Source organism: Bombus huntii, chromosome 3 (genome assembly GCF_024542735.1).
Source record: "Bombus huntii isolate Logan2020A chromosome 3, iyBomHunt1.1, whole genome shotgun sequence".
Taxonomy (NCBI): domain Eukaryota; kingdom Metazoa; phylum Arthropoda; class Insecta; order Hymenoptera; family Apidae; genus Bombus; species Bombus huntii.
The window spans coordinates 1,639,587-1,783,765 of NC_066240.1; the positions used below are offsets into that span (position 1 = coordinate 1,639,587).

Consider the following 144,179-nt stretch of genomic DNA (forward strand, 5'->3'; position numbering starts at 1 on the left):
CGTACGGCAAACGCTGCGTGGTCTCGGTGCCGACGCGGCCAAAAGATCTGACGCGGTGCACCTACCAGCGCAGCGAGTGGGGGTGAGCACGACATGGCGCGGAGGGGAATGGTCGCGGCACTCTGACGCAGAACCGCCTGGCACTGTGTGCGGACCGGCCGGTAGTGGGGAGTGCACATAAACCGAGCATAAACCAGGCATAAACTTCCCCCGGCGGGTGGACCTGTGCTCCTCCCCACCAAAAACCTCGTCACTACCACGGTCGAAGAGCAACGCCGGTAGACACGATCACGTACACACCGACACACGTGACCGCGTCAGCCTTCTCGCATCAAACTCGAAGCCAGACGACATTGGGGCCAAGACGGCAGTCGCGAGTCGCGAGTCTCACGCAGCGTGTAGTCAGTTTGCAGGCCGACACCGTAGCGATCGGACGTGTGTTTCTGCGCGCAAGACGTATTGTGCTATCTTGTCTCAAGTAATTGGACGATTAGCAAGGGGCTGACACTAACACGTAGCTCCTTGTCACCTGCTCGCCAACAGTTCAAGTTCATCGTGTTCACCGCTAAGCAAGATCGGTCCATTGGTTTCGCGTTCTTTGTCCGAGATCTACGTACATTCACGCTTTCACGCGAAAACACGATCAGTGCTCTCGTTAGTTTCTCGACGTGTGCCTTTGTTTCTCCTTTCCATCGGCGAAAGAGAAGAAAATTAAACGATATACTGGATTTTGCCACATCGTACACACGCTACGAACACATTTTGGTTCTCTCCGTATTTTTTAGTACTCTGCATCTCCGTTTTGTGTGATATAAATATACGACACGATTACCGTCCGCTCTCGAGGGATTCGCTTGGATTTACCCGTGGAAGAGGGAAAACGGTTCGATCGCAAGCCGCGATAGCAGACGTTATTATGACGGTGATTCTCGTTACGTTGGTTCGACGAACGGGATACTTTACGCTCAGCCAGTGACTATCTCGGTGTTTCGCGGATAAACTTTACACGTTCGACCGTTTATCAATCGACGAGTGCAGCGCACCGTCTGTTTTCATCGATCTAGAGGAGGCAAAGTGGATCGCTGTACTGTCGTTCGATCGTGCTCGTCAGAATCTTTCAAAATTGGTGAGTACTCCAAACGACATATGTTACAAACTTTACACCGGTTTTTCCTGTCCGATCGCGCGTCCTTATCCCCGTTTCGTTCGACAACGACGCTTCCAAAGAACACAGGTGCGATCAGATCAAATCGACATCACGAATCCGTTGTTTTTCCCGAAACGGAAACGAATACTTATGATTACGCTCGAGGCGGCCTTGTAATAATTTGTAGAATAGAACGTTATCTGCTGGCAACTTGTCACGCGCCAGGACTTTGTACTAAACCCGTTGGAAATAACTATCGCGAATACGTGCTTCGATCGAGTGCAACCGATTCCCAATTTCGAGAAACAGAATTGCCCTGCGAATAATTACCAATGATAAATCCTCGTTATTTCTGCCATATCGAAAGTGAACTTTCGACGCGTACGTGACAGGCGGGTGTTTTTCGAATCGATGGAAGCGGCAAAACCTACTCGCTCGTCGAATCGATCGAGAATCACGATTATCGATCCGAGCCTGTGATATTTGCCAAACGACCCTGAATGCTCGGAGACTCTGACCTTCAAAAGTAATTCGGTTGACGCAACGTCTGACTGCAATTCGCGGGCGCAATAAACTCGTGCACTCATTGTTTTCGTTCCAATCAGCTTCGCGTATCTTATCGCGTTATCAACGCCTGAATCATTAGCTCGCTCTTTGAACATTGATCGTTGTATTCAACGCGAATAAGAAAATAGAAGAAAAGCGTTGCACGGTTCTTTTGAAACGAAGGACAAGGGAGCATGGAATTATTTTACGATCGAGCATCGTGACGGACTAGGACGTTTCGATGGACGAGGCAACGAGCGGCGAGTGAAGCGAGGAAAGGCTGCGCTTACGAAAGTCTCGTGCAACGCGTGAGTAACGCGGCAGCGGTCGTTGCGTCATTCGTGACGAAGCGAGGAGGACTTTGATCCTTATCTCTCCTCAACACGGAGAATATAACGTACAACCGGACGGTATGGTCGCTGGTTTCCCAAACGAATTTTCGACGGCACGTATTCGCCGTGAAGATGTTCTAACTCTATAGCGTGGAATTGAAAAAATGGATATTGCTACTAGCCGAACCGATTAAAAAAAGAGAAATAATTCAGGAAAATGTGGGAAAGTTGAAACGAACGAACAAAGTTGGAATAGTTTTGTAGATTTCTAGCGATTTCCAAAGGGGTCGTTGTCGCTTCGGAGAGCATTCGACCGATCAGGATCCTCGTTCGAAACGGGAACTGTTCAACCAGCCCCCATTCTCGATCGTGTTTTGCGCTCTGTATATCCCCCCATCCTCGATCGATCCCACTACTCTTCTCTCGCTACTACCGCCGCGCCGCCACCTTCTCACTATCGCAGGCGAAGTGGGCCACGGCCTAATTTGCAAAACTCTCAACCTCGTCGTAGCGTAAAGCGTGTGTGCAACAAGGCAACGAGCTTCGTGGACTTGAAGCGAAGGGCACGCACGTGTATGTACCAAGATACCAAGATACGCTGGCTGATTTCTGCTTGGTCAAACGCGAGCAATTTAAAAACGGTCACGAACATCGCGGGCAAGGGATGGCAGTGGCAACTAAAAGTGATTAGCGATAAAGCAACGAAAGTCCTGTTCGATCGTCGAAATTTTCCTGTTTGAAGGTCGTCCAAGTTATTCCGTAGATCATACAGCTAAAAGGATTGGAAATTTGACGCTGCACCGTTATCGGTGAATATCGACAATGCAGATTGTCAATGTTATCGCGAAGGTATTGATAAGTAGAGATTATCCCAGAATAGAAATTACAACGTATATTTGATTTCTAATGCGCGAACATATGTTTAAACTACAACTTTTGTTGCAACCGATCGCACGATTATCCATTAGAAATTAAAAATACTCGAAGGTGTACGTTACACCTTATTACACACACTTGCGTTATAAATAATCCTATCATCATCGGCAAACTTATTTATTAATAATTTATCTATCCGCTATTGTTTCGATCCTTCGAATTCATTTATCGCGAATCACGTTGCAAGGTGACGCAATCGAGCGGTATCCAGGGCTAATTATCATTCGTAGGTATACGTGGATTCGCGATTCGCCGTCCAAGGTTGTGCTTTGTGCTGCATCAAATATCCAAAGCATATCGCAATGGTGAAATATCGAATGATATCGACAAAGTCAGTCAGCAGGGACTTAGCGGATTCGCATTGTGTATGGTTCGTTATCTGAAACGGCCGATCTAGATTGTTTGGTGTCACATCAATCCGGATTAGCGGTATCTACCGTTCACGGAAATGCATGACGCGGAGGTATTATATTCGCGTGCATAGAGGTGCGCGGACGCAGTACCACAGTATGCACAGCCGGCTACGAATCGTCAAGAAGTATGTATGTATCTCCTTCTCGATACGGTTTCTTTGGTGTAGATACGTGTAGAGTTTGATATATTACATCTGTACTCTTGTGCTCGTGCGTGCGTGTGCTAAGTAGCGGCCGTCTCGGATATTGCGGATCGTGCATTGCGTCATCGGACGTTCATCGATCACATCGAGTTCGAAAGAAATTTTCATAACGTGCACTGTGATAACTGTTTCTGAGTTTTACATCGGATTAAACGAGCAGATAATGATCATTTCGTTTCTGTACGCTTTCCTTGGTTCGCTCGTGATATCTATAATACGGGACCGAAATAGAAAGAAGTTGTAAATTAAGTCATCGAGGACCGGCGTCGATCGATACGTAAAATTGAATTTCTTGTAACTCAAAGTAATAAGCGCCGACGGACGTTTTTACATATCAATTTTCGTTTTTATTTCGATGTTTAGAATCGATCTTCCGAACATCTTCAACTCGCTATATACTTTTTTTAGGCTGCCTACTTCTGACACTGATTCTACGACCTCGCTATATCACGTTCGTAGATACTATACGTTTTATGAATCGTCGCGTAATTATGAATCGTCGGGAACGCGTTCGCCGATTTCTAAAAAGGAACAGCAAGATCGTCGAGATGCTTGTGATCGAGCCTAATTGACCGATTGGCGTGATCGAGCTCGCGATTTATCAATCATATTAGGAAATATCAGGCTCCGTTGTTCCCGATGACCTTTTCGCGTTTCTGTTATGCAACGAAGGTGAATGGTCTAGCATAACACGGCGTGCACGTGTAGGAGTCACGTGGCGGGAGAGCACAACCGTAGAGAGAACAGCAACGATAGAGAGAGAAGCCGCGCACTAGGCTAGAACCGGCGCGCGCGAATTGCGCGAGCATTTCTATACTATGCACCGCGGCCAGTTGCATCACACACCGCGTGTTATTTCTTAAGCCGGTCTCGCATTGTTTATCAGTCGAAACGCCCACTCGGCCGCTCTCCTATCGCGTGCTTTCCCGTCCAGTTTGATCGGGATGCATCCATAAAATACATCGTCGATGATCCAAGCAACTTAGTACACGCAACGTATACTAACGAACGTCGTCTATTCGTCATTGGTATCCGTTCCACGTGTTCGTTACGTAACCGCACGCGCCGTTCGGTAGGGAAAACGTATTCGCGGACGGACAACACGTTACCTCAGGTCACGTGTCGCCGGACGAGAAACGGCGATCAACCGACGATGCTCACGTGGAACGTGCAAAAATTCAGATAAGCCAAATAATTACGATACAATGACATGGCGTGATTACTCTTTGTACTTTGTCTCTCTGTCGTCGCGCTTGTTTTTATCGACATCACTGATTTCCCTATTGTTTGTACGCGTCCTGATAACGAAGGAAATTATCGTCGTGCGTGCTTGAAAAGGGCCACGGAATTATCACTGACGAAAATAGCCGCAATAGTGAGACCGAAGATTAAGCGTATCGTCAAAAGTAAAGTTGAATCAACAGTGAAATAATACGCGTTAGATCGATTGTACACATAGAACGTCTAGGAAATAATAGGACAATTGGATGATTTCATCCAGTGAATATAATTTCACGAATAAGGAAGCCCGATTTCCGCTGCATGATTATTTAATAAATTCGAAGCAAACTCTATTCAGAAATAAATGAGTTGACTTATCGAATCGATCAACGTCTGCGCGCTAACTTTCAGTTCGTTGCTCGTTTATCTAATTATCGTATAATTTCTCAGACTTCTGTAAAATCACGTTGCGTATTCCTAACCTACTATTCGTCTTTAGATTACAGGATTACGCATACGTAGCATCTGCAATTTTTTCCCGAAATGTGTTACGCGCGAGACGCGCGGTTTTGTGTAACCGTTTCGTTTAACTGTACCTAACGAAGTGCTCGAAAATCGAACAGGATACGCGGAGTAAAGTATCGGGGCGTGAACAATGATGAAAACACGAAGGAGCAACAGACAGAAGAAAGAGCAAGGAGAGGGGAAAAAGAGTGCCAACGCGTGTCGCGAGTTGCCTTTTTTCGTTTTTCAGTTGGCGGTCGCGTTATCGCGGACCAATTGCATAATAAGCGGGAAACGAAATCGGAGACCGGTTCGAAATGCCTGTGTCGGTCCGATAACGGTATCAACGGTCGGCTGTTACGTGAGCGCTGACCGCAATCGTAACACGCACAGCCGAGCCGTATCGAGTGGCTAGCATTGTGCACGTGCCTTTATGTACTGTACTTAAAGTTCGACGTACTCCGAGAACTATTTCAGGCCCGCGCGCGTTTCTATCCCCGCATTTTTGGAACGCTCGCTCTTCTCCTCCGTATCGTCGTTCCCCTCTGTGTTTCTTATTTAAATACCGCGGACCTATACGACCTTTTTAACCGCTAAAAATGTCTCGCGAAAAGAAATTTCTTGCAACCTTCGACGATATCGCTCGACCATCGTTTTCAAGCGAATAACGACAACCGTATAGCATATGCTAATCGATGACATAAGTATCCCGAGAGCAACTTCTAGTTGCTCTACTAGCGCCTTTATACGATCGTCCGGAGACTTCCGGTGTTATCTATTCAAGCAGATTCTTGGTCGATAAGCGAGACCGATTGAATGAAGGGATTTGAAACAGACCTACGCTCAAATATTACGTAACGATGCCGTGGGTACGTGGTACGTGGTACGGAACGTGTCTACAACAGTAAATCGACTATATCTATTACGTTATCATTACGTTAGAGAGACTCCTCTCGGTAAAAAGAGCGGTGGAAGGAACGACATACGAGAAACGCGGCGGTCGACACGTCGTTGAACACGAGGAATTTGATAACCAGCGTGTCCAGTTTCAGGGTAATGGGACAGATAACGGTCGTGTCCTTAAGATGCTGATAAAAGAGCGAGGAACAAGGTTGTGGCGGGCTACCGAGGGAACTTGAAAATCCAAACGGATAGAGAATTTACGAACGAAGAAAAGTGAAAAGGATGGTTAGCAAAGAGGGCGTGTTATAGTCGGTATATTACGCGCATCGCCACTGCGGTACGGAAAACAACGTGCTTTGGTTGGCCGTTACGTAACTGTGCGTCATGTGGCCGAGTCGAGACGATTTGGAGCAACCAGAAGAAAAGGACGCGGTCACGCGGGAACAATGCGTGCCTCGAGGTTCCTCGAAGAACGATAGCCGTGTTTCGCACATCTCTACGTAAACCTTGGAGAAACAAAAACTTTCGAAATGTAAATTCGAGTTTGAATTTTCCCTTGCGCGATCGATTGTATAATCGTAACTTTTGCGTTATCGATCATCGGCTCGATCAATGATGCCGGATCAATACCGAATCATATTTTCGCGTTAGATCCACCGTACGATGCGTTCGTGAAATATCGTACGAATAAATTTCTACGAAGAGCCAGGACGATCGTTCGTGTCCGTTCATTGCAGTCGTACGCCGCGTTCCCTGAAAAGCTGGTGTCAGAAGAAAAACAAATAGCATTGCTAGTTGGCATCGGGTCAACGGATTCGTCCCTCGTCATTCGCAATTTACAATTTGACTGTATATACGAGATTATTAACGAAACCGAGTATACTAGCGCCATTAAAACGAGATTAAATTGGATCAGTTCCTTCCTCTTATGTTTTTCCTCTGTCAACGAGAAGAAGATTTCCGCGCTACGCAACCAACGAAGCGAACCAGAAAAGCAACGAACTCGATGAATACGTATATCCGGCGAAGACAATGAGAAACTGGAAGAATGACCAGAAATATTTCCATCGAGAAGAGTGGAATCGAATTTTCTCATATGCGAAGAAGCAAGCCATCGACAGCTTATATTTGCTCGAAAACGAAGCTGATGTTCGACGACCACGTGCGCCGCTTGGGACCATTGCGCAACTACTGTGACGATTCTACACGTGTAGATACGCGTGACGGCGAAACCCGTGTCTCCGACACGCATAATTTTTCCTCCGCTTCAGAAGAATTAGTCAGATACTCGTGATTGCAGAGTAACCGGCTTCTCATTTGTTACCAGAAGGTATAGGCCAAATAAGTCGCCTGTATCCATTCCACAAGAATTTTGTTCCGAAATCGACGAGAACGTACCGGACAAGATCGTTCTCGTGTTTTCCTCGTAGAAGAATGCAAACAACTAATTGATAAAACACTTAACGATATTATCTTCCCAACCGCGCTCTATTCCTCTCTATTTATAGCGTTATCAACGCAGCGGTCGAATAGTACCGAGTGTGGAACTCGATAATCCTGAATGACTGGTAAAACACGACGCGCTGTCTTATATATCCATTTTATGTTCATCGATCAAAAATAAAATATCCGCAAATCAAGAAAAAGATAAACAGGAAATTATACAACTGCGTCGTAAGATCATTCATCGCAACCGCGGCCGGTTGACCAAGTCATTGCGAGTTATTAATAGCGTGGCGGCAAACAGCGCGCTTTGTACGATATTTATGAATTTTCCATCGAGTCGAATTACTTTTCAGATCAAATCGAATTCATAACGGAAACCCTTTCCCCCGTTCGTAACATTTCCTCGTAAAAAAACGCGCGTATACGAGTCGTACGTGCATCAGTGTTTGTCCGTACGTACATGTATACTTGTCCACGTAGTGTGTTCGTTTAAATTGCGTCACTAGTTACTGAGCTAGTGTCGCATCGCGCAACAGACCGGTACGAGTCGATCGATGCACGTGACATACGCAGATCGATCCAATTACGATTCATAATTCAAGAATCGAGCCGTGAATTCAGCGTGTAATTTTTGCTGTGCAGCACACGAGTGATTCACGCGTGTTCACCAATACTATTAAGCAGAAGGTGAAACGTGACTCGCGCAACACGCGCAACACGTGTGCATCGCTTATGTCGCGTGGTTCGTTAGTTGCGCTGCGTCGCCTGGATTGTGCGTCGCTCGAATAGACTCGAGAATTTTTTCGTTACGATAGTTCGAGTCGTATCGCGTGTTCGTGGCTGTACTGTATACGATAGATTATTGGGACATTTGATACACGCGAAAGGCACGTCCGCATTGTCTATAACGGAACAATTTTGTCGTTCTGGAGCGTCACGGAAACGTTACTACTGTTCTGAGGAAACGTGATTACTGGGAAACGTGGGCTGCGGGAAGGGGCAATAACGTTCAACGCGACTCACGCCGGTCGGATCAATTCCAACGCTTGCCCAATACTACGTAATTATTTCGTGTGTGCGTAACGCGCGCCAAGGGTTCGCTATTATTATCTCCATGGAGAAATATTGACCCCGAACATAGAACGAAAGCTACCCACACAATCCTAGCGTCCATCGATACGACCATAGCGTTATAAGACGTTTGCGCAACCGAATATGTACGAGGTTCGCTACGTTCGCCTTCTCGCGTTTATAATTACCGTGCACCCAGTATTGCGCGCGACTTTTCCCATTTTTATCGTTCGTTTCGAGGGAAATTGTGTTCCCGCGATCGTTAACGTTGCAAAATTATCCCAATCGCGGTTCTACGGCCGTTCAATAATTTCACGTTCGGAACACAAGTCTCCCCCTCTATTATCCTCTAGCTCTAGCTCTAACGAATCGTTCGCCAGCGTTTACGAGGGGCCGTAAAGTTTTAGGGCGGGCAGCGTGCCGCGCGTGTTCGTTACTCCCGATAAATTTTCCAGTTTCACGAGAAAGGGGCGACAACCTCGTCCCTCTGTGCTACGTTCCTGGTATGTGCGCGCACGTGCGTGCGCGTTCGCTTGTATTTCCATACACAGGACCGCGTCACGTCACGCGTACGCCAGCTCCTCGGGCTCCCGTTAGTGCACGCTAATATACACATAAAGAAACATGTAATGGCTAAATATGACTCACCGAGAACGTGTCGTATATCCGAGCCGAGTGATTCGGTTCCTCGAAGTATGTATATATCCAGAGGCAAAGCAGAGATAGTCGATTACTGCTAATCCAAACGGAGAAGAAATTTCTTTCCTCGCCTGTAATGAATCAAAGTTAAGTACCAATTTACAGTGTTTCACTTTGATGAGACTGTAAATGACTTATATGGTGAGACTTTCGTTACAGAACATAGTGGGTCGGTCATGCGGCGGAATCGAGCGAAATTAAAAAGATACACGAGACGGAAGTGCACGTGAACTCGGTTTCGAAACACCGAAATAACGCGTTCCGTGGACTCGTGTTACGTAGACGGAAAATTCGGTGATTCGATGGAAGCTATTTGTAATCGCTTCAGGAAATTGTACGTATATCGGTAGGAAGAACACTTAAGTTGGCGTGCACCGCGTCTACGTGCATTTCGTCACGACAGAAATTTTATGTGGGCGATGTTTTCTATTCTAACAAAAATCGTCGAATCGATAGAACTAGCTGCGACGATGTGAGTCACGCGAGCTCGCGTATACGTAACTTCGCGAGTGAAATTCCAGGTGATTGCTCAATTTCGAGCGGGCTTCGTGTCTCGGTTATACACCTCTTGGCGTTGCAACGAAAATTAAATGCCCATTTACCCAACTAGATACCCTGTCGTTTTGAATCCCCTTACTTATAGTTATATTCGTATATTGATTCCATTAATTGTGAATGAAAATCAAGCGACAGATCTGACGAACTTGATAAGAATATCGTACTGTTGAATATTCTTATTAGAAATAATCGATTTGAGTATATAGCACGGAGCATTTTCTAGCAACTATACTATTCTATGTTACGAGTCGATCGTCAGGGTTTCTAAAAGAATGCATATTCTCTACTCAAGTCTAATTATCTAATCTGTGGTCGAATAAACGATTACTAATTTTTCGGGGATCATTTCCTGTTCCTTGTTTCTACGAGTAATATCTACTTATTATTAGTATCTGAATACAGTGGGAAATAATATCATATCACGGCACGTATATCCTGTTATGAATTAACGAGAAAATTGAGTTTTTGGAAGATATTAACATTCAGGGAATTATACTGCGGAGGAGCATTCGGTAACAAGAACTCCGACAATAATAAGAAAATCATTACATAGGCATAAATAAGAATTCTGAGAACGGCAGGTTTAAGTGGAACGAAGTTGAACTACAAAGTTGCCGATGTGAAAATGTAACGTGATACGCGCGAACCATAGACGACCGACTTATACGCGACCGCTATAGCGTATCGAGGTCTCTACGCGTCTTCCTTTTAAATCCTTGTCACTGCCTTCTAGCGAGGAACGATGAAAGATCGTGCACAGATGGTAACGCAAAAATTGTAATTTCCTGCATGATGAAACGTCGATATTGGTCGTCTGTTTCCCAGAAGCGTCGAGTGGTGCAGTCTCTAACTAACCGTGACGCAGTCTGCACGGAGGTAACTTAAGGCAGAAGATACATAATCGATAGATGGAAGGACGCATGACAGATTGTAAAATTGCGTCTGTGCGAGGTCATGAAGGCACGTTTCTCGGCCAGAAGTACGTGATTAGAAGAGATCCACGTATACGTTGACATATTTACCGGGATAGTGAGGGGCTTCCACGATATAAGCGGCTGACATTCACTTCTAACAAGCGCGTATAGCACGTGGATAGAGGAAACGCACGCGTACACGATGCAACGAGACCCTTACGTAACTCTCTGCCGCGTGCTTCAACAGTTAATTCACAAGCTTACCGTTTCGGTTCCTCTTACTCTTTTCTAAGCGCACGAACATGCCATCTCGCTTCCTCCCGTTGCATCACGAGTTCGTTACCCTAATCTACTCGAGACGCGTATTCTGTTTCCCATTAGGGTTAAACCAATACGGAGTATTAATAAAAGCCCCTTAAAAGATTAATTACGCGAGAGAATAAATATGTATAAACCGATACAATGACCAATGAGCATTTTCAGAATATGGCTAAAGAGATCTCCCGTTTTTCTTAAATTGTTTCGCGAGAGCTATGGCGCTTTTAGACATGTTATGCGCTATGACGTGTTAAGACATGAAGTATAAAGGAAAGAAATTCTTCTAGTTGATAGGTGGATGGAAAGATGTAAGAAAGCTTAAAAAACGGTGGAAACGTGAATAATTGAAAAAAGCACGATGATACCTACCTATTTATAGCCATGCTTGACAGAAGACAGTGCCAGAGGAAGTGTATGCTGGTTTATTCCTTCTCCACGCAATAAACACACACACCATAAATTAAATTTCACTCGAGGCGTTTCCCGTACACGAAATATAAACATCTCGAACAATTATTCGAGTACAGAATGTCTTTCTTCGAATCTTTTTATCGGAAAGTCGCTATGGTACGCTCAATGTTAGAAATGACGCGTCTTCGATTATCGAAATTTGCCCGCGTATCCCGATCTTGAAATTTCGATTATCGAAAGATACGTGCGCTGACGTAGCTGCGCGTTACATGGAACGCTTTGAGCGGGAGATTTCAAGTCGTTTGTTTCTTTTGGAAATAAACTAATTCGTTAATTCCAAACACAAATGTTTAAACTTATATTGGAATGTAAATATTCAAAACGTAATTCGTACGGGAAATAAAATGTAACCTTATTTTCTCATGGAATGACATTGATGCGTGTTCTCGTAAGACATAATCGTTCAAGGAAGGAGACGTATTTCCGTTTAACTAAAGCACGCAAGCGCCTATTTACGTAGTTGTAAAAGCCAAACATCGTTTTCGTAGTATAAATACCGAAGGTTGGGTAAATAAGTATTTCCACGATGCAACCCGTAAACGGCCGATAGCACGTGGCAAGTATCGCACAGCCACACGTGCTTCCTTACATAACTATCACTCGAATTAATACTCACACGTTTTCCAACGATAGACACGACACGAAAATAACGTTCGATCATCCCAAAAACAAATTATTTTTAATTGCTCCGAGTTGTATGTAGATCATTGTATAAATAGGTGGCTATAAAAGTTCGATAATTGAATAGACTCGATCGCTGTTCGTAGGTCATGCATTATCGCGGAAGACAGTTTTATTTTCCTCCCGATAGATTACACCAAGTTATTAAATCAAATGTTATCATTTTCCGACATTTATCGCGTCCAATTAACACGTTATGAGAATCGGTGGCGTAATACTCGAGCACATGATGACCGATCTGCGGAAATGATCGCGCGAGCACTTACATAATTGTGCCGCATGCCCGGGGCGAAGCTCAAGCGTATGTCATCGTTACATCTCGAGCGTAATAATTCTAATATCGTAAACATTGCGCGAACTTCGCCATTCGTCGCGACAATGGTGCGACCGAAGGGGACTCGCGTATCGTCGCGTCAAATATTTTCCTACATACCATATCTTAGAAATGATTAAAGATAAATTACATTCGAATTTCTTTCGGGCCTAGAAAATTCAAGCGCGCCATTAAAATAAGAAATAACATGTATGAATAAAATGAAAATACAAATACCGATTCCACATTACGTGCTCAAAATAACAAATCGTTTGACTAAAATCGAATCACTATGCACCGACAAACGCGATCTTTTCGTTTTGATAGTTGAAAACTAATTTCGAAAAAGGGGCGACAAATTTCTATTGGTCGACTGGCAACGGTGGCGGGTTCGTTGACATCTTCGACCTTGGGGAATAGCCCGACCTTACCCAAGGCTATTTTGCGACTTGTGCTCGGCGTTGCCCGGACCGGTATTGTTGGCAGTACGTGCACGTCCCTCGATCTCTCGGAATTCTTCACCTTTGTCCGCTCCGTACTCTCTCGTATAACGGTCACGGAACTTTACGAGAGGAGATACTCTCCCTGTTGTTGAGCATGATCTGCTGTCGCCACACCCACGCCTGCTCAACAGAACGATCGTCCTCGAGGGCCCAAAATAAGCGGCGTATCTGCTGCACGCTGCTGGCATCGGGAATCGCTATACAAACGATTTAACGCGCTCACCGTACAAACACGGCGTTAAGGCAATGATCTTCGATGCACGCTCACGGAATACAAATGGTTTCTTGATGTATACAGAGTATGCACCTTAAACGTACACTTAACGGCGCGTGACTATGCTACTTGGCAACCGTTCTCTCACCTCCGGAATTTTTCTCTAGTATTTGCTTTCGTAGATAAGAAATACTGTAACGAGCTGCAGTATACATATGTATAACACATTTGCTTTGTATTAGGTTAACTTTGTCAACAGTACGGTATTACAGTAAAGTTTCGAGTTAATTATGCTTTATTCAAATTGTTCGCTACACTAATTAGACTAAATAAGGATAAGTTACGTTCGTTCCCCAGGCGCGTGATGCAGGTGATTAGCTAGATGAATGAACAATCGTTCCAAGAAATTGTAATTATCATCGAAGCGCTGTTTCCAGTTGTTTCAAATGTGACGATCGATTTTCATAAGTGTGCGTCATCGAATTAACCAGCAGTTTGATTACAATTCTAACATGCAGTCTGTTACAATTATTACGCGCTATGTCACGGGAAAGGAATGATCACATTGAGTCACATCGCGAATCGCGGTCGATCGAATTGAAGTCTCTGCGATTCGAATCCGGAAAGGCAGGCCGCGTACGATCGGTATGGGTCGTAATCTGAAACACCGTGTGTAATCAACGATCACGACAAAAAGTGACGGCATAGGAGGTCGGCTATCTGTAGAAATCTCTCGACATTGTTTTTCTTCTTCCTGATTCCGTATCGCGCGACCTTCTTTCGTAATGTCCGTCACTCGACTGTTGCGTGACAGTACCGCACAAGGACTACAACATTTCGTACGTGGCTAGGATCGCAAATGCGTTCGCTACACCACGGATTTGCGTCACTTTGGATTAATAAACGTTTCACTGAAAAGCTGGAAGGACCTTGCGTCCGAAAGAGGCGAACATCGCGTTCGAATAACACTGTTACGACGTATTTACTATTTTTCTAGTATTTACGAGTGACGAGCGTCGAATACGAGAAACGCTGAATCACGACAAACAAACAATTGTTAAATGTAAATATACTCGCATTCTGATCTATTTGTATCTTACGTGACTAGGTTGCCTTGTCACTAAGCTGCGCTTTTCGTCATCGCGATCGTTTGGCACGCAGCGCTACATCACCGCCGTTAATAAACTCGTCCCCTGTGTTGACTCGGGAATCGTTCTCCTTGCTATCTGACACTTTAACCACCGACGTAATATACGATCTTATTAATTCTGCCGGATTAGTTCGCACGCGTTCGACGCCAAACTGTATTCATATTGTTGCAAACGCATCGTCTCTATCCCGACCTGTCTTATCTAATTCGCAACTTGTTTTTCCTTCGCAGATGTACTAAGAAGACAAATTATGGTGGCAGAAATTGTCGCCCGCCAGAGTGGATCGCCTATCAATGGTGAGACCGCGTGTTTGAACAGCAATATGCCGGCCACCCACACAATGGCGCACGCCGGTCACGGTGTTCATGGTGGACACGATGCCCATGGACCGTTGCCTCCGTTGACGCATCCGGCACACCATGGTGCTCCATTGACTCTGCAACAGCAACAGCAACACCAGCATCAACCGCAGCACCAGCCACCGCCGCCGCAGCAGCAACCTCCGCAACATCATCACCATCATCAGCCGCAGCAGCAACAGACGCAGCAGCAGCAGCCGCCGCACCATCACCACGACGCCCAACAGGTGACACACCCAGAAAATTTCCCTCCGAACTTCGACATCAGAAAAGAGCTATTTTCCCAGCGCAAGCAACGGGAGTTCATTCCGGACAACAAGAAGGACGACAGCTACTGGGACCGCAGGAGACGCAACAACGAGGCAGCCAAACGGTCCCGAGAGAAAAGGCGTTTCAACGACATGGTACTCGAGCAACGAGTCATGGAGCTGAGCAAGGAAAACCACATCCTGAAGGCGCAACTCGAGGCGATCAGGGATAAGTTCGGTATATGCGGTGAGTCTGTGATCAGCACGGAACACGTGCTCGCGGCTCTACCCGCTGACCCGCCCATCGTCAAAAGGGCGAAACTGCCAGCCTCGGCGGCTCTCCTCTACGCAAGAACACCAAGTCCTGTGCATACTTCGGTGATCCATCAACCAGTCAGCGGTGCACGATCGCCCAGGTCACCCGCGCAGCTGTACGTTCCCGAAACGACCTCGTACCCTGAGACGGAAAGTTTTCAATATCCTTATCCTCATCCGGCGATGCATCTCGACACGACCAGCGCTCTAAACCTATCTCGTGGTCGTCGCGCTCAATCGCCGTTTGAATTATCATCCGGCAGCGGAGACGAAGGTCCGCAATTGGTGGTCAGCTCGCAGAATCCAGCGGCTAACAACAGTCTACCTCACAAGCTGAGGCACAAGTCGCGTATCGGCGACAAGGACGCGGCCAGCGCGTTACTCGCGCTTCAGGGTATCAAACAAGAACCGGGACCCAGAGCGTCACCACCATGGGACAACGAAGGTTCCAGCGACGAGCGTGACTCGGGCATTTCCTTGGGCGCCGAATGGACCGGCCCCAGCGTGTCTACCGTTCCTGAGAGCGAGAGGGAAGTGAAATCGAGGCTGGACCGTCTCGCCTCCGAAGTTGCCTCCCTTCAGTCGATACTCCGTATCGGCAAGCCGACGGAGAGCAGTCTGGTCACGGGACACGCGTTACCCGCAAACGCCACAGTCAATGGGCCGTGAAAGAGATCGTCGTATCCTCTTGGTGGCTTTTTCGCAGTGGGCGAGCCAACTGTCCAACGCGTTGCTCCTCGAGTTGTACCAGGTTAAGTGCGACGGTGATCAACACGACGGCAATTCCTCATATCGCATCGAACACGGGGGAGACAAGAAATAGAAAGTACTCTTCGATCGCTGGTTACACGCGCACGAACGCTTCAACGAGTGTAGCGATTGTTGTTAGTTGGTAGAAGGAAATAGCGATCAGACGATCGTCGCTTGATCTCGTTCTTTCGTCGTAAATTGAAGAGCGAGTAAAGAACGACAGAGAAGGTTGGTAAGGAACATAGAGAAGTGTACATTCTTGGAACAACCACTACCGGTTTTGCATTCGCGTGTACTTCGGTATCGACCAATATCGCGTGAAACAAATCGCACGCTGTTTTTCATCGATCAGATAACGATTACAGATCGACTAGACGAAGCGTATAAAAAGGACGGTATAGCTGTTTTATTCGGGAGTCGAAAATTATTCGATTTTAGTCGGCGGAATGCGAGGATCAGTCGAATCAACTGTCGGGTGCGCTTTTCTGCTTTCGAGTTGCCCCGTTTGCCAAAATGGGACTCCATCCAATGTCCCGCGGTATCGTAACGACGAGTTAGACGATAAGAAAGATGCGACATCCTAGACTATAAGTAATTTATACTGTAAGACTTTCTTAGAATACTTTTGTTTAATTATTATTATCATTGTTGTCATTAGCAAGTTCATTTGCTGATTCGAAAAGTGCAACGGCTAATCGAGCCGACCGTTTTATTTGCTACTGTGCGCCAAACTCGAGCAACGATTCGAATAATTTGGATATTCGATATTCGATTCGTATCATATACTTGACGGCAGAGAAACGATCTCGTTAATACGAAGACCTTCAGATTCGTTTGTATTTATCCTTGCTGAATAAAAATTCCTAGTATGTTATATATATACGTATCTCGTGATAAAATGTAAAATTATTAGCAAACGACTTCGAAAATCTTCCGATTAACGAGAATCGAATTTCTTTCCGTGAAAACTACGAATTTATTTCCCGATTAATAAATTGGTCGCGCAACCGGCTATCTCACTACCGCCAGTTATCCTTAACGATTTAAGCCTCCACTCCCCTGCATCGTTATCGAGCAAAGTAATAACATCCTTGTATTATCGATTCACGATCTCTTCTCTTTCCCAAAAACCGTTCATCGTGTTCGCGTCGACCCATGTTTGCGCGGCGCAACATTGGCCCGAATCCGTGGCAAATTTCTAGGAGGAAAGCAAAGTGTTTATTGGTGTTCGAACGTGTGGCTTCGATTCCAGGTTTATTTGTCTCTGTCTGACGATTCTTCTGTCGTCCTCGTTCAAATCTCGCACCAACACGTTGCTTAATGTCTTCTCCTTGAAATTCAACCTTGCCAGTCGATACGCAAATAACGCCAATTCCCATCCCGTGCAAGTCAATTGCGCCTCGAAAACATCGATCGCTTTTCCAGTACATAGCAGAGAACCTTCATCCTTTTACCGATCGCGTTACCTCGTCAACGTTCTTCTTTTTTTCCTTTTTTTTTTGCATCTTGTCTAAAATCATCTCCTGTCTCTTCTTCTTCTTCTTCCTTCTTCCTCTTCTTTTTCTTTATAAATATACATTCGTTATTAGCGATTAACGTGACCACATATGTATATATGTACGTATAAACGAGCAGGAGTGCGTGTGTACGTTCCAGATTTGTTTTCTATTCGCTGGTGCTTCGTGCAATCGTTAAAAGCAATTTGCACGAGAAGCGAAAGTCGAGCAGAAAACAAGACGCCAACTGGTTGTTTTACGAGTCTTTTTTCCTTATCATTTTTTTTTCTTTTTTTTTCTCTTTTTTCCTCTAATCGAAGGAACGATGGATCACGGGATTTATCATGTACCGGGAATCACGCGGTATTCAAAGTATTAAGCGAGCCTATAGGTGTTACGTAATGTATACATAGTGCACATATGCAAGGAATATACATATATACATATACATATGATATATACATATATTTTTTTTCTTCAAATTAACGTATTTTTCGATATCGTGAGAGTATAAGACGAATGGTCTCTGTGTGTGTCTGTGCGCGCGCATCTATACGTATGCGCGCAACGCTTTGGTGTTACACGTAAAGAAAGAGCGTAACACGATTCTTTATTTGATCTATTACCGCACCGAAGAAATCGTGTCCGCCGGAAAGAAGAGGAAGCTGTAGAGAATGCGCGCTAATCGGAGGAACTTTTCTTTTCGAAATTTCTAGCGAACGCCGGAAGCGTCGATCGAACGCGTCATTCATCGTTACGATTCGAACGACGATGAAACTCAAAGCGATAGAGTGACTCAACGATGGCAACCGATTCGTTGTCCCGATGTTTCCGCTACTATTTATTAAAGGCAAAGAGAGGAAGATTATTCTCGAATCGTTCGATCCACTCGTTCGTTGACGCCTCCCGCTGTACGTCAGTATGATAAGCCACGAAACGTTAATCTGAAGCTACTACATTTTTAGAAAAAACGAACCTTTATTTATCATGAATCGTCTGCTTATACGCCACGTGAGCCACGTGAAAAATTAGTATTTCGACCAGAGGAAGATAAATGTAGCATTAAGAATATAAAGAATCTAAATGAAGAACGCGATACATAATTTCTGGTGTTTCTCTGTCGAAAATACTATTTTTACATGGTTTCGTCTATGTCATGGAAAACAAAAATTATTGCTTCGAAGTTTTGAGATGAATAAACAATACAGCGTGTTACTTATTTACTATTTGGTTGCGGCGATCGCGCTACTTTCTGTGACGTTTATGATGTCGGAGACATGATCACGGACTGGAGGCTCAAAATTACGATAGCTCGATCATATTTGAACACATCTCTGAGCAGATCGAACGTGTTATAGGTCTGCGGCATATGCGTGTTTCTTAAGGTTTTCTAAGACACATCACAAGACTGTATTAATCGTAATCGGCGTAATTCGCGGAAGGATCTCGTATCTGTATTCTTCCTCATGCTTCTATGCTCCCCTTTACCCTACTTTCTCTCCTTTCACTTCGTTTGTATTTTTTATCTTCCTCGCGTGAATTTTCTATATTTTATACGGCATGTTTGTATTATTATTGTTGATAATTTTCTGCGAACGATCGCCGACAACGATACTCGATGAATTAGTTTTTCCTTTTTGCTGCCGCCGCTCAAACGTTTCACAGTTTTGCTCAGAGTAAAAGGGAGTCGAGTAGTGAGACGAGTTGTGTAAGATTTAATATTTCTTTCATCAATTGTCGGAAAAATGTGCTCATTTATAACGTATCGATGTAAATATAATTTCTTTCTCTTCTTTTCTCCTTTTTCTTAATTCGTTATCGAGGTAAATGTAGAACACTCGGACCCAACGACTCGATAGTCGCACACGATGTGCATCGTTTCGCAGTTGATTTAATGTAACATACCACGAGTGCCTATAATAACGAAGCTGTATGTTCTATCCCGCAGCCCACATTAAAATTGTAGATTTTCTAACAGCTCGAGGTTAAAAGCACGTTCATTGTGTGTGTGTGTGTGTGTGTGTGTGTGTGTGTGTGTGAGAGAGAGAGAAAGTGAAAGAACTCGGTGTTTGGAAAAAATCAGGTATCCGTGTACTTTGTAAATAACGATTGTGTTAATTCGTGATCACGTTTGTGGTCACAGAGAGAATGCCACACGAACAGTGCGCATGTGGTGATCGTCGCAAAGTTTTTACTCACAAATTCCAAATAATCTTTTATCTCACGATTACTTGCCCACGAGAAAACATTACCTTCGAACACAGCGACCATGAATCGATATTTGTACATAATTGCACCTTTCTTTCTTTCTTTCTTTTCTTCTTTTGCCAAAAAGCACGCTACTCGTGCCGATGAAACTATGGCGCAAATATCGAAGGCGTTAACGAACATCGGCCGGAGAAGGAACTTCTAACTCACAACATTTCTGAACCATCGTGTCTCCCCTTATATATTTGCACTCTTGAAATAGCTTCTTTGAGGACGTTTCGAATACAGTTCCTATGCAGTTTACAGTATGGTAAAGCGACTTAGAGACTCGGTTGGCCGTTGTCTACGATTAAACATGATTCCAAGTCGAATTTTGATCCTTCTTTCTCCGGCTGTACGGAGATATAAGTATTTAGATCTAAGTGACATATCCACAGCGTGTAGTGTACTTGTATATGAATACCGAAATAAATATTTTCAATGTTTTTGACAATATTTGTGACGACTTCCTTTGTCATCGCCCCTAATCTTCTTATTAAAATAGCGATTTAAAAGAAACATAATACATGACACAAAATAAAGAACAGTGTTCGTATCTAAGAAACCATATATTTCTTATGAAACATAATAGATGCAGAGATAAAGATTACTAATACACACTGCAAAGAGTACGCAATAGGTTCATAGTATCTATAAACATAGTGTGACAGTAGAAATCGCGCATTAATATGAAAGAAATATAAAAAATATATCATAAAGTTAATTTGTACAGTTCTAAAGTATAATTGTCAATCGTGACAAAGATTGAAGTCCAAATGGAAAAAGTAGTATTATAATCAACACTGCTGTCGATCTACCATTGTCTAAAGAATATCTGCGTAAGAAAGTAAAAGAAGTACTGATAGTTCGGCGCTCTTGATGCTGCGTAAGTATTACGAAGAGTGAAACACAATCTCTATTTTTCTTCAACAATAGTATAATCTTTTTACATGCTTGTTGTCGTTTTGAAATTGTGTCCTTGCAACAATTTATTGACGATTCGATAGGTGGGATAACAGCTCCATTATTACCATTTCGATTCAATTACCAAGATTATTTTCGTTTTTTACACTTTGTTCTACCTCGACGTCTACGTGATGAGTTTGGACGAGTGTCGGTCTTCTTTGAAGATCTATAAATAATCCCTGTATTAAACAATCTGTCGCGTAAAATCGAAATCGTAATAAAATTCCTTACCTATGAACCCTATTCACTGATACGGAAGTGTGTTTCTTTAAAGTCAAATGTTGTTGGACCAATTCCGCTAATTTGCCTTGTTGAGCAAGCATCGAAAGGAAGGTACAGATAAATTCGTCGTAGTTATGTGTTCTACGACAATCGTCAATCTAAAACAAAGAACAAAGTACTCTAATATTATCTCGTGTTTTAAATTTTAAGCAAAACATAGATAGACGTTTTAAAGCGTATTTACCTTGTACTTGTTCCTCTTATCGTTTTCGTCTTTCAAGCTAGTCTCACAAATACTAATTTCGTGTTCTAAATTCTTCAATAATGCTAGAAGATCTTTGGGCGCGAACGTATGCGGTTCAAACAACTCCGGGTATTTCGTACATAATTTCGGATCGATTTTTTCAACCTTCTTTTCTTCGGTAACCGTGTCTCCGTTACTAGTCTTTACTCTGGCATGAGGTATTCTAACTTCTCCCGACAAGCAGACCTTCTTATGTAAGTGCCCGCTGTCGGAAACTAATCTTTTTCCATTTATATTAATGTTCCCAAGAGAACGACCTACTTATGGATATAGATTTCATGTATTGTTACCATACAGTATAAGAAGACACCACACTAACAAGACATAATGAAACAGTAGGCTCTATATACGTACTTAAACCTGCCTCATTCTTTTCATCCCCAGATACTCTAATTACAACAAACTTTTTGAAATCTTTCGTCGACGTTGGACTGCTCTGGCCAGAATTCCATCCCCATGCTATAAATCAAAGCTTCATATATAATAAATAAACTAATTTATTTACCACAAAGAGGTAGCTGTTTCAGTCTTATTACATGAAAGCAATGCTGTTATAACATTTTTCCTACTTGCGATCGTATAACGATAAACGGTACGAAAACGTTCAGAAAGGATAGGTCGAATAACGGTACCTCAAAGGTGTCAAAGGAGACGAAATACGGGGGAATGTGCGAAACTCAAATAATACCACCTACCGAACTAAAAGAATTTTAGTCTGCTATACAACAGCACGCGCGACAGTACAACGAAATGAAACTGGTAGCTTTTATTTTCTATTCTATTCTAATCGTGATCGAGTCATCGAAATGTCCAGAATCGAAGAAACCACATTCCACTAGTTGCACCGTATTTTACAATTGCGTAAATTTGCCTGGTGGCGGTTACGTTTGGGTGCCCAGTAAATGTACCGAGGGCTTGGTAAGATCATTGCGTCAATATAGTTAACAGGAACGTGCCTACGATTTTCAGAAATTTGTAACATTTTTCTATCGTTAGATATTCCAGCCGTACTTAAGAATATGTGTTCTTCCTGGCGATTCTTGGGAATGCGACACATTATCGACAGAATCGTCTGTTATAACAAACAGATACGATATCCCTGAATTGATCGATCCAAACGAAACAAGTTATGTTGGATTAACAGAAGTTCCATGGAATCTTTCTGAACTTATCGATTCCTCATATACTACTGATAGCATCCCTGATTATTCTGATCAAGAAACGGTGACTCCATATCCTTTGATTGAATTTGCAGAAATAATGGAACACGAATCAAACGTGGACAATGCTTCCGAAATTAATGATAAAGAGAAGAATGGTCATTTACAAACACAAGATGATAAGAAATACTATTCAATGTTGAATCAATTAATACATCATCTGTTACTTTACAAAAAAATTACTATTCCACTGGAACTTTTAGCATCATCTACATCATCATCATCTACGCCTTCTAGACTTGTTACAAACCTACCATTAAACAATTATCTTGTACAAAACTATATTCAACAAAACAATAATTTACAAAATACTATTATAACTGGTATGAAATTGCATAATACAACTGAAAGTAGTACAACTTTAAAAAATAATGTTGATGATACAGTATTAAATACGAAATATTCGTCGGTATTTGATAACGTGAAGAATGAAAACACTATAATCCTAATTACCGATAAATTGGGGAACAAGCAATATTTGACTATTGAAAGATATAAATCATTGGCTTATCAATTGAATCAACAATATGTTCAGTTTATTCCGTGTATAAAAAATATTCGAATGCCAAATATTACTAACTGCGCTAAGTATTATACATGTGAACCTGAAATGGCTTCTGTAATAGAATATTCATGTCCTTTGTTCACAGCATTTAATACATATGCGAGAACATGTGACACAGAAAGTTATAATAAATGTATAGAAAATAAAAATAAGGGAAGTACAAACTCAACTGGAAGTACAGATAATATAATTAAAATAAATGTACCAAATAAAAATATATGTACCGAACATGGAAAAACAAAAGATATCACGTCTGATTCGCATTACTATATTTGTTATTCTGCTTCAGATAATTCACAAATCAAATCTATAAGAATGACATGTCCAAATGACTTAATATTTTGTCAAACTAAGAAAGTTTGTACAATAAAAAGTCTCTGCAAGACAACATAAAATAGGAATATCTTTTTACTTACCTTGCGTTGGAGAATTAAATGCGGATCCAATCTCAGAAGATGTATCAGTACTGGAGGAGCTGTGTGCTGGTGAAGTTTGGATTCTAAGAGGCGTAGCATAATCCAGTGCACACATTACTACTTTCTCCATACCACTGAAACGTTTATGTATATATTATACTATAACTTTGCTTGAAAAATAAAGTACTTCGTAAATATGAACGTTATTTAGTTTAGTTTTTGCCTACTTTGATTCAGTCTTTCCGGAAGTTATGCTTGAAGCTGGTTCTTCGGTATCTATAGTAGAATCGCTACTTCTTTCAACTGTAATAGCTGGTGCTGATGTAGTTTCATCAATCTCTGATTTATTAGACAAGCCATTTTCCTCTTCAGGTTTGTTCTTTTTCTCGTATGACTTATCCGATTTCTCGGTATCATTCGAATTTTTCTCTGTCCCATCTTGATGACTTAGTTTAACAAGTTGTTGCAATGCCTCTAATACTATCTGTCTATTAGTCTTCAACATAGTTAATTTATGTGAAATAGCAAGTCTTCTATCAGGAACAACAGCCATTAAGTTAAATCTTATATCTTGCAATTGTTCCCCTGTTGCCATTCCCAAACGATCGGTAATTACTCTTCTAAATTGTTCAGTCCACTCTTCGTGTTCTTTCCATGGACCGTGATCCATAGGGTATGGTTTTAAACCATCCAACTCAAATAATCTACCATTAATTGGTACATAACTAACAAAATGAAAAGCTTCTCCAGTAAACCTACCAGTTGAGACTCCAGTATTTTTATCTTGCCGTCTTTTGGCTTGTGGCATTGCATGAGAATTATGAGCGCAAGCCAATTCAGGTGTGTTACCAATTGCCCATCCTTTATTTTCTGGACACATACCAGATGTATGCATCTTCAACCTGGATAAAGTTGTACCCAAATGAATATTTGGACAATTAAGTAATACAGAGAGTAGTGCATGTGTTGCACAACTGTTGGGCACAACCTATAAAACGATAGGTTACTCAAAAACAGATTCTTGCATGTAAATACTATATGTAGTATTACATATAAAGTATTTGTATAAAAATTATAGCACCTGTTGTGCAAAAAATATATTGTTAACAATTTCTTCATCTTTCACAAAACTTTCATCTTGTTCTACAACTTTACGTCTGGACCTCCTTTCTTCTATCCAACGAAATAGGAATATGAAACCATACACTGGACCTTCCAACGATTTTTGTAGATCATATATTTCTTCTACTTGTACACCTTTTACTCCAAAATCCTCCAATAGCAATGTAAATAAACCTAATAATATAAAATACGTATCAATATAAATCTTTTAAATATACTGTAACTTAAATGTCATAGAAGAACAGAAATGCTTTTCCATTGACTACAATAAAGTTAAAACACAATATAGATACAGTGACGGCATATAAATGTATTAAAATAAAACCAAATTGTTTCAACTAACATTTTCTTATGTAATGTACATCCATTTTTATATTTATATTGTGAGATATATAGTATATTATGTCAAAACAAACTATATTTTAATAATGCATACAGATAATTTAATGATAATAGTTATTAAAATAACATACTCTTGAGGCTATTATTTTATACCTGGGTCACTTTCCAATTCTAGCCAACCTTCCGTTAATCGATTTATATCAACCGGCATTCTGTGTTAAGTTTCAAGTTTAACATTTAAAAGAATTTTACATCCTTTTAGAAATTTTATTACACTGTGACAATTAAAGGCGCCATATTACATCAAAATACATATCATGTGGTCACGTGGTAAAAAAAAGGCTTAAAAATGTATCAAAGCAGCAATTTCCAATCATCTATATTTGTTTACTTATTGTACATTGGATAACCATCCGATTAAAACCTATTCCTATTTAACGAAAAAAATAGCTGTAATAACTAACGAGAATAATAACTATATATTAAAGTTTACATAAAATGAATTAATCCAATTAAAAACAAGATTTAATCCGATTAATGCAAATTTTATATCAATACATAATTCTGTATCTACTGATTAATTTTGTATTATATGTATTTATCTTTATGCATTAATCTAGTAACAAAAATATCATTTTATTCAAACCTGTTCAAGCTAACATATATGTACATATGTATACACATGATTATGTGCATGCAGATTCACAGTAGCGCATTCTATCATTCTATCATTCTATTAACAATATCAGCAGAAAGGAAATGAGAGTGCTCACGCTTATGGTTCCGATTGTTACCAGATTAGTGCTGCCCTCAGCGACCAAGCGCTGAATGAGTTCCACCTTAGCATATACAAGAACCTATTTAGTTCCACGTTACACAAGTCTATTGCATTGTAAGGAATTCATTGTAATTACATTCTATGAAAAAGTTCATGCTTTTCTATCCGAGATAGATAACAGCGATAATTGAACTTAGCTGTCTCAAAAAGAGGAATTCTTTATCACATTTTTCTAGAGAAGAGAAGAAAATCTTTCACACAACACATAATGAATCACTGAAATGACGCAGTAATTTTAATATATTCTCTGTCCCTTTGACTGCGACAGACTTTGAGACACACCAGCCGTACCATAGGGTAGGAAATCAGGCACGACGGACACCGAGAACGGTAAAACTTTTCGTTAGGCGTGCATTTCTGAGAAAGTATGTTCATGTAATCAAAACACAGAATTTCACTACATTAAAATAATATTATTTGTTTCTTTGTATTCTGAATTCAATTGTTAGTGTACATACTACAAATTTAACATTAACATTAAGCTTTTTTAACAATATATCTAATGATCCAGTAAAGTGTGACACAATTCGTAACATGGGTAAATATATAATGCTATATAATATTTCATGCATTTGTAATGTGTCGCACTTCTTCTATTATGTTTTCTACACACTACACATTTGCGCCTTGTGTTTTTCCGAATTGCTGCATTTTTTAAGTATGGAAACGAAAAATGCCTTTGTGTCAAATGAAAAGGCTCACTATCAGTACTTCTACTTTCTGATGTACATTCATGTGTTCTACCTGAGTTGTATTTTTGTAAAATTTGTTTTATTAAATATAAATGAAATTTACTAAAATATGAGTTTCTTGCAATTACATAGTTCTATAAGATAAATGTATTATGCACAGTTAATATATTACTAACGGAATGTGTAATTGCTGAATTAACATTTAATTACGTCTGATTGAAATAAGATCTGCCGGAATTATGATCGATAAAATTTTCCGAGCGCCTATAGGCGCCTTTCGTGTCAGTAAACCGATCTTGGTTAAGCACCTATAGGTGCTTACAGTACCATAAGAGCAATATTTTTAAGCGCCTTTAGGCGTCAATAGTAGTCAAAGGGCTATACACGATATAACTTTTTAGGTTTAACATTAGATTTACTTTCCTTGCAATAATGTTTTTGTTATAATGAAACCTAAATTTCATTTTAATAATAATTTCAACAGTTGATAGGCTGCGAATAATATGTGACATGGTGTATCTGCTTTGCACGTGTGTTTGTTTACAAAAATAATAAAAATAGAAAAGTAAATTAATTTTACAGACAAGATTTGACATCCTGGCTAATTTACGATCCACGACTTTGATACATCTTACTTTTTTTAAAAAGTAAAACTTATTAATTCTTCTAATCTTAATTTAAGTTAAAATTTTATATATATTAAGATTGGAAACTTAATACAGAAATGCTTAAAATAGATTGCTTATGAGCAACACCTCTGCTTTCAAAGTACCCAGCGACTGCCTTTTGTTTACATGCTTACATTAAAACAATGCTCTCTGATGCTAGCATCGAACAACTTCAACACTTGGCTGCGTGGTGCAGCACATGTACTGTAGAACAACTAGAACAATATGCGTGAGCACTCTCATTTCTCCACGGATGTCAGTATGAGCAAAATAATTTAAATGATGTTGTACGTATCATTCACGTATTCTAAGTAGAAATAATTTATGTTCTTAATAAGTTCATGCTAAAATATAATTATTATGAATGTTTTTACATTAATAATTAGCGTATTGTTATTTATTGAATTATCAAATTGTACGTTGTCACCACCCAAAGATAGAAATAACAAGAAAAGTAAAGGAAAAATTGAAATTAAGGTAGAGAAAAAAATATTATAAGAATTTTACGGACTGTGTATTTGTGGTCTAATTTTATACATATTGGCATTGTACAGAAAGGTCCCGTGGGACAAGATGTATTTAGCCGAATCTTAGTGGTAAAAAACCCTAAGACACATGATATTATTCGAGAATCGGGATTTTATTTTTCTAATACAACTCGTAGACGATTCACAGGAGAAGTTTTAGGATATATTACACCGGTAAGTTTGTTAATTTTTGTGGTACAGGTATAATATACTTTATATGTAAATTTTAATAATAGTTTTTGACAATACATAAAATAAGTGTATCGATGAAAATATGTGTTTTCCTTATATATGTGTTTTCCTTAGTGGAATAATAATGGAATTGAGGTTTCCAAAATATTTCATGGAAAATTTACAATGGTATCGCCAGTATGGTTGGCATTTCCAGAAGGCAACGCATCGACATATAAATTATCAACCCATGATGTTCAGAAGAAATGGCTGAAGGAAATGAAAGCAACAAATAATGAAAATCATTATGTAAAAAGTATGCCAACTTTCCAATATAATATACAATCCACGTTTCTTTTAAATAAACATACATATGTAAATTCATAATTATATTTTATAGTTTTACCAAGAGTATTGTTTGAACATTGGTCAGTCAGTGATATTGTTGGATTATATAGTGATACGCATAAACAAACTACGCTAATTTCAGCACTTGTGGATACAGCGAAGGTACCCATAAAAACATATATGTTACATTAAATGTTATCGGTAATGTGTAACAGTTATGGTACAATGTCTCAGAATTTCCACTTTGACGGGTACGTATTGGAGATATGGAACCAGTTTGTATTAACAGGTGTAGATACACAGATTGTTGTAGCATTGATCCAGTTTATTGCTCATCAATTGAAGAACAATAATTTGGATACAATTTTAGCAGTGCCACCTTCAAGAGGGTAACTCCTGTTATATTACGCTTATTATAAGCAGATTATAGAATATTTAAGTTCAAAAGCCACAAGACATTATAAAAAAGAATATCACGACACTGTATATGTTATTTATTGTTCAATTTTTCAGCCCAAATGTGCAATTATTTAACAAAGATCAATTTGATCAATTATCGCCATATTTAAAAGCATTCTCTTTAATGACTTATGACTATTCAAGTATTCAACGACCTGGTCCTAATAGCCCACTTGATTGGGCGAGGGAATGTGTAGAATTATTAGTACCTGAGATAGGCCCTAAAAGGGCTCAAATATTGTTAGGCCTTAATCTATATGGATACAATTACACACCTGAAGGTGGGGGAGCCATCCTGGGTTCAGATTACCTGAAAATTCTCGAATCCTTTAAGGGGAAAATTCAATGGGACGATAACAGCAAAGAACACTTTTTTGAATCAAAGTAAGATATAGGATTATAAGAGAATTTATAGTTTAGGTGAAACTGATTCGGTATAGGATAAAATTTAGGGATGTATTTCAGGTCATCAGGGGGCAGTGGAATTATCTTTTATCCCACATTATATTCTATTTTACATCGACTGGATCTTGCAGCAGAGTTGGGTACAGGTATATCTATATGGGAACTTGGTCAGGGGTTACATTATTTTTACGATTTATTGTGAACTTGTTTTACATTATATTACAAATATACGTGACATTTAAAAATTAAAGAAAGTCACCGAAAATAATTTACAAATAAATATTCAGACTTGGTATTAATGAATGAAATTCGTGTCATGCTAATCTCTACTTAACACAAATACGGTTGAATTTCTATATATTAATGTACAGTTTCTTTGAGCATTATCGCAACGTTATTGTTATTCTTCAATGCTTGTATTTCCCCCCTTCCTTTGAACATCATCATAGATTGTGGTCCTTGTATGATATGATACATTAATGCCCAGCATAATTTTGCTGGCAATAAGCTTTTAAAGAAATAATATTATAATCAATTTTTTATACAAGTTTAGTTAGGTATAGAGAAAATTCGAACGATTTACCATTTCAGTGGCAGGAGGTATCTAACTGATCCAGGTAATACAATGATTACTTGATTTAATAATATTCCAGATACAACTTCTTGCGCAACATACTCAGGTTCTAACATTGGCATCAGTCTATAAATTATAAATTTATTATAGATTTATTAAATCATAAAAGTTACGGTTTTATGGAGCCTATTGCATACCTTGGCTTTACCCCGTGAAACATACCCGTATTTATAAAATAGGGGCAAACTAAAGTGGTGTGAATTCCGTCGTACTCGTGAGCCTAAGAACATTGCAAAATACTTATGTATAAAAGAGACTAACAAAGGATAATTATAAGACAAGTCTTCTTACTTTCAGTTCAGTGAAGAGACTCTCATGGTAACCGATAGCCGCAAATTTAGTCGCCGAATAATCAGTACAATTATAGGTCCCTAGAAGTCCTGCCACGCTTGCTACAGTTACAATATGACCGTGATTATTTTTCATCATATCCCTCATGAATGCTTTGGTAATCTGTTGAATGTAAATATTGTTTGAATTGGCTTTATTCATTTTTAATTTAGCATCGTTCATTTTAACTTACCCAATAGTGGGATAGAATGTTCACTTTGTAAGTACGTATAATCTCGTCATCTGGTAATTCCCAAAGCGTTTTTCCATATACGTAACCTGCATTATTTATTAATAATGTTACCTAAATATCAAATCATGATAGATAAATTATAATTTATTGTTTATTATTTATTATTTATTTAGCAATTTTACTTACCGAGCCAACTTCGATCTGCACTATCTTTGCCATTCTGTAAACTTCTTCCCTACTGGTGATGTCGCAATAGTAACCCCAACATTTTCCTCCACTGCGTCTAATCTCTTGGACTGTATCCTTAAGTCCTGAACGTTCATGAAGACATAAATAATTAATATTTTTCTCTTTTTTAATATTAAAGAATATTACGACTTACCAGTTTTATTAATATCCCAGATAACAACGTGTGCTCCAAGATTTGCCAGTTTAATTGCAATCAATCGTCCAATTCCTCCCGCACCTCCCGTTATTAGGGCGATCTCACCTTTCACAGACTTCACGCGATAACGTCGCGGAATAAACGTCAAAATAATAGCTTCGCTTATGTAAATAATCGCCATCCCCGTAAAAAGTAGAAGGTCGTATATTACGATGGTCCATTCCGGTAGCTGCATTTATATTCTTGAACCACAAGAGATATTGCTAATTTAATCCTTTAGTCTTCGAATTTTAATGCTTTTGTTTTAACAAACAAAAAGATGTTCAATGCTTTAAAGGAAAGATTGAAACGAAAAATTCGAAGGGGTTGTGGCAATATGCAGGTAGTTGCATTTTTCGATAATTTGACTGAACCAATAGAAGCCAACTCAAAATCAGTCAGAATCAAGTTATTTCTTAAACGTGCTATAAATTGATAGTCAATTAATATTCGTAGTAACAAACTTTTGCATTTTTGAATATGAAACCTATACTATCTTTCTTTCGCTTCCAATAAATAATATTGAATATCACGGCTGCTTCCTTATTATTGCAAATTCTTCACCTGTTAACGATACAAAAAAAAAAAAAAAAAAAAAAATACGATTGGACTGAAATTGTCTAAAAAAAAAAAAAAAAAACAGAGTGGGACTAAATCCATTATAAGAAACAAATCAAAATTATTGAAGAATCTGTTTTTCCATACATATAATTCGGAATGCTTTAGAAAGTAATTACATTACCCAAACTGGACATTCACCAAAAAATTACGACATAAAGTATGCAATGTTTCTTCATTCCCCGGATCTAAATAGCTCTTTCAACATTAATTGCAGTTCACGCTACGTATTCAAGTCTTATTGCATCCATGATTCACCTTTTTCCAAAGTATTGCGTGTTCGCTTTTTAACCACCGTTGGACGCTCAATAAAGGACCGATTCTTTTGCTTATTCTCCGCTTCTATGAGAAGTAGAAATTGCTGGTTTAATAAGATTCAATAATGGATAGAAATGCGCATTACGGTATTCCTACGCGAGTAGTGGAAGCAAGCTGGTGTTGTTAACTCCGGTCAATGCACCAACCGCGCGAGCAAACGCTTCCTTAACGGGGACCAAGCAAGGATGTATCATTTATACAATTTATTCTATGATCGTCGGACACTTCTGGTTGAATATTTATCGGATTGATTATTCGCAGAGAGGAATCATTTTGCCTGAGTCGTGAATATAAAAAGTGCATCAAACGATCGGCTTCCCGCATTTCCGGTTCTTTTTCTCTTCTTTCTTTTATATCAATTTTAATTTATAAAATTGATGTTATGTTACAATTGAAAAATTTTGTTTGCATGTTTGGACGATTTTGTACGAATAAAAGGTAGCAAAGCTTCGATTCTCTGTTATCGTTAATTTAAAAAAAGGTTTATTTCGTGTGGCGGCGTTGAAACCGTTACTATTTGATCAAATCTACGGTTGACTAACTGGGCAAAAGCTAACTTTGACGAATATGGAAACTTAAGTGTAAGAAATATACGTATACATATTAGGAAACATTGAGAAAAGAAACACGCAACTTTGGGCTTTTAGGATTTTGATTCAAACTTTAAGAGAATCAGTTAATTTAATTTTATATGATAAAATGAAAAATATCACTTATAGATTATAAACTACTACGTAAGTACGTTGTTTTTTTAATAATTGTTACGTTTGTTAAGTTTGATTTTACACTCTTCTTTCCCAACACTTTTGATCGCCATTTTATCACGGAAGCAATTATCCTTTTTATCTATTTTAGTATAAAATTTATTTATATTTATTTTAGTCCATTTTATCTTCAATAAAAAATGACTTTCCACTTTTCCACTATGTTACGGACGAATCGTTTAATTTAAAGTAACGCGCGAAACGGACTTTTGAAACGGTTACTATCTCTTTACCTTTTGAACACACTTTCTGAGATTGTTGCCTTTCTTAGATGCGAGAAACGGTGCAAAGATACGTGGATTCGAAAAATTATATTTTACTTTATCTATCCACCTCTGTGTCAATTGATCGACTGGTGTTCACTGACTAAATTGCAAGACCCGCGATGCTTTGCGTGACTTTAAACTGTGCTCAGTCACGTAGTCAGAAACCCTCTTGGAAGGTATTGTAAGAGTGTTTCTTTATTCCCCACCTACACAGTCCCCGTCCTCGTATCGTACCATTGCATTTAAATCACTGATTTGACTACTGATTCACAGTTTTGTAAAGAAATATTTTTTAGATTTCTCTGTTGATGTGTTTTTTCATACACCGTATAATATATATACCATATATAATACCAATATACGTGGGCTTTATTAAATATAAATACATACGATTTGTTGTGAAAATATGTAGTCCAAAAGATAAATTCAGACAGTGAAGAATCAGATAATAACGAAGGAAATGATGAGATTGAAGCTGAAGTAGCGCCAAAAGAACCCACTTCCTATACACTACTGGATTTACTATAGTATAGTATCTCACGAGATGAATATGCTATAGATCCCTAATACCGTAGAAAAAGCCTGCACTGGGTTTTATGGTGAAAGTTCCTCTCTCTTCCTGTCTTTTTATCCATCCTATCATTTTATACCGCGTTAGCACGCGGTTGACTGCATTGGCTATATGTGTATGTACATATATAGAGCATGAAGGGTATAGAAAGAAAATTGCAAAAATTATAATCTCCATTTAGGAAAATGATGAACCAAGGGACTTGTTGTTACTCTTGCATACCTTCACATTCAATTCAATTGCAATGTTTAATTCCTTAATATAAATTTTTAATTCGTTGAAAAAATATTTAGATTCAAAGAGAATAGTTAAAGAAAGTAGTTATCCTAATTAATATCTTTTTCTTTATTTCTTGACATCGATATTATTATCGTTTATTTCGCAATGGTCTTCGTTAATATTTTGCCCTCTTTAGTTGAAATGTCCTATTTACCACACCTAAAGGAAATTTAAATTTTATCATTTTCTTTGTAACATCTTTTGATTTTTCTTCATTGAATTTAAAATATTTAATTATTATTTTATGACAGCCTGTGTAATTTTACTTAAAAGATAAAATACACGTGGAACTTGAAATATTTCAATGTACATATGTTGAAATCTGAAAAAATACCAGATAAGACATTTTAATTAAGGAAGGCAGTGTTGTCCCACCTGTCTCTATAGAAATAATTACTTGCTATATTTTTAATTTCAGTATTCCGAATTCTTCCCTCCTTTGCTACCATCAAAGTTGCAAGAGGACAATACATGTATTATGGGAAATTACCGGAGATCATTGATTTGCAATCCATCAGACTGTGTTATTCTTCTTCGGGTAGAAAGTTACGAGATTCAAGTGAATCTTCGAATTACGTGCATGAAATGTAGATGGAGCATTATAATACTCCAGCTTACACAATCGAAACGATTTATTTCGTTTTTCGACCATACACGTATGTACGCACACTGGAAAATGTACGTTCGTCTGTACTTGAAGATAATTCGCGTACATGTACTTACACGCGTGATTGTAATTCGAATTACAGAGAGAATCCAGTTCACACGAATGAGTTTCGTAGCATAAGCGTAGGAAGATAGCAAAACTTATCGAATGCCGGGTGAAAGGACGTCACTCCAGATCTAGGTCAGTAGTACTTCTTTCTACAAAAGACGAAAAAAGTAGAGAAATGGAAACGTTATTAACGATCCGTGCTTATAGAACACGAAGGAGGAAAAATTCCATAATTTACATTTTTTACACTTTTGACTCCTACTGTTTCAGGATACAAGATACTCTAAAACTATCATTTTCGATGCAAATCGCGTATCTCCTATTACATTTTCGCTTGATTATTAAAATTTTGCTCTTTGAAAAAATACTTTCGTCAAAAAACCTTCGTCAGTTTCGATCATAGCAAGGGATAAATCACATGTTGTAGAGAAACAAGTGTGGAACAATGCCAGATCAGCGCTGCCATTTCATTACCCATGCAACCTGTTGATCCTCGTAATGAGTCGTACATGAATTAATGAATAAATGAAAGGTAAACAACACTACGAGCTATTGTACACTTTTATTGTTTCCTTTGGAGCAGACAGGACATACTAAATTTTCTTTTATCGCTTATGGCGCTCAAGGATTGGCGCACGTGCGATGAAAACACGAATATGCCTCATAAAAGTAATCCTACAAAGCGTACTTCATAGTACGAAATGTAGCCTGTAATACCTATGTATTCTGAAAAAAGATAATATTTTTTGTTTTTTTTTATTGTTTTCTTTTCGAAAAATATTTGGTAATTTATAATTGTTTTACGAAATTAAACTTCATTACAAATTAAACCTACCAAGTTTCCGATACAGAAACGCCATCTATGGGCGAGTATCTCTATCTCAAATGTATCTACCGACGCGACGCAAACTCAAAGACTTGATAACCCTCTGTACAAAATATGTACTTACATGTGTATGTACATATGCAAATTGCTAAATTTCTAATCGATTTTTCAAAATTGACGGTACACTCATTTTAATTTTTAAATTAAAGATGAAAATTCACAATCTACAAAATTAGTGTATTTAGATTATAAATCATTTAAATTATTCATACAATAGAATGCAAAATTATTCATACAGTGAAATATATATAAAAACATACAGAGTCAAAAAGTGGTTCCAAAGTCCTAACATCTGTACGTTTTCATATTTGCCTATTTAGTAATTATCTAGAGAAGCAAACGACAACTTGGACAACGATTATCAAGATCCTTTCTACTCAAATATGTATCTCGAATGTTAACGGTTTCGCTCACTCCTAAAACATACTTTAGCTGTCTATTTGTTCCAAATTACAAAATAAAAATGGTGAGTATTTTACTATCTTTGTTTTCTACAAATAATCATTTCTTTTCTTAAAGAAATCTTAAAGTTAAAAAAAAAAATTTTTTTTTAATCGAATTGTGATATTATAATTACTTCATATCATCAAACATGGTATTTCAAGGAGTTAAGGTGGAATGTATCTGAACTAAGAAGATAAATGCCAAAAAGTTAATTGGTTTATTTTTAGATTACTAAAACGTGCTCAAAATAAGATAATAAAAATATGAGTAATATAATAATTATTATTAACGTCACGGGATTTGTTAAGAGGGGGCGGTTTTCTTGGAAAGATCATTACGAAAACTCGGTGCTAATGATCTTTTACTTCTTCCCTTCCCCACACTTTAACGTCACAAAAATTTTTCGAGCGATCAACATCGTTAACAATCAATTATTGATTTAATGCGAAATGCTTTGACAAGAACTTCCGAATTATTCGGAATCGGTCACTTTCACCTGCTGCTCTTCTCGAGCTTCGTGAAACAACCTGTAGTTTTGCTAAATCGCCAAGAGAAAGATATCTTGTATTTCAAGTTCAATGGTTATACGGTGGAATGTAACTTTCCATTTCATCGTAAATTTACAAAATAATTAGGCAGCCTTTTAGTTTATTAGAAATTTTCAAACATATATGTACTCATGGTAAGGAAAAGGGTAAAATTAAAAATAATCTTATTTCTTCGCTACGATTAGTAATTTTTCTTTTTAAAATGAAACATTCATATATGGATATTATCAATGTTTTGTTTATACGAAACGATATCTCTTGACGCAGATAAATCAAAATTATGTTTCAGACTTAGCCACGCTATCGATATCAAGGAGAACAGAGTAAACATTGTTCGATTCGAATTTCCATAGCAATAGTATTTCTGTTCTAACGTTCCAAATAATAGTCAGCTATAATTGTAATAATCAGATATAATTTCTGGGCCTAGAGTTCCCATCATTTTTACTCGCGCATTGGTCTTCCTTCTCAGATAAAACATCTGCTACCTGAACATTATTTTTACTTCTCGAATATCAACTGGATCACCTTGGCATGATAAACTGGTATCTCTTAGTATCCATCGTGTGTACAACGACAATGAAAGCTGATATATAGCAACATATAGCTAGGCATAGAGAATATTCGTACACAAAAATTCATTTGTTCATCGCCTTATTTCCTTCAAGAGGCTACTCTCTCCTTCGGTCAAGTCTCGTTACTGCGACGCGACGCCTTAACCGAAGGAAATGCGCCGGTGGATCAACGAACGTTTTGTATCGAGGTACCGTTGTATCGGTGTATCAGTTGGTAAATTGCGCGAACAACGAGCCATGATGAAACCGAACGATGTCACGAAGCTATCAATGATTACGTTATAACGGATCCATGTGAGAATCTGCAGAGATTAAGGGTTTGAATTTCTTCAGATGTCAGCTATGCATGATACGATTACATAATATTTTACGCGACAAAAAGTAAAAGAAGTTGTCATGAAATATTTCTTTGACAAAACTTGGAAGTTATTTGTACTATAATGAAATGAATCGAGTTTCTTTTTGGGAATCTTGGAAGGTAAAGGAAGCGATTTGGATGAGGATAACGGGTTTTCGTGACGAAGGAACGAAGGAGAAACCGGAGTAACAAGTAAAATCATTGCCTCTTACATCTGTGCACCTTATTTACCAATGAATTTACAAAGTACAGTAGTAAATTTTACATTGAAATATTTTGCAAAAGTCTACCTTAAACCTATGTATATCTTTTTTTCTATTTATTTGGGATTCACCATACGGTCTACGTAACAAAATGGTCACTATACCAATTATTGTATAAATAAATAATAATTTATAATTATACTTATAATATATCGTCATTCTATTAAGAAATATTCATTGTGTTAAAAAATCCGTTCTAGATCAACGACAACCGATCTAAACGCCCAAAGGAAAGAAAGATAACACACAAAAGATAATTGATTGATGCACGTGCAATTACCACGCTTATATTAATGCTTGTTACTTATGTATCTCGGCTGATGCTCGCAGTCTGCTGCTGGAGATCGTCGAGGGGGTAAAGGCGTACCGAAGCCACCGTTTTATTCAGTAGACCGACGACCGTAGTGCCGGTGAGACGAGTATCTCTCGTTCAGTGGGCGACTTTCGCATAGGTACGTACTTTCGTACCTTACTGGCACGTTCCCTCCTCGTTTCACCCGTGTTTCGCCTGTTTTCGTTTGCGAACGCGAATGACTCCGCAACGCCAGAAGAGATCCACGTTCCGATAGTAAGATCCTTTTTATCTAATCTACACATTGTTAATCGATCGTGTATATTTTATAAATTTTACAAGAGGAATCGTCTGAATCGAGGAATATCTCTTTTCATTTTTATCTTCATTTATTCGTTAAGATATATCACAAGTCACGAGGAATTTCTTGGTATAAGAACTCTATAAATATCGAGGCGTAACGATAAGGAAGACTTACAGCTTACAACGACCGCAAATTGAATTCATGTATTAACGATACTCGATAGTTTCTCGCAAGCGAACAGTTTTGAAAGTAGCCCTCCGATTTCTCGAATCGAGTTTCGCTAGATCCTTCGAAAAGTGTCAGTGTCGTTGTTATTTTGTCTTCTTCGTCTCTTTTCTTCCCGCGATATCTGATAATAAACACCATTTGTGTATTTTTAATGTAGCTCGAAATTCGCTTTTAATTTATTAAATTTTTCAAAAAACGATGATCGAGAATGCCCGATGTAACTATCGAAGTATCATTCAGTTGTAAACTAGATCGAATAATTGAAGGAAATTAGATCGACATAAAAAGCTTCGTGTGCACGATTATTATTATGGTTTCGTTGTACCTCGTTGATGCTGTGTTCTGACACACGAAACGCGACACAGAAATTCGCTGATGGTTTAAATCATCAATGTAGCTTTTTATATTAGTTAGAACATTACCATTTAATTTTGTATAAATTAGAACATGGTCGTTTAATTTTGTAGACGTAAAATATTGTCATAAATAACGTGCAAGAATGTCGAATAATATCAAGTGATATATGTATCGAGTAACAGCGAGAAAATAATAACGTATTACATAATTAATATTACGCGCGAAAAATTTAAGATTTATTTTCGACAAGTTAAAAAGTACTTTTTGTTCTGTTTCCTGATTTTTAAGATTTATGCTTGTAATGTTTATACGTAATACGTGTTATGTTGTTTCTCTTTCATCGATTCGAACAAGTACATAGATACTATACCACGAAACGAATTCGGGTAACAGTTATAACCCTTTAATCTTCGTTTTCATCCGTTTCATTTCGTACACACAAAAAAATCATTTTATTCGTGATGGTTTTGTAGCTGAAAGTAACCGAAAAATTACGAGCTTTCCGTGAGTGGAATACATGGCTGAAAATCGAAAGTGAATTTCGCGTCTCATTAGAAAGTGAATCGATGCTGGATATTCGTGGTTCGTCGTAACATCAACTACCGGAAAAATCGTGAATTGCGTTGGTATTGTAAGTTGTATAGCGTAATAGGAAAGCGAACGGAAATATTCTGTTCTGAAACGTTCAAGGAAACGAAGTATTAATTTCGTTAAAAAGAACAAAGTTCAGGTAACGTCCCAAATCTTTGCGCTATTATTCTCGTCTTCGGACGTCCTATTTCCTAAGAGAATAAAAAGAAAGTGATACGAAATTTTGGAGAAAGCGTAAACTAGTTTCTATACCACTAGAGTAGCTAACGAAGCTGGTCGATGAACTTGCAAATATCATTTCTTTACATTTATTTTTCATTCCTCGATCGATTAGAACACGAAATTGTGTACATTCATCGGAATATTCGTATTACGTTATTAACTATTTGTTCGTTTAGAATCCTTTTTATATGTTCGGTAATCATCAAATATAACGAATCGCATAATGACAGAAAAAAATACAATATTCGATAAATATAATATATCGTTATATATTATTGATCTCGCTCGTACGACCAACCTTAAGTCCTTAATTTGTTATTTCATAGTGGTAATAATTATGTTTTCCAGACAAATCCAGAGCATTAGATACGGTGTTTACTCCGGCATTATCCAGTTTTTAGCCGTAGTTCCAGCAACGGTTTTTCTGCTGGCAATTAATACATTCTTCGAACTGCGACAAGCTATGACATCCTGATCGTTCGACGTCTTCGAATCATAGAAGAGTTGCGTATATATAAAACGTTGAAGCAAGTCCAAACAGTTGAAACATTTGGCCAAAAAAAAAAAAAAAAAGGTGTCGATCATGTCTCTTCTCGCCGACGTCGCAAACGTGATCGGTTTCCTGATCCTCACGGTAGGATTCATCATCAAGAATACCATCAGATTATTTATCCCGGAGAAGTATAAGATGAAGAGTATAGCTGGAGAGATTGCTTTGGTGACTGGGGGTGGTGGCGTCTTGGGAAGGCTTGTCACTCTCAGGCTAGCTAATCTGGGCGCCATCGTTGTCATCTGGGACGTTAATAAGGCTGGTAAGTACCCGTTTCGAAATTAATAAATTTGATTAGAGAATTAAGCTGTTTTTGTGATTATCGAATTTTAAGGTTGAATTAATTGAGAACAGTTTCAGCGGGGACAGGGATTATTACTGGAATTTCAAATTGGAAAAATAAATTCTCAAACAAATACCTGGCGATGAGACAGATCGCGTAGCGATGCTAGAAATAGACAGTGACATAAAACAGAAAACTATCTAACTACACCAATCCGTTTAAGACACAGATTTCAACGAGCTATCACCGGCAAGCATGAGACTAACTTAACGTGACATAACTGCTTCCTTAACAACGTCTATTATGCAATCTTAACATAACGTAGATTCTTGATAATATATTCTTCGAGGGTCGTAGGCAGTCGTATATTCATAATCTAATTCTCAACCATCAATAACCTTTAATACGATATTATATACGATTCGTCTCGCTTTTTTGTATGTTGCATTTGAAATTTGTCAATGAATTACGATCTTATCGCATCTTTAAAATTCATAAATGCAATAATCCTAAAGGGCACCAATCATCCTCGCCTGAAAGAAGCAAACATTTGTTTTGTATAGTTATTCTCGTATAAAACGATGATGTTTTTCAAGAATTTTCATCAAGCACTTTTTCTATTATCTTATTTTTCATAAATTTCTTAACGGATTTGAAACAATATACGAAAAGGTTTCAAGAGATCTATATATTCGTGTCTACCTATATATCTTTCATGACAATTAAACGAAACGTGGTCGTTTCGGGTCATCGAAATCGAAAGTGTTCGATCCACGAACGAACTATCCACCAAGTGTTTAGGCCTTGACTAGAATACGAAGGCCGCCTTCTTGATGTCGACGAGATAATTATAGTCGCGCATTACACGAACCACGCTCGTCTCTTGATGATCATCTAAATTTCAAGGTCGTTCGAAGCGTGCCTGGACTTCTAACGCGAATCAATCGAACCGAACACACGGTGCTTAATTTCCAAACGTCACGTTACGTCCTTGCTTTCATCCCGGTTGGAATATAAAAATCGTGGAGAACTATCAGTTTTGTCCTTCCCATTTGTCTTTCCGATTATGATGACTATGATTTATTCATTGTTGAATTTTTACACAGTAGACACGACTCCCTTCTTACTCTTTTTTACTCATTTTTACTTTATGTCTTTTTACTATTAGCTCCATGCTTTTTATTTCTTTGTTCTTTTTTAATTTTTTTATCTGTTCGTTCTTAAAATAGTTAAAAGTTTAAAAAGTTTGGCTGTAGCGATGGATACTGTGAATAAGTCCTAACTTGGAAAAGAAACTGGACAACCTGAGAGAATAATCATTGTGGTGTGAAATCTAAATTACAATAATTAAGGGCAAAATATATAGTATATATTAGGTAACCTTGGTATACATTCGCTAATCAGATGTTACCCTCGTTACATTATTTGTGGAATCATGATTAGAAACATTCAGAATACAGAACATTTTTTTGCTTATGTAATGATTTACTTACTTATGTGAAGTTTGGGAACTGAAAAGGATTGAGTCATCCGAGTTACGAGTTCCTATCTCGTTTAAAACGAGATTACAATTATGATAAGATACGTTCCAGAGCTCTCGATGTGAAACACTTTCTATTTTCCACGAAGCCATCCAAATTAAATTCTACATTTCAAAGTTGCAGAAATTAAATTCGTGATCGTGTTGGCCTTATAAAATCTATATACAGCGCTATTACCTATTTTTCTTGCTTCCGGCATAAGCAACTATTAATCGACAATGTATAACAATTATTTACACGATAAGCGTTAAAATAAACAATACTTATGCACGTGAATTATCACGACACTTATTATATTATTAGGTTTTTAGTTCCCAGCCTCAATTATTCTTCTTAATTATCCTTTATTATTATAATTAATAATTACTTGTTAATTGTGCCATGTTAAGTTGAATTGAATGAAAATTATAAGTAATAGCACAAAATTTCTTGTTTCCATTCGTATATGCGCGTGATAATTCTTTATAATTTTTAATTTAACATATTTATTTCCGGTAAAACTGGGCTCACATTTTAGTGTTTTATTGTTTCTTTAGGTAAACATCAGACATGTATTTCTATTATTGGTAATTAATCAAAAAATAATTATACTCACAAACTACAAGTATTCGATCTTAGAAGGATTAGCTTACAAATGGAAAATATATAAAAATTAGGGAAAAATTTTCATAATATGAGAACTTATAAATAAATGGATAATCCGAAGAATATCGCATATATAAATCTCGATAAATAACAAATCTAAACATCCGATTTTAAAAATTAATACAAGCAATTCAATACAAAATGACAGAACGAAAATTCTCTTGTGCAATAATCATACTTAACATTATTATATTCTGACGATGACTACAGAATACGGAACAACCTTTTGAAATTCGGCCGTGTTAATGATCTCGAATCAATGATGTGACGTATCTTCGGCTGATTTTCATCGTTCACTGTCTCCATAAAATTTCATAGATCTTGAGTGAACCAATGTGAATCATAATCCTCCGTGTCTTCGCCTTCTTTTCTTAAAACCTAGGTGACGAATACTTCAGCTAATACCTGAAGTAAACTATACCTGAAATAAATAAGTTCGGTTGTAGTGTCTTTTACATGACTTACAGATTAACAAACGATTGAATTATTTAATAAAAATTACGATAGAGAAATCTTGCTTCGATTCTATTTGAAAATTGCATTATAAATAAATGGAATAACTTGGAAAATAATCATGTTATTATATAATATTTACCATACATCTTATAATATATAATACATCATACAGTATAACATGTTACTTATCCCAACAACACTACATGGTTTTCATGCAATACATTGGATGGGGTTGCTCCATCAGCAACTCAAATGAATTTTTTTGTACGCGCAGACTAAACACGCAGATCGGTCAAGCGGTCAAGCGGTCAAGTGCAATCTACACGTGAAGAATTACATGCGCGATCTCTGCACGTTCGGGTAAAAAGGTGATGTCACCGCGTCTAAAGGCAAGAAAGCCAGGCGTACCTCTGCCCACGCCATAAATACACGCTCAGATCAGGGTACAAGAAAAGTGAAGCATTGAGCGTCGTGAGATCTACATGCACGACGATTTGGCGATGCGCGTGCAAGTAATCGTGACTATTGTAGCATAGTTAGTCGTAGTCGTAGAAGTAACTCTAACTGTGGCGTTATTTGCATTTTAAAGTAAGTTTTATTAGTGACTAAATGTTATTTGCTTTTAACATAAAACTAGTATTGATTTTTACGCACGTACCTGGTAATACCACCTCAGAGTTATGGAAGAAATTGAGGCAACAAATTATCTTTTGATGAACAGAAGAAACTTGTAATAACGTATTTGCACACTCTGAGTATGACTAATTAGAAATTGTCCTACTTGTTTGGATGTTGGAACACTGCATTCGTTTACAAATATTTTTGATTATATTTATCATTTGATTCGATTCAGCTTTATCGATATCTAAAAATATAATATTTTTAAGTAGATACTTCCGAAGTATCATTTGCAATGAATGGCATCCGCAGTCGTTACATGCGCAGTCTTTTAAACGCGAAGATAAACGTCGAAAAATGAGAAATCATGAATTGTACTTTGAAGTTGTTGATCAAACAGATCGCGAGGAAACAAGAAAGAGCAATATAACGCGACACTTAAGGCCTGGGCGAACTGGTTGATTGTTGAAAAAATATGAAATTTTATGCTACCACTACGGTATTCTCCCGTACAGGTTCTCTTGGCTGTTCCTTTGGATTCGTTCACCCGCTCATGATTTCTACATCGGTGCCCACTTTTCTCCAATAGACACCGCCGCGGTTTTGTAATCACATTGAGCGTGGCTCAATCGAACGTGATTTCAATCTCTATCCGCGAATAACTAGGGAACCGATCGGATTTTTGATTCGGTAGACTTTGCCGAGAAAACGGAACAATCGTATGGGATGTAATATAAACTAGAAACAGGATATTCCTTGTGTTGCAATTATCTTTCATATTCTACGTGAGCACGCGTACCACTTAGTCAAGAAGCGAAACAACTGCCTCTCCACGCGTTTCGACTTTCTACCCGCGAAAAGCTGCTCTTTCGATTAGGCAAACAATCCACTGCTATGTCCAGATTTTTTAAACTTATTGAGAAATAAAAGAAAGTTAAATTACACTGTCAACGCTAAGTATTAGGCTATCTGCTGATGTTTATCATAAATGGAATGTTTCTAAATGCATTTATTTCCTAATTATTTAATCGTTTGGTTGAAAATTGTAGTGGTCCAAGTCTAATTCACTCGCTACGTTAGTCTAAATAATAAATTGTATTATTACCTTTCATGAAATATTGAAACGTTTATCATAAATAATTCGTTATATATTTTCCTGGAGAAGCATAATGGAAAAGTGCCATTCTGGAATAAACTCGAATATGCAGTTTAAAATGTAAGATATTAAACAATGTAAAAGGTTAGTCTTCCAGAGTAGATATCCCAGTATTTATGATCGATAGCGTAGATGAATTTTCTCTTTAGTTTCGTAATGTTAACTGTTAATGACATTATTTACACCACAGTTTATTTAAACTTACATTTTGTGAATTTACACCGTGGCATATATCACGAACAAGTTATTAATAAAGTTGAATTATCTAAATCTTGAAATCTGGAAAGGATCTAGAAAGACCCAGACACGATATTAATCAATGACAACAGGTGTTCTGCCGGGCGACCTAGTATTTCCTAGTTTCTCGCTGTTAGCGAATATTTCAGCGCGCGATAGCGGCAATTACAAATCTTCTGAATCTTCGTAAGCTTTGCCAGGATAAAGAATGTAGTAAGTGATTTCATTTGCATGAAATACCATATTATGAAACAAGTGAAAAGAAACAGTAATCGAGGGACTGCTGCTTGATAAGCGTATCCTTGTGTATGTTGACCTTACTCGTCTGCTCTGATGACTTGTTATGGAGATAGAGAAATAGTCGAACTTCATAAGCTTTCTGAAAACTTTTTATACATCAAGATTGGAGCATTCAAAATATGTTGTGATATTGTAAATCGCATCAGGTAGTTTGTGTACAGTTATGTAAGCGCTTGTTTACTAAGATGACATTATATCTTTTATCGCATTTTATCATTGTTTAAGTTGAACCATACTACACAGGACAATATGTAAAAAGTCTTACTGAAAATATTCTAATATAAACAACATTGAAAAGTGCAGTAGAGCCATAATTATTATTCAAACTGGCCATAATGCTGTTCGAATTTTTCGATAATCGAATAATTTTGTATTAATGAAGAAATGAGAAATAATTATTTAGTTTGAACTATTTCATAAATATTAATATGAAACGAGAATGTAAAGTTTCGAGTAAAAATGTAACAATTTCTTTCAGTTTCTCTTCTTGTTTTCTGACCCTCCTTGCAAAGAACAACTCTGTCTAACTATTTTCTTATATTCTAATCGAGGTTCCACTGTACTATTGTTATTTCATATAATCATCTTCAAATTTCCCATAGATACATAAAGATCTGTAGTCTAGTTATAACGATTCTTTGATACAATTTTCATCTTAATCAGTAACATTGAATTTCTGATTTTGAGAACACAGCCCTCATGGAAAGTTTACTGTCGCCCATTTAATTTATTAACGGGATTCCTTTCGTATTTTCAGGTATCGAGGAGACTGTCAAACTGGTGAAATCCGCAGGTGGTATCTGTTATGGTTATGTTTGCGACCTATGCGATCGGGAGGATATTTACAAGAAAGCAGAGCAAGTCAAGAAAGAAGTTGGAAAGGTGAGAATTGCTTAATCGATGCAATAATTGAAGATCGTTAACGCAATGTCATTCAATTTGAAAACATCAGTTCCAAGACTTTGGAAAATCTTTAAAAGCCTCTTAACCAGAACATTAATATGCGATGGTTATTGTACTGTATAATTTTTATTTAAAGGAAATAAAGTATTCCGAAATTGCTATTACTGCGTTTTCGCGATATTTTTATGACATAAATCACTCGGTTTCATAACCTGTTAAGTAATCGAATTATGACAATTGATTACATATGTAAACCTTACAGGTAACCATTCTGATAAACAATGCAGGTATAGGAAATGGCTATAGACTTTTGGACACGCCGGACAACCTTATTATTCGAACAATGGAAGTTAACGTAATGAGTCACTTTTGGGTATGTTTTCATCTTAACTTTATTATCTTTGATTTCAATTCTCCTCTCGTAATTTATCACGCGATAAAACAGAAGCGTTGGAAATTACGAAATTATAATGAGGTTTTCATCTGTGCAGAAGCTTATCCTACGAATTTATGATTAACCAAGCAATTAAAGCAATACACGTGGAACCGGTATTTTTAATTTATTGATAGGCTATGCACGTGTTGTATTAATTTCTATGGAAGATCCGACTCTCAAAACGAACGTGGCACTTCACAAAATTTTCTCACTCTTCTCGTATGTGGCTTTTGTATGATCGGATTTCGTAACAGATCCATCGGTTTAAACTCAAAGACAATTCTCCCTTTCGCAGCGTAAAGCCCGAGTGAGAGGCATTCCTAGGCCCGATATTCCCTCCGTTTAGAAGTATTGCCGTGGGTCAGGTGAGAAAACCGGTCGGATAGATGCAGCCAGTCGGCCGTGCAGTTCCAGTATACTCGTGTCTCAGAGTTGCGACACACGAGGAGTATGCTTGCCAAATGCGTAGACAGCATCGAGTTCTCCAATGCGAACTCCCATTGACGTAATTCTCGAACACACTGTCGAAAAAGCAATTATGTTTATCACATTCTTGTTCCATTCGACTATTCGACCATAATCGTCGAAGATGATGTCTTCGAATCCTAAACATTTTCTTCGACAAAGTTATGACGATATTGTCCGTCATAGACTGTCTTAAGAATAGCTCTTTCTTTCCAGCAATATAAATATCGGTGATTTCGCGAATCACCGGAGATTGGCCGACGTAACAAGGTACAGAGTGAAAGTTCAGGGGGACACCATCCATGTCGAGACATCATCGACTTACACGAACGTTCGGCCGATAGAAGAGCTAGCCGATTCGGAGCACGGAGAAAATTATAGCGCGGCCGCTCGAAGAATACCGATTTTATGAGCCGCGTTTCGTCATCAGCTCGTTCCAATGGGGATATCCATCTTGATGTTCGCTTGATAATAATAAGACAAAAAAGAAAGGATAACAGAGGGACAAGGTTTGTCAACCGCGTTGTTCGAGACATCTCGAAGTCCTTTTCTTCAAACCTCGGATGTAATCACATCTTCAGCCTCGACTGCAAAATTTCGACGCGTACTTGCGCTTCGAATTACCACACGTTTCACAATTTCGTCGATTCATTGGCATAACGAAATGCTTCTTTCTATAAGACACGAGGAATTACATATAAACTCCGCGTATACGTGATTCTCAAGAACCTTGCCTCGATACCCCAATTTTGTTATGCGCGGATTACGCGCCGACCGTTCTACTTTCGAAAGTGATGAACAGAGGAAGAACAACGGAAGAAAAATAGATTAACGACTAAGGAAGTAGGTTAACAGCATTGTAAAGAGCACAAGCCAATGAGTCTCTTGTTATATCCGATGTCACGGCCATATCCCCGAGAAGTACCGTCAATTATTGTTCTCCAAGCTGCCGCTCCCAACGTTCGCAATTCGATTAGCTGGATTCTCTATCTCTTTGCTCATTCTGTAAAGTAGTCAGAGTGTATTTACAAATTACAGTTTGTCTTACAATTATATTTGCTTGTGTCAGCAGCATGTAAAATTACAAGCAAACGTTGCATGTTTCTGTAAATGTAACTGAATATATTTGGCACTCGTATACTTTATTATCATTGAGATAAACTTTTTTATTCTTCTAAGAAAATAGAGGGACCCATACTGTTAAAGATAATGAGACAATCGTACAATTTAGCGTTAGGATATTTTAATGTTTCGTAATAAATCAATTTAATATTAACAGACATATGAATGCATAGATATAAATTTAAGGCAATTAGAGATGATAATAATTTTTTTCTTCTCTTTCTCAAGACAACAAAGGCGTTCTTGCCTTCGATGATAGAAGATAACAGAGGTCATATTGTGAGCATTGCAAGTATGGCTGGACATATAGGAGTGTCACATTTGGTGAGTTATTGCACCTCAAAATTCGCGGCGATTGGATTCGACGAAGCTCTTCATATGGAGCTAGTTGTAAGTTTTTTTACATCAATGTCATTGCTTTCTTTCAATTAATTTTAACAAATATGCTATTATTTTCTTTCTTTGTTTATAGGCTGAAGGATATAACATTAATAGCACAGTGGTATGCCCATTTTTCATTCGAAGCACCGGCATGTTTGATAACGTTTCAACAAGGTATAATCTTTTTTTCCTGTATCCACATACATAAATAAAAATGTACTAGTAAAACATTTAATTTCGTATATCTGTCCCCGCATTTTTTAGATATTTGCCGAGGCTCACTCCGAACGACGTGGCGGATCGAATCATCTCCGCTATACGATGCAACGAAAAAGTTGCTATAGTACCTGGTTATCTTTGCATTTTGCTCATTCTGAAATGGTAAATAATTCAATAGAAATATGAAGCTAAAAAGTTTCATGAGAGAAAGCTAAGAGAAAAAGATAAATGATAAAAAATAAGAAAATAAAAAAAGTAAAAATATCTTTTTCGTCACTTTGACGTCTAATAGACTAATTTATATTGCGATTTTTAGGGCATTTCCGTGGGAATGTGCGGGCATGCTGGTACGAGGTTTACTTTTAAATAAGATTCACCCATCAGACTCATCATCTCCTCCTGCCAAGAAAGAAGAAGAAATTATTCCTACTATGTTGCCCAAAGATCCGGACACCACAGTTATTCATCAACAATTGACCAGACGTATTTCCAGTTCCGAAAGGAAACCATAATTATTTGGTCATCTGAAAAAGTTTCATATCGAAAGAACAAATGACGCGTATGTGGAAGTCATGGAACATTTGTAATAAATATAAGATAATAACCATGTTATTGCAACGGTGAAAAACCCATTTTGTACAAGTTTTAATGTACAATCAAAATAGCTTGTTTCCAAGGCGAGTCGTTCTTTCACAAAATTAAAATAAGTTTCGCGAAACGAGAAAGTTGTAGAATTACCATTTCCCAAAGACACGGCTTCAAGTCTTGTAGAATAACGAAGTGAATTGAAGTGAAGATTTTTAAGAGATACACCGAGACTTTCATGAATTTCTCTATTTATAATTGTAAGTGTATTGTGTTTTTCGGAAAATACTGCACAATATCAACAGAGTTTCATATATATACATATATATATATATATATATATATATATATATATATATATATATATATATATATATATGTTGTTAAGGATCGCTTTAGTGTTTCGTACAATAATAAAATTTCATAGTACGATAATAAGGTTATAAATCTAAGATTACAAGTTTACAATTTTAATGCTAATAAATGTTAGATAAGAAAAATTGATAGATACGACACAGGTATAATTTTTATAATTTACTTTGTACGGTATAATGAACATTTGTAATAGCCTGAGATTTTTTTATTGATAATTCGGCTAAAAGAACAAACAAGTATATTTATCAATCGCGTGTAATAAATCTGTCGACTGTTATTACGAAACAGTTTACAGATGACAAATAGAAAAAATAAAGTTGGAAAAATTGTATCAATTGTACTTACGCATTGGCCTATTTAAACTACCGATTTTCGAGATAAAACTTATCGAACCAACGCAACTAATGTATCGTATGAACGCTATCGTTTTAAAAACAGAGTGCCATATGTCCGCCCTGATATACAAATGATTGTTTTATAAACGAACATTATAATAAAATCACATTTTCCACTCTTCAGCGTTATTTATGAATATCAAATGTTTAAACAATTCTACAAATTGGATAATTCGTTCGTTTTTAATTTAGCAACCCAATTACTCAAAAATCCTTGTACCCAAATAGATGCAAAGAGGCATGAAAGAATATAAAATGCAAAATGACCGACTTTCACTAAAGTTTCACGACCTTCGCAAACATACAATTCACTGTTGGATATTACTCTTAGAATTCAGTTCTTGACAAAAGTTATAATGAATTGAAAAAAGTCAAATGTACCATTTGGAAAACCAATTTATTATTATCAATATCAATAATTGATAACGCAATGGTTTCATGAGTGGAACGGTATACATGATGGTGGTTTTTTATTGCTTTCAGTAACCGTGTCATTGCAGCAACATCGCATTGCAATCGTGCAACTTACACGACACACATTTTTATACTCGATATATTTATCTCAATACCTGGAAATATTTTCTAAAGATACAGAATAATTACACGTTTTATGTTTATGCCCTATTATTACTACGAAACGCTATCTGATCGACGTAATATTGATGAAGAAAAATACAATGATAAATAAATTTTCATTATTTTATTTATTTCATTATTATTATTCACAATTCTTCCTCTGACCTCGGTTCTAAGGATAATAATATACCCGCAGCAGCACGCTTATCGTATCATAATTCAGATAAACTAATTTTTCCATACACAGTTTCCACGTACTATTTGCTACGAATAGTAAACGTGTACAAACAGTGAAACAGAAGTAAATTCATTTAAAATTGATGTCGACATCGGAACTTCTTCTTGCTTCTTTTACAGTGATTTCGACACCTTGAAAAAATAACCAGTGAATGCGAATAAATTAAAATAAAAAAAATAACGTAGACGTTATATAAGCTGCTTGTGGCGGAATTTCGATTCGCTGCGGAATGAACGGCTTTCTTTTCGGATGAAACGAGGAACAAGTTTAGCTATTCTTTAGGAATTAATTATAATTCCTATATTAGTAGGTCATTGAACAAAATGGATTGCAGCTACTCAATTTTGTCAAATATTTTCTCCTAATCGTTGGGTGCAGCTTGCAAATAGGAGCATCGATATCGTCTATCAAACACATGTAATGACACACTAGATTACGTTAGCTTACAACTAGAGCTGTATGTGTCTACAGCGAAATAGTAACACTCTCGATGTCAACCTTATCCTACATCCAGTCATACATGTTTGCGTCACAAAGATATTCATCCTTCGGCAGTAGTTCATTACGAGTGCTATAATAAATTACATCAAAAGGAAAAACCACGGGATCAATAAATCAATATTGGTTGATCTTACGGTACCCGTCGTTGATCGCGAAAAATCGGCACAGATTTATCTGCAAGATAAAATGAAGCTACTATTACTACGAAACGCTATCTGATCGACGTAATTCCGCCTTCTTTCTTCTGTTCGCTGACGCCGTATTTTGTTATCACAGTGCAAATAAGTTACATTGAGACTCTAGTTGTGCCGATTACGTGAGTTACCTCCAACATATCGCTTCCATCATCGCGAAAATAACGAAAGAGATAGAAGTATATTCTAGTGAATATGAACCGACAATTTCTTCGCAGAAAGACGCAGATAAAGACCGTGAATTTTTGCTAGATGTTAACTTCAATTTCGTATTCTGTCGTCGGTCATAAAGATGAGAATCTGCAAGTTGTTGTTCGTAATTTTCTTGTGCTGCGTATGGAGGGAATGTAATACTCTAGAAGGAAAAATTTTAAGATTGTGCATTTCAGCGAAGACTTGTGAAAATTGCCTGCAAGCCGGCCCTTCTTGTGCTTGGTGTAGTGATTCGGTAAATGTCCCAAGATACTTCTTCGATTGGATCAGTGAAGTTATTTCATTCAGACACGAAATTTCAGTTGTATGCTTTAAATTCTCTCTCTCTCTCTCTCTCTCTTTTACATATACTTTCAGTCTTATTCGAATTCAACAATTGGAAGGCCGCGATGCAACTCACCGGAAAAATTGAAACAATTCGGTTGCCTACCACAGGAAATTCGTACGAGTTCTCCAGGGACGATAAAGTTTATCAAGGATTCGAATTTTCAGGATATGGAACCGGAACGAATACCGATACAATTGCGGCCGCAACGAATAAAAGTGATGATTCCACCTCATTCCGAGATAACAATTCCCATTCGTTATCGGCTGGCCAAGTACGTTCGTTTAACAGATAACCCATTTCCGAAATAACGCGAACAACGTGAACAAGCCTGAACTTGCAAAACGTAACTTCAATTTACTCAGTATAAAATTATTTTTGTTACGAAGATGTTGATAGGTGTTGATAATGTATCAATGAAAAATTCATTAAATCTAACGATTTAAAATGATTCAGAAATTATCCACTAGACTTGTATTATCTAATGGACTTAACATGGTCGATGAGGGACGACAAGGAAACTTTGATCAGATTAGGATGGAATATGAGTCAAACGTTTGGCAGCATCACCAATAACTTTCGTCTAGGCTTCGGTAGCTACGCTGACAAACCTGTGATGCCATATATCTTCCCAGGGCATGAGGAGAATCCTTGCAAGAGCGAGCACACTGAATGCTCTCCTATTTATTCTTATTGGCATCACCTAAAGTTAACTGGTGACATTCAGCGATTCATTACAGAAGTACGAGATTATCTGAAAGAAAGTTAAACTCAGAACGGATTAAATGGATTGAATTTCAGGTAAATAATAGCCAGGTTACTGGAAATGTTGACAACTTGGAAGGAGCGTTGGATGGACTCGTGCAGGCGATAGTTTGTACCAATGAAATTAATTGGGCACGTCAGGCACGAAAAATTATTTTAGTGGCCACCGATGGACACTTACATACCGCTGGCGATGGAAAGGTAAGAAAAAGTTATCATTTAATAAACCGAGATTTCAGTAGTTACATACATAGAAAAGGGCACGTCTCACTGTCTTGATTCACCTCGATATGTATAAAATCAATTCGTGATTAACCAAGTATCGTTAAGGTCAATATTCTAAGTAATTTCACTATGATAACATATGCATATCAGAGTTAATGAGATCGGTGATGTTATTATCCCTCTTCTATGTTATTATCGAAATTTTAAGATATCTCATACGGGTATCTTCGTATCGTAATCAGTTAGGTGGTGCTGTAAAGCGCCAGGACTTCAAATGTCATCTTGACGAACGTGGACAATACTCTCTAGCCGCACAATTCGACTATTCCTCGCTGGCAGAATTGTCAAGACTATTGCAGGAATATAAGATCAATGTAATATTCGCCGTGACGGAAGAGCGTCGTAATGAATACGAAGAGATCGTCAAGTTGCTGAGAGAAAAAGCAACGGTCGCGACTTTGACCAGCGACAGCTCGAACATTCTGGATATCATTGAGAATGCTTATCATCGGATTACCTCGAAATTGATCTTACGCGACAATTCTTCCAGTCCGCTGATAATGGAGTATTTTTCCAACTGCGGCGAGGGAAACGTTTCGGAGTGGAACACTTTGGAATGCGATGACATAAAGGAGGGACAGATGTACGATTTCAAGGTTGTACTGTCTTACAAAGAATGTCCAAGGGATAAAGACCTATGGGTACGTGTAAACTATAAATATTAACTCGTATAAAACTTACATCATCTATACGCATGTTGTTTATGGATTGAAAATGAAGCTTTCAGTGCAATTTTTTTATTTTTGATTTTTCAACCATATTCTTGTTTTGAGACACAGACACGCATCCTTGACTTTATTTACTTCGCGAATTCAGTCCCACGGCATAGTGGTTTATATGAGAACATAACTTTATATTTTTGTCAGAGACAAAGGGTTGTGATCGAGGATGAACTGGCTTCTCAACTGTCAAATATAATAATCGATGTTGAGCTTCTGTGTGGTTGTAATTGCAAAGATACCGAAAGTTCTTATTGTCAGCACGGAACGTATGAATGCGGTTTATGCAAATGCGACTCTGGTTGGTCCGGTAAGAAGCTTTGATTTCTCCTTCGCAATGGAATTGTTTAATATTGATAAAACTCGCAGGTGAAACATGTGATTGTGATGAAAGTTCACTGTCAAATAACGTACAGCAGTGTATCCGAGGCAACTCAACGAAAATTTGTTCCGAGAGAGGTGACTGTGTTTGCGGAGAGTGTTTCTGCGATGATGGATACAAAGGAGAATTTTGTGAATGCTCTGCGTGTGACAAGGTGATTCTGGATTACTTACATATTACATATTATTTACATATTATACTATACTCGAATTATACAGTTTGTTCGGAAAATTTGTAGCACTTTCAACAGACGATTTATTCTATTATTATATCGTATTTTCTATATTATATATTTAATGAAATTTAAAGAGAACTATTCTTCATATACTTTTGCAAAATACTGTTTAACAGATATACTATTTCCAATTGATCGTCAAATGCACTTACAGGGATAGATCTAACATCATATCTAACATACTCTGTTTGGCCAAAACTAATCCTGTCGTTTCATTGAAAGGATTAAAGATGGAATTAATCTTCTTTTTATAGATGGATGGAATTGAATGCTCGAATAAGGGTACTTGCAATTGTGGTGTTTGCCAATGTATAGAAGGATGGGAAGGGAACGCTTGTCAGTGTCCATCAACCAATGAACTCTGTATCGCACCAGGAAGTCAAGAAATTTGCGCTGGTCACGGATACTGCGACTGTGGAGAATGTCGGTTCGTATTTTTTATTTGCGAAAAGATCTTGTTCCGTTGCAATATTACAAATTCGTATTAAATTATTGCATTCTTTGTAAACATGTCGAATGTTGTTCAGATGCAACGTTACCGCAGCAGACGGCTTCTATTATCGAGGTACTTATTGCGAATCAACGATAAGCACTGGTGGCAGTGGCCTGTGCGTTCTTTATGATCGTTGCGTTAACGCCACTGTCGAGGATCCGAAAAAGGCAAACGAATTTTGTCAAACGAATATTATCACTTACAACATTGAAAGAGTGGAATCCGTTGACATAGGTAAATTGAAAGAGCGTAAGTAAATAATATGATGACGTCAACGAGCCAACATAATATTTATTTTAGGAAACGGACACCACTGTTTCGTGAAAACAGTAATGGAGAGAACGACCTGTTTCATTCATTATGTATACGAATTTCAGAAAAATAATGTTGTCACCTTAAAAATTGGTAACAAGGTATATATCCATATTTGTAAATATTACTGCGGGTACTCTTTGCAAATTTATATTTTTGTGAACATAATTATTTTAAGTATGAAATCGTTTTACCTATTAAATATAGAGAGTATTATATTTAGGATATTTTGCACGTATACATATGTTAAGTCATCCCATAAGTAAAACAGTCGTGGATTCTTTTATACTAGATGAAAATAAAAAGTGATCTGTTAGCATTTAATAAGTGTTGAATTTTCCCGTATATTGTATAATTCTTTATCCTGTTCAATTAAGTTTTCTATTCAAATTTTATAAACCTGTGATCATACCGCATTACTTATGGGGTGATCCAATATTTCTGCATATTATGTGTATTCCGTGTAGTTTTGCACTTTCAAATTCCCCATAAATGCATAAAACCCACGTTACTCATTATTGTTATACCTGTTTTTCTAAATCTACATCGATACATTTAGCAATGTCACACTCTGGTACACGGAGCAGTCATCCCATCTGTAATCATCATCGGAACAGTATGCCTCGGACTCGCTTCTCTACTAATTTGGAAGTAAGAACCATATTCAACCAAGATTAATTGAATTACAATTTATTAGAAACAAATATTGATTATACATCGGGTGCACAGGTGTTGGGCATCCATGAAAGACAGGAGGGAGTATGAAAAGTTTATGAAGGAGCAACAGAAAACTGTGTTTAGTTTAAACCAAAATCCTCTGTTTAAATCGCCTATAAGCCGATACTCAGTTCCTTCGATGTACAAAGAGAACTGAGAAATCAAATTTCTTCGATTAAGCAGGTTAATTCAATTCACTTTGATCGAAAGATTTGGAAGAACACATGGTACTATCATCAGACAATATATCGTTCCAGAAATGGTTTCCGGCGGAAAACGTGATGGACTGCAACATATGAAATTTTTTAATCCAAATCCGAATCTTTTATAATAATTTTCGAATTCGACATTTTTTTCAATCTTTTATGATAGAGAATCGGACAGCTACATGGAAAAGATGAAAAATGCATTTTTGTCAATTTTTTGACGTCATATACTTACAGGTAAATCATTGTAAGGTAGTTAGAAAAGAAAGGAATAAGTCTTTAGGCACAAAAATATAAGCTTCGTAAAAGCTAAGTAGATAAATCTATGAAATTTTTTAAACAATCAAAGATATATCTAATATTATGCCGATCGATATTTTTGATGAAACTAATTTTTAAATCACTTATCATGTTTTCGGCCTATAGTCTTCAATTTATAGATATGTTTGATTTAAAAAAAATACTTTTTACATCTACTGATATATCTTCGACTACCCACGCAAATCCAAGAGGTTCTCTGTAAATAATATTTGTAGATGGTATATTATTGTGCCATATAGCTTCGATCGAGGACCCATCGGGAAATATGTATGTTCCTAAACCGACCATCGTTCCGTTCGGATCTATTCTACCTCGATACTGAGCGTCGTTATTATACCTTAAGTAAATTGTATGTGATTTTATTTAATTATAGATCATGAAATAGACTTTATTACTTAATATGAATATCGGCATTAGAAAACGTATCATCGTCCCATTCTCCGTGATAGGTATCAAAATTATCAGTAGTATATGTTCCTCTTCCTACGCAAGCAATTCAATTGACAGAGTTTCAAAAGTGGGCAATATCTCACAAAATGTTACCTTGCTTAAGCAAAAGTAATCGATCATAATTTATTTTATATTCTCCGTCGTAAACATCTCCATTCCAAAATGTAAATTTTCCGACTTTCGATTGTGCATTTTGATCTACGATATCAAATTCATTTATCTTCGCCATTTTGCTGACACCTCGTCTCTTCATTTCAGAAAACAATCTCTTTGCAGTTTAATTTCCAATTCTTTATACGTTTTCTTTTTACACAAATTATTATTATAATTGAAATGAATGAAAAGAAGTATGAAAGAAAAATAGAAGTACAAAAACGTCAAGTTCTTCTAATCGCCACCAATGTCGTAGCGCTGAAATAAACACAAATCAGACTATACTAGTTAACGAATCAGAACACCCGTCCTATTTTGTTAATAACACGGTTGGTTATAAGCCAGAAAACCTTGACATAAATTTTCATTTTGTTTCCAACAAGGAAACGGTATGTCTTGCGTCTTATTTTATTCTTACTTTTTTTCCATATTCTATAATTTGCGAAAAATGATCTTCTGCTTGTGAAAACTACCTTTAAATCTGTAGCCACGTGACCTTGCAAACGACCTCTAATTTGGTATTTGCATCGTCTGTCTCTGGTTGTGCTTAACGATAACCCCTACATCATTGACACGCTCGGAACACGTTCATTGTCCGAGTGTTCAAATAAGAGATCAGTAACGTCGAATTTCTTGCCACTTTCTACTAAAACCGGTAGTAAAAGATCCACGAATCATCCGAGATATGATACGAACGACAACGGGCCTACGTAATGAATTGGCAAACGCAATACTACGAAGTTCTGTGCGGACGAATACCGTAAGATCTGTGATCATACGATGTCTTCACAGAAAATATGTACAAAGGTATTTCATTTTCCGTTATTACCATCTTAACTTATTGTTCTAAGTTTTGTCGTCCTCTGATTAAAATTTACCTCATTGGTTATGATTAAGGTTATTTTAAAGTCATTCTATCTTCCAATTCTACTTAAAAGTTTTCAAGTATGGCATTATTTCCACCTGTTATTGATGAGGATAATCAAAGCCATAAATGCAAATGATTTCATAATCCTCTTTTGCTTTTCTCTATTTTAGGACAATTTTATTATATTTGATTTGCATTAGTCTCTTATTCATTCGGGATACTTAATAGCATAGATTTGTATTTTTACATTTCAAGGAAAATTTTACACATTCTTTTAGAATAATTTATTCATTTTTATTTGATACTTAGGATTCAAATTCATAACACCTTACGTTTTACGGTAACTCCGTGGAAACAACAGTTAAGGTATTATGCAGATTATCCAGATCATGTCAAAGTGCAGCTTCCTGCGTTATCACCTACTATGGAAACAGGCACAATTGTCAATTGGCACAAAAAGGAAGGTAATGTAAATAATTCATGTGTATAATAAACTCATTAACAATTGTTGGTGTTGTATCATCATTTTAGGTGACAAGTTGAATGAAGGTGATCTACTTGCTGAAATTGAAACTGATAAAGCTACGATGGGTTTTGAAACACCAGAAGAAGGCTATCTGGCAAAAATTATAGTAGCTGCAGGAACAAAAAATGTCGCTATAGGCAAATTAGTTTGTATAATTGTCCCTGATGAAAGTTCTGTAGCTGCCTTCAAAGATTTTAAAGACGATACTCCAGCAACTACTGCATCAGCTACCCTTACATCAAGTGTTCCTACGCCATCTACTTCTCCACCATCTACTCCCCCACCATCCCCTGTAACGCCACCAGCACCTGCAGCACCTTCTGCCCCAAAACCACTGCCTACTGCATCAGGAGAGAGAATATATATTAGCCCATTGGCTAAAAGACTTGCAACTGAAAAAGGCCTTGCTTTGGAGGTAAGTTTTAGGTCATATAAAATTAAAAAATTTTAAATAATTCTATTACTTTCTTAAAGGGTTTAAGAGGTTCAGGACTATATGGATCCATAACATCCAAAGATTTAGTAGGTGCACCAGCTATGGCTGCTCATCCTACAGTAGCAACAACAACAGCTACAACAGAAGGGATGGATGTTCCAGTATCCAGTATCCGCGCAATAATTGCAAAGCGTTTACTGGAAAGCAAACAAACAATTCCACATTATTATTTATCAATAGATGTAAAAATGGACGCCGCACTCGAAATGCGAGAACAATTTAACAAGATGTTAGAAAAAGAAAAAATAAAGCTTAGTGTAAATGATATCATTATCAAGGGAATGGCTATGGCTTGTAAAAAAGTACCTGAAGGTAACAGTGCATGGTTGGGAGAAGTTATTAGACAGTAAGTAATATGTTGTAATAAATAATTGCTATTAGTAGCAGGAATTATAATCATATGGATTAAATTTCCTCTTTCTTTCCCCCCTCCTTTTTTTTTTTTTTTTTTTTTAGATACAATAATGTTGACGTAAATGTAGCAGTCAGTACAGAAAGTGGCCTAATTACACCAATAGTTTTTGGTGCAGACACAAAGGGTATAGTTCAGATTAGTAAGGATGTAAAAGAATTAGCTACAAAAGCGAGAGAAGGAAAATTGCAGCCGCAAGAGTTCCAAGGAGGAACTATCACTTTGTCAAATTTAGGAATGTTTGGTATTAAAAATTTTTCTGCCATCATAAACCCTCCTCAGTCAATCATTTTAGCTGTAGGCACAACTGAAACCAGGTTAATACCCGCCAAAAATGAAAAAGGGTAAGTGTTTTTCTCCAGCTCTTTTTTTACATAATATTTTACATTTTATTCTTTAGTGACTTATTTTTTTTAGATTTACAACCACCCAATTTATGTCTGTCACTGCCAGTTGTGATCACCGTACCGTAGACGGTGCAGTAGGCGCACAGTGGTTAACAGCTTTTAAGAACTTCATGGAAAATCCAACAACTATGTTGTTGTAGTAAATTTAGCCACTGAGAAGTTCAATGGGGTAGTTTCAACAGGTGCAAAGAAACATTGTTATGTTCAGGAAGGTGACCAAGAATATTCTGTACATTTGTGTATAGTACAATATAGAATTGTGTTACTTTACGCATTTGTAAACCATCAATTTTTGATAGATTCGAATTTTTCAAAGTCACATTGTATTTCTTTTATGTAAAAACATTGTTAGGACAACAATATTTGCGGAATCAAGGTGACATTATACCATTAGATCATATTTTTCCTAATGTACTATATATGTGGTTTTTCATTGAATATAAAGTAAAAGACTGACGATTAATTTCACCATTAAATAAAATAACAATCTCATTACTTTATTATTGGTGTAAAAACCACATCTTTGTCCCAGCAATAGTAGTGGTCACGTGTAAATATGTGTATTTATGAAATAATATTATGGCCACCATACATTGCAATAATTTAATTATAACTTAGGGGAAATTGTGAAGGAAAATGTGTCAAAATGTTTATAGTAAGTAATATACGTAAATGTATATCATATTTAATAAATTGTAACTTACAGATTTAATGTTATTTTTATTTTTAAGCTTGTGTTATATCTATGGATACGTAAAATAACAATACAATCCTATTATATTATGTAATAAGTAATAATAATCATGATAATCATATAATGTCATTTATGAAGATTGAAGAAAGCGCGGTTATCGATCATACTGGCGGAACTGCTGTCAGAGAGGAAATGAGAATGCTCACACTAATAGACCTGATTGTTCCCGAACTAGTGCTGCTCCATGCGGCCAAGTGCTGAAGTCAAAGTTAGCATATACAATATCCTATAAAATTAGAGATCTGCTCTGTTTGGTTCTTTGAGATTATTGCGGGTGCGAGTAAATATGTTAAAAAAACAGCTGTCGAAGGATGGATTAAAACATACGTTTGGTTCACAGGACGTAACACTTATATTATTGCGAAATATATATGGATCATAATTAACATCGTTTTTTAAATAAAGTGTGTTTCTTTAAATATTATAATCATATACATTTATAAATATAAAGTTAATTTCGAATTCATAACCTACCTTATTAAAAGAAAAATGTACTAGATTATCCAATGATCATATCCAAGGATCATCACTTCAATGAGTGCTACCGCTACTCACGTGTATATGTATACTTTAGCGGGCAACTATCAGAAAACGGAAATCCAGACATCATTCTCATGGAATTGTCAAGATTTTTCGAGTCATAGAAACAAATATAAAATTTTATCAATCACATTACATTTTAAATCAATATAAAGGTAATACCTTAATAATACAGTGAAGAAGAAAATAGGTAAAAATGTCAATAATTCGACAAAAATATTTAATATATCTATATATACTTATTGACATTTATGTTGTAAGTAGTAGGCGAATATTTCAAATGAATAATGATATATCAAATGCTATATGTATTTAGCGATTATACCATACTTTATTTATAAATTTCATATTTAAGAAATAATTTCCCGTAACTTATTTTCTATTACATAACAATGTGAAGCTTAACATTTTTCAATAATAATATAAAATTCAAAATGTTATATTATTTCGAATTTTTGAAAAGCAGCAACTAATAGAATTTGTTGATTATAACGCCATCATTTGATAACACTTTCTTCATTATATTATATATATATTTTCATTGTTTAAATAATATAAGATTATGAACTAGTTATAATACACTTTATATCGTATTTGGTGTTATTTTACTTACAAAAGTGTAAGAAAGTTTGTTAGTAAAAGTTTTGTAAGTTTTCGCAAAAAAGCTGATTATTTGATTCGTTTTAATCATTTTAGAACAATAATATTATATCTTAATTAAAAAGGACAGTGTAAATAGTAAGAAATATATCTTTAGAAACCATTTAATACATATATATATTGTTCATATACATTATATTATATAAAAGTATGTCACGTGTAAACGCCAATCAATCCCGAACGATCAACCATAGTAATGAATGAAACTTTTACTAACATATTTGTTATATTTTTCTAAATAAAATAAAATGAGACCAAACACGGTACAATTTGAAGCATATTCGGAAGCAGATATAATATATGATAAACTAATAAAAAATATATAAAATAAATAAATATTATAGAAGGAACTATATTTAATTATTGCTATTATCTATCTCAGATAGAAAAGTAGAACCGTACAATGAAATAGGCTTTTGTAGCGTGACACCATATCGATTATGGCTCGTTTATGATAGAACTAAATAGGTTCTTATGTATACTAGGATAGAACAACTTCCACACATGGCCGCGTGGTCCAGCTCAGTATTGTAGAACAACCAGAACAGTGACGTGAGTATTCTCATTTTTTCACAAGCGTAACATGCTGTGAATATCTCAGAGAGAGAGAGAGAGAGAGAGAGAGACGGAGACACTCTACTCATCTCTGTCTATCTGGCAAGAACACTAACTTTACTGTCTTCCATGTTGATTTTTCACGACTGGTCATGATTCAATTTTCGGGCGGTTTTCCCTAGTGAGTGTCGAGACCTGTTTCATGAGAACCATGGTTCATATTGTTGCCAATATAGTTTGAAAGTCACACAATTTTACTGTGGGTATTCCTATAGATGATAGCAGACGACAGATTTATCAGAAACTGTTTTAAAACTAGCACAAGTTGTTATTACACAAACATAATTTTTGTAATCATCAAGAATCATATTTTAGTATTCTATTGACTTTATGTACAACTGGTTAGTACTTTTCTAACAAAAGTTTCTGTGAATATACATGTTTTTCCAATAATAATTATATATAAATATTACAATTTTATAATAGAAAAATTTTCATGTAAATGGAAGTAATATACAGGATGTTTTAGAAAAGATTCCGATCTTAAGACTTAAAGATCTTATAACATTCACCAAATAAAAAATATCTAATCGACATATCTTTCGACATAAAATCAACTTTTATTGTTTATTAGCGTTGGATACCATAAGTGAGTCTTTTCGCAATACATTGAATTATATAGTTAATGAAAGCGACCGTATTCACTAGTATGTAAGTAGTACTTATATACATAATACTATCCTACATACTTAGTTCGGTTTATCATTCTTTAGAAGTCTCTTTAATGTTACGCATAATTGCTTGACAGTGTATTTTTTCAAAGTTTGGAAGACAACGAATAATTTTACATGCAGACTATTATGAAAACCACTTACGATTTATACAATTATGTATATTCGTATAAACTCGGAATAATTGAGTTGAATTCCACAATGACGAGTTAAATCATTTAAATGCCAAAAATTAAAGGATGGATGTTACGGATAATGTTGATGGAGCTTTAGATCCTCGAATACAGGTAATTATCTTTATAAAAATAATTTTTCCATTTGTTTTGCTTATGCCAATAAATATATATTTTTTTAAAGTTATAGGTTATATGCGTAAATAAATGATTACTAAATGCAAACGTAATGCCTAATACAGCCTGGTACCATGTTCCACTTTGCTTTCACTTCATTTTCATTCTCAACGTTTGTCAAATAATAAATGTATATATCTAATAGTAGTTATTTAATTGTAGATTATTATTTTGATAATGTTCTTAAAATAGTTGTTTAATATATAATATCTATTGTTGCAAACAATGTATAACGTGTAGTTATTTTTATTTCCTTAATGTTATTTGTTAATATCAAAATAATAATTGTCTTTATTATAATAATTATTATTATTATTTTAACGAATAATTTGTAAATAGTAATTTATACAAATTAAAATTATTATTTGATCTATAATTTATCAAATGTAAAAATTGTCTGCTGGAATTCACTGTTTTTTATTAAATAGGAAATATGTAATTATAAATATTAAAATCTTTGTAATAGTAAAAGTATCAACCACTAAGAAATAAAAAGAATAGAAATTATATAATAATTAAAATAATTAGAAATACTTCCATGAAATTTAACTATATATAAAAAAGAATATCTCAAAGAATATATGAAATCCAGTTATAATTTTTTATAACATTGAAAATACAAAATACTAATATGTTGCATATTAGACAAAATTATATATAGCATATAGAAATTGTCATTAAAAAATAAGTGCCACAAAATTATTCAGTATAAATCATTTTGAATTTTTAGATTGAGTTAGAGAATTTGAACGATGCAACAGATGATATAAATAAACTTGAAACTGAATTGGATGTAAGTATTAATTCTTTCAGACAATGAAGTTAAAAGCTTTTTGTACTTTGTGTATAAGCTATATTAGGATATTGATTAAATGATTTTACATAACATTTATGATGTTCAATTTGTATATAAATGTATTAGTTTTTTTTTTAATAATATTTAATTCTTAATGATATATAATATTTATTGTTCAGGAAGCTCACACTGCTTTTAGGCAACTATTATCTGAAACTACCAAAAGATTAAAGGAAATATTAAATAAAGTAGGAAATAGTTGCGTTGAAAAAGCAAGGTGTTATTATGAAGCACTTGAAGTGGCACGTCAAGCTCAGGTGAGACCATAATTAAAATATTTATTAAATTTTGAGATATAATTGAGCAAAATTTGATACAGATAAAATGTCAACAACAAGCTCAACTATTCCAAAGAGCAAGCGAAATTCATGTGGCCGCAAAAGAAACTGTGGCATTAGCCGAGAGTAGATTTATGTCACATCAACATGAATGGAATTTTGATCAAGCATGGCAGGATATGCTAAATCATGCAACGCTTAAAGTAAATATGATAAATTAATAAACATTAAACTATATAATAAAAAAAAAATGGTGATGATTATGTTAAAACATGTACATATGAATATGATGAAGAAAGAATAAAAATTAAAGTTCAGTTCAGTTAATTTTGATTATATTATGACTTAGGTTATGGACGCTGAAAATCAAAAAGCAGAATGTGGTAGAGAACATTACAGAAGGGCAGTATTGTTTCATAATGCTGAGAAAAGATTGTTACAACTAGAGGAAAAACATCGTCGTTCCATAATAAAAGCGCGACCATATTTCGAAGTCAAAGCACAGTGTGATCAAATGTTAGCAACTCAGAAAGAACGAGTCGAATGTTTACAAAAAGCAATACAAGATGCAAAGACTAATTATGCCACAAGTCTCCATAGGTTGGAAGAAATTAGTAATCAAATACATCAACAGCGTCGAGATTATGGTATATACTACTTCATATTATTTTGATCAATAATTCTTTATAGTTAAATTTTTTAACTTTATGTTAATTATATCTTTTAAATCGCATTTACAGATTTTATAGCTAACGGACCCAGAGAACCAGGCGTTGGTGCAGAATTGGTTAGTCCACAGAAGACTTCAAACTATGATGTAGAATTTAACCAATTAAGTGGCAGTAAAATAAAGGATTTCATGAATAATCAACTAAAGAAATATAATAGGATACAAGATTATGATGTGAGTAAATACTTTATTATGTTTTTGTTATAAAAATTTGTGCATTGATAAACATCAATTCTTAATTGTTCCTTGTATTACAGAATGATTATCAGTTACAAGAAGATACTGAAAATCTTGGGAAAAGATCGGTTGATGGAAGCGAAGCAATATCTTCTCAATGGGAGTTTGAGCTAGGAGCTAACATAGAAAATTTGAATAATTTATCTGTCAAGAATTCTGTGCTTGATCATGATAGTAAAAACGAAAGTATGTCTGATTTACATTTCTATAACGAGGAAAATGCAAAATCAAATAATTTTATACAAGAATTAAACTATAAACTTTTGCAAGATACAGATCATTTCATGCAAAATTTAAGTCAATCAAAAAAATTATTAAATGATTTTCAAATGTTGAAAAATTCATTTGTAAATACGCGTTTAACGAAACATTTTGAAGAATCAAATTCAGTAAAACGTGAAGTTATTGATTCAGTAATGTTAAACAAACATAAAAGTAATTTAAAGAGTTGTGCATCGAAATCGTTAAATAATACTCCTATAAAAACAAATATACTTAATTTCAGCTCGAAATTTACAGAAATGAGTATACGTCAATGTATAGCAAAATATGTGCCAAATAATGTTTTCAATTTTGGTTTTAGTAATAACAAATCTCAAAGTAGCAGCGATATTAATTTATCTTTAAATCTTGATACCAATTCCATAGAAAAACAACAAAGTTTAGATGATATTATAGATCATAAGACTGATCGTGAGAATCTCAAATTTGATAATGTTACAAATTTAGAATATAATAATACATTGAAAATAAAAGAAGCTAATGATAATGGCCTAAATAACGCAAAAAAAGTCTATGATGCACAATTTAATGACTTTAACAGGATAAATTTACAACCGAAGTTTAGATCTAATTCTACACATTTCTTATCTTTTAGTGCCAGCTTATCGCCAATAGAAGTAAAATCTATTGATTTATCAAGTGAAAAGTCTTTGAATAGAAATTTAACTGATTGTAATCAATCTGTTCCAAAACCAAAAGAAGAGCAATTAAGTGTTAATGAATTACCATTATTGTCACTATTTGAGGAAGGTAATTCCTTGATCAATAGTAAAACTAAAAGTTTTAGTATGATTAATTTAGGTGAAAACCGGAATTTCGTACTATCGGGTGACTTACGTTTAAATAATGCAAAAAGCACAGAAAAATTGGCAAACTTGAAAGATGGTTTCTTTCTTAAGTCTACAAGATAAAGAATAAAAATTACAATCAAGTGAAACAAATGTGATATATTATAAATTTTATAATTTTTTAAATAAGTTTAAACATAATTTCATAAATGGAATTGTACTATTTTTTACTTTGAGTCATATACAAAAGTTCAATAATATTGATTGTATAAATTTTGTTTGACAAGTAGCTATAAAATAGAAATAAATATGAATTATTTATCAAAAAAGAAATTTATAAAAAGTAATTACATAAAAACAACATTTTATTAGTGCAAAATGTATGCAAATCTCATGCATATCAAATATAGCAACTTAATTTGGACTTTAAAAATGTATATATAAAAAAAGACGTTATTTCAAGAAATTTGTATCTTCATGATAACATTTTGTAACAAGTACATAATCCATACTTATGTTCAATTATATTCATTAAATTATTTTTCATTATGGTTTATTGCTAGCGCACTTTATTAATTATATATATTGCTTTTCTCAATTCTCTATGTTTATTGCAGAATTTTCATGTTATAGAAAATTGTATATTTATGATTCAAATTGAAAAATATTTTGTTTCTATGTAGAAAAAGTGATATCAATTTTTATAAGAATGTAATCAATTAAAATTGTATCTAAATACGTATGTAAAAGATGTGTAATTTTTGTCAGCAAAAATTTTAAAATTAATTTTGTTATGTAGAATTTATATTTATTATACAGACTTCTTACTTCATTTTTAATTTATATAATTGTACAATAATTTTCGTTTTCATATTAAGTTTTTAGGCAATCTTCCTTGGTGCCGTATAATTTATTAAAAGCTTTTTCTTGTACAGCATAATTTTAGAATAATACAATTATTATAAAATTATCTGAAATTAATCAAATTAATTTACATTTAATTCCTTTATATTAAAAATTTGCAGTTTCTTACCGATTTTAATAATTAAATGCAAAACTTATGAATGCCATTAATAATATCGATTTGTCATCTATGATTTAATAGAAATTCATTTGTATTTTTTTATGTAAATATTGTATACATATTTCTAGATTTAGATAATAAAAATTGTATTGGCCTGTAATTCTTTTTTACTTGAGCTATGTATGGTACCATTTCCTGAACTGAGAATATAATTTTTATATTTTAAGATAATAATTAAAATTAACGTTAGTATTTAGTAGGATTTTCGTTTTGTAAGATTTTCAATCTTGTATATTTACATGTATATATAACTTTTGTGTTACATATAAATATACCAATTTTAACATTAATATTTAATTTGTTGATGGTTATATTATATAAATTTGTACTTATATTATAAATAATATTATTAGGGACGACGTAGATAAAATAATTGGCATAAATTTTTGGTAATTATTAAATTATCTTTTCGATGAGAATTTGAAAAAATGAAATAAATAAAATTTTAAATAAAGATAATAAAAATAGGAAAGACAATAATACTCGTCAACATCGTTAAATATATTTCTAATCTTCAAAGGGTAGTCAAATATTTGAAGGTTTCGAGAAGTGACAAAGGAGATAGATGTCAAAATGGTTTTTCAAATCTAATCGGCAAATCATACGTATCGAAGTTTACATCGTCAATGTACGTAAAACGTTTTTAAGTAGTAAATTGCAGCGAACGGAAAACAAAAGCTTTCATTAACGAACATTTTATATGCACGTTTAAATTATCCCTTTATTCGAAAATATTGGAAATATTGAAATTGTTCATGAATTTATGGAAGTCAAGAAAATTGAAGAATTTTCCTGGAATTAATAATACAATATTGATTATATACTTAGCAATACTTTGAAATTTGGTAATTATCTGACTTTTTCACTGTGAAAATCTCTTATTGCTATTTTATAAATATTACATATATAATTTGCATAAAATTTGAATTTTCTTTTCTCATTTGTCTTTTCACGTATAAATAAAAACATAATAAGTAAAATATAATAAATATAATACATATAAAATAAAAATACAAATAAAAAATTTGTAATGTTTATAAAAAAATTGAAATCAAAGTATTATTCTTTTTAATTTTATAAAAATTGTAATTTTATAACTAATATTAAATAAGTAAAAAATATTCATCGGTTAATTACTTATATAGTTACATTTTTCATATTGAAATTTTGGAAATTATAACTTTGTCTGGAATGAAAAAATATATATGTTTGTATTTTCCTATAACTTTTTCAAATTAATCTTGCGATGATTATATACATTTATTTTGATAGAATAATAAAGAAAAAATGCATGAATTAAGTTAGCAAAAGTTATAATGATATCCGTAACATTTTGTAGTAAAGAAAGCGAGCTACGACGAAACACGATATACAAAATTGAAGAAGTATCGTTCAAAGTGATATACGAGCTGACTTGAGAATCCAAAGAAAAAGATGGAAAAAGAAAATCAGCGAGCTAATAAAGCAAACTGCAATTCGATAAAAAATCAGAACGAGGCACGTGACTTAGTATTCAAGGGAAGCCAGATTCGAAATTGTGAATAAATAGATTGAATTTCATTTTAATTTTTCACCACTAGAATTCCCTTTCAAAGAAGAAACTAATTTATATCTTAAATTTACAAGAAATTTTTTTTACTTATTTTAAATACACCATTTTTTATAAAAATATATTTTACATATGCGGTTACTAATTTGAATAAAATTACGAGACATTTATTTAAATAAATGAAAAATCAATTTTAATTAAAAATTACTTTTATGGATTATATTTAGATTTTTTATATAATTAATTTAAAAAATAATTGCGCGAACTTACATTTAGTTTAATCTGGTTAAAACTTACATTTGGTTTAATCTACAATAGAATGGAATACAAAATATTAAATGAAGAAAGTATATTTTGAATTGTTTTTTTATTTTAAAAGTAATAATTTACAATTTGGTTAAATGTAACAGTAGCATGAAAGAATTCTTTCAGCGTGAAGAACTAAAAGAACAGAATGACGGAAAGAGGATACAAGAAAACAAAAATTTTAGAATTCTAACCGTGAAGGAAAAAGAACTAAATTGCGAAGATGACAGGAAAAAAGGCGGCGAGCTAGAAAACACGATACTTGGATTCTGTGCTATTTGTCTTGAAAATATAAATTCTAATGTTAGTCAGAATGTTCCTTGTTCTAATGAGCATACTTTATGTCAACGTTGTATTCAACATTTTGCACTGCAATCAGGTTATTTAACATAATTTTCTAAAATTAATATTTCAGTAATTGTTAAAAATAAAAATAAACTAATGATAAATATTATTAAAAGTAGTATGGTTTATTGTTAGCAATATAATTAAGTATATAATAATTTTAGTTTTTCTGCAAAGTATTCTACTTCATCTTATTGGAGATTTAATAATTTAACAATTCTAGTACAATTATAGTATACATAATTTTTATTCTATCTTTTTAAATCTTCAATAAAATGATAGCATATGAAACAATTTGTAAAAATTAAAATTATATTATTAACAATAAACCATATAAAAAATCTGTAACTGAAGTTCCATATTTCATAAAAAGGTGTATATTTTCATATTATTTTTGTATTTCATCTAATCAATTAATGCAATAAATTAACGGAGTACTTTCTGAAATTACAAATATTTATATTTCAGATCCTGGCTGCATTCTTTGTTATACACAGTGCCAACAATCAAACATGAATTTATTGCAAGAAAGCAATATCAGCTTGAATTCCACATATACACATATGAAAAAGATGCAAATTTCACAACAGGAATCAGACTATTATTCAAAACATCATCAAAGATTGCGGCAGTACGATCCTATCAACATTGAACAATTATATACCAAATCTTGGAATCAGAATTACTCTCATATGCTACAAAATTTCGATAGAAATACATTAACATATTACCATAATGATTTTGAAGATACTTCTGATTATGAACAAGTTAGAAACCAAAATAATACGAGCGGAGAACGAAGTAGAAATTGTGATAAAGAAAAACAGCGACAAAGTTATTGTAACTTATTTAAAAGAAGAAATGTAGAGTCATATATGTTAGAAGCAAAAGTCAACGGACAAATTACCGCAGAATGTTCTCGTAGACCGATCCGGTGCCCACGAATTGATTGTGCTATAAATGTAGCTTTCTCAGCATTGACGCATCATTTTATCTTTGATCATCCAGAGGTACCTATCTTGAATGTAGAACCAGGTATCAAAAGTACACTCATCGTCAGTTTTAGTGCCTTATCTTCCAATACTAGTCGGTGCCTGGCTCTTCTTTTAGTTTCTGGCAAACTTTCGTGAGTATAAACAAGTATATTTAAATTATTAGTAATTACTTAAATTATTAGTATTATTACACAAAAATGAAAATTTTTTATTTAAGTAGAAAAAAATATCAAGTATTTGTATGTTTAAAAATCATTACTATTAACAATATAAAAAAAATAATTTAGAAAAAGTTTGCCTTTGAAACAATAAGTATTATGATTATGTAACAATTTGTGAAATATATCTACTGATATATGAATATATCATGTATGATACATATGGCTTTATTGTATTTATATTAGAATGATTCTACAAAATATGTTTTGAAAGTTGTTTAATTATTTTTTTATTCTTAATAGTAAAGAAAAGACTTTTGACATACAGATGTATTAAGGAGAATTTCAAATATTTAAATAATGCATTTGATTAACATTAAATCTTTATACCAAGAGAACCTATTGCAAAATTATTTAATGGTAGTCAAATCAACCCAAAATATCGAAATCGTTTACCATTATCAGTGCTGGCTGCTCGGCTACATTGTACAGACCAATATATATCTAACGAGAAAATTAATAAAAAAAAAGATTTTCATGAAAAAAATATAATAATCGCTTGGGTTGCTGGGCTGGATATTGGAAATACAACAGACAAACTTTTATGTAGTATTCAGGTATATTATATGATTGATAAAAAAGTTCAGTTGAATAAAAGATTAATACCTATGTACATGATAAATGATATGCATATCGACTACTTCCACAACAGGCTGTGGACAAGATTGATAATGAAGGCTTACGTTGCCTAACATACACAGGTCCAGTGAATTCATTAAGAACAGCACAATGTCCTCAAGACATTTATTCAACAGGTGATTGTATAGTTCTGCATGAAGGTCTCCTCAGTCACATTACATCAGATTGTGCTACACTTAATGTTAATGTTACTGTACATTAAATATATTACAAAATTTACGTATATATATAATTAAATTCCAATTTATCCCCCCCCCCCCCATTAACATTATTAATGATTATACTTACACAGAGAAAATTGTATCTTTGATGTCTATCCAAATTGTTGAATACCGTTTGGAGTGTAATACTATGTAATAGTATATTATTATTTGAATACATGTATAAAATGCAAAAAGATAAAAAAGTATGTCTAATATGTTATAAACTCGTCATAGCAGGAGGTCGTGCATACGCTTTTGGAATAAATCCATATTTTCGAGTTTTAGGCGCATATGCCCACAACCAACCATCTACAGTTTGATTTCCTAAATCAGCATATATCCAATCAGCTCTTCTCACAGATAAATCATCTGGCGCCTGCGCCTTATAATCATAAAGTACAACTAATTCTGTGCCATTTGTCTCATCTCGAAAATCTCGCAAACCTTTTTGCTGTAATGACTCATTTCCTGACATATTGTTATTTCCTTTGCCTTAAAATAACATAATAAAAAATCGAGATTAATTAAATTGTTAAGAATATACAAATGAAAATTCTGAATATTATTATATAACATTGAAATTAACATAAACTTCCTTCATGTATATATATTTAAAATTGTAAACTGTAAATAAATCTGAACTTAAGTTTTTTCGCGTTTTATTAACGTTAATTTTCATAAAAAAGGAGCGAAGACCAACCTAAACCATGTGTTTCTGTAGATGTTGTAGCTACTGTAGTAGTAGTGGTAGTTGTAGTAGTTGTTGCATATGAATGGAGAACATGTCCTGGATATACAAATCCAGATGGTACAAATCCTTCATTACCATCACAATGTCTAAGTACCCAAAACCAGTCAGGATCATCTCGATTGAGTACAGTTACAAATTCACCTCTTTCTACACTAACATCATTTTCATCTCTAGCCACGAAAGTGTAAAGTACAATATATCTCCCAGCTGATGGATCCTGTAACATGCATTATAGAAATAAAATATTATGTATCTTTCTGAAAATTAGTAAATTCTAAAGATTATACAAACTATACAAGTTATTTTCTTGTGCAGTATTCATAATATATAAATTTAGAAGATTTGTATACATACCTTAAAGAAAGGATGTACATCTGGCTGAGAGGATATAGTTTGAATAGAATTTTGAGACTGTGTGATGTTAGATCGATTAACATTCACATCAGCAGTGGTGACATTACGAGCATAACTTTCACAGTCTGATGCTGATCCTGTGTCAGTTTGTTGCGTATCTACAATTTGTGAACGACCTGTACCAGCAAAATCACAATCAGTCTCATTAGATCTTGGTAATTTCTTTTTCACATTATTCATAAGAGTAGCAAGTGTTAATTCAGCAAGCTGAGACGTATAAGGTGCACAATACGAATGCGGAACAAAACCTTCCATACGTGTATCAGCTGCTATTACATATACCCAGTCATTCTCTCTATATAAAACATTTACAACCTAAAACATGCAAGAAATAAAACAAAATAACACAAATAAATATGTAAGGATGAAGTTAAATAACAAATTTTATAAATAATAATATTTATAAACACAAAACAAATATAAAAACATGAAGTTAGAAGACATGAAGTAAACAAGTAACAGACACAGTGAAGAACAACGTTATTCACATATATAAAGACACATTATAAAAATTGCTAACCTGGCCTCGTTTTACTTGGAGTTCATCGTCAACACATGGTGTAAAATCATGAACAATAACCATCTTACTATCTGGTGACAGACCATTTTCTTTTTCTATACCTACTCGGACCAATGTCTCAATACTAGCACTTCCTGTTATACGACCAGGAGGCAATGGTACTTTTGTCCCTAAACCAAGTCCTGTACTGCCACCACCAGCGCAATCTTTCTCCAAATTAAAGTTGTGTACTCCTGCTGTAATATAAAGTTCAAAATTTTTACTGCTATATTTCCTCCTTCATATTCAGAGTAAGGTGGCTAACTTTGTCACTTTGAATTACACTAAAATAAATAGCATAATTTCTTTTGCTATATAAAAAGATGTTTCAAATGAAAGTTATATGAAATTATGGTGTTATACAAAATTATTTTATATTATTATTATCAAGATTATTTTATATATATAATATGTAACATATTTGATCCTGTAATTCAAAGTAGTTAGCAGAGTTAAGTAACTCATTTATTATATAATACACATAAAAACAGGATAAATTTATGTTACAAGACAATAAATAGTTTATAAGGATATAAGAATCTAAAAGAATTTTGGGATATAGAATAGTACATAATTATATATAAAAAGACTATTATGTGTTCATTACTTAAGATAATAATATATTTAAAAATGACTATGAACTTCAATAATAAACTTGTTAATTCTCAATATTTTTATTTAATATATTCTTATTGTTCAATATATATAAGAAAATTTTAACCATATTTTCAGTAAAATTTCAAGCTTAAATATTTTCTTTCCGCTCAATAAATATTTAATTATTATAAACAATGAAAAGTAATTATATATAGACGCAATTTTAATAAATATATGTAGCAGCTCATATATGTATACATACAGTGTGTTTTATATATTACATTTTTAATAGAAAATAAGATTGAAAGATATCTTTACAAAATTATTTGATATTTTATTACTCACGTTTCTTTTTCTTTCCTCGACGTATGCGAACTGGACACAAAAAAGCCATTATGCTTTTTTAAAGTTCAGACAAAATTATATTTCCAGAACATGAATCGTTCGATGCAAGGTATTACTGAGGTAAAGCATAACAAGGGGTAAATATATTAAACATTTCAGTAAAAATGATCCGCTCTTCTCACATCTTAAAAATTATATCGGTATTTCAAACATTTTAGTACTTATTAGTACGAATACGATATAAAGGTATAATCGTGGGTATAACGGTAAAATCTCGAACCAGAAACACAATTACTCCTTCGTTCTCCTGAAGGATTTTAGATGAAGATGAAACTGAAATTTAGATATTCATAGTCGTGAATGCAACAGGTAGACGGCGCTTCAGCAAATATACTATTGTATAACAATATGTCAAACAAATGTTTGTTTATATTGTTCAAAATATGCATCTTTCGAAAGAAGGTTTCTTATAAATAAGAAAATTCGTTATCCCATTTTATTGATAGGTGGTTATTTTTTAAATATTGGTATTTTTAATAGTACAGCTTGAACGTACAAGTATAAAATTTATTGCTTATTTTAAATTATGCAGATATTATGAATACATAAAGATGTTATTCGACAAACGCATTTAAGATTAATATAATACATATAATTATTTATACGATCATATAGATAGCTTATTATTGTAAACTTACGGTGCCATGTACGTTCCAACTGAAATATAAAAGTTATTTTTATATATAAATTTTATAATAAATGATTGTATAATTACAATTAATTACGAATATTCTGGTTTATAATATAATTCGTCAAGAACTTAAATAATATATACCTGGTATTCAACTTTTGCAGTAATTTAAAAATATAAAAAAAAAAGATTTATAAAGAGTAATACTTTAAATTATTTTTGGTTAATGAATATATATTGATATGTGAGTATATATGTATATAACAAATTTGATACAAAAATTACATAGATTAAATAATATGTAATACTGAATTTTTTAAGTCAATAAATAAATAAAATAAAAATGCTTAATAATTTCCCAAATTTACATATATGAGAAACAAGAATACCTTTACTACATAATAAAAATAAGATACTCGTGAAAATAAATTGTGATTCTATTTTTGGATAAATTATTATGATATAAATACTAATAAGTTTAATGAAAAGAAATCGAAGCAATAACATGAAAAGAATCTTATTTAATCGAAACGTCGTTTATTATCTCAATTAATATAAATGACGATAATAGCCTTATCTATAACAATTTTCCCTCATATACATTCAACAATGAGTATTTTTTTGGAAAATAATTATATATACATTTACCCTACAATTATGCCAAAAATCAGATCAATACTGGAGCTATATTTCATATATCCATCGTTATATATCGACCCATAAGAATATGGAATTCGTCGTTCGAATATAGAAATTCGATCATACAAAAATTCAAGATAATGTTTAAAGTGATTAGAAAATTGTATAATGTTAAATTGTTCTAAACCGCTTTCATTATTTTTTTTTTATAGTTAGATAGTATTATTCAAAAGTTCAACACTATATAAGTACGTTATCAGAGACATGGCCTTACATATATTAAAGATTCTGATAGTAAAACATTTTCGAAAGTCTTATATATTTAAAAAAAAATTTAGAATATTGGAGAAGCCATCCATATATTTCTTTTGTCACTTTTGCACCTTTTTTGTTGTAAAATATACAAAATTCAAATAAAACATCAAATTTTGTACTTTCATATTGCACTTCTTTTATGTATTTAATTTCTTATGAGTATTCGTTAATTATGTAGTGTACGAAACACATTTACAGTTGCTTACGAAAATATTCGAACACTTATAAAAAACTTTTATGAATATATTGTGTGCGTGATACAAGACATTTTAATATTTCGCTAACATTGTGATGAGATTTAGTTACCATGAGTATATTAGTAGTTTGAAATATATTAGAAAATGTACATAGAAGATACAAAATATGTAGTGCAATTTTTAACATTTATTATATATTCAAACGGTTATTCTCTCTCTCTCTCTCTCTCTCTCTCTCTCTCTCTCTCTCTCTCTCTCTCTCATGCTGCATATTAATTTTTTATTAAATATATGTTCGCAATAAATATCTTGTAACTTGTATATACATTTTCAGATTAGTTTCAAATTTAACCAAGATAATAGTAATGTCTCATTACAGCGCTACTGCAATTTTTAAATGTTTTATATAATACATACAAAATATATATATATATATATATATATATATATATATATATATATATTACGTATATATATACGTAATATATATATATATATATATATATATATATATATATTACGTATATATATACGTAAAAGTTTTCTTTGACAAGTGTTGAAATACTTTCATGAGCTTCTGTACGTTTAACTCTATCATGCCATCTATCAAAGAGTAAGTGTAAGTTAAGAAAATAAACTATTGATAGCGTGCATGATAATTCACGCAAGAATCTCAGCACATTTTACTAGCATAATATACATACATACCACGTCCCCGGTAAATACAAATGGTTTCTATATTACTAGTCAATTAACATAGCCGATAGCTTCTGTTTGCTGTTTGTTTCACCGACAAAATAAATTCGAAGTCAGTCTGAAATAAAACGTTCTATTATCCTCGAAAGAGTGTGCACACTATTTATATATGTTAACAAGGATCAATAAACACACTAGTTATTATTACTAAATTCGATCATAAAGCAATATTTTACGCATATTTTATCTTATAATTATCACGTATAAGGTCGTTTAATTCTATGAAATAAATTGCGTCGAATAATAATGTTTTATTGCATCTGAATATTTAGCATAATGAACGTTTTATCTATCGCTCAATAGTTTATTTTCTTGAATCCTGGATTCATGGATATATAAAGAGAAAACAATGGGAAACTCGTTCGATTGGTATTTCATATCTACACCTAACATGAGCACGGAATTCTATTATAGCCTAGCATTTGAAATGAGAATCGAACGAGTTTTTTAATATTAATGTATTAATATACGCATATTGAATACAATATTGCGCACAATATTGAGCGTATGCGTATAATAATGCAATAATTATACTACAATTACTATTCACCCGCGCACACGATTACGTCTTCTCGTTTTTTCAAATTGAACTAAATGTATCATAACAGTAACGATATTTCTTATTTACGAAACACTTAATAACATCTCGTTTTATTTTTTATAAATCACCTTAATTAATTCAAGAGCCGACTGGCAGAATAATATCTATTCGAACGAACGAAATCCACATTAACGCGTTTTCGTGCATAAATGTTAATAAAGTCAGGCGTCGCATATTATGTATTTATTTGTAAACTTCCCATTTTTAACTTAAAATACATCACCCATTCGAAATTAAAATACATCTTTAGTCATGGCAGTTACATGATTCTTTTATCGAAATTTTTATACGCAGATCTCAGATATATGCAAAAAATCGACCTTCCTATGCGATTCATACATGTACTATTTACCACAATATTCTAGTTATTCTATAATAAACCGAGTGTATGAAAATCATAAATTACTACACTGTTCACCTTAGGTGGGATGCTTATATTATTACAACAATACGATGTAACATACATGTCATATATATATATATATATATATATATATATATATATATATATATATATATATATTGATCAAATGTTATATGGAGTATAATTATGAATGCATTTATCCTACGTTATCAATTGTATTTATACACTTTTATCAATTTTTTTCCTTTCTCTAACAGATTGCTTTGAAAATTCATGATTTACTTAGATTTAAAAAGCGAGTGTTTTTTTTATGAATAATAAAATTGAAAATGGAAATTTCTTAATGCGTTGTGCTTTAATATGATACAAGAATTACTGGCACTCTTGTTACATTAGAAAAATGTACGTGATAAGAGATCTCCGAAGCAGTCTCGAAATATGTGTATATGTATATTTCAAATACACAAATATATAATTACTGTTTCCTTTGCTATATCATATGTAAATATGTGTAAGATTTATATCATATTGTTCTAATATGTACCTGATACAAAAAGCTTTTAAAGCTTATAAAACAACCTTTCTAATACATGTTTAATTTTTAAAATATTTTACACATTTAAAATATTTAACTAGCACTTTAAAAAAAGAGAGAAATTCATGTTGTTATAATTTAATAAGAGTACATTGAATTTTCAAAATTTCAGTTTAAATTTAGGTTTAAATTATGCTTCACTTTACATATTGTGAGATGGAACAAATAAAACAGTGACAAAAGATTTAAGAAAATAAAAGAATACGCAAATATTTAAATTAATAAGATTAAGAAGAAATATATGGTGATAACATATACAAATATAAAGATATATATTATATAAGTATGTATACCTTTATATTTTTATATTCGCGTATTCTTTTATTCTTAGATATCTAGTGTGTATTTCTAGGTATATATGCATCTCTAAATCAGTATTGGTTTTACAAGGATAGTTGGAAAAAATGTGTTGCTTCTATTATTGCATGTACATGCTATTATAGCAAATAAAAATGAAAATAACATTGAATAAGAATCAGTTGTGCTTGTAATTTCGTTTCAGAATTCTCTATAAAAATCTTGGTTGTATTATCTCTATACAAATTAATTTTTGATCGTGTAAAAATATTCGTAATAAATCACATTTAATGTTTTAAAACCCACAGGGTCAAATTCTTTTAATTTTATATATAACTAAAATGATATGTAGATACAATGTCACAAATAAATATCGATATCAAAAGATAGATAAAGAGAGAGAGAGAGAGAGAGAGAGAGAGAGAGAGAAAATATACATAACACGATTTTACGCATTTTTTATAAAATAATATTCATTTCAATCCTTTATCCAACTGTTCATAATTGAAATTAAGTTTTTTTTATAATACAAGAATAACTAAACATACAAAAAGTTAATAATTTTTGTATGTAAATTAAATTTCCTCGATTTAGTATATCGCTTGAATAATAATTTTATAATTTTGAAATGTATAAATAATTAACTTATTTTATTTACAATCACTCAAATATGAAGATTACTAGCGAAAAATATAATTTTATTGTTTCGCGCTATAAAAACGATAACTAGAACATAATCGAGATTTCTGATATTCTAGTGTAATACGAACTGTTGAAATACACCTAGATTTTTGCTTAGAACATTCCTAATATAATAATATAGCACCTAAAGATTTTTTGTACTTTAGCAATATTTTGCATGATAATATTATCAATATAAACATACATCTATGGTACTTGAATCATATTTACATTATGCAATCATGACTATAAAAAAGTAAATGGAAAGCAATCTAATCTCTTATTTTCTGACCAGTGTTTAATTTTACAATTAAACGAATGATCATAAAAATCTTGCGGCATATTTAATATGCACAGGAAACCTATTTAACACGTTCCGTGCTGGACCGATTTTTTGTTACTTTCCATTCAGGCCGCGCCAGACATATACGCCCCACGTTATTACGATTGATAGTTTTGCTAATGCCTTAAATTTTTTTAAATAAGTTAATATTAATAATAGCGCAAATAACATAATTATCAAGAAAGGGGTGTATTGTTTACGACGTATTAGAGATCAAAGTAATAAATTTAATTTTTGTTTTATTTTTTAATTTGTGGAATTGTTTTAACAAACACATGATTGAACATTTATTCCACTAAAATTCCAAATGCCTTGGACAGGAAGTTCAGCGTGGGGCTTATACGCCCCACGCGGCACGGAACATGTTAAAAAGACTATTAAGTATAATTATATTAAATGGCATGGTAAATTTTGGTTAACTTATGTTACTTTTCCTCTATATTACAATATCTACATTCGATTTTAATTAAAATCGACATAAACAAAGTATGGTTACAATAAAAATTTCAAATTAATGGTTATAATGTTTAAGGCTCTCTATTTATCACATAACCTAAACAGTTTTTATTTATTTAGAATTCATCATTATCGTTATTATAACTAGTACTAAATTTAATGCATGCTTATCCAATAAAAGATGAGCGTTGCAAAAAATTTCTGAGCAGTTTTGTATTAAATAATTTATAAAACTCTAATCACTGATTTTATTCTTTACTAACAGCTAGAACAACAGGTTCAGACTCTTTATTATTTGATGGTAATAAAGCTTCCGTTTCTTCACTACCTTCTGTACTATCTGCTGCACTCGCTGCGTTTGTTGGTTCCTCCTTTTTATCACCATCATTAGATGATTGTATTTGCTGCATTTGCAATTGATTACGTAATCGTAATATTTCACGTGCATCCGAACGTCGATGACGTCGTAATTGTGCATTTTCTAAAACTATGCGTCGCGCCATTTCCAAAACATCTTGTGGTGCTTCCAAAGCTAATAACCTTTCCTCCAAATCTATCGCTGCCGTTCCTTCCGAATCAGAATCACTTTCCAGTGAAGAGGTTCCAATTTCAGCCAAAGGTGGTTCTATATTTATCGTAGACGATGTTACAGCAGCACTACTTTCTTCTTCTTCACCTATTTCATGTTTAGTTTTTTGAGGCAGTTCTTTCTGATTGCTTCCAGGTGTGTAAGAAGGGAATGCAGAATATACACCAATACTAGATCCAGAACTAGGGGATATTTTCTCAGATTTGACATTATCCGACGAAACTTCTTTCTTCTCGTTAGAACTCGATGTGTGATGGTTATAACGTTTATGATCATGATGATGTCGTCGTTGGTGGTGAGCAGATGGTGGAAGTACTACAGGCACTGATGGTGCAGGTATAGGTGCTAAGGCTACATTTGGTTGAAAGTGTGGTTCAAAACGTTTGCATTCAGAGAGAGGAACCACGTGCTCTGGATGTTGTAGTACAGGTGGACCACGACTGAGATACGCAGGCACCAATGATGAACTGTTTATGAAAAATTAAGAACATGTTATAAAACATCTCAAATTGTTTTAACTATATTTAATATACTTACTTATCCTTATGCTTGCAAGTATTTGTGGTATTCCATGGTCTAAAAGCTGATGCTCCTCTAGCCGCTAATTCAAAGACTGCCCATGACATTTGTAGATATGGATCAGTTGCATTGGCTACCTGAGATACAGGATGATACATGCCTAAGCCATTTCCATTATAAATTCCTGGACAATCATCTCTTCCTATATCCTTCCTAATTCGTTTTATTTTTTCTGAATCATGCCGCAACTGTAAAAGGGTTCTTTATTTTCTTCTTTCCATTCTGTTTATTTTTTGATATATAAGCAGTATCATGAAATCATAATATTAATTGACATTTATATCTCTTTTATGTAAAATTAGATATTTTGTGAATATAACATAATATCATCCTCTGCCTCTATTACTTATAAATATATACTTATAAATTATACTACTTAATATATTATATTACTTATAAAAATAATTTAGGAATTAGGAATTTTATGAAAACAATATGGGAATACAATACCTCTGATTTTCGCTTGGAACCCAATGTGAGATGTTTTTCCTTCAATTCTCGAAATAAAGTAAGTGACTTATTATAATGTTCTTGATCTCGTGAAAGCAACAAATATGACCGCCAATTTGCTGAATCAAAGCCCCAATGACACGTACGATTTTCAAGAGATCTATGAGCATGTCTGACAAAACGTTGAGGTGAGAATTGGCAGCCACATTCGATACACTCTATGCACACTGAATCATCTGACTCAAACAAACTTGCATCAAAGATGCCTTTACATTTTCCGAAACACTCATGATACACCTTAAACTTGACAATGGATTCTTCATCATTGTCATTTTTAGTACATGCTTTCTTGTCGATGTTATCTTGATTACCGATCTGAGAGGGATCGCACGACTCTGTCCGTAGTAGTAAAGCACTGACAAGCCTCTCGGCATCTGTTTGAGTGATAAGGCCACAGGAAGGAGCATTGCGTGGTAGGATTCCTGAATGCTTAAGTTCTTCCAACTGATCTCTGGTACATCGTGAACAATAGATTTGCAACTCATCGCAAACTTGATTGATCTGATGAAGAGAAAATTCTTGCAAAACAGTGTTTAATATTTGTGGTAAACATAACCTCCTTTCGCCCCCTACAACAAAACACGATATTCTCTCGCCCTCTAAGATCGTCTCACATCTTTCAGAACAACTTTGGTCTGGAGCTGTTAAAATGGGTATCTGAAACTCCAATTCCCTCTTTTCACAGATATTTTTTGATCGTTCCAATTGCGGGTCTTCGTCAGAATCTTCGAGTGGTTGATCGGTTCTGCGAACTTTGCACGGGCCGATAGGCGTCACCGACGAATTATTGTCCTTTTCAGTGTCTTTGGAGATCTGTTCGGAGTCGATAACGCAACTACTCGATCGGTTGGGAGAGTAACAAGGTTGTTCCTGCAGTAAACTTTTGCAGTCCATACCAAGCAGGGCTGAGCTCGGGCCCTGTAAGCTTTTCACAGCGGATAACTGATATGTCTTCAACACGGTCTTCAGCTGCGGGCTATACGATTGACTGTTCGTATTCCCCGGCAATAACGTCTCCATTATTCGTATCTACGTGAAAAGAATTGCAGAAGATAAAACAGCCTCACACGAAATTCCCGAGACTCGTGACATACCACGCTATTTTGTACGACTCATAATATAGGCGTATTTACACCCACAATATATACGTTCACTCTCCGAATATTTAATTCGACGTATTAGCTCCCGTTCCTCATTATACGGAAAAGCTTAACATTCGGTTAAAGATACAAAGTGTTCATCTTATGTTCCATCTTCATTGCTTCTGTTTCTCGGGAACAAGCTTAACCCGTTCATGTGTCTTCTCCCCTTGTAATATTATATTATCCGCAGTCTATTGTCCATCGCAACGGAACCTCCATGTACATGATAATTCTCTTTCAATCCTTCAGTACATTCCACTACCAATATACGTATAATCCGTATAATGTTTTGTTCTTGTTCAATTTTCCATTTATTACCAATACACTACTGGAATACACTATCGATGAAATTATTCCTCGTAACTTGCTCCGTTTCTACCTCTCGCTGATTTCATTTGCATATTTTCTCATGTTTTACGTTATTTTCATATCAGTTTTACGTTCTCTGGAGCGATGTACGCGCATTGTGTCGCGAGCTTGGTTATCACTGGCGTTCGTTTCTATCGTCACCGTCCGCGATATTATCGTATCCACCGTCACCTATAGTAGCTATCGCGATCGCGACCGCCATTCGACCGCCACCGCCACAGCTATTTCTACCACCACTGTCGCTGCCGCCGCCGTCGCAGTCACCGCCACCGTCGTCGCCACTGTCACTCTACACTTTACACTGGCCACTCTCGGTCGTTACCGTATGACCACCACCGACACAACCAATTAAATATTCTCGTTAATGCTATTTGTCGCAGTAATTATATCGACGATACGTTCGATCGATGAATATCATCACCAGGACGAGTGACACTCTTGGAGAATAAATCGACTCGGTACATCGCGACCGAGTAATATCGATCGCACCGAGACACCGACTACTCGAAAAGACACGCATTATTCTTTATGACATCGTACGTCAATTATCAATGTAATTCATACATCGATGAAACAGACAAGAGAAAGAATCATTCACAGTCTACACGTGATATTAGTTCGTCTGGATATTACTGTTTAGACTGGCACTTCTTATGACAAGACTGTATTCTCCTCCCCACTCACCCATGGAACGTCGTTTTTGCGATACAAATACTCCACCTTGCTTCTTTTTTCTCTCTCTCACACACAAATACACACGCGCGCGCGCGCGCACACACATCTACACACGTACACTCTAACTGTACGAGTACGTAAACACGAGAAGATAGCACTTATAAAAGATGTATGTATTGTGTAGCTTTGTAACCATACAGAGCATTGTACTCTTAATTATGTATATGTATAACATATAATTTTATGTACGTATATAGTATATAATAGTCTTATATATGTGTATGATCGTGTTGAACACTCATGGTTTTTTTTTTAGTTTAGGTACAAACGATTATCGTAGACTGTACACGAGCCTCGCGAATATCATGTCGTCAAACGAAGTTCACTGTAGCCCTTGTTAACACCGCTTCTGAACACCAAGCCAGTGCTTGGCCTCCTACCGCGCTCTCTGTGTGTCTAACCACTACCTACCACGTTAGCAGTTTCGTCTCTATCGTACTTTCGTATCTATTGAATGTATGATGTATACGTATGTGTGTGGTGGATGTGTATATATATATATATATATATATATACATACACATATATGTATGCACGTTAAAGATGAGCCTCGGTTAGCCGTGCTTGCTTCCGAAGGATGCGAAATGATTGAGCTACGTATCTATGGGTTGTGGTTGTGGCATAGTGTCGGTCTGCTCACAGTCGTGGTGGCGGGTGGCGACGGCTAAGTATTTAATCACGTGATTCCCCCGTCAAAATAGGCTACATGCTGGTACACCCACATGGTCTCATGGATAGAAGTGCATTTATTCCGCGTTCATTGTCAGGGCGAACTTAACACGCGCCGCATACACCATACCTTCATAGTGTCCGTAATAGCTTACTTTAAATATAAAAACTTAATATTCTTGTTAATAACATAAATTTATATTATAAATAATACTTTTCAGGTAAATCTGTACGAATGACATAAAAGGAAATTTTGTACGAATATTATATAAATATTATGGTATAAATATTATAATCCCTCTAGCTTGTGTGTAAAAACGAATCTTGGGACAAAATTATAACATCTTAAGAAACAAAATATTGTTATAGAAAATAATTTCTTAGAATTAGTTTATAGGAAATTTTAGTATTAACAGGTTATTTTGAAATAGTTCGTAAAAATTTTAAGAGCTAGATTTTACACAATGCTAAGTTTTCTTAAGGTCATTTAAAAACTTTACACAAAATAAAAAATACTTTTTTATATTTATTTATAAATTTTTATGGCAGATTCTGGATACAATTTTAAATGTTTCTTTAGATTGTCTGTGAGACCAACCAAATCAATGGACAAAAAAAGGATTTCTTGTGAAACTAGTGTTTTATCAGAAACAATCCATCAAATACATGTCTTAACGTGATGTCTTTCACATATTGATGAAGTTTCCATAGTCCCACGTATACGGGAAGTTCTTGAAACAAAATTTTAATAAATGTCCTATTGGAACTTGTTGTAATGTCTTTGATTAATTTTATACAACAGAAAACTTCCTACAATATAGAATTAGTAAATAGTAAATGAGCAAAAAATTTTGATACATTACATAATTTATTTGTATCTAAATAGTACAGTAAATATGATATAAATCTTAAAAAGTTGAACTTAAATGATGTGATATATTTTATGGCACAAAACTGATTAGTCAACAATCTAGAGAATGTTTCATGTTTTCATTTCTGCACAACAATCTAAGAATATATGATATACTTCAGTTTTTTGACCAGGTTTTAGTTGCATTTTCATTAATTTGATTTTGATGAATGTATTATTAAACATATGATTCTTTTAAATACAGTTACATTTGTCTCTGTGTTATCTACTATTGTAGATTATATTCTTTCCTTTCCACCATAGCAGTACTACTATTTTCATGAGAACTTTCTTTTTTGTCATTTTCTTCTTTACTCTCTGAATCACTGACATCTGGATTTAATATTTTTCTATTTAATTCTTTATATCTACCTTCATTATTAATATATTCTGCATCGGACGAATACATTTAATATATCTTAAGGATCTGTTGTTTCATCTAATGTTATTAAATAAGTAAATGGATTTTCCTCTTCTACAAGATCAAGCTGCTTCATGATCCTTAAATTTGTCTTTTCAAACTTGAAATATAACTTCAATTAAGTATTGAATTTGTTTATCTATTTGTCCTTCATATAATATATTTTTTGACATTTATAATATAGCTTTGATAGCCTTTCTAGAAGTTTCAATTAATTTCAATTAATTTTTTAATTTAATGCAATTGGTATTTCTACCGAGTCATCCATCAGCCATTCTATTTACCATCTTACCTTTACTATGTCATCCACCAGTTCCCAGTAAGAAAGCCAAAATTTGTAAAGCCATAATCTTACTGTTAGCCTCATTCAGTGCTATTCTTTGATTTAGCAAATGTGCTATAAATATCCCAGAAGATATACAGAGAGGTTTGTCATTCTTTCTGAAAGAACATTTAAACTGTATTATTAGATGTTTCAATATTAAAGTGTCCTATATTTGAGAATTTAGAATTAATGATTGTGGTAAGGGCTGCATAAATGGATGTAATCATTGATGATGTTGCTTGAGCTTATACAATAGACTTAGCGAGCAAACCTCTACCTCTAACAATATTTTCTTTCAAGTTCTTGAATTATAAGTCTTATATTACTGACATTAACTTTATTAATGTAAACGTGTATAGATTTTTTTAGGACTTCCTATGCATGGATTTCCTGATTTATCAATGATCTCAACTTATGTTATTCATAACTTTGTTGGTGGTATACAAGCACCACCTGTTCTTGATGTTAACAGTTCAACTACCCGATCTTGCCTTGCTTTGTCCGAAGCACTTGTTTCTTTATCTTTTCCATTTCTTTATTTGTAATTTCATTTTTTTTTTTTTTATTTCTTATCATTTTTGTTTTCCTCCTTATGAATTTTTGTTTTTCTCACTGATATACATGTAACACTGGATTTGGTGACGGTACGGTCGCATAAACAAATCTAGACAATTCTATACTAAAAGCATTGACAAACCGTCCATCTTTTGAGTTAAAAAAAATCAAGATGGAGGACAAGAAACAGGTTCCGTTCTGCGCATGCGTAACACGCATGTATGTATACATAGATACTATGAATGTTTCAGACAAAGATAGAGACACTATATTCATCTCCGTCTGTTTCACAGAGCGAAACCTTTTCTTCTTCTCCATCTTGATTTTTTTCGACTCAAAAGACGGACGATTTCTTAATATATGCATATACTGATATGAAACCGTTAATATTATTATTGTATATAAATGGAAGTTTTATAATTAAAGAGTATTTTCACTATCCATAAAAAGTATTTTGTAAAATGTAATATTGTATGATATAGTTTCGTAAAGTAGATTATAACTGAATTTATTTAAAAGACATAATAATCGTAGGATAGAAATATATATATATATATTTATTTATTTAAGAAATTATAAATGATATGTATGTAAAATATAAATTTGTTTTCTAATAAAATAGCAATTATTAACAAATTTCTTAATTACTATGTAATTATATATTTTTGCAATGTTATTGAAGATAACTGCAGAAATTCACCACGCCTTAAAATTCTTATAATTACCTATCCTATCCCAAGTTCATGAGAAGAATATAAAGTGCTAGTAGCAAGGATTTTTAATTTCTTATGCAAATAGATTGCTGATACAAATTACGAAAGATGTATTAATAAATTATAAATTTTAATTATTGTATAACTCATATATAAGATATTGTAATAAAATTAAATAATAGTATGTAAGATATAAATACAAGTACTATATATATAATTTAATTTTAAAATAAAAGTACATAATATTTAAATACAGCGTTGTTATATGCATCTATATAAATTTTGTATAATATTATAGTTATATACATTAATTTAAATCATATCAATATAAATTCACTTGTAAAAGCGGTATTACATATTTATAATTTTTGAGTAAACTGAATAATTTTCATTATATAGTCATGACTGATCACGATCAATTAATCGAGATAAAATAATTTAGTTGATATCGGAATTATAATGATGATAATTAAATTTTTGCTCAAATTTTTTTAATAAATTCTTTCGAAAGATAAATATTTCTGATAAATGGAATATACATATACATATGCGTCGTTTTATAGGAAAAATAGAGATTTCCTTAGGAAGATGTGTATCTAATAAACATGGCGGCTGCCAAGTGATAACGCGTTTTGCTATGTTAAGTGCTTTCCAATTTTGTGTTTGTTATATGATTCTTTCTAGCAAATAATTTATGAAATAAGACAACCGTTTCTTTCTTTTGAAGAAATACAGCAAAATATTTTATTTGGCGTAGAAATTCAAGCATTTTTCGGAGAAAATCTTCGTGCTCGAATTAAAACTTGTACGTATATGAAAATTGAGACAGTTCAATTGAACTAGTTTTTATGTATTACAATGATCATTAAGTACTTTAGTTTGTAAGTTTAAATTATTTTAATTGATCTTTAAAGCGTATAAGAATAAATATAGAGAATTGTTCTTTTGAATTTGTAGGTTCTTAATCATGTCGTTCTCGTTTATTATGTCATAATAAACTGTTATAGTAACTGATTTAGGAACATTACAGTTACATTATATTATTTCTGAATATAAAAATCTTAATTACAAAATTTGTATATTTTACTAGTTTGAGGAGAAAAGTTATTTAGGAAAGAATGTATAATATTGTAAATAAATAACAAATTTATAATCAAATATCTATTGCAATGTTTATCATTGTGTAATTAATTTATTTCTATTAATGTTGCTTTGCTTGATAATAATATAATCTTTTTTCAGTAGGAAGAAGAGTTCTGGTACCAAATAAAAATGCCTACACAGACAATAGAAAGCGATGATATTCGAGTGAAAATCGTTTATAATGGGTAATACAAATGATTTATTTGGAATCTTAATTTAATAAGTTAGAGTTAATAAAACAAGTATATTAAATTGTTAGTTAAAATACTAAAGAAAATTTGGGAATATAGATATAGAAAAATTTTTTGTTAAAGATAAGGTAGTATATATATATGATAATAAATATTAATTTGATATTAATTAATATTATTTTATGATATTATTTTTGCTTGGAATATGGCAATGTTAATTGAAATCATGAACTTATGCTATTATTAGTTTAATGCTATTGAGCTTAATACAAGTAACGTTCAATAATAAAAGAAGTTAGTTTAAATATATATATTTTCTTTTTGTAATTGACTTATTTTTAACTCAATAAAAATACCACCATTATTGTTATTACTATTTAAATTACTACTTAGCTGATAAAATATTTTGTGTATAATAATGATACATGTGTATTAATACAGTTTTATAATAATAGCTAGGATTAGCGTTAGGTACCTTATAATGTATATAGTACTCATGCATTCAGTGTATATGTATATATTTTTGGTATAAAATTATTTTTATGTGGATTTATTGTATATGGATATAAAAATATGTACAAAGAAATATTGTTCTCTACTTACATAGCTACTTAATAATTTTTGTGATATTACTTTCTAATTTATATTTGAAATTCATTTATTACCTAAGCTTATAATGGACGAACATAAAATGAAATATAAAATATAAATATCAAATATAAAATGAAAACATAAAAATATATGAGTTTATGCATATATAAGCCACATTGATAGAGTAGTTATGTATTAATAAATTAAGTAAATCCTACACATTTTGCTTCCAAATATATATACAAAGTTTAATAAAGTACAATAAAAAGGGCAAAATATAATAAAAAAAAATATAAAATAGGTTTTCATGGTAAAACGTTTAAAAAATTTAACCAATAACTATTTCAGTTATTTATGATTTTATTTGACCATTTATAACTATTTATATGTAAATAATTTTTATATTTATATTATAACTCCTAGTATTCAGTATTTTCCATAAGATTGTTATATGGTTTTGGATAATAATTGTTCTTCAAAATTAAAGATGCATCAAATTATTTAAAATCAAATAATTTTATAAAATCATTTAAGTGTTATTTATTTCTAGATAAGAAAAGAAGATTATTGTTTAAGTCATGTAGGATTTCGATAAAATAAAATGAACAACTTTAGTCATCAATAAAAGTAACATATTAAGTTATATATATAAACATAGCCATCAATTTTTGCTAACCTTTTTAAATAATCTCTACTATAATGTTCTTTTATTGATTTTTTTTACATTAATGAAAACTAATATTAAGATTTTAAATTTTGTAAGCTGCATGTTGATATGCGCACGCGATTGTATATTATATGTAACAAAACAAGAAATTTTATCATTTTATGAGTTTTTAAAGAAAGAGAAAAATTATAATGACTTATGTTTGTATTAGGGAAGTGCAGATTACGTATATCACTCCTGGCATTTCAGTAGACACTTTACGGGAAGAAATGCGTACAATATGTGGATTTGGTGCTGCAGGGCCAGATCAATTTACAATGAAATGGGTTGATGATGAAGGAGATCCATGTAGGATCGCTTCCCAACATGAATTGGATGAAGCATTGCGTCTCTATGAACTAGAAAAGGATACTGAAATAACTATACATGGTAAGTATTTATTATACCGTAATATATTTTGAGATAATATGTGTCTTCATAAAATTTTCTTATTATTTGAGAAATGTAGAAATATTAAAAAAGTTCTTTTTTACATTTGAATGAAGTATATATATAAATATACCTCTTTTGAAACAAAAGTATACATTAATTATACAGGTTAATAGATCTATACCATATAATCATGTAGTAAGCTTTTGTTTAAAAGAATTCTCCAAAATATATTATCAAATGTATGGATTAAAACTTTTAAAGCGCAATAAGCAACATTTCAAATTAAAATATAGTTATAATAGGTTTTACCTAAAATAATTTATTTTATATTAATATTAAAATATTGCCAAATTTAAATAACAATACAATTTAATTCAATTACTTACATCCTTATATGTATGTATATGAGTGGAATATAAGTTTGAAAATGCTACATGTGAAAATTTATTTGTGTGCATATTACTAGATGTATATTAATATTTATTATAATTTATTTATAATACTAATCTACAAAATTACATATTTTATTGAATAGTATATATATATATATATATTATACATACTATATATATGTTGTATGTATTATATATATATATATATATATATATATATATATATATATATATATATATATATATATATATATATATATATATGTATACATATATGTATGTACATATATGTACATATATGTATTATACACACACACACACACACACTATATTATATGTCACATTTTTCACATTATATATATATCGCGTAATTTATATGACAAAATCCGAATAAATATTTAATATGTATAATCGAGTATTTTATATATTTCACGAAACATTATTAGTTTGAGAGTCATAGTGTTTTCTAACTGGTTACATACACTTACGTAGTATGTTGCAATAACACGAATGGTGAATCGAGCTTAATTTACTGATTAACTGGATTGAATTTAAACCATTGTTTTCGTTCGCATTTCCTGTAACAACATTTAAACATTTAAAAATAATTCTTTACATCTTTATGATTAATTAACAGAGAACATCACATATTTCCTTACGTACTGTAAGTCCATAATTATCCGCATTTAATAATTAGTGCTACATTTAATAATCAGCTTTTATACTAAGTTTAATCTACACAAATAAGTTTTCTAAGTATACAGGATATCCTAGTAATTACAATCGGTAAAGGGGTGATTCAACATAAAAAAATAAGTCGTAAATATGGAATAAAATTTATTCATATGACACTTTGTTTTCAAAAAAGTCGATTTTTTAAATTTGTTAAGTATACTTAAAATTAGCTAATTCTGGTTTGGATAGGCGGTAACAATCAATAAAAGATTATTTTACATGCGAAAATGTAGAATCACATTTTTCGCAAAATTCTTAGTACTCAAGAAAATGCGCTCGCGCGCGTGTGTTATGTGAAATTTGAAAATCGATTAGGCACATGCACGTGTACCAGGTCAGTTTCTAACTAAACACGTACAATTTCTATTTTCTTGGAGACAAGACCATGAATGACAAAATTTTATTCTATATTTTTGACTTATTTTAGCATGCAGAATAACCTCTTGTTGATTGTTTATTCGTATCTAGTCGGTAATTAGTCAAGTTACGTATATATATTAAAAAAATGTTCAACTTCGATTTTCTCAAAAACGAAGAACCGTATGAAAAAATGTTATTCTGTACTTGTATTTTCAATTTATTTTTTTCACATAGAACCATCCCCTTGCCGATTGTATCACGGTTGCTGGAACAACCAGTATACAAAAAATACATAATTCAAAATGCCAATAGAAACCAACAAAAAGCCATTTTCCGTTAAAACGCTAGAGAATAGAGCGCTTATTAGAAGGATGCAATAAATTGATAAAAGTGCTAATCAGAAGACGCAATGGAAGAGTGAAAAGTGAACGCAGTGAAAGAATAATAAGACGAGGAGAGCACTACAGAAAAAGAAGGAACCATAATAAGCGAAGAATATTGAGGACGAGGAAGAGTTGAAAACAGATGGGGGGGGGGGGGGAAGGGTCGGGTAGTTTGTTGAAGAGGAATCAGTCCTGTTTTCCAGAGTATGCCTTTATTCCAGCGTTTGCGCATTTCGTGGAGTAAAGCGCGTCGGGCGGCGGCAGTAGTTAACGAATCCCGCGACAGCAGTCGATATTCTTACGCGGACCGATTAACTAGGAAGTTTTCTCACGCAAGTACGTTTGAACACTCAATTCATACGCATTTAGACATTAGAAGATTATAATTTACCCAAAAAGACACGTAAAGAAAACAAAACCACGAAACGAACTAAAAATACGAAGTAAAGAAAGCGAAAACTTCGAATTGAGGCAAAAGAGAGAAAGATAGTATTATACGTTGATTAGCCTGAAACGTGGAACGATAACAGAGCACTCCTCTCAGTTCGCGGTGGAAGATTTCAATGGTCGTCAATTCATGTCGAGAGTTAGTGACATCACAGCTTTAACAATCGCTGTCGAAGAGGTAGCAAAAGTGGCGATAAACCAGCATCGATCGCGCTGACTCGTCGCATTCTCAGCCGGGTTCTCCTGCAAGAGGTCGGGCCACGGGTAAAAGACGAGGACAGTGATCATCGGAGGAGCAAGAAGGAGAGAGACAATCCGGGCAAAGATATCCAGTTGAAACGAGACAGAGATAGAGAAAGAGCGTGCGCACCTACCTCTAGGAAGGAAAGTAGGGAAAATTTGGGGTGGGAGTTAGAGGGTAGTAGCGAGTAAAAGACGGGAGCCAGTGGTGTATTACTGCTGGACGATATTAGACAGCCAGGATAGACGAAACAAAAATACTTCAAGATAAATACTACTAAATTAAAATGGCGTGGGGCTATTGGAGCGCAACGTCGGTTAGCGATCGGGGTCGGTCGCCACGTCGCGAGAAAGATAAACAACAGCATCAGACATTGCATCAGCACCAGCAACAACAGTATCACCAAGCTGAGACGGGAATTTCACAGGGAATGTACGGTGTGCAGCAAGTGCAAGGTGAGCTCGCTGGCTCTTCCTCTGGCGTGCCTACAGGGCCTGGTGTCGCAGTGGAGGAACCACCCTGCAGTATGATGATACAGGGTGGTTCCTTCTATTCTTACTCTGCGGCTACAGCGGCTGCGGCTGCAGCTGCTGTTGGGCGAAGGATTCCTGGCGTCGAAGGAGGACCCTCCACCTCGTCCACTGCTATCCAAGTCCTGCCACGAGATCGACCAATCAAATCGAGCACCAGCACCTACCCGCCGTCGCCCAGTAGCGACTCAGCGGAATACGAACAGCCTATTGCCGGTTTGAGAACAGAATGTTCGCCTCATAACAGTCCTCGTGACGATATATTCGCGCAGCCTGGAACCTCCTCGTCTAGGATTAAGTTACTCTGCGATAAAGGCATCGATGATACTTCTGAAGTTGATATTGATGAGGTTACTGCAACAGAGATGATGTACGCGACCGCTAATCGAGGTATAGGGACTAGTACATGTCGTGTTCACGGGCCGTGTAATCCTCAGCCGGATTCTGCACCGACTATGCCATCTTTGATCGATGATACAAGCGGATCTTCGCAGTTTTGGTTCAACGACATCACCTGGGGTAGGTTTTCACCTGGCTCCGCGCTAAAGGCAATTCAATCTTTAAAAAGGCCGATTATTTGTTGCTACGAAGCACGATAATAGAATACTCTGTTCTAATTACTTACTGGAAGTTATTGTTTTCTTAGTTTTCTTTTTCTTTCTCTCTCTCTTTTCCTGGTTTTATAGATAGTTTCAGATTGCACGATATATAGGTATTGATTTAGACGAGCAGCTGGTTTTTAGTGGTAAGAATGGAGCAATGAGTCGAGTACAGAAGGAAGCCGATCGATGTCGATCGAGAGAAATCTAGTGTCTTTTTCTTACTTGAGACTCTTACGTATCCGCTTATTTTATCTATTCTAGCTTGCATTTTTCACTGTCTCTGTGCATACAAATAAATTGTATTATGTTTGTTGTTCCAGTTTAAGATATTTAACATATGACGTGCTTTCGCATTCGAAAATTAATTAATTAATATTATTTTTAATGTTTTATCAATATTTATGAATTTTATTGAAAGTAAGTTTTATTTGAGAATACAAGTTTATTGAATTCTCGATTTATTAAAGAGAAACCGAACATTTTTATTAAGATATGAATATTTGAAAACAAGTTATAGTTATGATTATTAATATGTAAGAAGTTCCTTTTAATTTAACGGTTGTTTATTAATTTCGTTTTTGTTTGGATAGAATTTGTATAAAATAGTTCTACAGTTAATTATTTTAATTCTTCAGAATCTAGAGAATTTATGAAAAGGAATTTGTGGATTATTAATTAATCAATTCATAATGAACAAAAAATAACAAAAACTCGAAAGTTCAAACGTAGTGTCCAAATTAATAAAAATAAACTAAAACAAAATCTCTTTTTCCGATATTAGTTCATGCGTTGACTAGAACTGTATTATACACTATACGATATTGCTCTCCATCTAGACTAAAGGTAATATTGAAGATCATCTTCGGCTCTACATGCGGTGCAATTCTCATATATCCATACATTACATTTTATGCACTGTACAGAATCTTCACTTAAGTGGCTTACACTATATTTCTCATGATACTTTCATTATTATATTTTTTAGGTTTATTTGCTTTTTGGTTTTATTGTTCGTCAATTTTTATTTTTTAATTCTCGCTATCAAAAGATGAAACAGCAGTTTATGAACATTGAGGTTCAGATTCTGATCTTTTACACGTTAATTTTTTCCACTAATGTTGCTACCCAGGACGTACAAACATAATCTCCTTATAAGTAAATACATAGACGAAAATGTTCGATAACAATTTCTGAAAGATAATATAAATAGATACTGTTAATATATTTTTTCAAAATACTATACATAATACACTTTTCAGAATCGCTGAAAATAAGATTGCGATGCTTAAAGATACAAGAAACTTAATAATTCAAGCCAATGTGCTTGCTCTGTAATTTTCTATTGAGAAACTTTTGAATATGATGCAAACTACTTGGCAAGCGACTGAAACTTTTTAAATTCGTTATGGAGATAAGCATGTATACGGTTTTGTATAAATTTTCTTTGTTTATGCTGGATCACGTCATCGCGAATATGTTAAATTAAATCTTATCAACGTTATTCATATTTTTAGTTAATATCATAATGTACCGAAATTTTTCATTTTACATTAAAAACAAGTGAATTCAACTTCGCAAAATTCTAGAAATCTTTAATATATCAAAAAATAGTATAGTTCTTCTATAATATATATAGGGTACTATAATTATCTTAGATTTCTAAATATATAAATAATTACTTTTATTGGTAGAAAAATTGTATCAGGATAAAGTTAGTTGGTTTAGAGTGATCAATATTGTGATTTATGATTTTCATCTTCCAACGTCATTTCTTTTTTCAAGTTTTGAAGGACAGCGGCATTTTTTAAAAGCGGGATTTGATATTTTCAAATATCAATCGATATTTTCTACATTTAATTTTAACTTCATGAATTTAACAACTAAAATTAAAATATCTTGAAGTTAAAATGCTTCAATAACTTCTTATACATCTAATCTCACTTGAGAAAGGTATTGTTATCCTTCAAAACTCGAATAAAATTATTTTAAGAGAAGAAAATCATGAATCACAATTTTGAACCAACTAACTTTGATCCGGCATAATTTTTTCTATTACTAAAAATAAATAATTGTAAGCTATTTAAAAATCTGAGATAAATGAAACATCGCCTATATAATATCTTTTTCTTTCAAATTAGTGTACTTTTAGTACACTACTACAAGTTACAATTGACTACTCAGAATATTTTCTTACCCTTGTTTTCAAAAGACTAAGGCAAGAAAGATGTAAAATATATGTACATATGTATATGAAAGTTACACATTTTTGTAGGATGCTAAAGGGTATTATATTAGGAGAAAAACTATGAAGAAGCTCATTTAAGGAAACGAAGATGATTTTAATATTGTATTCACTTTCAAAAAAAGAATATTTTTATCTTTTGAATTTATATGATATATAAAATTTCTTTTTTATCTTTTATTTGTTGCTGTCTTTTGTAACATAAATTTGAAAGATCTGTTTTCAATCTTCTCTGTTCATAGAGAAGATTTAGAATACTTCAGCTGAATAAAAATGATGCTTGATTTTCTATATTTTTCTAACTAAAATTCAATGAAATTGAAATAAAAAGCTTTTTCAGGTTGTAGCTTTTTTTTGAATATTTACAATTAATATCTCAATAATTTTTGCAGCTTTACTCCACTAATTGGGAAATAAATGTTTGTTCGATATATATATATATATATATATAGTATATATATATATATACTAATAAATTGTTTTTCTTTTTTTTTAACATATAGAACATATGTATTATATATCTTAAAGAGTCGATAGAAAAGTAACTGAGAAGAATACTCTACGGTGAAATATACGGATTTTTTAATTTATGAAAGAAAAATAAAAGTATGTTGTTCAAAGTAATTAAATTTTAATCTTTTATAAAAAAGTAAAAGGACGTGTATTTTAAATAAATCAAAATTGTTTTATTGATTTACAAACTATGTGGTATTTCATGAGTATTTTATACAAATATTTCATAAAAGTGTTTTGAATAAAAAGTATTGTAATTAATTGCTATTGTTTTAGTTTTCATTTATATGATTTGTAAAAAATAAATTGTTAAAAAATTTTATTTAGTTTGTATCATTGTTTATTAATTTTATTGATTAATCTTTTTATCGTTTTGTGCCATCGTTTGGTGTACGTGTAAGAATACTTCAAACTAATCTAGATATAGTATTGAATCTGGATCTAATGTTGAAATAATTGAATCGCTCAAATAATTTACAATTTTTAAGTTGTTTAAATAGTTTCAAATTACTTTCTAAGACAGCTAAATGACTTGAATAATATTAAGATGTTACGATGTTCTATTTAGTTCTTTATTAAAAATTTAAATTTTGTCAACAAACATTTTATAATCATTATTTATGAGGATATTTCATGCCAAATTAAATATGCGCACAATATATGCGCACTAAACACTTGACAATATGTCACTAGATATTTTCTCTTACATTACGATATGCTCTTAAATTACCAATTACTGACCTTTCTTTTATATTACCCTTTATTTCGCCGTGAAAATTGGAACAGCATATAAAGATTTCCTTTAATTCCTATAATAGTAGCTTCACAGTTCGATAGTTTCGAGCGATCGATTAACGCGCTCGAGACAAAACGGCGGACATTGAAAACAACGGTTGCAACTACGCTAGGGAGGTCTACGGCGATAAAAGCGATAACAACGATCGCATCAATCGAATTTAATGTTATCCGTTATCGGGCCGCGTTTTATGATCAGGTTCTGGAATGAAAGTAACAGTAGGAGATATACTTTGTGTGGCAGGCGACGAGTTTCCAGATCTAATATAGATCGTTATCTTTGTTACACGATTTGGAAGTAGTGTTGGAACACGTTGCGTATATTATCCTAATATCGGCATCTTTACTTTGTCCATGTTTTAAACGGAGCTAAACAGAAATATAGATATAACGTTATGACGACGATATGCGTTATGCACGATCTACGTTAGTATTTCCATTTATTGTTATATATGATATATCAAAATGTGTTGAACGTGGTTCAAGTTATTTTTTATGCTTTTATATAAGTGGACTGTTCGTTAGCTATGAAGAGCAGCTTTATAATTTTGTGATTATATATATAGTCATGCGTATATATAGCCACCTTCATAAGTCACTAGACAGTTGCTAACTTTGAATATACGTAATATTTGTTCTGTACGAAGACTACAGACAAAGAATACGATAAGTTACATTTTCCACGTATCGCAGAATATTTTTAAAATTTATTATGTTCTTAATATCATTCTCATATTAGTAAAATTGTTATTTCATCTCAATAATTAAAAATATTAGATCTAAAATATTAAAATATTCAATGGCTTAACAGTTGTACTTTTGGCTTCTACAAAACTTCGTTCGTACACACATATATTTCATAATGTATAATTCTCGTATATTTGGACGTAACAGGTCTTTTCCATTTTTAGCTATTTTATATTAAAATATTTCGTACAGTGTGATTACAATAAAAAATCAATAAAAATATACATATCGTATACGCATATCGTATTTTTATGTAATCTTCATACATATACTTTCTATTATATTATATGGAATTGGTTGAGAAGTTCATAGGGTTTTCAAAATTGGACAGTTTAAATATGAATAAAAATGTTAGGCCGCGTGTATTAATGAAAAATAATTTTTAATGGTTTTATTTACTAGATATATTCCAATTTGCAAACATTATGATAAGAAATATTAGGAAACCACTTCAAAACAAATAAATGACAAAATGTCGCCACAAAAAAATAGTGTATACAATTAGCTAATAAAATATTAATTCTATAGAAGTACATTACAGAAGTTTCGATTACCATTTACTAAGATAATGTTATTGACCTTCTTCATTGTTGCAACTATAGAAAAAGTATATATACTATGTAATGTCCCCTATGTACAAGAAAACTTGTATAAAAATAATTCTTTTTATATATTCATACAAAATATTTAATTATTTTATGTTAATTCAAATTGTATCATTACATACATATGTGTGTATGTTTAGCCTTCTAAGATAAAATTTTTCTTTAGATTTTAGGAATAATTCATTTCTGCCAATTATTAACAATAGTAAGGGAGACATAATGCACTAAAATTTACCGAAAATAAATTTATAATTTTTTTAATTTTTAGAATCTTTAGAATTTTTAAAATCCAATATTGAAATATTGAGTATGAACGGGTTAAATTGATCAATTTTATATCGAGAACTTCATATATTGTATTGTTACGATTTATATTATTCCCTTACTTTTAATTATCATTTATACTAAATACAATTTGTCATAATAACAAGTCAAGCATGTTTATATTTCGATATATACTTGATTTATTTCACGTCTCACCTATAATGAAAAATTTCGCAATTGTGAATATGAATCGCTAAAAGTTGAATGTGTTGGATATTCAAATCTGTTTTAATTTCATTATATTATTATAGTAAATATTTTATCTCAAAGACTTTTTAATTTTATTAATTTTTTCTAATTTGTTTACTTGCTTCGACAATACGTGTACTAACATTGAAATGAATGCATTGCATTTGATCCCTGTAATATAAAATTTCTTAGCATGAAGCAAAATTTCCTGACGTGATAGATGTCTTCTATCTATTAATGTAATTAACGTTAAATTATTATTTAAGATTTCTATAATAAATAGCATGTTATTTACATGTTTACAAAATCTAATATAATTACTACTACTCTATCAATACAATTAATTTTTATTTATTATTTCAGGTTTCTATAGCATATTATTTATATCTTTAGAAAATTCAATTTTTAATGTACTGCTGTTTTTCTTATTTTTGAATGTGTTATGCCGTTTGGACTACCTCCATAGAAAAGAAAATCTTTTTCCGAAACTAAAGTAGAAATCTTTCTTCTTGTAGATCAAACAAAAGTGGCAAAGAAAGTCACGTTAACCGTTGTAAATGTACGTAAAGTAAAAGCGTATTAATTTAAACAAAAATCTAGTAATGAATTAGTTATTGAAAAGAGTAGATCCCCGGACTAATTATCATAGTGATGCCTGTTTTGCATGACTGAATATTCATAAGATATTCTTTTCGTGCCTTACAGCTGGGTTTTTGATCGTTCTGAGTGCACTACAATAAATTAGAGATTCTATATATTATACTATACATAACAAGTTAGTCATGTTCAATTTATTATATATTTATTGTGTATTTCTAGGATATTCTAGGATATTCATATAATATTCTAGGATTCAAGGTAAAATTTCTGGTTCAACCATACTGTTCTCTTCAGATTTGTTTCAATTTTATGTTTATTCTCGTAATCATAAAAGTGTCTTTTTCTACAAATAATAAGTAACACGAATCATATAAATTCCATAATATTTGTAAAACATTAATCTCTTTTTGCAAGGGTCATTATGAGCTGAAGAATACGCGAGAAGAACAGTAAGGTCAAATAAAATTTTTATTTAAAGAAGTATATAGTTGTTTTTTTGATGTTCATATTCCTATCTCAAACTTAGTCTGTGTTATTTTAATTAACAGAATGAAAACGCAGTACATGATATGAGAGTGAAAAATTATTTATTTTTGTTACAGTTTTTCCTAATGTGCCGCCTGCGCCAGGAATGCCCTGTCAGGGAGAAGACAGTGAGTTTTCACCACCAAAGAAACAAATTTCTAACCTATTAACATACAGTATTTCACGATTCAACGATTTTTCAATAATACTAGCCAGCGAGTTGTCCAATTAACAATAAGTTTAAGATTTTGTTGTAAAGGAATATGAGTAGTCTGGCTATATCAACCGTTGATAAAAGAAAATGGAGAACGTTGAGGAGAATCGTTCTGTTCTTCCGTCGATGCTTGTTCTTTTCGAATGTTATATTGCTACATTTAAAATCAAGCAGATCTGTTTTAGTTTTCATAAAACATGGATAATCTTAGCGCGCTTATTTTTAGTTTCATCACTTACATGAATTTATATGTACACCTGATTCTTTATTTATACGATAAAGATTAACAGACTTTTTGGTTTTGTCAAATTAATTACGATTCTGTAAAAACTTTTTGTCAATTTGTTACTCATGTAGAAAATCAATAGAAAAATGAATTCCAAATTAATGTTTAAAAATGTATAAGTATCTGAGTGTTAATATAAAATTTTATATTTCGATAATTATCGAAAATGAAATTTTATATATGTGTTGGATCTTTTGAATCTTTGGATCATGTGATGCTAAATATCGTACAGATCAAAGATCAGGTGTAACATATATATTAACTCACTAAGGACCAAGCCATAGTTTATCGTAATATTATAAATAAATGAAAAAATGAATAAATGAAACAGCGAGCGAAATATTAAAAGGAATTGGAATTTCCATTCATAGTCATAATATTAGAAAACAGAATTTGATGATGTAAATAAAAATATAAAATGTTGGGTCAACGCAACGTTGGACTTCAATATGTTAACATGTTAACAAAATCCGAACAGAAGATTCTAATTACGATTAATATGTTTCTACTGCGTTTGTCAATATTTCTAATTTCAAATATCGCGCGCTTAAATATCAAGATGACCTTATCGTGTTTACAAGTTTTATACACGATTGTTTTGCCTTTATAAGATTGTACAATAGTTGGATAGTTTTGACTATCGGGGAATATGGAGGGACTTCAGCCAATCGCAGTTTTACTGCAAATCTTTCAATGCGGTATTCCAACGGGAATATACTTTAAATGCAATTATACTGTAACTTTATAAACGAGATTGTACTATAACTTTAAATGAAATTCGTGTTATATTGCCATAATTAAGGAGAAACTAACGTTAAAAGCATTCGAATCTCTATGATAGCGCATGTAATATCGTTGACACGTGCCTACACATGCCTATTTTGTTCAATTAGTATTTCGGATGAAGTAATAAGAGAAACTGAAATTAAAAAAGAGAACAAAATCAGGACAAATATTGAAGATCAATTCTCTGGTTCATTCGTGATATTTATGTTTTTTCATTTTCCAAAGGAAGCATCTACAGACGCGGCGCTCGTAGATGGAGGAAGCTGTACCGAGTGAATGGTCATATATTTCAGGCGAAACGTTTCAATCGGGTAAGCATCATTTCATTCAACTTACTGCTCCACTGTTACTCCCCCCCCCCCTCTTTTTTTTTAGCTCATTATTATGTTTTCATTTTCCACACATCATTCACGCACAATTATACTGTGTCACAAGTTTGCAATGCATCATCATTCAGATCGCACAGATGGATAAAATTATAATTTCTGCTCAGATGAACTTGCTGGCTAGTGAATGTTGAACATCAAATGCTATATTTAATCGTTGATTATAGTAATGATTTGCCCATTGAATACCTAAGACTGAGAATAATGTTTCTGTTATTTAAATAACGTAGGTCGTTCCCAGAGATGAATGGTTCATGTGTAATGTTTAGTGTGTAAAAGTAAGAATGTGATAGTACTATAGAAGTTAAATAACTTCAACAACTTTATATTAAATAACAAGTTTATTGACTTATTATAAGTAAGAAGTTTTACAATTGCAAAAGGAATAAGTAATTTCTATATGAGTAGAATAGAACTTTTGTAGGCAGTGATTAAGAAAATTGATTGTATGAATGATGGTGTTCTTAGAGTTTTCGATGGAAATTTGATGGTATTGAATTTTCTATATACATGTTGTAACAAAGGAGAATTTGGAAATATTATAATATTAATGTTGATTAGATGCAAAAATTTTTAGTATCTGGCTTTTTGTTTAAAAGTTAAGGTTTTAATAAGAACTGTAAAGTTCTTGTTAATAGATTAGTATTTAATACTTTTTAAAAAACTGGAATTATTGTTAAACCAAAAATCTACTTTTATTGTATTCCTATTATTTAGGAAAGGATTAATACATAATATTGCGAATATAAAAGTGAACCAAATATAATATTTTTATTCCTTAAACAAGAAGTCCTAAGCAATAATTTGACCTTCCAATTAAGTTAGCTTGCTTTCTTATTTTCAAGATTTCATACGATACTCGAGTTATGTTCAAAATGTGAAAACAGTGACTTTCGCAAATAATTTCTTGTCTAACTTTCGTAGCGAGCGTTTTGCGCGTTCTGCCAGGATCGGATTTGGGGGCTAGGTCGGCAGGGGTTCAAATGTATTCAGTGCAAGCTACTAGTGCACAAGAAATGTCACAAGGTGGTGCGCAAACCGTGCCTGAGTGTTCAACAGCAACAACAACAGCAGATGCCAAGCACCGAATCGCAGACGATCGACAGAAATGGCGATCAACAACAGCTTGATTCTGTTCAATGCAGCCCAGTAGCTCATCTAGAGGATGAGATACCAGAGTCACCAATTATTGAGGAGCATTCACGCAATCGTAAGGATATTTGAATATTTATATGCAAATTTTAAGAAGAAAATGAATTTTACCTTCCTTTCGTTAGGAATCGTAAGACAGTATTACAAAAAGGAGACTATCGACAATTTGAAATATATCAGGTTTTAATTGATAATTTTATAAATATATAAAAATTTTGCAAATAATTTTGCAAAAAATTTATTTATGTGTTAATATACAAGATAATTATAAAAAAACAAGTTATGAACTTTGTATGATTTTATTAGTTGTAAACTATGATTATTTGCCTGGAAATTCAAAAGGGCGCATCTGAAAGATTTATTATTTGAAAGTATATAAGAATTTGATATTGATGCTACATAAATTATTAAAAATGTAACAGTAGAATATTGTTGAACAATACAAGTAGAATTTTTTGTTGAGAACAATCTTTTATTGATTAAACTGTATTAAACAACATAATATATTATATGTTTAAAGATTTTTAACAAAATATTAAAATAAGCAATCTATATTAAATCAATATTTTAGTATTTTAGTATTTCTTCATAAAAACTGATGAACCTATTATTCAGAAGATATAAAATAAGATTAGACTTATTTATACATCTGATTACTTATTGAATTAAATATATTTTTAGGAACTGGAAGTGAAGAAAGGGAGGAATTGCCGTTGGATACATTAAATGATGCTGATAATTCAAATGATATGCAGAGGCAATACTCGTTAAATGATTTCGAACTGATTAGGGTAATCGGTCGTGGTTCCTATGCGAAAGTTTTGATGGTTGAATTGAAGCGTACAAAGAGGATTTATGCGATGAAAGTAATTAAGAAGGCCTTAGTAACTGATGACGAGGACATTGATTGGGTGCAAACGGAAAAACACGTGTTCGAAACCGCCTCGAATCATCCTTTCCTTGTGGGACTTCACTCATGCTTTCAGACACCCTCTCGTCTGTTCTTTGTGATCGAGTTTGTACGCGGTGGTGATCTGATGTTCCATATGCAACGACAACGCCGTCTTCCGGAAGAACATGCCCGATTTTATGCAGCTGAAATTAGTCTCGCTTTGAACTTTTTGCACGAAAAAGGTAAAAGAAATGCTCCTTTTTATTTCCAGAAAGAACTAGGCCTAATTTCCCTTTAAAAAATGAAATAATGCAAAAAGAAAAATAATTAAATTGCGGGATTTTATTTAAAAGAATTTTGAAAATATTGCATAGAGTGCACATAATATACAATAATAAATAAAATTGGTTGATGAAAATGAAGTATTGGTTATAACGTTTAGTAGGTTAAACAAATCTCTATCTAGGTTCCATTTCTTTAGTTATTAGTAAGTAGTTATTAATAAAAATAGGAAATAGGAGTCATATATAAGCCTATAAACTTTTTATTATTCTTAGTTACAGAACATATTGGTATAGTTTCTATAGGAAGAGATTACATATTCTATATATAATTACATTAATATTAATGCTTAAATTTTGAATATTTAAAATGATGGCAAAATTTTATCATTTAATTATGTTTGTTACAATTCACTGAAATATCCTTTGTTAAATTTTGTATATTCCACTGAATTTTTTTATTATGTTTCTTTGATACTATATCAAATCATCTCCAAAATTGTATTTATTTGATTAATTTTTGATGTACAAAAACAATTAAAAATTGAAAACGGTAAAGTATTAATTATATGGGGAATATTTACATAATTTTAGATTTAAATTTTCTAGAATAAATCCATTGTTAACATGATTTTTCAATAATCGGATGATACATGAATATATTCAATGTACGAGATGTATGTACAATGTACAATGTATTTGTATTGATTGTAATGTATGATTTCTTTGTGCAGGTATCATATATAGAGATTTAAAGTTAGACAACGTACTACTTGATCACGAAGGGCACGTGAAATTAACTGATTACGGAATGTGCAAGGAAGGCGTTAGAGAGGGTGATACAACCGCTACGTTCTGTGGCACTCCGAATTATATAGCGCCTGAAATATTGCGGGGTGAAGATTACAGTTTCTCTGTAGATTGGTGGGCACTTGGTGTACTTCTGTATGAAATGCTTGCAGGTCGCAGCCCATTTGATATTGCGGGCGCGTCAGAAAATCCAGACCAAAATACCGAAGATTATCTATTCCAAGTTATTTTGCAGAAAACAATTCGTATACCAAGATCGTTATCGGTCAAAGCAGCATCCGTGCTTAAAGGTTTCCTTTGCAAAGATCCAAACGAAAGATTAGGTTGTGGTAAAAGGCCAACTGCTTTTCTTGATATTGTTGCTCATCCCTTCTTCAAAGCAATAGATTGGGAAATGGTAATTCTAATAATATAAAAGGAAATATATTAGAATGTTAAAGCATAGAGTATATATATAAAGATATAGCGAGGCTGTAAAAATTGAGAAAAGCTAATTGTAAAATCTCGAACTTTTTTTTTACAAATCTCTATTGATCCAGAGATGTAGAATAATGCCACGATGGTTGTAATAAGTCATTTTCAAATGCCTTGTGTATGATATTAATCATGCAAAAAATGTATTTCGTATATTAAATATAATTAATAAATTTTCAGTTAGAGCAGAAACAAGTAACACCACCTTATAAACCAAGATTAGATTCTGATCGTGACCTAGCAAACTTCCCACCAGAATTTACAGATGAACCAGTTCATTTAACACCGGATGATCCGTAAGTTTTGTTAAAAAGAATTTACTAATTTATCTTTATGTTTTAAACTAAGAATAAAATTTTAAGTAGTTGTCTTTAATATTAAGTTTCCTAACTCAGAATAAGCTTATATATATAACTTATATATATGTCGGAGATGAAAGGACATCGAAGCCTCCCCTTTGGAACTTCGGGATAATCCCCTAACACCGTAATCTAGATTCTATCATAGGAGTAATTAAACAATTGTCGTCTTTCGATCCGATTGTATTTGTTCGAGATTTGTGATAATGAGCTTGGGCTCGAGGCGACAGCCAGTCGCCGAACGTAGCCGCGGTCACGGGATGAACGCTTTGTCTAACAAAGGCATGGAGTAATTCTATAGCTCTCCTTAAAAAGGAAATAGTTGTAACCCTCGATAGTAAACATTCCAACGGTCTCTGTCCCGTAGCTCGCCACACGCAGACCCTATTCTTCGAGTAAGATGATTGCCAGATGTCGATGCGTCTCCGCAGTACATGTTCAGCTAGCCTGAGGGTCCGTTATAAATCTTAAGTCTGTCAAACAAACAGTCTTTGTCCCAACTAGGAGAAGATAGCGGAGACCTATTTTCCCAACGAACAACGTCTCCCACTAGCAACTTTCTCTCGAGGGCAACTAGCATCTTTTTCTAACCACCGATATGGAGATTGACCAATTAGCAGCAACGCCAATTTCCCTTACTTTCCGAACGAAGGCTTTTCTCGGCGAATTCGATGATGTCGTGCCCTTAGATACACTCCATCATAGTTTTCCTCTGTGGCATCATCGGGACGGAAATTCATTCCTTCTTGCGATCTCATCGACGAAAAGAGTAACACCTTACGACCAGCGAATATTACGCGTCCGACTTAGATTTTGTGAGCACGTTCATCTATCATCCCGTCGACCGCGGATTCGTTATTGAGCCTGGGATCATTGTCATTAGTTTCTCGAGTGTCTGATTACCACGGTTACTTGTTCAGTTCTATGATAATCGTATTTGCACTAGTTAATGTCTTCTCTGTTGCATAACGACAACATGTAATCCAAACGAAGATTCGTTTCACGCCTCTAACCCTAATTCTAACCTAATGTAAATTCTAACCTAACCCTAATGTAAACCCGATATATATATATATATATATATATATATATATATATATATATATATATATATATATTAATAAGCTAGTTTTGAATTTCCTGTAACAATTTAGGAAGTTATGTGATCCCGTGTTTTAACTAACTCTGTCTATATGACTAGAATAAATAATATAGAATAACATTTGGAAAAATAGTGATTTGTGACAATATATGGTTCAATGTGAAAGAAAAGACAATATATAGTTCAAAGAAAAATTATTGAAAATTTTAATTTAATTCAGTTCAAGTAAATTAAAATATTAGTTTCTGTGGAAATTGTGTCAATAATTTGAATGCCATTTTAAATAAATCAATTTGAAGTTTTTTTATTTTTATACAATAGACAACGATATGTCTTTTAAGCTTTTATACTTGTATTAGCTTTACATATTTTTTCTTTAAACATATATTTATAAACTAGAATACGCTTTCTTAATAAGATAAATACATATATTGATAATAATAAATAATAAATAAATAAATATTTTGCAGGAGAGTGATCGACAAGATCGATCAAAGCGAATTCGAAGGCTTTGAGTATGTGAACCCATTACTTATGTCTTTAGAAGACTGCGTGTGACAAGAACCGCTTGTTATTGTGTCACGTCATACTCAAAATCAGCCACAGTTACAGTCATGTTACATGTACGAATTACAAGACAAACTTGCGAAGCTTCGAATCGATCCCCTATTGAACATCGGCTCAAGAAATCGAGGTTATCATAACAATGTTTTTTTAATGACATACTCTGAAGAGAATGAGAACGACAATAATTATAACGAATATCGGTTATCACCACCTTTTCCATTCCGGTACGAAAATCCGATATGCTCCAGTTCTCTAAGTATCACAGATGTTACGTACGGCTTTAGCAATAACAATGAGATCATTAGTAATTACGATGAACACAATTACGATGATGAGGAAGATGAAAGTCCGAAGAAAGGGCTCTTGAAGCAAATGTTTTGCCTTCCATTAAATTAAGCTAAATAAGGCTTATTTAATATTACGAGATTGCCTCTAATTAATAGCTAATATAAATTTTGTAGATTGCAAGAGATTTGAGACCTGTAACGAAGTTAAAGTTTACAGAATCCTTGTATTAAGTATTGGAAGAAAAAAGTATTTAATTTGCGTCACATATATATGATCGTGTTGAACTCTTCTTTCACATGGTGCTGCAATTTAAGCGTTATTAATGGGTATTATTTTCAGCTATTTTTAGAAGAGAAATTAATTAAAATGGAAAATGTACCTGACTGCTTCGATTAATCTCGTAGGTAATATGTCATTCCGTTGCGCAGTCGTTCTATTAATATTTACGAGCATTGTACGATCTATTATATCGCTTGCATGAACGTATTCACTAAAAACAATAGCAACAAAATATTTCTAACGAACTAATATCTATTTAAGAAAAAAATATTGTATATTATAGATTAATTACGTTTGAGAAAAAAAATATAGCGAACGTAAGTATAAAATTTCTAAAAAAAAAAAACTAATTTTTGTTTTTTACATTTTTCTTTTTCTTTGTATTTAATGTTATAATACATTAGTGAAACACTTCTAAAAGGAAATTGTTGATCACAATATATTAAAGGAAGAAGGAAGAAATAATCTTAATCACATCACAATTTTTAGTATTACATATACAATCTTGCAAATATTTTTGTTTGCATTCCAAGGATGTGAAAGTTATATAGTAAATAATTTTGGTATCAAACTTTCTTTTATAAGTAATATTATATTAATTTTTTCGATGCATTTTGTTCAATACTTTCTTTTGTTATAAGATAGTAGAAATAAAAAGTTAAAATTGCACAAAATGATAAGGATTGTTTTTGTATTCTAATTTCCAGTTTCTATTACTATTTTCATATTTCTAATATAAATTAAATATCATCATTTTTGTAAGCTAACGATATTTATAGGGATATAAAATGAAGGTCTTCCACTGCCATATCTTTTTGTATCCATTGCAAACCCTATGCGCGATTAAGAACGCAAAAAAATTCACCTCCATGTTATTTTGTTAATACCTTTTGTTATAGTAAAATCTAACAAACAAGATTACGAGTAGGATCTAAATTAATTTCTGATTAATAAACATAATACAACCTAAATTTTGTGCAATTTTATATTACTACTTTACGTTTAAACAAGATGTTAATCATTTTACATTGATCGATTTTAAGTTATTTTTTTATTGTTACATTGTACCAAAATTGTTTACTACTGACGGTTATTCACTCCTGTGATGATTATAAATATAAAAAGACCTTAGAAAGTCTTGGAAAAAATAGAGAATTATGAAGATTCGACATAAAAATTAAGATAATCCGAAAGGAATTTAGAATAAGGACACACACGAAAATGAAATTATCAAAACACTTTATATGGAAGGAGTTTTACAAAAAATTAGTCCATTTTCTTAAATTCACACATGCCGGATATGTATACTATACTATGCAGAGTGAGACATTTTGATTCTTACAAATTTCAATTAAGATCTTTGAATTGAATTAATTGAATCAAAATAAAAGTCTTATGTTGAACAATACGATCGTTCTTTTTTTTGGAAATATAATATTTATCTTCTTTCATTATCAAAAAAGTCATCACAAATATGTCTATAAGCTATAAATAATGAAATATTTTTTCTAAATTTGCTTTTTTAATGTATCACATTGAAATTAAAACATTGAAATTTAATACTTTCTTTTCACAATGTTGTATTTCATCGTACTTACTGCAAAAGTAATAGTAGTAAATATGTAATAATATATACATATATATATATATATATATATATATATATATATATATATATATATATATATATATATATATATATACATACATGTAATATTTTTTATAAATATTAATTTAATGCTGTTGCGAATATTGCAATCAGTATTCTCATGGATATCTATTCATTCTATAATTCAAAAATCCAATTTTTTTCTTTATAGTATAGTAGCAATTAGAGCTGAAATAAACAAATTATTTACATAATTGAGAAAAAAAGAAAATATAATAGTATAAATAGATTTTAAACAATAGATAACATAATGGTATACATATGTATATTTTCTTAAGAAAGAATACAATAGTTAGGAAGACACACCTGTAGACTAACTGTTAAAAATTTTAATTTTGGATTGCAAAAACTAACTATTTTTAAATTTAATTATGGTCACAAATATGTGTAAAAAGTCGCTTTCATTGTTTTTTCTCTCTAAAAATTATCAGTTAAAAAACATTACTCCTTGCACGACTTTCATTTTTGTTAATTTGGGCAGGAATGATTTTGAGTACAGTTGAAGTACATTAGTAAAATAATATATTCCAAAATAATTTGTCTAACGAATAAGGAAGTATTGTTTTATTTTCTATCATGTATTAGCAGTATTATATTTATAAGTAATTTTTGAACATATGTATAAGTTACTGTTTTTCTAATATTCAAGTTATTTTCTATCATTTGAATGATCTGATTAATTGGCTGCTATATTTATATTTAATTATAAACATATGAAACATGCATTGCGCTAATAAATAACAAAGTATTGTTTTAAAAATAAGTATATATTCGTGTTAAAAAGAAACATATCAATGAAAATTTTAAAAATAAAAGCTTCTGAAATATATAATTATAGAATTTACAATATGTCTGCATGTATTCAATAAAGATTGAAATGTATCTTAAGGTTAACATTTTATGTGTTTATATAAAAGATATTAATTAATTTCAATTAATATCAGAGATTACATAAATGACATAAAGAAGATCATAATTATTATTTCACTTTACTCTTCATTGTTTGAAGTCATATAATATGCGAATACTAACTTTATAAACAGAAATGAGGTTTAATTAATTAAAAGACATGGTTCTACTACTTGTATTTTAAGTGCCTCGCCCTGTATACTAAATGTATATATATTTATGCATGTACATAATTTAAAAAGATAATTGTACTTTGGTTTACTGTTTGGTTTATATATATATATATAGGTATCATTTTAAATATTGTAATTACTTTATAACATATTATTATTGTTGTTCAAATGGATAGCATTATCTTCCGTTGTAGCACTGTCGTTGAAACGAAATTGAATCAGTCAATTTTTTTTTGTAATTATTCACAATTAATTTTCTATATTATTTGATAGTGTTTTGTATTACAATGAGATGCTTTTTCGTGTGTCGAAAAATATGTTCCATACGGCAGTTCCAAGAATATAATTAAAAAAAGAGTATATTAAACAAAGATGGCTTCTGCTGCAAGTAAAGACTACGAAGATAAAAAATTATAGAACTACGTTATTTAAATATTCTATTGTTAGCGCTCAAAATGAAAAGAGAATGCTTGTTATCATTTATATATATATACATATACACATGTGTATATATGTATATGAAAGGAATTTTACAGTATATGCCTTGCTGTTCGAAACTCAGTTTTCCATCGTACTGAACTTCAATTCGGGCGAAGGACGAGTTTGTACACTGATGTAATTACTAATGTTAAGTAACAACGTTCGAAAATTATTCGACGATTAATTAAAATATTAATTATATAACCACGAGATCAGAACGGAAATTTTCTGTAGTGCATTTTGTTTTTATAACAAAATGATAAAAGTAATAATAGTTAATAATGGAAACCCAAATGAAGAAGAGTTTTGTGTAGTCGCTTTGTTTATAACGAGAAAATATAAGCGTAAGAAAAATCAAATGGAAATAAATGGAGGAAAAATTTATTTCTTGAATTATTGTAATGAGTGACTGATAAATTAATTAAAACATTCCATTCATTCTTTTTTATCGATGATATATATAGTAATATTTAGTAATGCTAATGATTTATTGATACCTATATCTCAAATTGTATCAAAATGTTACTATATATATGAAGTTAATAGGAATTTTATAAATTTTAACTTATGTTTTGTAGTCTGACTGTTATCAGTTATCTGATATATACTGTATAAATAAATTTTAATAATAGCATTTTAAACCCTGCGTTGTTGAATTATACTGCTTGAATAATGTCCGAGTTTTTTAACCCTTAAATAAAGGCCTTACAATCAGATATTTATTTATCTTCGTTCGAAAAGGATATTAACATTACTATTTTTGAAAAATATTTTATTTATTATTTTATCTATTACCTTTTATAGTGTCGTTATTGATTTTTAATAATATTTTTATTTAGTATTGTTGAAAATAATATTGTCTTAAAACTATATTCATTGTTTCCCTTTTTGTAGTTTAAGACATAGTATTGCAAATTTTACTCATAAAGAATTAATAAGTCTAATATAGGTTCAAATATGGCTGACTACTTCTTCATGGAACACATTATTGAGTTTGCTTCTCAGAAGATCAACATCCTGAAAGAGAATAATGCTTTGTAATTTTTCTTAAAATCTTAGCAAGTAAAATAAGAAAGTTGCTTATTTAGAATAAAAATGTTACTATATAAAATATGTTTTTTACACAAATATTTAAATTTAATTTAATTAACATTTAAACATAAATTTTACAGATTACAAAAAATTTATTTTAGATACTAATATTTTTATTCTTTAAATGAAACATTTATATAAAAATATGTAAATAATGTTTATATAATATTTAAATAATGTTCTATTTATTTTATTTTATTATTGCTTAGTCCATGCCTTTCGGATTTGGACAAACTTTCGGTTTTACATCTCTTATGTCTATTTCTCTTCTTATATGTCTACCTCCCCTCTTTTCCACTCTATTCTATTGCACTACCTTACTTATTCTATCTCTAAAAACTAAAACTAGAAACTACAAATTAGCAACTAATGACTAAAAACTATTGCAACTTTGGTCTTTAGCCTCCTTGCTGTGCATCCTTCCTGTCATTTGCCCTTCTCTTCTCTATTATTGCTTTCAGTTTTGTTAGACCTTCTCCAGTCTCATTTAGCGTTTTTCCTGTGTCCTTTGGTCCTCCCGTTATTTCACATTCTTCTATTACATGTCTCAGGTCTTCTTCTTTCCTTCTACATAGTCTGCATCTTTTTCCTCCCTCTTCTTTCCAGTATTCCCTTGCTTTGGTCTCGTTTCCGCATCTGAATCTTGTCAGTATTCTTCTGTCCTTCCACTTCATCTTTCCTTCTAAGTACTTTGGTAATTTTTCTTTGGCTATATTTCTGTAGTGTATATTGTACTTGGATTCCCTTATGCTTTCCCCACTCTCTTCTGCTTCTCTCTTTCTTCTTTCTTCTATAATTTGGTCTGTTGTCATCCTTCATTACTCCTCTCCTGCTTCTATCTGCGTCACTCCCTTTCTCACCTCTTCTAGTTCCTTCTTTCTCTTTCTTGCTCTTTTCCCTTCATGGCCATTTCCCCAGTTTCTCTCTCTTTCCTTTATACACTCCTTTACTAATTCCTTTCTTGATTCTAGGGCTTTCTCTTCATGCCTTGCTGCTCTTTTTAATGCTTTTTCTTTTATTTTTATTATCTTGCATTCCTCTATCAATATATAATTTGGTGTTGTCATATCTAAGCCTAATATCCATTTCGCATATCTCCTTTGTATTCTATCTAGTCTTTCTTCCATGTTCCAGCCCCACATCAGTGCTCCAAACATCTTCATTCTCCTTTTGTAGTCCTGTTTGAATATTCTTTCTTTCACGCTCCATGTTTACTTCATTGCTATTGTTGCTCTCCTTTTCCTGTCTTGTATGTGCTTCTCATCACTGCCGTTTATCTGTAGTATATACCCTAGGTATCTTATCTCGTCCACTTCTTCTAATTCTTGCTCTCCCCATTTCCATTTTCTTTGTCTCCTTTTGTTCCTTCTTTTTTCAAAGACTACTATTTTGGCCTTTTCCGTGCTCAGTTCTAATTCGGCTTCCTTTAAAAATTTTTTGAACTTCTCTAACATTTCTTTTAGTTCCTTTTCTCTATCCGCCATCAGCACAATATCGTCTGCATATGTTAGTGACCAGTTCGCTGTTGAGTGCCGAAGCGTTCAGACGTGTCTCTAGTGCCCAGTGAAGTCCGAAAACAACACGTGTCGCCCAACCGTCGAAAGTGAACACAGCCAAGTGTTTCCTACCCTTTAGGGAGAAGACAATCCCATGCACCTAACCCCAACCCGAATACTAGTCTCATAGCCTCACGACTAGTTATTCATTTTGAATTGACTAGCTCGATGATGGCCCAGCAATCGCGATCAAGCTCTCCTGAGCAAAATCGCAACTACCCCGCGCTACCTCCCCCGTGGCAGAAGTGCAGCAGAACCCTCCGCACCAACGACGCTAATATTACAAAGAAACGGAAAATAGAAACATCAAAACCAAACACGATCGACACGCGGAACGAACAATCAACGATACAAATAAACACCCACAACAGATTCGCCGTATTGGAATCCTCAAACGACGCCATGGAAATCGTAGACCCGCCACCAAACCAACACACACAGAGAAGCCCCCCTCCCCCAACAATATTTGTTGATGATGTCATTGACATACAAACGATGATCAAGTCCTTAGAGAGAGACATCTCCAAGGAGGACTACAACCTGAAGGTAAATAACAACAAGGTAAAAATTCTGCCGACAAACCCAGATGCATACAGAAAACTCATCAAGCTACTTAAGACCTTGAACGCCAAATTCCATACTTATCAACTCAAACAGGAAAGGCCTTTCCGCGTGGTTCTACGCAACATCCACCACTCAGCAGACATTGATGAACTAAAATTCGAACTCTTAAAACTCGGCCACGAAGTCATCAACGATAGTAACATAGAGTCTCGAAAGACCCGCTATCCTTATTTTTCATAGACTTAAAACAAAAACCCAACAACAAAGAAATTTACAAAATCAGTCGGCTATTGAACGCAATAGTTAAATTCGAACCACCGCTTGTTAAAAAAGGGATAGTGCAATGCAAAAGGTGCCAAAGGTACGGTCACACGCAGAAATACTGCAACCATACCTTCCGCTGCGTTAAATGCACAGGTACACACCCCACTGACCAGTGCAGTAAATCACCGGAAACCCCAGCGAAGTGCATCCACTGTCAAGGTGACCATCCTGCCAACTACAAAGGCTGCTCAGCCTACAAAATCCTGTATACAAAAAAGTACCCTAAACTCAGAGCAAAAGAGGTAACCAATCAAATACTCAGTCCTCCTAAATTCACTACTACCTCAATCCCCTTAACCAATCAAACATCCAGTCCTCCTAAATTCACCACTACTTCAACCTCCTATGCCCGAGCAGTACAAGGAATCCAAAATAATCCGAATAGCCACAGGGACCTTTCTCAAAATAGTGTCCCCAATTCACCAAACACAGACAACGTCTCTAGGCTTGAAAAGCTAATAGAGAAACAATCAGAGCAAATAAATAATTTGCTATCGCTACTAACACTCATCATGGATAAATTAGTACGCCCCGACGTAAAATAAAACCAAGACGCATAGCTCTTTGGAACGCCAACGGTCTAGCGCAACACAAATTTGAACTAGAACTCTTCCTAAAACACCAGCAAATCGACGTAATGCTCGTATCGAAAACCCACTTCACCGACAAAAACTATTTGAAAATAAATGGTTACAAATTCTACCATACCCAACACCCCAGCGGAAAGGCCCACGGTGGCACCGGAATTATAATCAAAACAAGTATTAAGCACTACGAACTTCCATCATTCCAGGAAGACTACCTCCAAGCAACAAACGTAGCAATAGAAGACTGTCATGGTACAATCACCACTTCAGCAGTATACTGCCCTCCCAGACACTCCATCGCCAAAGAAGACTTTGATAACTTCCTGGACACCCTGGGCAATAGATTCATAGCTGGAGGAGACTATAACGCCAAGCACACTCAATGGGGCAGCAGACTGGTTACAGTAATAGGCAAAAACCTCTTAAACAGCATAATAACCAACAACCTCAACTACCTCACCACATACCAACCCATATACTGGCCCACCGACACTAACAAAATACCCGACCTTCTTGACTTCTTCGTAACTAAAAATATCTCATCAAGACACGTCCAAATCAACTCCTCGGCTGATCTCTCCTCTGATCATTCCCCCGTGATAGCAACAGTCAGTTCAACAATCATTGAGAATACACCAAATGGCTCCGTTCACAACCAACACACCAACTGGCAGCTCTTTAGTGAAGTCTTTAATCACTCAACTTCAGCCTTAACCTCACTAAAAACTAAGGAAGGAATTGAAGCAGCCACGGAATACTTAAACACGAGCATAATAAACGCCATCCGCCTCTCCACATCGACAAAGACGTCCATAAGCAAACAATATATCCAATATCCCCAATACATATTAAAAAAAATAGCAGAAAAACGTAAACTAAGAAGAGTATGGCAGTCCCATAGAACACCGGATGACAAATGCAAACTAAACAACGCAACTAGAAAGCTATCCAAAATCATCAAAAATTACAAAAATGACTGTTTTCACAAATATCTTGCCAGTTTATCCCCCACAGCTGACTCCAACTACTCACTATGGAAGGCCTCCAGGAAACTCATGCGCCCCCCACAAATAATCCCTCCAATCCGCCGTCCGTAAGGTGGATGGGCGCGTAGCCCTATAGAAAAAGCCAATCTGTTTGCTAAATATTTGTCTAAAGTATTCAAACCCCATTCCTCCAAAGCTGCCGCGGGCGTTACTAAATACCTGCACACTCCCTTCCAAATGTCCCCTCCTATTGAACCCTTCACTTCTGCAGAGATTATAGAATCAATCAGTCGTCTAAATCCCAAGAAAGCAGCACGGCACGACCTAATAGGCAATAAAGCAATCAAGGAACTTCCCATAAAAGGGATTACACTAATCACATCGATTTTTAACGCTATTCTTCGCCTTGAATGCTTTCCTAAGGCCTGGAAAATCTCACTGATTTCTCTCATCCCTAAACCCGGAAAACCGATATATGAAACTAGCTCCTATCGCCCACTCAGTCTTTTACCTACCCTGTCTAAACTATTCGAGAAGATGCTCACGAATCGACTCCTTCCACTCCTAGAGGACATGAAAACACTCCCAGATCACCAATTCGGCTTTCGGAAACAACATTCAACAGTAGAGCAAATCCATTGCATGACCCATACGATCAGTTAAACCCTCGAAAAGAACAAATATTGCTCAGCGGTATTCCTAGACATCCAACAGGCATTCGACAAAGTATGGCATGAAGAGCTACTATAGAAACTTAATCCTACCATACCTCTACTACTCCATCCTAAAATCCTACCTAACCAATAGACAATTCATGGTTAAATGCTTAGACACCTCTTCCACAACATTCCCAATAAAATCTGGCATACCCCAAAGTAGTGTCCTCGGACCCCTACTGTTCTCCATCTACACTGCCGAATTACCTATATCAAACGAGATAACAATAGCAACATTTGCTGACGACACAGCGCTATTAGCTACCCAGCGAAGTCTCGACTCCATGGAAAATTGGTTTCATAAATGGGGCTTCAAAATTAACGAAAAGAAATCCTCACATGTAACCTTCACGCTCCGAAAACAAACCTGCCCCCAGGTCACCATCAACAACACAACAATTCCTAGCAAGGACTCAGTCAGATTCCTGGGCATGACCCTGGACAAGAGACTAACGTGGAAAAAACACATCTCAGATAAAACGAAGCAACTAAAGGACAAACTAAAAAAATTCTATTGGCTCACGGGCCGACGTTCCAAACTAAACATACAGAATAAAATTATCCTCTACAAGACCGCAATAAAACCTGTCTGGACCTATGGAATCCAACTATGGGGAACAGGAAGTAACTCCAACATTGAAACACTTCAACGCTTCCAATCGAAAACGCTAAGATACTTAATAGACGCACCTTGGTATGTTACCAACGAAACAATACATCGCGACCTCAAGATACCCACAGTCAAAGAGGAAATAGCAAAATATAGCGACAGATATAGCAAAAGAGTCAACAAACACCGAAACCCCCTAATCACTGGACTATTTGATACGACGGACCAGATTCGCAGGCTGAAGAGGCACTACCCGCTAGACCTAAACGCTAGATTCAATTAGTTATCTAAATTAAGTTAATATTCACTTATGTATAATACTTGCTTATAAATTATACTTATCTATAATAAGTATTAACTTATTATAAGTAAACGGCCATGTCACTGCGCCACGCCAGAAGGATTACTGAAAATTCTCAACGTGAGAATTGATTGTAATTTTAACAAATAAATAAAAAAAAATATGTTAGTGACCATACCTTTCTTCCTCTTACCACTATGTCCCCAGCTTGTCCTTTCCTTAGTTCTTCTTCCAGTCCTCCCTCGTAGATATTGACTAGCGTCGGGCTCAACGGGCACCTTTGTCTGACTCCCCTCACAGTCCAAAATTCTCTTGTGTTGTGGTTCTTGACTTTCACTACATTCCTTGTTTCTTCGTATATCTCACTAATCCTTCGGGTTAGTTTTTCGCTAATCCCCATTTTCCTCATTTTCTTCTCCAGTTTTTCTCTGTTTAGTCTGTCGAACGCCGCCCTTAAGTCCGCAAACCAGGCATATAATTTCTCTCTTTCTTTACCTAACTACTTGTCTATGATGTGGTTTATCACATAAATCGCATGGTCACTCCTCTTCCTTTTCTGAATCCGAATTGGCTCTCTTCCAGTTTGTTTTCAATCTCTGCCTTCAGTCGTTCGTCCAGTATCCCTGCATAGATCTTGTATGCTGTATCTATTAGCATTACTCCTCTGTAGCTCTTCGCTACTCTCTTGTCCCCCTTCTTATATATCGAGCATATTACTCCTTTTTTCCAATCTTCTGGTATCCCCTCCCCATTCCATATTTTCCTTAACAACTCCCATAACGCCTCCCCCACTTCCTTCGGTGCATACTTCCATATCTCATTTTCTAACCCGTCTTCCCCCGTTGCTTTCTTTTCCTTCAAATTTCTTAGCTGGTATATTACGTCTTCCTTCTCTATATTATCTTCTCTCTCCTCCATTATTTTCTCTTCCTCTATATGCCCGCCGTTTTTCTGCCCTCTTTGTGCTCTGTCCCTTCTAAAATTTCCATAAAGTGATTTTTCCACTCTTCTTCGCTTATATCCTCATCTATACCTTCTCTACTTCTTCTGTATTTATTTATGTATTTCCACGCTTTTTCTTCTGTTTCGATCTTCTTTATTTTCTCCATTTCTTCTTCTTCGTGTCTTTCCTTTCTTTGTTTGCACCACTGTTTGAATCAGTTCTGCCCGAGCAGTCGAGCTATGCGAACGTGAGAACCAGTGCCTCCGTAAGTGCGACAGGTGGGAAAGAAAAGTGACGCGTAACAGAACCAATCGCTAAATGATGGAAAACATCTAAAAAATACCACCAATAAAAATCCTAAACAAAGGCGAAACATATGCCATAAACAGAGCTGTAGACAAATCAAGCCCAAATAAACCAACAAGCGAAGTACAAGATTGCTCAGCTACAAACGAAATAGTGATGGAAATTACACAAAAAGATGACGAAAAGAATAATATCAACAATGATCTATCACATCATAACGAAAGCTGGAAGACTGTAACTCCCAGCAAAAAACGAAAAATAAATACAAACACAAATGCTAGGAGGACTATAGAATCAGAAAGATAACAATGGCTACAGGAAATTCCTATACAAAACTCCATCAGCTCACTGACAGAAGAGATGGATTCAGACCCAGCAGAAAAACCAATAACACACACTTCCAAACCACCACCAATCTACATTGACGCTAAAATAATAGACCCCCTCATTGATCTGTTAAACAGCACGCCAAGAAAAGAAAATTACACCATTAAACAACTTAAATTGGATCACATTACATTCACTCTGCGAAAACAGAAACCACCAAACATTGTACTAAACGGCACACACATAATACAAACAAGGCAAGTCAAATACCTAAGACTCCACTTAGATTCACGACTCACATGGAAACAGCATATTAAAGCAACAATAGACAAACTACAGATGGCAAATGTACTGGCTAACAAGTCGAAAATCCAAACTAAGCATAGAAAAGAAACTAAAAATATATAAAATGGTCATAAAACCAATCTGGACGTACGGAATAGCACTATGGGGAACAGCAGCAATGAGCCATATAACCAAAATAGAGGCAACGCAATCGAAAATACTTAAAACAATAGTAAACGCGCCATGGTACGTTAGGAACTAGGACATACGGAAAGACCTGGGAATATCAACGGTCAAGGAGGAGATTAACAAAAGTGCAAGAAGGTACGGAGAAAGAATAGCAACGCACCCAAACCGGCTGGCAGCGGAAACGGTCAGTATTTTAGATTGCATTGCCTCTATTTTGGTTATATGGATTAGGTTATATGGATGCGCATGTTAGGGAAGTGATACATTTACACTGTACATGAGAGTGTGTGTGTAAGGGTTAGAGGGCGTCAAGGCCTTAGTGGAGACAAAAGACTGTTGCCAGATGTTAGAAGAATCTAGGATAGTCGGTTGGCGACCAGCGTGCGTGCAAGACGTTCTTCGGAGAGTAATATAGATGTATAACTGTTGTGTGGGAAATATAGTCAATTATTTGTATTCCCAAATCCTCGAATTTCCTTAACGTGGTAGCAGAGCGTGGTTACTAGTTTTGCAAGATATTTAGTGCGTGGTTACGATCTTGCGAGTGAGTTTTCAGTAAAGAAAAAAAAACTTTCAGAGAAAAAAAATATACTTCGAGCACGTAGGAACGCTTGAGTAAGAAAAGAAAAAAAAAAGAATCAATTAAAATGGAGAGATCGGAAATCATGATACCTATATTCGATGGTGAGGATTATGGAATGTGGAAGCAAAGAATCACGATGTTTCTCAAATATAAGGAATGCGAGGTTGTTACAACTAGAATGAAGAACGAAAGAGACGATGAAGACTGGGACAAAAAGGATTTGAAGGCGATTAATATAATTTATAGTGCAATATCGAACAGACAATTGGAGTATGTTAGGGAAGGAAAAACGGCGTATGATATAATAAAAAGGTTCGATGAAATGTACTTAAAAGAGTCGACGACACTGCAGATCGTATGCAGAAGGAGATTGGAAAACATAAGACTGGAGAACTACAGTGATTCAGCATCATTCTTTAACGATTTCGAAAAATTAATCAATGAATTAAAAAGTGCGGGCGAACAAGTAAGTAAGAGGGAAAAGCTGAATTACATGCTGAATACGTTACCCGAAGAATACAGCTACATAGCGGACATAATAGACGCATTGAAAGAAGAGAATCAAACGGTAGCGTATGTGAAAAATAAAATAGAGATAGCAGAGAAGAAAAATAAATCCAATCGAGGAGAAAGGCAAACCAACGCCTTTTCTGCAAAAAAGGAAGGATGCTTCAGATGTGGAAGATTAGGACACTTTGCGAGAGAGTGTCAAAATGGCGTCCAAGCGGGAAGCAGTAACGGCTATTGGTATGGGCCAACACGTGGTCGAAACAGAGGAAGAGGGAACAAAGGCAATACGAGCAGAGGACGTGGAAACTTTCATCGTCAATCAACAACCGGCACGGGCGAGCATGGAAACTCAAGAGCAGGCATATGGATAGCAACGGCGCACGCAGCAAACAGCAGTGAGACGAATGAAATAAGTAAGAACGAAATAGTGTGGCTATTAGATAGCGGTTGTACCGATCACATAATTAATGATATAAATTATTTCGATAAATCTATCGACCTAAAAGAACCGGTAAATATATATTTAGGCGATAATAGACCGATAAAAGCGACAAAAGTTGGGAATGTTATAAGTTATTTTGAAGCATTCGGAAAACAAAATGAAATAAATATGAGGAAAGTATTTTACGCGAAAGAAATGTCCGCAAATTTGATTAGTTTAGGTAAACTAACAGACAATAAGAATACGGTTATTTCCAAAGGAAATATTGCGAAAGTAATAGATGAGGATAATAAACTTACAGCTGTAGCGTTCAAAGAGAATGGGACATATAGAATAAAAAGTATATTGAAAGGGAAGAAGCACTTAGTAAACAGCGCCGAACGTAGTGGTATGAGTAAAAAGGAAAGATGGCATAGGATGCTAGGACACGTAAATTTTAAATATTTAGAGATTTTGGGTAAAGAGCAGCTAGTGACTGGCATACCGAATGAATTTGAAAAGGAACTTTTGAAATGTAGGGTGTGTATAGAAAGCAAAATGCATAACTTACCTTTCAAAAATAATCGAACTAAGACTAGGGAAATAATGGAAATTATTCATACGGACGTATGTGGTCCCTTTAAGACTACCGGATTCAATGGAGAAAAATATTTCATTTCATTTATCGATGATTATAGTAAAATAGCTAGGATCTATTGTATAAAATCAAAAGATGAGGTCTTTGATTCTTTCGTACAGTTCGTAAATGAAGCCGAAAATTTAACGGGCAAGAGGTTAAAAATATTAAGATGCGATAATGGTAAAGAATATTTAAATAATCGAATTTATAAATTTGCTAGGGATAAAGGTATAAGAATAAATAATTACCCAACATACGTACATGAATTAAACGGGACAGCGGAAAGGTATAATAGAACAGTGATGGACATGGCGCGTTGCTTGTTAGCGGAAGCGAAAGTACATAAAAGGTACTGGCCGGAAATAGTTTGTACAGCGGTATACTTGAAAAATCGAATATTAGCGAATACTATAGAAAGAAAGACACCTTTTGAAATATTCTTCGGGAGAAAACCAAGTGTTAAAAATCTACATCTATATGGAAGTAAAGTGTTTGTAAGAAGGCCAGAACAAAAAAGAGTTTCCAAATGGGACAAGAAGGCAGATATGGGAATTCTATTAGGATATAGTGAAGTAGGATACAGAGTCTTATTAGGTGGGAAAATAACAATAGCTAGACATGTAGAGGTCATAGAGACAGACAGTAAATGTATCGGTTTTGAGGAAAATTCATCAGAGGCAGATAGAAATGATAGCGAAGATAACTATTCATTGGTTGGTATGGATAAGCAAGAGTTAGAAGGTAGGAAAGATGAAAATAATAGTAGTATTGAAAGCTCAAACACTCCTAGGAGATCTACACGTATTAAGAAAACTCCAGTAAGGTATCCAGAAAAGGAAAATATTTGCGAGATGCATGCAAATTATTGTAAAGTAGATATCCCTCGTACATTTGAGGAGGCGATTTGTTGCGAAAATAATGAAGTTTGGAAACAGGCTATGGATAAGGAAATAAAATGTCTCTATAAGAATAAAACTTGGAAATTGGTAGAAAGGGTAAAAGGCAAAGAAGTATTAGATGTAAAATGGGTTTACACGAAAAAATCAGAGGACAGGTATAAGGCTAGATTAGTGGTAAGGGGATTTCAACAAAGAAACGTAGCCGATGACATATATTCTCCAGTGGCGAGTAATCAGACCTTTAAGATATTGCTATCATATTGTTGTCAAAATGGATTAATAATTGAGCAAATGGATGTAGAAACTGCCTTTTTAAATGGTGAAGTAACCTCGGAGGTATATGTAAATCAACCAAAGGGATATGCGGACGGAACGAATAGAGTTTGTAAATTATCGAAAGCGCTTTATGGGTTAAAAGAAAGTCCGAGGGACTGGTATGAGTGTTTTGATAAGTATGTGACGAGACTAGGTTTTAAAAAGAACAATATAGAGCTGTGCCTATATACTTATGGAGAGGGAGAAAATGTTGTTTATTTGTTAATATACGTAGACGATTTGTTGATTTGTAGTAAAAACAAAGGGAAGATACAAAGTGTAAAAAAATTATTAACTGATAAATTTGAAACGAAAGATTTAGGTGAAGTAAAAGAATATCTTGGAATAAATATAGAGTATGATTATTTAAAAAATGAAATGAGATTAAGCCAAAAGAAATACATAGAATCATTAGCAAACAAATATAAATTACATAATAGCAAATTGTACTGTACACCTATGGAGACCAACTTAAAAATTGAAAAAGCTGAGATAAATAGAGAGGACATTGGATACAAGAATTTGTAAATACCAGACCCGATATAAGTTATAGTGTGAATTATCTGAGTAGATTTCAAGATTGTTGTAACGAGACACATTTTAAATATGCCTTGCGAATATTGAAATATTTGTACCGGACTAGAGATTTAGGGCTACATTATAAAAGAAATGAAAAATGCGAAACGATAGATTGTTATGTGGACGCTGATTGGGCAGGAGATCATATAGATAGGAAATCGACTTCTGGGTATGTAATTAGATTGTATGGAAATGTAATTGGATGGAAGTCTAAAAAACAAAGGTGTGTGACAAAAGCCTCGACGTATGCAGAGTATGTAGCTCTATCGGAAGCGGTGAGCGAAGTAATGACTATCAGAGAACTAATGAAAATCTTCGATGTAAATGTAGACGATAACCCTGTAAAAATCTATGAGGATAACTCTGGAGTAATGAGTATAGCAAAATACGAAACTTTTACAAAAAATTCTAAACACATCGAAGTTCATTACCACTACGTTCACGAGTACGTAAAGGAAAATAAGATAAACATAATAAAAGTAAGTACAGAAGAAAACACTGCGGATATTTTTACGAAGGCACTGTGTAGAGAGAAATTTGAAAGGTTTAGGTCATGGATGAATGTAAAATAAGAGAAATGTAAATAAAGCGATAAATGTTAAATATTTTGTTAATTCGACAAGTATGTAAATAAAATTAAGTGTACAGTATAAATGTAAGGAGGCGTGTTAGGGAAGAGATACATTTACACTGTACATGAGAATGTGTGTGTAAGGGTCAGAGGGCGTCGAGGTCTTAGTGGAGACAAAAGACTGTTGCCAGATGTTAGAAAATTCTGGATAGTCGGTTGGTGACAACCGTGCGTGCAAGACGTTCTTCAGAGTGTAATATAGATGTATAGCTGTTGTGTGTGAAATATAGTCAATTATTTGTATTTCCAAATCCTCGAATTTCCTTAACAGTGCATTACATTTGCAGTGTAAAATGGAGTTCAACGAGCGCTTAAACGTCGAAACATCTCCAACGGGAAGGACATAACGGCTAGATTTCATCGAAATCGACGAAATCCTCGCGATTTGTGAGCTATTTTGCTTGTTTCGACGCTTAAACGGTAGTGCATTGCATGTGTAGTGTAAAATGGAGTTCAACGGGCGCTTAAACATCGAAATATCTCCAACGGGAAGGAAATGACGGCTAGATTTCATCGAAATCGACGAAATCTTCGCGATTTGTCAGCTATTTTGCTTGTTTCGACGCTTAAACGGTAGAGCATTACATTTGCAGTGTAAAATGGTATTCAACGAGCGCTTAAACGTCAAAATATCTCCAACGGGAAGGAAATGACGGCTATATTTCATCGAAATCGACGAAATCTTCGCGATTTGGGAGATATTTTGCTTGCTTCGACGCTTAAACGGTAGTGCGTTACATTTGCTGTGTAAAACTGAGTTCAACGAGCGCTTAAACGTCGAAATATCACCAACGGGAAGGAAACGACTGCTAGATTTCGTCAAAATCGACGAAATCTTCGCGATTTGCGAGCTATTTTGCTTGTTTCGACGCTTAAATGGTTGTGCATTGCATTAGCACTGTGAAATGGAGTTCAACGAGTGCTTAAACGTCGAAATATCTCCAACGGGAAGGAAAGGACGGCTATTTCTCGTCAAAATCGACGAAATCTTCGCGATTTGCGAGCTATTTTGCTTGTTTCGACGCTTAAATGGTTGTGCATTGCATTAGCACTGTGAAATGGAGTTCAACGAGTGCTTAAACGTCGAAATATCTCCAACGGGAAGGAAATGTCGGCTATTTTTCGTCAAAATCGACGAAATCTTCGCGATTTGTGAGCTATTTTGCTTGTTTCGACGCCTAAACGGTGGTGCATTGCATTAGCACTGTGAAATGGAGTTCAACGAGTGCTTAAACGTCGAAATATCTCCAACGGGAAGGAAATGTTGGCTATTTTTCGTCAAAATCGACGAAATCTTCGCGATTTGTGAGCTATTTTGCTTGTTTCGACGCCTAAACGATGGTGCATTGCATGTGCAGTGTAAAATGGAGTTCAACGAGCGCTTAAACGTCGAAATATCTCCAACAGGAAGGAAATGACGGCTAGATTTCATCAAAATCGACGAAATCTTCGCGATTCGCGAGCTGTTTTGCTTGTTTCGACGCTTAAACGGTAGTGCATTACATTTGCAGTGTAAAATGGAGTTCAACGAGTGCTTAAACGTCGAAATATCTCCAACGGGAAGGAAATGACGGCTATTTTTCGTCAAAATCGACGAAATCTTCGCGATTTGTGAGCTATTTTGCTTGTTTCGACGCTTAAACGGTAGTGCATTGTGTCACGACCCGCACTCCGCACGCGCCGTAACAAGAACAAGAAAACCATTCTATACAAAACACGCGAATAAGGATTTGAATGCACAAACGAACACACGGCACTACGAAACGAAAGGAAGGATTAACAAAACGAGGGCGATTAACGGATCCAACCAATAAACAAAATACATATATACACAATTCTAAATATACCAGGAAATAAGAATAACTACAAAAGGGGAAAGTAATTGAAACGCCAGGAAAATATATATATATAAATATATTCCAATCAATCAATTTGGAGAGTTACATATAAGTATAAACATATATGCCGAACATGTAATAACCTAGTAAATATTAGAGACAGTGCTTCTAATACTATGCAATAAATACAATATTATCAATTTATAAAATATAAGTATACATGAAGTCAAAACTTAATAGTTTAACGAATACATAAAACATACAATATTGTATTATTAAAGAAATGAAGGTTACATTGTCAGAAATATATATATGTGTGCGAATTCTATCAAACCGATAATCTAAGATACATACTTAAAACTAGACTACATTTCGGTAAAGGATAAATAAATAATTCACATTTCATTTCGTATGAATACTACACTGCCAAGAGAAATATTCATATGAATACGTATATATATATATATATATATATGTCGGGATTTACATTAGAATTAGGGTTAGGGGCGTGAAACGAATCTTCGTTTGGGTTACACGTTGTCGTTATGCAATAGAGAAGACATTGACTAGTGCAAATACGATTATTATAGAACCGGACAAGTAACCGCGGTAGTTAGGTGCTCGAGATACTAATGACAATGATCCTAGGTTCAATAACGAATCCGCGGTCAACGGGATGACAACAGAACGTACTCACAAAGTCTAAGTCTGAGAATAATCACTGATCGCGAAGGCGTTACTCTTGGATCGATGAGATCGCGAGCGAGAATGCCTTTCCCGTCCCGATGATGCCACACAGGAAAACTATAACGGGGTGTGTCTAAGGATACGAGATCATCGGATTCGTCGAGAAAAGCCTTCGTTCAGAAAGTGTTGCTGCTAATTGGTTAATCTCCATATCGGTGGTTAGAAAAGGATGCTAGCCGCCCTCGAGGGAAAGTTGCTAGTGGGAGACGCCGCTCGTTGAAAAATATGTCTCCCCTATCTTCCCGTAGTTGGGACAAAGACTGTTTGTCTGTTTGAAGGACTTTAGTTAACTAAACCTTAAGATTTATAACGGGCCCTCGGGCTAGCCGAACATGTACTGCGGAGACGCATCGACATCTGGCAATCATCTTACTCGAAGAATAGGGTCTGCACGTGGCGAGCCACGGGACAGAAACCGTTGGAATGTTTACTGTCGCGTGTCGCCACGAATATTTCTTTTAAGGAGAGCTATAGAATTACTTCATACCTTTGTTAGGCAAAGCGTTCATCCCGTGACCGCGGCTACGTTCGGCGACTGACTGTCGCCTCGAGCCCAAGCTCATTATCACAATTCTCGAATAATTACAATCGGGTTGAATAACTACAATTGTTCAATTACAGCTATAGTAGACTCTAGGTTACAATGTTGCGGGGTTATCCAAAATTCCAAAGGCTCCGGTGTTCTTTCATCTCCGACACGGCCATCCTGACTATCACACGTCCTCGTGTGTAACTAAAATATCGTATTTCTTACATTAGATTCGATACAACTGACATTATTTGCGATTTAGCTAAATGTCCAAGTAAGTCAGGGGTCCAGTGCAATAACAAAGTTTCGTTCGGAGGTTTGACAACGGAAAAATAAAAGAGAATAGGAATTTGTAATGTTATAATTTGTATTCAAAGTGTTAGGTGCGTTCTGTGAGTCGCCAGTCAGACCGTAATGACACAACAGATCATTTTCGATTTCGTACACCGGTGAACCTCAGTTTGTTGGATCATATTGCCACGTTGGGTGCATTACACCCAGAAAGCACGTAAGCCCACTCAACGGGTTACAACAAAAGCACGTAACCCCACTCAACGGGTTACAACAAAAAGTACATCAACCCACTCAACGGGTTACAACAAAAACACATCAACCCTCTCAACGGGTTACAACAAAAACACATCAACCCTCTCAACGGGTTACAACAAAAACACATCAACCCTCTCAACGGGTTACAACAAAAACACATCAACCCTCTCAACGGGTTACAACAAAAGCACATAAAACCACTCGGTGTACTATTATGACCACAACGCAGTGTTAATGATCCTCTGAGGTCAGTGTACTTGCATCGTTATTATCACCGCCGTTGTCATCACCGCAGACGTCTAACTCAGCAGGGACGCAACCTTCTGGCATTTTTCTCAGTCTGTCGTGTCTGTCCTTATATGATCGTTTGCCGTCTAAGGTTTTTAGGGTATATCTATCTCCTTCCAAAATCTCGGCTATTACGAATTCTGAATTTCGGATCTAACTTCGTCTGGTTTCTTTCCTCGTTTTTACGTAACACGAAATCGCCAAGGTTGAACCTAACTATTTTAGCTTTGTTTTTGTCGAACCTATCCTTATCGTATTTGGCGCTTGCTTCTATATTCTTTATCGCCTGCTGTCTTATATGGGAGATATTTACTTCTCTTTCTTCGATATTGTCGGGTAGGGATAAGCCGTAGGGTCTCGCTGTTTTACCGATTAGTAGTTCCAACGGGCTTGACTTAGTCACGCGGTTGGTGGTACAATTTAAGGCCAGTTGTATTTCCCCGATCGCGTTTTGCCAGGACCGCCAGTTGGTTTCTATTGTTGTGAACATGTTTTTTTTTTTTTTTTTTTTTTTTAGCGTACTCATAATACGCTCTACCTGTCCGTTGGCCCTACTAGCTCCGGTCGCAATTAAATGAAGTTTAATGTATTTATCTTGACAAAAGTCTGGAAATTCTTTGCCCGTAAAACATCTTCCCTGATCCGCTATTATCCGGCAGGGACTGTCGAATAAAAATATAGTACTTAAGTGCTTTAACGGCACTAAGGAAATCTACTTTACAAGTATGATGCAGATATGCGAATTTAGTGAAGACGTCGACCAAAACAATGACATACTCTTTCGAACCACTTTTACCGCTTAGTTTGCCCGTTATGTCCACGTGAACTGTATGCCAAAGTATGCTGGTCTTAGGTATAGGATGTAATTCAGCTTGTATTTTACCTGAACTGGCCTTCGAAACTTGACAAGCGTGACAGTTCTCTACGAATTGGCGAACATACTCCGCCATTCCTTCGAACCAGTAACACTCGCACAGTTTCTCAAGCGTTTTATCCCAACCTAAGTGCATAATTGACTGTTGCACATGGTTAATAACAGATCATCTAAAACCTCTGGGGACAATGGACAAGCAGAGAGTTCTGCCTTTTCTCTGTATTTTACGATGAAGGGTACCGGACCGTAACTCATACGTATTCGCGACGTCTTCCGCGAGCTCTTCGTTCTGTAATTTATTGACGATCCCAGAAATTTGGGAGTCGCGACGTTATTCCACTAATAGCTAGTCTTCGGAGATTTCGGTCAGATTGATTTCCTTCTCTATGACTTCGTTGATCGTAAGGTGATCCAAGTCTACGGGATTTCGCGAGACAAAATTTACGTGGGCTATTCGTTTACCTTCCCGGTACAGAATGTCAAAAGTAAAAGTTTGTAAGTAAGCCCACCACCTGTAAACCCTGTCATTTAAATTTACCTTACTACTGGATGCCTTCAAAGGATTACAATCGGAGACGACAAGAAATTCTCGTCCGTGGAGATAATGACGGAAATGCTTGACGGCGTTCACAACTGCTAACGTTTCTAGTTCGTAAGAATGATACCTAGATTCCGCAGGGTTACTTCTTATACTGTAATATTCTATTACTCTATTTTTACCTTCAATTTTGTGCATTAAAATAACCTCATATCCATCCGAACTAGCGTCGATACGAAGTTCTATCGGGTAGTTCGGGTCAAATACCATTAATACCGGCGCGTAGGTCAGGGCGGAAATTACCTTTTGCCTTATTTTTCCATACCTATCTGTCCAAGTCATGTTTTTATTATCGGAAGTAAGCGCATACAAGGGTTTCATTACCCGTGAAAATTTAGGGACGAATTTTCGGAAATAAAAGGCTAAACCTATGAACTGCCTAAGCTGTGTGACGGTCGTTGACGCAGGTAAAGAACTCAAGGCGTGCATTATACCCGGGTTGGGACAAACTTCTAGGTCGTAAATTACATATTCCAAATAGAGTACCGATGCCTTTAGAAAAGAACATTTTGCAAAGTTAAAGGAGAATCCGGCTTTTACAAGGGTATCTAGTACGGTGTGCAATCCTGTTAGGGCTTGATCTATCGCGTCGGCAATAATTAGGACATCGTCCAAATAGGCGACAACGTACGAATGGCACGTCGGCTGTTATACGTGTTTTCAAAGGAATCTCAAGAATGATCTCTCGTTTTGTTTGTTCGCAACATCGAAGTCAGCAGCCGCTGCTGAATACAATGAAGGAAAGTGTAGTACAGATCACTTCGACCAAATGATTTCTTATGTCACCATAATTAAAAAGGGTCAAATGCTACAGAAGACTTGGCATGCCACTACTCCTGAGGATTTCCGTAGTAAACGCTTTGATGGTTTACACAAAATGGTAGCAAGGAAGAACATAAATATTAGAATATTTAGACAAGTATGAGTTGCAAAATTATTAGGGTTGTCCGAAAATATAAGAATCCCCATTTTCGACGGAGTCAGCATAGTATCGCCGTCCCGAAAATGACTTCCGGAAGAAACATTAAACGCGCACGCACTTATGTTATGCAAATAAAGGACATCGAATGGATCGAACAAAGGCACAAAAGAATTCGAAGAAAACAACAACTTATTATCCAAATTGATCATCGAGGGTAATCAAGGCTGTATACTTCCTAGAATTAGGATGAATAGGGGTTTGGAGAAACCCACCGGCCATGTCCAGAATAATAAAATATCTCGCTTTTGCAATCTCGCGACTTGATCCGCAATGAGGGGTAAACGATACCGATCCGCGACCGTGTATTTATTTAGTTCTCGAAAATCTACCTATCATCTATCTGAACCATTGTTCGTCTTCACGAGTAACGCAGGGCTCGCGAACGGTGAATTACTAGGCTTTATGATTTTTGGCTGTAATTAAATCGCTTGTTCTCTCACGTACTATTCCGCGCTCGCGAAGTTTATTAGGCCTCCTTGTACGGCGATGTCAGGATCAATTAATTGTACTTCTAACTGGTCTGTATTTTTTTTGTACGAGTACGTAGGGAACCCGTAACGGATGAATCTCTGAATTTTCGAAAAGAAAGATTAATCTACCCTTATCACTACCACGTACCTCATTGTCAACTTCATTAACATCGATCTCGTTTTCGGCGGTTTTATTACAGGCATTAATTATTTTTGTTTTACACATAGCGAGGCTATTTTGTGTAATATTACGTCAAAATCTTGGCTTAAAATTTAACGAGTAATCGCGATATCGTATTGTTAAATAACTATCAGCGAGGACATGAAAAATTTATCTCTAACCACTAACACCTGCAACGGACAAGATTTGAGCGATACGTTTAGTACCAATATCTCTTATTCCTCGCATTACTACTATATCAATCGTTCTTTTGCCAGAAATTCTCAAGACTACGGATTCTTTAATTAGCGAACACTCGGCTCCGAAATCGGGGTAAAATGGAAACGACTCACCCGGATGGCTTGATCTACCAGTTAGCGCCTCCACTACGTAGAAGTCGATTCGACACTCGGTATTGAAATTATATTCGGGGCACTGCTTTGTAAAGGATTTTCCTCCATAATCAGATTGGTAGCTGCGCACCATGCAGCGAAGTCGAAAAATTGTTAGGTTCCACACTCGATATTTTGCACTAGCGACGGAATTAACTCGCGCACGATGGTCGTAAACTCTTGCACTGTTATAACCGGCACTGATCCCACTTCTGATGTCGGGATTTACATTAGAATTAGGGTTAGGGGCGTGAAACGAATCTTCGTTTGGGTTACACGTTCTCGTTATGCAATAGAGAAGACATTGACTAGTGCAAATACGATTATTATAGAACCGGACAAGTAACCGCGGTAGTTAGGTGCTCGAGATACTAATGACAATGATCCTAGGTTCAATAACGAATCCGCGGTCAACGGGATGACAACAGAACGTACTCACAAAGTCTAAGTCTGAGAATAATCACTGATCGCGAAGGCGTTACTCTTGGATCGATGAGATCGCGAGCGAGAATGCCTTTCCCGTCCCGATGATGCCACACAGGAAAACTATAACGGGGTGTGTCTAAGGATACGAGATCATCGGATTCGTCGAGAAAAGCCTTCGTTCAGAAAGTGTTGCTGCTAATTGGTTAATCTCCATATCGGTGGTTAGAAAAGGATGCTAGCCGCCCTCGAGGGAAAGTTGCTAGTGGGAGACGCCGCTCGTTGAAAAATATGTCTCCCCTATCTTCCCGTAGTTGGGACAAAGACTGTTTGTCTGTTTGAAGGACTTTAGTTAACTAAACTTTAAGATTTATAACGGGCCCTCGGGCTAGCCGAACATGTACTGCGGAGACGCATCGACATCTGGCAATCATCTTACTCGAAGAATAGGGTCTGCACGTGGCGAGCCACGGGACAGAAACCGTTGGAATGTTTACTGTCGCGTGTCGCCACAAATATTTCTTTTAAGGAGAGCTATAGAATTACTTCATACCTTTGTTAGGCAAAGCGTTCATCCCGTGACCGCGGCTACGTTCGGCGACTGACTGTCGCCTCGAGCCCAAGCTCATTATCACAATTCTCGAATAATTACAATCGGGTTGAATAACTACAATTGTTCAATTACAGCTATAGTAGACTCTAGGTTACAATGTTGCGGGGTTATCCAAAATTCCAAAGGCTCCGGTGTTCTTTCATCTCCGACATATATATATATGTGTGTGTGTGTGTGTGTGTGTGTGTGTGTGTGTGTGTGTGTGTGTGTGTGTGTGTGTGTGTGTGCATGTGTGCGCGTATGTTTTATATTACCGAATACTCTATAAAATAAACTACTCAAAACAATAAATAACACAATCGAAGAATTACAAAACATTAGCCATATTAAAGTGACACACAATATAAACATATATGTATATACGTATATTCACACGAACAATACTTTTGTCACTTTAAAGCAATATTAATTAATAAATGTTTAATTGCGGTAGAATAAGGAAAACGATATATATATACATACATATATATATATATATATATATATATATATATATATATATATATATATGTATATATATATGTATATAACCAATGAAAAGGGGGGAAATATAAAATTAAAATACATATATTTAACAAACATAAAATAGATATCACATTTAAAAAAAAAATATATATATATATGTAGTATCGTGGACGAAAGGCCTAAGAAATGTCGGGCGAACTATGAACAATGTCGCGAGAGCCGAGGCGCCGTCGGGCCCATCAATGTGTCATCGGTCTTTTCAAGTGCATAGTTTCGTGGAAAAGACCTACGTGACTCTGGCCACGAGCGTCTGCAGAACACGTGTGCGGTGGGCCTAGGAAAAAGACAACAGAATGCGGCAACGGCCAGAGCGTTAGTCGAAAAGCAGAGTGCGAGTCGAGAAACAGAGTGCGAGTCGAGAAGCAGAGTGCGAGTTGAGCAGAGACGGAGGTTGCGAGTGGCGTTGCCGAGAGAGTGTGGATTGCGCTGTTTTCTGTACGTTTGGTATGAATAGTTTAGGTTGAACAACAATCGTCTTTTTCTGTCTGATTAACATCTCTATTGTCCACTCTTTGTGAACACATTATATCACGATATTACATATATATCAGACATAAACATTTAAAAGAAAAAATAATAATAAGGAACCTCTGATGGAAATACCTCCGCAAACATTGTTCGAACGTCGATCACCGAAACCTAGGGAAACAACAAGAAAGGGAAAACATCAAAATCGCAAAAACAATCATAAGCGTACCCCCAGCGGACCACCACCCCGTGGGGGATGGCATTATAAATAAGCAAAGCAACGTAGAGCAGCACAATAATTATCATTATCATCCTGGTGAATACTCTTATTACATTATTCTTTGCTCATTATTATTCTGGTAAACATTCTTATTACGCTCATTATTCTTCGCCCATTATTATAGTGATCATTGTTATTACCGTTCATTATTCTTTGTTCATTATTATTGCGATCTTCGTTATTACGGTTTATAATTATTTTGTTCACTCTTTGTTAATTATATTGTTACTACGTTCGTTATTGCGCTCATTTTTAGAAATTTTGTATAGTATTTTGCGCTCCGGGGTCTTTAATTTTTCGGTCAAGAAAAGAGAGCCGCGACTAAGTAAAAAGAAAATTTTATCTTTGAACGCGCATTGTAATTGCGGTATTAATCTAGTTAGTAAATTGTTCTGTCCGTACCGAAATAGATAAATAAAGTAAACGTTGATAGTAAACTATATTCGAGTTCAAGTAATAAACCCAGCAAAAACTTCGACGACCAACGGAGCAGCTGAGGTAAATGGCGCCAGACAGCGCCTACTCCTCAAGGTAAGAGAATTAATTTTGAGAATTTCCTTCTTCTCTGATAATTTCGTTGCCCTCGAGAATCGAATTAGAGCTTCCTATCATCGATCTCGTTTTATTTTCGCGAACGGTTTCGAAGATAGAATCATCGTTTAAACTTTAAATAAAAAGGAGTTGTACGCTGTGTCGGCTTGTGCGAACGGTGTTTTCAGCTACTGAACCACCCACTGATCTTCGCACTCCTCCTCCCATTGTTGGCAAAATATTGCCCGTCTTTGGGCAAGGCTTGCGAAATCACACAAATCCCGCACAGAGAGGGCTATTAAATACATCGTCGGGATCAATCGAAAATTAAAAGCAATACCGGCATTGCTAATAACCGATATTCTTGCCATCGTTGCATACGATTATAAGAAAGAAATAGCAGAACAATTTCCCTTCGGAAATTTAACCAAAGGATCGTTCGCTGTGTTGGCTTGTGCAAACGGTGTTTTCGATTATCAAAAACACCCGTCGATCTTCGCATTCCTCCTCCCACTGTTGGTAAAATACTACCCGTCTTTGGGCAAGGCTTGCGAAATCACACGAGTCCCACACAGAGAGGATCGTTAGAATCATCCTCGATTATTAAACTCGAAAGGCAAGGAAATCGTGGTAACGGAATCCATCGTAGTAAATGAATTGAGTATCGGTTCTAACGGCAAACTATTACAGCGAAATTGAAAGAGAAGAAGAAGTCGAACGAAAAAATAAATTTATATAAAACAACGAAAATCTCACATTCCTATCCAATCCAGCAACGCTAAAAATATATATCCGGCTAATAAATATGTCGGAGCGGACATTAGAATTAGGGTTAGGGGCGTGAAACGAATCTTCGTTTGGGTTACACGTTGTCGTTATGCAATAGAGAAGACATTGACTAGTGCAAATACGATTATTGTAGAGCCGGACAAGTAACCGTGGTAGTTAGGCACTCGAGAAACTAATGACAATGATCCTAGGTTCAATAACGAATCCGCAGTCGACGGGATGATAGATGAACGTACTCACAAAATCTAAGTCGGATGCGTGATATTCACTGGTCGTAAAGGGTTACTTCTTTCATCAGTGAGATCGCGAACGAGAATGCCTTTCCCGTCCCGATGATGCCACAGAGGAAAACTATAATGGGGTGTGTCTAAGGATACGAGATCATCGGATTCGTCGAGAAAAGCCTTCATTCAGAAAGTAAGGGAGATTGACGTTGCTGCTAATTGGTCAATCTCCATATCGGTGGTTAGAAAAAGATGCTAGCCGCCTTCGAGGGAAAGTTGCTAGTGGGAGACGCCGCTCGTTGAAAAATATGTCTCCCCTATCTTCCCGTAGTTGGGACAAAGACTGTTTGTCTGTTTGAACGACTTTAGTTAACTAAACCTTAAGATTTATAACGGGCCCTCGGGCTAGCCGAACATGTACTGCGGAGACGCATCGACATCTGGCAATCATCTTACTCGAAGAATAGGGTCTGCGTGTGGCGAGCCACGGGACAGAAACCGTTGGAATGTTTACTGTCGCGTGTCGCCACGAATATTTCTTTTAAAGAGAGCTATAGAATTACTCCATACCTTTGTTAGACAAAGCGTTCATCCCGTGACCGCGGCTACGTTCGGCGACTGACTGTCGCCTCGAGCCCAAGCTCATTATCACAACCCTCGAACAATTACAATCGGATTGAATAACTACAATTGTTCAATTACAGCTATAGTAGACTCTAGGTTACAATGTTGCGGGATTATCCAAAATTCCAAAGGCTCCGGTGTTCTTTCATCTCCGACATATGTATATAATTATAACCCAAGTAGTATTCATAATATTTATTTTCACTGATAACAAGTACGTAAAACCTAAAATAAAACAAAAGTTTTGTTACGCCGCCTAAAACATCTGCACGCCAGCCCGCGCGACCGGACAACAACCGACCTGCGTAACGTCACTTCGACCCTCAATAAACCTAAGGACCCACCATAACTTTCACTTCCCTGTATTGTTTCGCCATGTGTCTTCAATCCGTTTGTCTTGAAGAATTTCTAAAGCTTAAAAATATTCTCGAAACACAGTCGGTTTTTAGAGAGGTCCTTGGGTTTATTAGTCGCACTTAAAACACGGAGAAAGCGGGTATGCACCCATTAGGAAAATCCGAACAGCCCTGTAATAAAACAAGCTAGGTTTTTCTCACGCACACAGTCATCTATCCACCACGATGGTAGGAGACTCCCTACTCATCCCTTCGAGCAGTAGTGCAGGTCATGACCAATCGACACCGCGGTTCGTTGCCCTCACTTTTCCTACGGAAAGTGGGAACAACGAATCCGCGTTCTTTAGGCACAGGGGCACACCCACACCGAACTTTTCTTCCGTATTAGAAAAAGAGCGACAGACAGTCTAAAAACTAACGCCTAACGCGGCAGTCTACACATAGCGCGAGATTCGCATACTTCACGCAAATCTTTTGTCGGTTCTCGGTGTTGTCGAATATACATCTTCTCTCCTAAATATATTATAGTGCTAAGTACATTAATACATTAATTTCCATTATAAGAGCCCTGCTCTAGCGTACATATCTATCACATCTTCGTGCGACAAGTTGTTAACTATTTATTTCTCTACGTCAGTGTAATCTAAGTGTTGGAAATATATAATTTATAATTCAGTGAATCACAGTGTTATACAAACTCAATCACCCCTATTATCTCAACGGAAATCAGGGGATCGATCAATTCGTGGTGTCGATTGTTATAATCGTAACGGGGATTTACAACCCCCGTTGACGTCTCTCCTCGCGATTACGTCTCCCCGCAACTGGTCGAATTTTCAAGTTTTAACAATAAAAAAAAAAGGGGGGAAGAAGAAAAAAAAGAAGAGAAAAAAAGGAAAGGAAAAATAATATAATATATATAAATATAAAAATTTTCTTTTTCTATAAAAGGTTATTCTTATTTCTGATAAACTCGAGAAATGAAAACATTATACCATGATACACTGACACAAAGATACACCACACAGAAGAAGCTAATAGAGAACGCTTTAAGCTTGGCAAACTTACCGCCCGACGAATTTGCATACACCATAACCAAAACCCAGGACACATGGCTTTGATCGCAGGAGAAGCGGTCCATATAGTCAAATGCATTCCGGTACAAGTAAAGGTACGACATACAACAAAATGCTACTCGGAGCTACCCGTTTGGCAAAGGAATCGCACCACAGAAACTCCGCCCGGACGTGCGCCAAACGTGGCGATATTCAGCACCATCGTCGTTGGCCACGAGCGGAATATATACCCAAAAAGACCTGGACGTACTACGGGACCACGTCATGTTCCCGGCAGAAAAAACTGCAGTCTTGAACACATTGGTCGGAGGAGCGACAGGAAAAACAGTCGTCCCTGGAACAGTAAACATCCTGGGAATGATGGACGATAACACCGGTAGTCACCCAACAACCAACGACTTCTACGTCCGCCTTGAGCGAACTCAGAGACACCATCAGTCAAATTTCCTATGGAAATTTGAACTCCAAGGGCGGGGGTGTCACGTCCCGCGCTCCGCACGCGCCGTAACAGGAACAAGAAAACCATTCTATACAAAACGTGCGAATAAGGATTTGAATGCACAAACGCACACACGGCACTACGAATCTAAAGGAGGGATTAACAGAACGAGGGCGACTAATAGATCCAACCAATAAACAAAATACATATACACACAACTCTAAATAAACCTACCAATAACCGACTTGCAATTTAAAAAGTTATGGTTCAATATAATATAAATCCAACCAGTATAAAATAAAATAAATAGAACCAGCTAATGGATTGAACGAGTTACGAACCAAACAAATAAACCAGGAAATAAGAATAACTACAAAAAGGGGAAATAATTGAAACGCCAGGAATACAAGTATATATAAATATATTTTAATCAATCAACTTGGAGAGTTACATATAAGTATAAACATATATGCCAAACATGTAATAACCTAGTAAATATTAGAGACAGTACTTCCAATACTATGCAACAAATACAATATTATCAATTTATGAAATATAAGTATATATGAAGTCAAAAACTAATAGTCTAACAAATACATAAAACATACAATATTGTATTATAAAAGAAATAAAGGTTACACTGTCAGAAATATATATATATATGTCGGGTCACGATTCGAATTTTGGGCGCGCGACGACTCTTCGTGTGGACTAGCCATCGTTACACAAAGCCGAGATTTTATTTACACGTATATACAGGTCTATCACTAAGCTTAACAAATAATAAGTACAACTAATAATAAGTCTAACAAACACTAAGCCTAATGAATAATACGATCTACGAATAATTAAATTAAATATTACTATTAGCAATGTTTGAGTTCAAACGAATCCACGGTCACCGGGACAACTCCTTACTAAGCGAAACTAACTTAGACGCAAATGCGATCGTCGAAAATGCTCGATGTATCACTCTCCAAGGCAATCGCAAGAATGCCAGCCTCGTGGAGATTTTTCTCCCTGTACGATTGCATTTTGTTTTCTATATCCGTTTGGAAGCATCGAGAAGGTTCCAAACGCCGTTGCTAGGCACACTCGTTGGAAGCATCGAGAAAGTTCCAAACGCCGTTGCTAGGCAGTTTCTGCCTGGAGTTTTGATTACTAATACAATGTATGTCCCATTGCATCGGCACCTCCGAGGCAACATCACACGTGGCTCGGCCCGCTCTCGAGGCCGCATGCCGCCACAACCACATTTCTCGGAAAACACATACAACCACTCCAGACCTCCGTTAGATAAAACATCCATCCCGTGACCGTGGCTACGTTCAGCGACCGATTGTCACCTCGAACCCAATCTCGCTTATTACAAATCTTAAGCAATTACAACTATAATAAAATCTAGGCTAAGGTACTAGAGGATGTTCCCAAAATTTCCAAGGAAAGGCTTCGGCTTTCCTTTCATCTCCGACATATATGTGTGCGCATTCTATCAAACAGTAATCTAAGATACATATTTAAAACTAGCCTACATTCCGGTAAAGAGTTATAAAATAAGAACTACATGCATGTCTATATATAAATATATATAATCTATATTCTAAACTAAACTACTATTAATGTATGCGCATTCTACATTATTGATTCAAATCGATAATCTAAGATACACATTTAAAACTAGCCTACGTTCCAGTAAAGGATTATAAAATAAGAACTACATTACGAAACATGCATGTCTCTACATAAACATATAAATAATCTATTTTCTAAACTAAAACTACTATAGAACACACAACGCAACACTTGGGACTAAGCGACAACCTGTCGATAGCCCAAACGCTCAAAATAATTAACAGCGCAACGACTTGAGGAATTGGGTACAGAAACTCTACCATCAAACACAAATATGTAAACACACATTAAACGCACAATAATCAAGAAACAAAACCTTCAATACTATGTTGTCACAATACAAGATATATATGTATCAAATGATTGACACATAACCTCAAATACACAACACTATATCACTAAAGAATCTAAATGAAAATCACTTTGCCAGAAATATATACATATATACGTGTGCGTGTGCGTGTTCTATCTTATTAAAAGAAGTTAATATAAAATAAATAATTAACATTTCATTTCGTATGAACACTACATGGGCGACAGAAATATGCATATAAATACGTATATATATATATATATATATATATATATATATATATATGTGTGAGTGCATATGTTTTATATTATCAAGTACTCTATAAAATAAACTACTCAAAACAATAAATAACACAATCGAAGAATTACAAAACATTAGCCATATTAAAGTGACACACAATATAAACATATATGTATATACGTATATTCACACGAATAATACTATTGTCACTTTAAAACAATATTAATAAATAAATGTTCTAACTGTGGTAGAATAAGAAAAAACTAGCGACAGACGAAAATTACTTCGATATCAAACAAAACTAAAGACCCGTCACTATAACTTTACTGATGACATTTATGAGCAGCCATGATAGATTTACACGCATCATGGCGTCAGGAATATTAGGGATTAATGGAAAACAGGCGCGAGAAACAAATCATGAAAACATATTGTTAACAATTTTCTTTAATAGACTCTATGAGCGACTACACTGTCAAATGCAAATGTAAATATATATATATATATATATATAATTAATTAAAAAGGGGGAAATATAAAATTAAATATATTTAACAAACGTAAAATAGATAACACATTTAAAATATATGTCGGGTTTACATTAGAATTAGGGTTAGGGGCGTGAAACGAATCTTCGTTTGGGTTACACGTTGTCGTTATGCAATAGAGAAGACATTGACTAGTGCAAATACGATTATTATAGAACCGGACAGGTAACCGCGGTAGTTAGGTGCTCGAGATACTAATGACAATGATCCTAGGTTCAATAACGAATCCGCGGTCAACGGGATGACAACAGAACGTACTCACAAAGTCTAAGTCTGAGAATAATCACTGATCGCGAAGGCGTTACTCTTGGATCGATGAGATCGCGAGCGAGAATGCCTTTCCCGTCCCGATGATGCCACACAGGAAAACTATAACGGGGTGTGTCTAAGGATACGAGATCATCGGATTCGTCGAGAAAAGCCTTCGTTCAGAAAGTGTTGCTGCTAATTGGTTAATCTCCATATCGGTGGTTAGAAAAGGATGCTAGCCGCCCTCGAGGGAAAGTTGCTAGTGGGAGACGCCGCTCGTTGAAAAATATGTCTCCCCTATCTTCCCGTAGTTGGGACAAAGACTGTTTGTCTGTTTGAAGGACTTTAGTTAACTAAACCTTAAGATTTATAACGGGCCCTCGGGCTAGCCGAACATGTACTGCGGAGACGCATCGACATCTGGCAATCATCTTACTCGAAGAATAGGGTCTGCACGTGGCGAGCCACGGGACAGAAACCGTTGGAATGTTTACTGTCGCGTGTCGCCACAAATATTTCTTTTAAGGAGAGCTATAGAATTACTTCATACCTTTGTTAGGCAAAGCGTTCATCCCGTGACCGCGGCTACGTTCGGCGACTGACTGTCGCCTCGAGCCCAAGCTCATTATCACAATTCTCGAATAATTACAATCGGGTTGAATAACTACAATTGTTCAATTACAGCTATAGTAGACTCTAGGTTACAATGTTGCGGGGTTATCCAAAATTCCAAAGGCTCCGGTGTTCTTTCATCTCCGACATATATATGTATATATATATATATATATATCGTACATAAAAACAAAATACATCTAAAAATAATATAATAAGGAACCTCTGATGGAAATGCCTCCACAAACATTGTCCGAACGTCGATCACCAAAGCCTAGGGGAACAACAAAAGGGGAAAAACATTAAAATCGCAAAAACAACCATAATATGCGAATATCCAAACTTACATAAAACAACTCGAAGGAGGAGGTCCTTGTTGTGGGAGAGCAGCGCATGTCGCGCGTGTTGCCCGAGCAAGCATCGAAGTGATAATGATGCTGCGGCCGCCAGCCCTTGCACGCGCCGAAGAAACACAGATAATTCCCACGGTACAGCACGTGGAAGATTCTCGCGGGAAGGACTAGATCAGCATGGAATGCTTCGAGCCTCCTAGACGCTAGCTCAGTAGAAGCACAGGACTGATAGGAACTAAGTCGACGCATGGAACCCGCATTCTCTCACGTACGACTTCAGGAAATCCAAACTGCAACATCCTGATTCTCACGGAAGCATACCCCCTGTGGACCACCACCCCGTGGGGATGGCATTATAAATAAGCATAGCAACATAGAGCGTGTGCATTATTCTTGGTTCATCATTATAGTGATCATTGTTATTGCCGTTCACGTTCGCTATTGCGCTCATTATTGCATTCAAAGATTTGTATAAGTATTTTGCGTTTCGGAGTCTTTAGTTTTCGGTAAAGAAAAGAGAGTCACGATTAAGTAAAAGAAAATTTTAAGTCCTCATTGCGGTATTAATTCAGTTAGCGAGTTGTTCAGTCTGTACCGAAATAGATAAATAAAGTAAAAGTTGATAGAAAACTATATTCGAGTTCAAATA

At 34.6% G+C, this 144,179-nt stretch overlaps 12 protein-coding genes, 3 long non-coding RNA genes and 1 pseudogene across 47 annotated transcripts; 9 read left to right on the top strand and 7 right to left on the bottom strand.

Annotated features, from left to right (window-relative positions):
* Positions 1-312: 312 nt before the first annotated feature.
* On the top strand, positions 313-20,415 carry LOC126863929 (uncharacterized). Of its 3 annotated transcripts, XM_050614670.1 has the most exons (3): positions 313-1,126; positions 14,775-15,130; positions 15,191-20,415. In XM_050614670.1, the coding sequence occupies exons 2-3, from the start codon at positions 14,795-14,797 to the stop codon at positions 16,133-16,135; spliced, it is 1,281 nt and encodes a 426-aa protein (XP_050470627.1). In that variant the 5' UTR covers positions 313-1,126; positions 14,775-14,794; the 3' UTR covers positions 16,136-20,415. The 3 variants fall into 3 exon arrangements, with proteins under 3 accessions (XP_050470627.1, XP_050470625.1, XP_050470626.1); XM_050614668.1 differs by having other exon boundaries at positions 315-1,126; positions 14,775-20,415; XM_050614669.1 differs by lacking the exon at positions 313-1,126 and adding an exon at positions 3,459-3,503 and having other exon boundaries at positions 14,775-20,415.
* A 98-nt stretch (positions 20,416-20,513) lies between these two features.
* On the bottom strand, positions 20,514-25,910 carry LOC126863927 (ubiquitin carboxyl-terminal hydrolase calypso). 4 transcript variants are annotated; one of them, XM_050614662.1, is made up of 9 exons: positions 25,763-25,910; positions 25,270-25,546; positions 24,734-24,948; positions 23,880-24,640; positions 23,653-23,786; positions 21,806-21,910; positions 21,392-21,711; positions 21,157-21,305; positions 20,514-21,091 (listed from the first exon to the last, which is right to left on the bottom strand). In XM_050614662.1, exons 2-9 carry the CDS (start codon positions 25,325-25,327, stop codon positions 21,013-21,015), a joined length of 1,821 nt encoding a protein of 606 aa, XP_050470619.1. In that variant the 5' UTR covers positions 25,328-25,546; positions 25,763-25,910; the 3' UTR covers positions 20,514-21,012. The 4 variants fall into 4 exon arrangements, with proteins under 4 accessions (XP_050470619.1, XP_050470623.1, XP_050470621.1 ...); XM_050614666.1 differs by having other exon boundaries at positions 25,248-25,546; XM_050614664.1 differs by having other exon boundaries at positions 21,392-21,708; positions 25,763-25,909.
* A 1,576-nt stretch (positions 25,911-27,486) lies between these two features.
* LOC126863930 (chitinase domain-containing protein 1) lies at positions 27,487-29,610 on the top strand. 2 transcript variants are annotated; one of them, XM_050614671.1, is made up of 7 exons: positions 27,487-27,791; positions 27,869-28,015; positions 28,148-28,328; positions 28,413-28,522; positions 28,595-28,749; positions 28,874-29,203; positions 29,272-29,610. In XM_050614671.1, exons 1-7 carry the CDS (start codon positions 27,675-27,677, stop codon positions 29,471-29,473), a joined length of 1,242 nt encoding a protein of 413 aa, XP_050470628.1. In that variant the 5' UTR covers positions 27,487-27,674; the 3' UTR covers positions 29,474-29,610. The 2 variants fall into 2 exon arrangements, with proteins under 2 accessions (XP_050470628.1, XP_050470630.1); XM_050614673.1 differs by having other exon boundaries at positions 27,492-27,791; positions 29,285-29,610.
* On the bottom strand, positions 29,429-32,921 carry LOC126863934 (estradiol 17-beta-dehydrogenase 11). 6 transcript variants are annotated; one of them, XM_050614684.1, is made up of 9 exons: positions 32,739-32,921; positions 31,543-31,765; positions 30,764-31,008; positions 30,568-30,692; positions 30,382-30,492; positions 30,150-30,311; positions 29,996-30,078; positions 29,808-29,924; positions 29,429-29,732 (listed from the first exon to the last, which is right to left on the bottom strand). In XM_050614684.1, exons 3-9 carry the CDS (start codon positions 30,999-31,001, stop codon positions 29,585-29,587), a joined length of 984 nt encoding a protein of 327 aa, XP_050470641.1. In that variant the 5' UTR covers positions 31,002-31,008; positions 31,543-31,765; positions 32,739-32,921; the 3' UTR covers positions 29,429-29,584. The 6 variants fall into 6 exon arrangements, with proteins under 6 accessions (XP_050470641.1, XP_050470644.1, XP_050470642.1 ...); XM_050614687.1 differs by having other exon boundaries at positions 31,682-31,765; positions 32,739-32,920; XM_050614685.1 differs by having other exon boundaries at positions 31,565-31,765; positions 32,739-32,920.
* Positions 32,922-33,107: 186 nt separating this feature from the next.
* On the top strand, positions 33,108-34,999 carry LOC126863938 (uncharacterized). Its single transcript, XR_007689009.1, has 3 exons — positions 33,108-34,277; positions 34,371-34,468; positions 34,764-34,999. It is a non-coding gene; the product is annotated as an uncharacterized LOC126863938 (long non-coding RNA).
* A 2,702-nt stretch (positions 35,000-37,701) lies between these two features.
* LOC126863933 (estradiol 17-beta-dehydrogenase 11-like) lies at positions 37,702-50,194 on the top strand. 3 transcript variants are annotated; one of them, XM_050614678.1, is made up of 8 exons: positions 37,702-37,862; positions 39,753-40,216; positions 45,948-46,072; positions 46,356-46,466; positions 48,345-48,506; positions 48,589-48,671; positions 48,762-48,878; positions 49,033-50,194. In XM_050614678.1, the coding sequence occupies exons 2-8, from the start codon at positions 39,988-39,990 to the stop codon at positions 49,226-49,228; spliced, it is 1,023 nt and encodes a 340-aa protein (XP_050470635.1). In that variant the 5' UTR covers positions 37,702-37,862; positions 39,753-39,987; the 3' UTR covers positions 49,229-50,194. The 3 variants fall into 3 exon arrangements, with proteins under 3 accessions (XP_050470635.1, XP_050470634.1, XP_050470636.1); XM_050614677.1 differs by having other exon boundaries at positions 37,772-37,978; XM_050614679.1 differs by lacking the exon at positions 37,702-37,862 and adding an exon at positions 39,167-39,321.
* Positions 50,195-51,347: 1,153 nt separating this feature from the next.
* LOC126863922 (integrin beta-nu-like) lies at positions 51,348-56,958 on the top strand. Of its 8 annotated transcripts, none has more exons than XR_007689006.1 (13): positions 51,349-52,028; positions 52,151-52,392; positions 52,575-52,860; positions 52,920-53,084; positions 53,351-53,809; positions 54,035-54,197; positions 54,257-54,423; positions 54,759-54,931; positions 55,032-55,231; positions 55,298-55,410; positions 55,869-55,960; positions 56,039-56,469; positions 56,769-56,958. XR_007689006.1 is itself a non-coding variant. In XM_050614645.1 (13 exons), the coding sequence occupies exons 1-12, from the start codon at positions 51,873-51,875 to the stop codon at positions 56,181-56,183; spliced, it is 2,361 nt and encodes a 786-aa protein (XP_050470602.1). In that variant the 5' UTR covers positions 51,349-51,872; the 3' UTR covers positions 56,184-56,209; positions 56,284-56,958. The 8 variants fall into 8 exon arrangements, 7 of the variants coding, with proteins under 7 accessions (XP_050470603.1, XP_050470602.1, XP_050470601.1 ...); XM_050614645.1 differs by having other exon boundaries at positions 56,039-56,209; positions 56,284-56,958; XM_050614644.1 differs by having other exon boundaries at positions 56,039-56,205; positions 56,284-56,958.
* LOC126863936 (uncharacterized) lies at positions 56,211-57,759 on the bottom strand. The gene is made up of 5 exons (XM_050614688.1): positions 57,630-57,759; positions 57,097-57,414; positions 56,949-57,036; positions 56,704-56,890; positions 56,211-56,312 (listed from the first exon to the last, which is right to left on the bottom strand). Exons 2-5 carry the CDS (start codon positions 57,254-57,256, stop codon positions 56,211-56,213), a joined length of 537 nt encoding a protein of 178 aa, XP_050470645.1. The 5' UTR covers positions 57,257-57,414; positions 57,630-57,759.
* Positions 57,688-60,572, top strand: LOC126863928 (dihydrolipoyllysine-residue acetyltransferase component of pyruvate dehydrogenase complex, mitochondrial). Its single transcript, XM_050614667.1, has 6 exons — positions 57,688-57,963; positions 58,334-58,488; positions 58,556-58,965; positions 59,025-59,392; positions 59,503-59,802; positions 59,876-60,572. Exons 1-6 carry the CDS (start codon positions 57,842-57,844, stop codon positions 60,003-60,005), a joined length of 1,485 nt encoding a protein of 494 aa, XP_050470624.1. The 5' UTR covers positions 57,688-57,841; the 3' UTR covers positions 60,006-60,572.
* Positions 60,102-62,371, bottom strand: LOC126863939 (uncharacterized). Its single transcript, XR_007689010.1, has 2 exons — positions 61,094-62,371; positions 60,102-60,816 (listed from the first exon to the last, which is right to left on the bottom strand). It is a non-coding gene; the product is annotated as an uncharacterized LOC126863939 (long non-coding RNA).
* A 203-nt stretch (positions 62,372-62,574) lies between these two features.
* Positions 62,575-72,052, top strand: LOC126863925 (SH3 domain-binding protein 5 homolog). 8 transcript variants are annotated; one of them, XM_050614654.1, is made up of 13 exons: positions 62,575-62,775; positions 62,861-63,085; positions 63,183-63,392; positions 63,463-63,585; positions 64,186-64,248; positions 64,431-64,568; positions 64,631-64,792; positions 64,939-65,236; positions 65,330-65,493; positions 65,577-65,742; positions 70,379-71,036; positions 71,458-71,680; positions 71,776-72,052. In XM_050614654.1, the coding sequence occupies exons 4-13, from the start codon at positions 63,508-63,510 to the stop codon at positions 71,962-71,964; spliced, it is 2,139 nt and encodes a 712-aa protein (XP_050470611.1). In that variant the 5' UTR covers positions 62,575-62,775; positions 62,861-63,085; positions 63,183-63,392; positions 63,463-63,507; the 3' UTR covers positions 71,965-72,052. The 8 variants fall into 8 exon arrangements, 7 of the variants coding, with proteins under 7 accessions (XP_050470611.1, XP_050470613.1, XP_050470612.1 ...); XM_050614656.1 differs by having other exon boundaries at positions 62,861-63,023; XM_050614655.1 differs by lacking the exon at positions 62,575-62,775 and having other exon boundaries at positions 62,816-63,085.
* Positions 71,854-75,162, bottom strand: LOC126863931 (SH3 domain-containing protein Dlish). 3 transcript variants are annotated; one of them, XM_050614675.1, is made up of 6 exons: positions 74,632-75,162; positions 73,651-73,886; positions 73,071-73,445; positions 72,666-72,933; positions 72,051-72,457; positions 71,854-71,932 (listed from the first exon to the last, which is right to left on the bottom strand). In XM_050614675.1, exons 1-5 carry the CDS (start codon positions 74,678-74,680, stop codon positions 72,183-72,185), a joined length of 1,203 nt encoding a protein of 400 aa, XP_050470632.1. In that variant the 5' UTR covers positions 74,681-75,162; the 3' UTR covers positions 71,854-71,932; positions 72,051-72,182. The 3 variants fall into 3 exon arrangements, with proteins under 3 accessions (XP_050470632.1, XP_050470631.1, XP_050470633.1); XM_050614674.1 differs by having other exon boundaries at positions 71,854-71,937; XM_050614676.1 differs by having other exon boundaries at positions 71,854-71,953.
* A 2,836-nt stretch (positions 75,163-77,998) lies between these two features.
* On the bottom strand, positions 77,999-84,846 carry LOC126863926 (ski oncogene). Its single transcript, XM_050614661.1, has 3 exons — positions 82,185-84,846; positions 81,693-81,922; positions 77,999-81,622 (listed from the first exon to the last, which is right to left on the bottom strand). Exons 1-3 carry the CDS (start codon positions 83,262-83,264, stop codon positions 80,815-80,817), a joined length of 2,118 nt encoding a protein of 705 aa, XP_050470618.1. The 5' UTR covers positions 83,265-84,846; the 3' UTR covers positions 77,999-80,814.
* Positions 84,847-85,070: 224 nt separating this feature from the next.
* Positions 85,071-85,930, top strand: LOC126863937 (uncharacterized). The gene is made up of 2 exons (XR_007689008.1): positions 85,071-85,298; positions 85,381-85,930. It is a non-coding gene; the product is annotated as an uncharacterized LOC126863937 (long non-coding RNA).
* LOC126863932 (pre-mRNA-splicing factor CWC22 homolog) lies at positions 85,666-87,718 on the bottom strand (annotated as a pseudogene).
* Positions 87,719-88,669: 951 nt separating this feature from the next.
* On the top strand, positions 88,670-108,772 carry LOC126863924 (atypical protein kinase C). 4 transcript variants are annotated; one of them, XM_050614650.1, is made up of 10 exons: positions 88,670-88,888; positions 89,326-89,411; positions 90,887-91,104; positions 101,415-101,465; positions 102,849-102,934; positions 103,934-104,219; positions 104,843-105,295; positions 106,069-106,541; positions 106,799-106,914; positions 108,550-108,772. In XM_050614650.1, the coding sequence occupies exons 2-10, from the start codon at positions 89,356-89,358 to the stop codon at positions 108,635-108,637; spliced, it is 1,827 nt and encodes a 608-aa protein (XP_050470607.1). In that variant the 5' UTR covers positions 88,670-88,888; positions 89,326-89,355; the 3' UTR covers positions 108,638-108,772. The 4 variants fall into 4 exon arrangements, with proteins under 4 accessions (XP_050470607.1, XP_050470608.1, XP_050470609.1 ...); XM_050614651.1 differs by having other exon boundaries at positions 89,329-89,411; XM_050614652.1 differs by lacking the exon at positions 101,415-101,465.
* Positions 108,773-144,179: the final 35,407 nt, after the last annotated feature.

Bases quoted from the DNA above. Each gene is read 5' to 3' on its own strand.
- LOC126863929 (XM_050614668.1), top strand. From the start codon at position 14,795: ATGGTGGCAGAAATTGTCGCCCGCCAGAGTGGATCGCCTATCAATGGT.
- LOC126863927 (XM_050614662.1), bottom strand. From the start codon at position 25,327: ATGCCGGTTGATATAAATCGATTAACGGAAGGTTGGCTAGAATTGGAA. The intron at 21,712-21,805 runs GTACGTATATAG...TATATCCATAAG, and splicing joins AAAGAATGAGGCAGGTTTAA to TAGGTCGTTCTCTTGGGAAC. The intron at 21,092-21,156 runs GTAAGGAATTTT...GATTATTTATAG, and splicing joins TCAGTGAATAGGGTTCATAG to ATCTTCAAAGAAGACCGACA.
- LOC126863930 (XM_050614671.1), top strand. From the start codon at position 27,675: ATGAATGTTTTTACATTAATAATTAGCGTATTGTTATTTATTGAATTA. The intron at 27,792-27,868 runs GTAGAGAAAAAA...GGCATTGTACAG, and splicing joins AAGGAAAAATTGAAATTAAG to AAAGGTCCCGTGGGACAAGA. The intron at 28,750-28,873 runs GTAACTCCTGTT...TCAATTTTTCAG, and splicing joins GCAGTGCCACCTTCAAGAGG to CCCAAATGTGCAATTATTTA.
- LOC126863934 (XM_050614684.1), bottom strand. From the start codon at position 31,001: ATGCAGCTACCGGAATGGACCATCGTAATATACGACCTTCTACTTTTT. The intron at 30,312-30,381 runs GTAAGTTAAAAT...TACATTCAACAG, and splicing joins ACATTCTATCCCACTATTGG to ATTACCAAAGCATTCATGAG. The intron at 30,079-30,149 runs GTAAGAAGACTT...CAATGTTCTTAG, and splicing joins GTCTCTTCACTGAACTGAAA to GCTCACGAGTACGACGGAAT.
- LOC126863933 (XM_050614678.1), top strand. From the start codon at position 39,988: ATGTCTCTTCTCGCCGACGTCGCAAACGTGATCGGTTTCCTGATCCTC. The intron at 48,507-48,588 runs GTAAGTTTTTTT...CTTTGTTTATAG, and splicing joins CTCTTCATATGGAGCTAGTT to GCTGAAGGATATAACATTAA. The intron at 48,672-48,761 runs GTATAATCTTTT...CGCATTTTTTAG, and splicing joins TTTGATAACGTTTCAACAAG to ATATTTGCCGAGGCTCACTC.
- LOC126863922 (XM_050614642.1), top strand. From the start codon at position 51,873: ATGAGAATCTGCAAGTTGTTGTTCGTAATTTTCTTGTGCTGCGTATGG. The intron at 54,198-54,256 runs GTAAGAAGCTTT...TAAAACTCGCAG, and splicing joins ATGCGACTCTGGTTGGTCCG to GTGAAACATGTGATTGTGAT. The intron at 54,424-54,758 runs GTGATTCTGGAT...TTCTTTTTATAG, and splicing joins AATGCTCTGCGTGTGACAAG to ATGGATGGAATTGAATGCTC.
- LOC126863936 (XM_050614688.1), bottom strand. From the start codon at position 57,256: ATGAAGAGACGAGGTGTCAGCAAAATGGCGAAGATAAATGAATTTGAT. The intron at 57,037-57,096 runs GTAACATTTTGT...TTGCTTGCGTAG, and splicing joins ATTACTTTTGCTTAAGCAAG to GAAGAGGAACATATACTACT. The intron at 56,891-56,948 runs GTAATAAAGTCT...AATTTACTTAAG, and splicing joins AATGCCGATATTCATATTAA to GTATAATAACGACGCTCAGT.
- LOC126863928 (XM_050614667.1), top strand. From the start codon at position 57,842: ATGATACGAACGACAACGGGCCTACGTAATGAATTGGCAAACGCAATA. The intron at 58,489-58,555 runs GTAATGTAAATA...TCATCATTTTAG, and splicing joins CAATTGGCACAAAAAGGAAG to GTGACAAGTTGAATGAAGGT. The intron at 59,803-59,875 runs GTAAGTGTTTTT...TATTTTTTTTAG, and splicing joins CCCGCCAAAAATGAAAAAGG to ATTTACAACCACCCAATTTA.
- LOC126863925 (XM_050614654.1), top strand. From the start codon at position 63,508: ATGCCTAATACAGCCTGGTACCATGTTCCACTTTGCTTTCACTTCATT. The intron at 64,249-64,430 runs GTAAGTATTAAT...TTTATTGTTCAG, and splicing joins AACTTGAAACTGAATTGGAT to GAAGCTCACACTGCTTTTAG. The intron at 65,494-65,576 runs GTGAGTAAATAC...CTTGTATTACAG, and splicing joins ATAGGATACAAGATTATGAT to AATGATTATCAGTTACAAGA.
- LOC126863931 (XM_050614675.1), bottom strand. From the start codon at position 74,680: ATGGCTTTTTTGTGTCCAGTTCGCATACGTCGAGGAAAGAAAAAGAAA. The intron at 73,887-74,631 runs GTGAGTAATAAA...TTTATATTACAG, and splicing joins TCGAGGAAAGAAAAAGAAAC to CAGGAGTACACAACTTTAAT. The intron at 72,934-73,070 runs GTATGTATACAA...TGCATGTTACAG, and splicing joins ATGTACATCCTTTCTTTAAG to GATCCATCAGCTGGGAGATA.
- LOC126863926 (XM_050614661.1), bottom strand. From the start codon at position 83,264: ATGGAGACGTTATTGCCGGGGAATACGAACAGTCAATCGTATAGCCCG. The intron at 81,923-82,184 runs GTATTGTATTCC...ACCCTTTTACAG, and splicing joins GTTCCAAGCGAAAATCAGAG to TTGCGGCATGATTCAGAAAA. The intron at 81,623-81,692 runs GTAAGTATATTA...TTTCATAAACAG, and splicing joins ACTTGCAAGCATAAGGATAA to TTCATCATTGGTGCCTGCGT.
- LOC126863924 (XM_050614649.1), top strand. From the start codon at position 93,952: ATGGCGTGGGGCTATTGGAGCGCAACGTCGGTTAGCGATCGGGGTCGG. The intron at 105,296-106,068 runs GTAAAAGAAATG...TTCTTTGTGCAG, and splicing joins GAACTTTTTGCACGAAAAAG to GTATCATATATAGAGATTTA. The intron at 106,542-106,798 runs GTAATTCTAATA...ATAAATTTTCAG, and splicing joins AAGCAATAGATTGGGAAATG to TTAGAGCAGAAACAAGTAAC.